Source organism: Gopherus flavomarginatus, chromosome 7 (assembly GCF_025201925.1).
Source record: "Gopherus flavomarginatus isolate rGopFla2 chromosome 7, rGopFla2.mat.asm, whole genome shotgun sequence".
Classification (NCBI taxonomy): Eukaryota; Metazoa; Chordata; order Testudines; family Testudinidae; genus Gopherus; species Gopherus flavomarginatus.
Genome location: NC_066623.1, coordinates 38179486 through 38289361, shown reverse-complemented (window position 1 = coordinate 38289361; position 109876 = coordinate 38179486). Strand labels below are relative to the sequence as shown.

Genomic DNA, 109876 nt, shown 5'->3' with positions numbered 1-109876 from the left:
CCCAGAAAAAAAAGCTACTTTTATTCGGGTGCCTGAATATGCGTTTTCTTGCCTGTGTTTAGGCCCCCATCTGGAAAATTTTGATCCAGACATATACGATACATTCTATATCTGGGGAACAGTGTTGTTCCATGACTTCCACAATGCCGGTGGATAAGCTAAGAAATGGCACTTCCAGTCTTTCCAGCTAATAGCGATCCCTACATTCCAGTCCTAAAGGAAATCAGTCAGGAATTTGCCTCATCTTTTTCTACATGGTAAGATTTTACATGTATGTTGCATTATATGTTAACTCATGGAACTAAGTGACCTCATGAACCTTATCAAGCAGAGTTCAAAGTGGAATAATTTTATCGAGACTTCAGTAGAGCTGACAGAGCTCCATGTTCTTCATCCCACACAATACTACAGTTTTGCAACAAAGGCTAAAATTTTCAAAAGTGACTACGTGATTTAGAACAAAGTCCCACTTTCAAAAATGATTTAGGCATTTATGTCGCTCTCGAAAATTTAACCAAAAATCTAATCTAAAATAATATCTGTACACACAAGGACATCATCATCATCATCAATGGATTTCTATGAGAAGAGGAATATTCATAAGCACAAAGCAAGGGTGTGACGATTGACCAGTAGGGATATATATGGCTAAATTATTACTATGTACACTCAATTTGCTTAAAATTCTGTTAAACTCTTACTAATAAGCATCAAAGCAAATTTGGGAAATTAAATATTAATCAACACAAGCATATATACTATCCTGACTCACTGATTCTATCTAACTACCTGCAAGGGAACTATCAAGAAAATCATTGCCTCTGACTTTGTCTATTTCAGAATTCTGAGCAATAAAACTAGGGATTACACTGCTCTACAGCCAAAATGCTTCTGAAATACATGTAGTCCAACTTTACTAATTCTGGGTCACTGAGAACGAAAATGATGCTTAAAATTGTTGATTGGCTCTAGTTTTCAAGATATGCTATTGGGTCAGTATATATGACCCTTGACTTGGGAATGGTGGAGGATAAGTGAGTTATAAAGAGAAGGGATCTCAATTTAAACCAGAAATGACTAAAATACATCTTTCACTGGATCTATGAATAAATCTATGACTGGGTTTGGACAGTACTTGCTTTTAAGGCAAAACAATGAATGATGCAATCTGAAGCTGGTATTGCATCATACATGATATGAATTGCATCATGTTATTCCTAAAAGTCATGGATGATGCAATCATAACGAAGCTTACCTCACTCTGCTGAACAAATTGCCCTATATCAGCCCTAGAAATCATACAGTGTCGTGCTCTCTTATTTTTCAGTGTTTGATTTTGCAAAGGGACACATTTCTGTTTAGCCAAAGTGAGCAGAGATGCCTCGTACTTGTGTGAACAGCGCAGATAACTTCTGCTGTTTGTGGTGAAGTGACTTTTGCATCACAAAAGCGCAGTATAACCACTATGGTTAAGAAAGCCTATCACCTTTATTTTGGCTGCAAAATTGGAGATCAGGACAAGAGGTGGGCCCCACACATATGCTGCAACACTTGTGCAACAAATCTTCACCAGTGGTTGAACAGGAAAAGGAAATCTATGCCTTTTGCAGTGCCAATGAGTTGGAGAGAGCCAACAGATCATACCAGCAATTGTTACTTCTGCATGGTGCCTCCAGTTGGGAAAGGTGTGTCAAAGAAGAAAAAGTGGACTGTGCATTATCCAAACATTCCATCAGCTGTACGCCCAGTACCCCCACGGAGAAGGACTGCCGGTTCCTGATGCACCAGGATCATTCTCACTTGAGTAAGATGAGGAAGAGGAAGAGGATGAAACTTCTGGTCCTGAACCATCAATGTCACAGGACCCACATTTTCTCCCATCCTCCTCCTCTGAACCACACCTCATAACACAAGGTGAACTGAATGACCTTGTCAGGGATTTGAAACTACCCAAGAGTAAGGCAGAGCTGTTGGGCTCCAGACTACAGCAGTGGAATCTCCTGGCAGGATATCAGGCAAATGGAGCCCATCAATGCTTGCAAACTATTGCTGGACAGTGACAAGAGATGCTCCATTTAATGAATAAAAGAGACAAGCCAATAACTATGTACATAATAGTTTTTTGCCTTTTGTTTCATAATAAATTTTATTTATATAACCCTTTTGCTGCTTTTTAAAGTGTTACATAAACAGGACAGGTGAAATATTATCATGTAAAGCAACCATAAACTCATGAAAAGACCTAGGTTTACAATTTATGATTAAAACTCTACTATCTACACAAGATAGATAGACATAAAATGTAAAAACTTAAATACCTTAGAGACAGTAGCCAATCAGTTGTTTTAATTGTCATATTTGAATTCAGCACATCAAAATACATAATAAATATCACATTTTATCTCTGAAGCAGACGACTTCTCAAAAATTGTAGACCAGTGTTTTTGGTCTGAGAAATTTAAATTCACTGTTACTCGATCCGTTTGTCAAACAGTTTCATAATGGCATGGCTGGGGTAGGATTCCAGGTCCACTGGCACCTACTAAATCACCGGGGAAGTCGCTAGCGCCATAAAAATTTCACAAACTGAGTTATATTTTTCACTAAAATTTTGCCTTTTACATCCCTTAATAATTACAAATACTACTATCGAAAATAAAAAAATGAATGACATCATAGCCAGCACTAACACTTAATATGTAGTCAATGTGCCATCCTTCTCTTCTTCGCTGGGTACCTCAAAAACCTGCAAAAATGAGTCTGAAAATCCATCCACCACAAGAAAATTTAGCGTCGTTGTGGTTGATAGGGGACTTTTCTGCTTGAAGTTGTCTCATTCATTTAATGGCCTAGTGGTCCATATTTCACCATTTTGGAAACCCATAACGAAGAGACTTGGGTCTGTGGCCTTTAGCAGCTGGTAGGAAAGCCAGGAATTCTGACCGGAATCTCCATCCACAGCCACCACCTTCGTCACCAGGTAACCCGCCTCCGCCAATCTGGGAACCAGGTCATTAGCTTGGGAGCTGCTCTTCTGCAGAGGGTATAAAATGAAGGGGGCGTTGTCATTTTCATCAGTTATCACAACCCGGACAATGACTTCAGAGCTTAGTGGAGGGGACCCGCATTCTGCAGCTTTCACTGTGACTTGGAACTCTCTTATCTGTTCATAATCCATGGATCACAGAGCGTACACATTCCCATTTTCCGAGTTTATGGAGATATAAGAGAGAAGCGGAAGGCCACCTACCTCAGCAGGCAACAGAGAGTATGTCACTTTGGCATTCTACTCTAAGTCCGAATCAATAGCACTGACTTTGCCAATCTTTATCCCTGGGCCGTTGTTTTCTCTTATATAAATAGTGTATGACGCTTCCTTAAACATGGGAGAATTGTCATTAATATCTGATATTTTCACGGTGATTGTCACTGCACTAGCGAGACTGGGAGATCCCAAATCCTGAGCAGTGATTGTTATGTTGTACTCCGATGGTCTCTCACAATCCAGTGCGCCTTCAGTCACCAGAGAGTAGGATTTTTTTGATATTTTTCTGACAGTAAAGGGCAGCTCGTCCTCTATGGAGCAGACCGTTTTCCCATTATCCCCGGAGTCCCGGTCCCTGACACTGAACAGGGCCATTACTCTCCCCTGCTGGGAGTTCTCGGGGATAGGGCTGGTAAGGGATGTTATGGTCACCTCCGAAGCATTGTCATTCATATCCAGCAACTTCACCAGGACTTTGCAGTTTGCAGACAGACCCCCGCCGTCCATGTCCTGTATGTCTATCTCATAGTTTTCTCTGTCTTCAAAATCCAATGGCCGCCTGAGTCGAATTTCCCCGGTTACGGTATTTACCTTAAAAGTTTGGCGATTTTCCTCTGAATTTTGAATAATGGAATAGGATATTTCCCCATTAATTCCTTCGACAAAATCGATAGCAGAGACTGTAGCTAGCAAATAATCTTCAAGTGTATTTTCCAAAATCTGGACTTTATAAAGAAACTGAGAAAACACCGGATCATTGTCCTTTATATCCAGAACCATAACTCGAATTCTGGCTGTACCCGACCGCAGTGGGGAACCACCATCCACAGCTATGAGTGTGAAACTGATCTCCAGCTTCTCCTCACGGTCCAGGGGTTTATCCAGCACCAGCTCTGCGTACTTTTTACTGTCACTGCGATCCCGAGTATAAATCTGAAAAAAGTCATTAGAGCTAATGCTGTAATTCTGGAGACTGTTGTTGCTCCCATCTAAATCCTGGGCACTCTCCAGTAAAAACCGGTTTCCAGGTATAGTACTTTCCGAGATCTTTAGGATAAATTCATTATTTAAGAACACCGGAGAATGATCATTTATATCATAAACGCTTACCTCAGCTCGGTAGGACTGTAGAGGACTCCGCAGCAATATCTCAAAATGCACCAGGCAGGGGTGGATCTGCCCGCAGAGCTCCTCTCGGTCTATTTTTTCTTGTATAAACAAATCTCCAGTGCTGCGGTCGAGCTGAAAACACTGTTTTTCCCCTTCAGAGCCGAGCGGAAAGTTTCTCGGCTTTCAGCCCCAAATCCCTTGCAATATTCGTCCGAAAGACCACCTTCCTGTTTCTTCAGTCACAGCATACCGAAGCGTTTCAGTTCTCACCTCCGGCGCACACAGAAAAAGGATCAGAGACATAACCTGCCTTGTCAGGCCTTTCTCACTATTTCTCATCCCCATGTTTCCTTGTAACCGAACTTCTTCTGCAGAGACCCGCTCTCTCTTTACTTATATTTCAGCGTCCCTTAGTCGTGGTTCCAGACAAGAATCTTTGCCGTCTCCATCTGAAGCTCTGTCAGGAACAGTGCAGTTCACATTCTGGACAACGCACTTATTATAGACTGCTTCCCTGCCAGGCTGAGAGACGCTGTCTCTGACTAATGGAGTCACCCGGAGCTGCAGTTCTCTTTCTTCGCCTTTGTGGTGAGCAGCGCCACCAAGGGTCTGTATTAAAAATTACTGAGATATTTTCAATGTAAAAATGGTTTATACATTTCATATCGTCAAACATAACCGCAATAAAATATTTAATGAAATCTGAAATAGAATAATGTACAATTCGAAACAAATAAATACGAGTAGCCTTATTATATTAAAAAGATTAAACAGACGCTTGATATCAGCATGATTTATTGTAAAAAACGATTAATTTTAACGTTTCTCTTTGAAGTACTTTTTCCGCCACACTGATTTCAAGTGGGAGGGATAATGAAGGAAATAAAATATACACATTTTGTTTTCGTTATAAATTTATCCCTTGTAACTCCACTGACCTCAATGAGATTACAACCGGAATAAATTTGGTCCAATACGCCTAAGAAACTTCCCTTATCCATTCCCAGATATTGACCTGTACGATGCCAAATGCGTTTCATAATATATTTGAACGACTCATTCAAAACAAACAAACAAACAAAACATTCTTAGATCTAAACTCCTAATATTAGTTAGGGATTTTATCTGATATCACTACTTCATCCTCTGGACAGTCTTCCTTTATCTAAATATTTTCTATATTTTCTCGGAATCTATATTCAGTTCGGGGTAGATGGTTATACACTTCTTATACCAGGCCCATAGCTCTGCACTTGCTGGGGTTAGAATTTGTGTCTGCTTTGTAATACCTTGACTGATACGGCACAAGCAGCCTATGCACCAGGGAGATCCCTTAAAATGGATCTAGAACAAATAATCACTTCCCGATTCATTGCAAAGTTGAGGTGGGACTCATAGGTAGCTTCAAAGCATAGCGATATTTTTCTCAGGCTACTATCTTCTTCAGAATCTCAGATTTCCTTTAGGAATAAGCAAATCTCCAGCAGTTACAGTTTCAAAGAAAACCAAAAATATATTAACTCAGCGTAACCGATACAGAGATGTCTATGCGAGTCTGCAGAGAAGCTGAAATAATAGATCTGAGAGCGTTGTGAACTGTCCCATTCATCTCAGTGAAGAGTTAGCGAACAGATACCCAATGACAACTCAAATGTCGGCTTTTTAAAATATTTCCTTCGTTGGAGAATAAAGGAGAAGATCATAGATCTACACAATCTACTGTGAGTGGCATCTCAGTTTGGTGCAAGAACCATAGCATAGTGGCAGTCCATGGGCACATTGATGTCCACTGAGGAGGATCCAAATTCCAGAGGCCAAGTGGAGGTGAGAGGCCACGCACAGCACGACCATATTTTGAACAACTGCACAATCTACCTGTCACATTTTGGTGACCCACAATGATTGCAGTTTATTTTAGAGATGAAGTTCAGAAGAATACCATCACCTTTTCTGCCAACTGGACCCCTGTTGGCTATGAATCAAACCTGTACTAGCAGTTTCATGTGCTAACATGCATTTTAATTTTTATTTGTATCTACTTGGCTTCTGAAACTTTTCTCCTTCTAAACACAATTCTATTATTCATAAAGTAGACATAGAACCTGTACCAATGTCTGGACAGTTATTATATAACCGGATGATCACTTACATATCAAGGTCATACCTGCTGTGACTACATGGACATCAGGTCGGAATGAATTTGTCTCCACACATTTTGCTGTACTCATATTTACAGATTAAACTATTTCAATTTTTCGCAAACTGACCATACATTACATATGTTCTAGTCCCTTCTCCCTTTTTAGGGATCCTGCTTTGTGCTTTACTGGCTGATGACACAAACAGTACATAATTAACACTATTAACATATTAAAACATAAAAGTTTATAAATTCTAAGACAACCACATACAGACATTATCATTTACCAATATTCTTCAAAATTACAAAAACTAAACCATGAAGGAATTTTCTTTATAGGCACCTATGTTAATTAACACAGGGAAAAGAAGAAATTTTTATTGTAAATGATCAATAAATAACATAGCTATAGAAAATTAAGAATATCTATGTAAAAGGTTTAAGCATTTTCAAATTTCCTTTATAATTCTTGTACATTAAAGAGGCAAGTAAGTGATGGAAAAATCAATATTTTTGCTTTAAAAATGATTATAATATTCTTACCTGACTAGATGACTTCATTTCCTTTCTCTTGGTAGAATTCATAGGAAAATCCAAATTCGTTTTTCCATTAAATTGTTGTTCTGGAAGACTGGGTGGGGATAATGGATCTGAGGATTTTTAAATCACTGGTTCCTGATCCAGATCCTAAACAAACTTCATAGCCATAACCTCGGGACAAAGTTCTGTTACCTGTTACGTCTACCAAATTATTCTGGAAATTTCCATCTCCATAAAAATGACCAGAAGCAGAGAAATATTTGTCTCTACAGTTTCTTCTCTTGTATATCTTAATAATTATAAAAATGATTACTGAAATTAGAAAAAGAAAATGAAACTAAAGACAATGACATTACTAAATGCATAGTCAACGTGTTTTCCTGCTCATCTGCTCCCTTTGCTGCACGGGCGGCTCCAGGCCCCAGCACACCAAGCGCGTGCTTGAGGCGGCATGCCGCCCGGGGCGCTTTGCCAGTCGCCTGTGGGAGCTCCACCGGAGCCGCCTGCCGCCCTCCTGGCGATCGGCAGAGCTCCCCCCGCGGCATGCCGCTGTGCTTGCATTGGCGAAATGTCTAAAGCCGCCCCTGCTTCCCCACCCCCCTCCCCTCAGAAGCTGTGAGAATCAAATTAAATTCTGGCTGCTCCTCCCGATCTAATGTTTTTTTCTAATACCAGTTCAGCGTATTTACTACTGTCTCCCCTAGCTTGCGCATACAGCCGGAAATGTTCACTGGCGCTAATCGTGTAGTTCTGGATGGCATTTGTTTTCCAGGGGAAAGCGGGTATTCTTCTGGGTCAGTTCTGGGATTTCGAACATAAATTCTTTCTTTCGGAAACTAGGGGAATTGTCATTCACATCCTCTGTCTTCATCTCAAAGCGATAGAGCTGCAATGGATTTTCCAATACTATACAAACACAGGTCAGTCTTGTCATAAACAGATAGCTAAGGGTTAATGTCTCTTTCACCTGGAAAGAAGTAACCTGAAATACCTGACCAGAGGACCAATCAGGAAACAAGACTTTTTCAAATCTGGGTGGAGGGAAGTTTGTGTCGGAGTCCTTTGTCTTGTATCTGTCCCTCTCGGCTATGGGAAGGATTTTTCTATTTCCTGCTTTCTAATCTTCTGTTTCCCAGTTGTAAGTACAAAAAGATAGGTTTGGTTTTTTTTTGTTGTTACATGTGTGTAGTTGCTGGAGTGCTTTGAATTGTATTCTTTTTGAATAAGGCTGTTTATTCATATTTCTTTTAAGCAATTGACCCTGTATTTGTCACCTTAATACAGAGAGACCATTTTTATGTACTTTTTCTTTCTTTTTATATAAAGCTTTCTTTTTAAGACCTGTTGGAGTTTTTCTTTAGTGGGGGACTCCAGGGAATTGAGTCTGTGCTCACCAGGGAATTGGTGGGAGGAAGAAGTCAGGGGGAAATCTGTGTGTGTTAGAGTTACTAGCCTGACTTTGCATACCCTCTGGGTGAAGAGGGAAGTACTTCTGTTTCCAGGACTGGAAATAGAGAGGGTGGAATCCCTCTGTTTAGATTCACGGAGTTTGCTTCTGTGTATCTCTCCAGGAACACCTGGAGGGGGGAAGGGAAAAGGTTTATTTCCCTTTGTTGTGAGACTCAAGGGATTTGGGTCTTGGGGTCCCCAGGGAAGGTTTTTGGGGGGACCAGAGTGCCCCAAAACACTCTAATTTTTTGGGTGGTGGCAGCTTTACCAGGTCCAAGCTGGTAACTAAGCTTGGAGGTTTTCATGCTAACCCCCATATTTTGGACGCTAAGGTCCAAATCTGGGACTAGGTTATGACAAGTCTGTCCGCACAGATGTTCATGGTCTATTTGCTCCTTTATTATCACATCCCCTGAGCCGGTGATGAGCTGAAAATACTTTTTTGCTATTTTGTGAAATCAGCCGGGTCCTGCGAGCAGTTTCCCTACGGGCAGCTACGGACCTGATGTCCTGTTCTTCAGGCACGGAATAGCAGATCACCCCACACAGCGCTCCGGACAAGCAAAGATACAGAAAGAAAGACAGTACATTCCTTTTTCTGATGTGGTTCCCCATTCTGCCAGCCATTCCCGGGTCTGATCTAAAATACAACCCTTTCCATACAGCAGTTCTGATGCCTAAAAATAGTTCCTGTGGTACCGGAGCAATAGTTTGATTTACAGTGTGTGTGCGGGGTAAAACAATTCGGTTTTAGATAGATGCCTAATTATTTTTCTTCAGCGAGGGACTGTTCCTCTTTTAACTCGGGGATGCTCCCTGTCAGGAGATTCTTCCTAACACCGCCTTGATACTATTTATTATTCCTTAGCTTTCTTTCAGCCCCACCTTTAGTAACAGCGCCACCTAGCGTCTCAAACAACACCTTTGCTTTCAGATCCAAGCTGATTTTAAAGATTATCATCATAGAATCGAGGAACTGGAAGGGACCTCCAGAGGTCATCTAGTTCAGTCCCCTGCACTTGAAGCAGGAGTAAGTATTATCTAGACCATCCCTGACCTGTGTTTGTCCAACCTGCTCTTAAAAATCCTCAGTGATGGAGCTTCCACAACCTCCCTAAGCAATTTATTCCAGTGCTCAGTTAGGAAGTTTTTCCTAATATTCAATCTAAACCACCCTTGCCTCAATTTAAGCCCATTGCTTCTTGTCCTATCCTTCGTGGTTAAAAAGAACAAATTTTCTCCCTCCTCCTTGTAACAACCTTTTATGTACTTGAAAACTGTTATCATGTCCCCTCTCAGTCTTCTCTTCTCCAGATTAAACAAACGCAGTCTTTTCAATCTCCCCTCACTGGTCATGTTTTCTACACCTTTAATCATTTTTTTTTGCTCTTCTCTGGACTTTCTCCAATTTGTCCAAATCTTTCCTGAAATGTGGTGCCCAGATCTGGACACAATACTTCAGTTGAGGCCTAATCAGCTCAGAGTGGAAGAATTACTTCTCCTGTCTTGCTTACAACACTCTTGCTAATACATCTCAGAATGATGTTTGCTTTTTTTGCAACAGCGTTACACTGTTGACTCATATTTAGCTTGTGATCCACTATGACACCCAGATCCCTTTCCGCAGTACTCCTTCCTAAGCAGTCATTTCCGATATTATATGTGTGCAACTGATTGTTCCGTCCTAAGTGAAGTAGTTTGCATTTGTCCTTATTGAATTTAATCATATTTACCATTTCTCTGGTTTCTCCAGATCATTTCTCTAGTTTGTCCAGATCATTTTGAATTTTAATCCTATCCTCCAAAGCACTTGCAACCCCTCCCAGCGTGGTATCATCTGCAAACTTTATAAGTGTACTCTCTATGCCATTATCTAAATAATTGATGAAGATATTGAACAGAACTGGACCCAGAACTGATCCCTGAGGGACCCCACTCATTATGCCTCCCAGCATGACTGTGAGCCACTGATAACTATTCTCTGGGAATGATTTTCCAACCAGTTATGCACCCACCTTATAGTAGTTCTATCCAGGCTGTATTTCCCTAGTTTATTTATGGAAAGCTCATGCAAGACAGTATCAAAAGCCTTAATAAAGTCAAGATATACCATGTCTACCGCTTCCCCCTATACAGGGCTGGATCTAGTTTTTTACGGTCTCGAGCAAAAAGTTTGCCACCCCAAGCTCCGAGAGCACAACTGCCCAAGCAAAAAAAAAAAAAGAATGGCTGCCCCTGGAATTGTGCCGCCCCAAGGACATGCTTGCTTTGCTGGTGCCTAGAGTCAGTTCTGCCCCTATCTACAAGGCTTGTTATCCCATCAAAGAAAACTATTGGTTGGTTTGATATGATCTGTTCTTGACAAATCCATGCTGACTGTTATTTATCACTATCCCCCCCCCTCTGATCCTCCTGGGTGCTACTGGCAGCAGACGGTGAAGTAGGACTGCTAACCGTCCTCGTCCACTGCTTCCACTGCAACTCTGCTCTCCTGCTAGGGGGATCCATTCATGAAGCCTGGATAGTAGTAAGGAGCAGTTCAACTCTAGGCTGAACAAGTTCAGAATGGTGGTAGAATGTGCCTTTGGACATTTAAAAGCTCGCTGGTGCTGTTGGTCAGACCTCAGCACAACCAACATTCCCACTGTTACTGCTGCTTGCTGTGTGCTCCATAATATCTGTGAGAGTAAGAGGGAGACGTTTATGGCTGGGTGGGAGGTTGAGGCAAATTGTCTGATGTCTGATTTTGTGCAGCCAGATACCAGGGTAATTAGAAGAGCACAGCAAGGTGTGCTGCCCTTCAGAGAGGCTTTGAAAACCAGTTTCATGACTGGCCAGGCTTCGGTGCGACAGTTGTGTGTGTTTCTCCTTGATGCAAACCTGCCCCCTTTGTTGATTTTAATTCCCTGTAAGCCAACCACCCGCCCCCTTTGAAATAAAGTAACTATTATTTTTGAAACTATTATTCTTTCTTTTTTAATGAAAAAAATGAGATAATGGACAAGGTAGCCCAGGTGGGTGGAGGAGGAGGGAACGACAAGGTCACATTGCTTACTGTAGCCACACTAAAAATCAACTGTTTGAATGACAGCCTTCTGTTGCTTGGGCCATCCTCTGCAGTGGAGCGGCTGGGTGCCTGGAACCTCCCCAACTGCGTTCTTGGGCATCTGGGTGAGGAGGCTATGGAACATGGGGAGGAGGGTAGGCAGTTACATAGTGGATGCAGTGAGGGTCTGTGCTCTTGTTGGCTTTCCTGCAGCTCCAACAGATGCTTCATCACCTCCATTTGCTCCCTGATTAGCCTCAGCATTGCGTCCTGCCTCCGCTCTTCACACTCACTTAACTCTTTCTTGGCCTCTGCCACTGAATGCCTCCAGGAGCGGCGCCAGGGTTTTTGGCGCCCTAGGCGGGGGTCCTTCCGCACTCCCGGTCGTTGGTGGCAATTCTGCGGCGGGAGGGTCCTTCCCTGCTCCCAGTCTTCGGGGCACTTCGGCAGTGGGTCCCAGAGCGAGTGAAGGACCCACCGCAAAATTGCCACCGCCGACCCAGAGCACGGAAGGACCCCCCGCCGCCGAATTGCAGCGGAGGGTGGCAAAATGCCACCCTCCCAAATCCTGGCACCCTAGGTGACCGCCTAGGTCGCCTAAATGGAAGCGCCGGCCCTGACTGCCTCCACACCATTAAGTTGTGCCCTATCAGTGCAGGAGGACTGCATGAGCTTGGAAAACATGTCATTACAAGTGCGGGTTTTTTTTGCCTTCTAATCTGTGATAACCTCAGGGACGGAGATGATAGGGGGAGCATAGAAACATTATACGCTCTACGATTCTGGTGGGACTGCACGGTCACCTGTGCTGCTGAGTGCTGCTGAGTTTGCCACGCTGACCAAACAGGAAATGAAATTCAAAAGTTCCCGGGGCTTTTCCTGCGTACCTGGCTAGGTCAATTTTAGCACTACTCACCTCATCGGGAGGAGTACAGAAATTGATTTTAAGAGCCCTTTAGGTTGACAGAATGGGGTTGGTTGTGTGGATGCAGTTATTGTCAAATTGACCTAACGTGGCCAAATTCGACCTAACCCAGTAATGTAGACCAGAACTCTCTCTCTCTCCACAAAGTTAGTATCAAAATAAAAATATACATTAACATTTTAAACCTAACCATGTCCCTTAAGTGACTTGTCACAAGATGTAAGAACATGTTAGTATTAGTGCTGAGTGGGTTTAATATTTTTTTAATTTTCTTTCTTTTATATAGGAATTAGATACAGCGCTCCTATCTGCCAAAATCGTGGTTAAAGTCCGCTGCTCACCCCACCCAAAATCTGAATGGCGCCCCTGAGTAAGGAGCTTCCGTTACCATTAGGAAAATTAACAGAATTTTGAAATATGTTGGAAACGTAATATTTTGATCGTTTTTTCTGTTCCATCAGCTGTCAATCATTTAACAACAGTCTTAAAAGGAAAGTGCTAATGAATGGAGAAAATCCTCTCTCTCATCTTCCAATATGTGGTGTCTGATGGAGGGAAAAAGCAGCCATGAACTCAGGCAGAGAATGAGTCAATACTGGGATAGTCACAATTGCAGTTGCTCAGCTTTTCAGAATATTTCTGTCATGACAGAGTCTAACAATGACTTCACCATCTTCGGATGGATCATTTCCTGTGTTTCTAGGCTCTATTTAATCAGTGATAGCATGTTGAAAATACACGGTTCCTTACATGTGTGTATCTCATGTTAAACCCTAACCTGATTGCATTTTCCAGCATTCTGAGTAAATACATTCCTGTTCCCACTGAAGTCAGAAATTCCTTTCACTCCAATGGAGGAACATCGGACCCTAATTCTGTAATCATAGCAGGAAGTATGGGGAAATTGCTATGACTATTTTCCAAAGACTGAACGTTCCTGAATAAAGGACAGGAAAGTATAATAAGAATCCAGAAAAATATGGAAGAATGTCAGCTAGAAATGAGATCCCTGAATGAAACAGATAGAACCTATGCTCAGCGAAGATACAAGGTTGGGAAATTTAAGACAACAAACTTCTGCTATGTGCCCAAAAAGGAACTCTGCACTAAAACACTGCCAGAGGCCACCCACAATAGTAAAAATAGTGCCAAATAGGTTAAATGTCCTTGGGCCCTGGGAATCAGGGCTGGCTGCAGACCCCAGCATGCCAAGCGCGTGCTTGGGGCGGCATGCCGCGGGGTGCGCTCTGCCGGTCGCTGGGAGGGCGGCAGGTGGCTATGGTGGACCTCCAGCAAGCATGCCACCCTGCTTGGGGCAGCAAGGTACTGGATTCCCCCTAAAATATGACAGATCTATTGAGTGCAGACGCAAAAACCAAAAAGGGAAAAGGGGAGGGACTCCTGCAGTCCAGTTTTGTACAGGGGTTCAAGATTTTCAGACATGATGGCCTGAAGTTAGGTTTTTAAACCATATTTAGGCACCTACAAAGGATTGGTCTAGTGTTTGAAAGTCTTGAACAGGCTCAATTACACTGGCTTCAATGGAAGGTGCTCAGCACTTTGGAAAATTAGGTCGTTATTTCGGTGTCAGTATGGGGATTTAAGAACCCACCTTTTAACTCTAGTTTTTAAAAACATTGGTCCAGGTATTCATTTGTCTGATATATTTTTCATTCCTTTTATGTTTTAGTTAAATGTCAGAAGAAATTTCCCCGACTTCTCCTATCTAATGAACATTTGTAGACGGAACCAATGTTTGCCTGACTTCAGTGGGAGCTGCATTTCCTTTGCTGCCTGGGAGTGACTCATTAATGTAAAAGAGGACATGTTTACAGGTCTGTACTTTCCCACACTCCCTTCCCCTCCACCTGCCAGCAATGGAATTAAATTTCATAGCCTTCCTTCCTGCATACACGGGCCACAAGCCCTCACATTCTGGAGAGACAGTCCATCCACTAGACCCCAGAACAGGTCATTAGAAATCAGTGCTTTAAGAACATGTCCCCTGATGACTTTGCTTCACAGAACCTGATCTGCCAGCACAGTTACCAATCCTCAGAATCAACAGATAAAAAAGTCAGTCTAAAGCCCTTTTAAAAATTGTTTTTATTAGTGTTATAGGTACCAGAAACTTGATTTTTAAAACCTCATTAACAATGTGGAAAATTACACCATGTTCCTTTTAACTTAAATATTATATTTGGTAATGAAATTAAATGAAGACATAAGGAAAGGGATTTATCTTAACTCATTACACACTACAAAGTGTTTAAAGTTTATTGTATCACTTTGAACCTATTTTACTAACATACTACTAATGCAATATTACTCTTCACTTCTACAGTATCTTTTAAGCAAGGATCTCAAAATGTTTTATAACTATTAGTTTCAGTTTCATATGGTTAGAAAAAAAGACTACCATTTTGAAAAAATACATTTTACAATATACACAAAGCTTAACCTCTCGACCAAATATGCAATGTACATTGCAGCCAAGCAGCTTTAATTTAACCAGCTTCTATTTGTTAATACATAATTACCTTGTAAGTGAAATTTAGTCTTAATTTTCATTGACCATTAAACTTGTACATTGAAAAGAGGTTTCAGAAAATCAACACACTATTATATAATCATCTCCACAAGGGAGAATCATAGGGAAGGTGATTTATGATAAATTACTGTTAAAGCTTAGGTTTGACTTATTATGTTTCCTTTATATCTAGATAAAATAGAAGTCGTTAAGCTCTAATAATAATACACTAAGGGGTAGGTAGAATCTACAAAGAAAGCATGTTATAGGAGCTCCTGCTCTTCTTCAATAGCCATATCACAAACACAAAGGTCTAAGTGAAAAACCAGGAATAAAGAATTATATAATGTAGAAATACATATCCTTGATCTTTTACAGAAAAGGCCTGTACCTTCTTGAAAGTTTCTTGGAGGGCGATAAGCCTCTTGATTCTCATTTCTCCTTTATGGTGTCTGACAGTTGAACAGAACAGAGTTGGTTGTTCTCATCTATTGGTAGGAAAGCCAACCGTTTTGACCACAGTTCTCATTTATCTCTATCATCTTGTTAACAATACAGCCTTCACCTGAAGATCGGGGTATGGAGTCTTCAGAAACAGAAACTCTGCCCTGCAAACAATACAGAATGATGTGGTGTCGTTATCGGCTATTATGAAGAACACAGGCATTAGTATGCACTGGGGGACATGCAATCAGCGCTTCATCTTACAGAATTGTGGCTGGGATACCGTTCTATTTGAAGTCAACAGAAGTTTTGTCATTGATTGCAATGGGAGTAGGATCTGGCCTGTACCTACATCATAAAATATAAATGCTCATGATTAATGAAATCGTAAAAGATGGCACTGTGTATCTACATAACTTGGAGGGAAAATTTACAATGTGAAAATTCAGAAGTAAATGTAATTTGATAAGCCAAATACAGCCATATTCACTTCGTTGTATTTCTATTTGTATTTTTGTCTTTCAAAAACTGTCTGGAACATCTTACATCCCCTGTGAGGTGTTTACAATTACAAATCCAGAAAAGCTTTACTGTAATTTAGGTGGCTGATTCAAAAAGATCATTATCTTGCTGTTTGTTTAAGACAAAATGTTGAAATATGGTCATTGGTTATGTGTGTCCAATTCCAGACATCTTGGGCCTAGTTTTCAGAACTGTTTAGTACCCAGAACTCTCACAGAACTCAATGGGAATGATGGGTACTCAATGACTCTGAAAAATCAGGGTAAATTTGTGGCCAGGATCATTAGCAGTAACAATAACCGACTAGATCTGTCTTAATTTTTTAAAATAGATTTGTAAGAGTTAAGAATAACTTATTCTGATAACAACTAATCAACTGTTGGTTAATACTTTCTGTAGGAGTGCTGCATAGCCCCTATAAAGTGCCAGCATAAACTGTGATTTTTTTCATGATCAAGGCTGTCAAAGTGCCAGATGCTCAGATGTTCCTATGCTGTAGACTGGCTCTCTCCCTCGTCACCATTTACTACAGCAGTGCTATGTCAATTTACACCAGCTGGCATATTGATGTCTTTAATATCAGTTTTGTATTTGCTGTTTACATCTTCTGAAGGGGAAGTGCGAATTTTCTTTTGGAGCATTTTGCCATTCTATCTTAGGTATCCAAATCCAGACTGTTATCCCCAAATAAATTACTATAATCAAAGAATTCATTAATTATGTTGAATTCCAGGTTATTTTTAGGTAATAATTAGAAATGACCATGTTTACTAAAATGTCTCTGGGAGTACATTTCTTTCACAAATAGAGATCTCTGTTTTAATTAATTCAGGATTCTTGGCAGTAGATTAAGCTACCTAAAACCTTCATTTCATTTTTACAGAGAAAAAAGACTCTGTAATCTATAGGGTTTTTTTTAAGCTATACACATATTCATGTATAGTAACAATAATTCACCAATTAGCCATTACTAATAGTCACAACAACCACGAGTTCCTAAATTAAAGGTATTTGTTAGGACTGGTGTCACAAAATTATTCTTGAATGACAAACTCTATCTGAAACACTGCTTGATTATTGTAACTCTCTCTCTCTCTTTGGGGAGAGGGAGGGGAATCTGTAAACTCTTTGCAACCACCGGGCCCCTAAAACCTCATTTTAGTTGTACCCATTATCTAGAAAAGGAAGAGCCTGAATTAAGGCAGCACTTATTCTTGAGCTGCTTTCTCTGTATTTTCTAAAGGCTAGATGCTCCTTCACATTTGTTCTGGTGGAAGGGAGCAGAAAATGATGGAATTTGGTCACTGTGTATAGAATAGGGGGTATTAAGTTTTGCATCACATTCCCCCATTTTTACAGTTAATTCTAATGCCTGCTCGCCTCCCAAATCAGCAGAAATACTTCAAGCAAGACCAGCAGGAGGTGACAATTCCATCACATTTGGCTTCTGGATTTCCTCTGTCCATGGAGAAAACAGAGAAAGGGGAGGAGGGGGCTACTACAGAGAAGAAGATGGGGAACATCCCCTCTGAGGAGTCAGATTTATTTCTCCCATTGACCCACACTCCTTGTATTCTTTGTGCACCTTCCTCTTCTCCCTTAATACATCCCTCCACCTGAGGGTAAGATCAGTAGCAAACTCCATGAAGTGGAATCTCCTGGGCCCTCTCTTCCTGAGGGATTTGCTTCCGGGACAGTACAATATGAGTCAATGTCATAGTTCACTACAGAGAGGACATAAATGTTATCCACGAATAAGTGTAACGTCAGGAGAATGCATTTGGATACAGCCTCCTGTGTGTTATCCTACAATCATTAAACACACTGAATTTCCTAATGCAAAACAGACACAATTATTACTTCCCACGGGCTATAAACTTCCATCCATTCAACACAAAAACAGAGAGCTAAGTGGTATCAAACCCAGCTGCTTTATATTGAATTACACCTCCTCCCATCCTCAGTTGTGCCTATCGGAGTTTTTCCACAGCTGAGGACCTGACCCTGTATTTTCAGCATTGTTGGACAAGTTACTAGCCACCAGTATTTCTACACATACATATCAAGAACAATAGGAAATTACTTGTACCCAGTGAGTTTTCTTAGTTGCTCTAGATTCTTGCCTCTCCTTGGACTCTAGACTCTATTCCGTTCTTCACCCATTTCTCACACTTGCTGCCTATAAAAATCCTGTTACTACCACTAACTGCCACTGCGGTGATCATATAATACTGGCCTATAACATCCACATTGATTGTCATGGGTATAAAAGCTCATGAAGCTTGAACTGATGGTGATTTTATAGGATTTAAGCAATCATTGCCCATTCTTTCAATAAATATCCCCCTCATTGAAAACTCTGCCACTGCTTGCTGCTCACATAGAAAAGGGTTTGCTGGACAACTAAGGTGTAGCTTACATATAGGGAGGAGATACATTTTCCTTAGATACTTCTATTTTACTTTGTTTTTCTGATCTCCGGCATTACATATTGACGCATTAGTCCTAATATCCACATCTCGGCAAAAACACTGCTGAAAAAGCAAGTTCTGCCTCAATTTCCTTGTAAAATTTAGACTTCATCGAGACTCCTTAGGAATGTTGTACAAAGGTCAGATAATTCTGATGTTACTAAGCCCTTGATAAATAACATCCAGATACTTATTCCGACAAGTTTCAACCTTTCTTGGTAGAGAACACAAACAATGCAAGATGATCAGAATCAGTTTGGAAAACTCTTTTTTAGAGCATTACTGTGCAATTACATTAGCCAGGACATAGTGAAATTTGAACAATATGTTGGACAATAAACAGAAAAGCTCCCTAGACCATGAAATATTTCTCAACATTTCTAAATGTTCCATCCAACTAATTTTCATAGCAGTAGAAACAAACATATTCAGGAAAGGTATTGATAGAAATGGAGTGAAATAAGCACTCACTTTGCTCACCGATTCTTTCTCCTCCTTTAGCTGAGAGTTAATCTGAGAGTCAAAAATGGACCCACCTGCAGCGATGGGGTGAGCGGGTAGAGATGGTACCAGCGGCCTGAGAAATTTAAATTTGCTTGTATCAGACCCAGTTGTCAAGTAAACCTCATAACAATAAGATTGAGGCAGAGTCCCAGTGCCGCTCATCTCCGCAAGATATGTGGGGAAGTTGCAGTCACAATAAAATTCCTGGACAATGAAACATACTGATCTCGGCACTGCCTTGTTTTGTACAGCTGGACCGAGATAATCGTTATCACAGAAACCAGAAAAAGGAATGAAATGAAAGACAAAGAAATGACTAGATACAGGGTTAACGTGTCCTGCTGCTCCTCCTCTTGTGGTACATCCAGTAACTGCATGTAGGTGTCTGAAAACCCATCCACCAGAAGCACATTAAGCGTCGAGGTGGAGGATCTGGCTGGCTCTCCGTTGTCTCTAACCAGGACGATAAGTCTCTGTTTAACAGAGTCCGGGCTCGTTATAGGCCTGCTGGTTTTTACTTCCCTGGTTTGGAGCCCCACAGTGAAGAGACTTGGGTCTGTGGCCTTGAGCAGCTGGTAGGAAAGCCAAGAATTCTGACCGGAATCTCCATCCACAGCCACCACCTTCGTCACCAGGTAACCTGCCTCCGCCGATCTGGGAACCAGGTCATTAGCGGGGGAGCTGCTGTTCTGCAGAGGGTATAAAATGAAGGGGGCGTTGTCATTTTCGTCAATTATCACAACTAGGACAATGACTTCAGAGCTTAGTGGCGGAGACCTGTCATCTGCAGCTCTCATTGTGACCTGGAAATCCCTCCTTTGCTCATAATCCAGAGACTGCAGCGCATACACGTTCCCGTTCTCGGAGTTTATGGAGATGGAGGAGGAGAGTAGCAACAAAGAATGTGGCCCCCTCCGAACATATGTCCGGGGCCCCTTACAATGCAGAAACTGGAATGCGGTATTTATTTTATACAATATACAGGGTTCATATTATGTATACATAGGCCTACAGTGTACATGCATTCCGAATTTACGCAAAGTGTTTCTTTTGAGCCTTGTTCTCCGCAAACTGGTTAATCAATGCGTCATAGTCCAGAGATCAGGCAATCTTGTTTTTGACTGAGATAACTGCAAGCGGAGAAACCTGTCATCTGTCATGGTTGACTGCAGGATATTCTTGATCAGTTACATTCTGCTGAAGCTCCTTTCAGCACCAGCAACAGTAACTGGTGTGGTCAGAAGAATTCTGATGCAAATGCAAAGATTCGGATATATCTCCTGAAGACTGTTCTTGTATATGTACGTTAAAAAATTGTTTGCCGTGACAAGGCCTCTCTCTTTCTCGATGACATAAATAAAACGATTCCATTATGAGTTCATTGGCATCAATGTCTCCCATTTTTCTTTCAAAATTTTTGTTGTGATTCTCCAGTTCATTTTCTCTGTGACACTGCTTCAGGCTGTTAGCGTTGTACAGAAATCCAAACATCTTATACCACTCCACGAGTTGGTCAAATCGTGACGAAACAGAAGATATGGCCTGATCAGTGAGAACAAGAAAGAACTGCGATTTGAATTTTTCTTCGGCAGAAAGACGACTCGAATCATCAGCACATTCGTAATCAAACATTCTCTTCTTATGTTGCACCCTGGTTTCTGGAAACACCTGCTCAATACCCATATGTTCTGCTATTTCACATGCATTTGTGACCACAGAGTTATATCCTGTATTTTGATAGTCTTCCAAAAACTTCATTGTAGCACCAACTTCTGCCTGCAGTACGTCAATTGACACATCTGGTGACTGAATTAATTTGCTGGTTTTATTGACATGAAATAGCATATTGTACCACGTGTACACAGTCAGAACAAAAGGCCATGTAGTAACATGGTCTAAAAGCGCACCGGCTTCTGTTGCTGTATTGCCATCTTTCTTTTCGAGTGCATATTCTCGCAAAGATGACAAAGCATTGCACAATTCTTCAAGGTGATAATGCAATAGCTTCACAGCATCAATTCTCGACTCCCAACGAGTGTCCGATAACCCTTTAACAGATATTGGAATATGTTCTTGAAGTATATCCCAAAGTGAAGGTGAAGAAGAAAAGATAACGTATATTCTGTTAATCAGACCGAAAAAGTCAACGGCATATTTCGATGACTTTTCCGCGTCTGAGATCACAAGATTCCAAGTGTGAGCTCCACATGGTACATACAAGGCACGGTCATTTATTTCTAGCATGCGGGCTTGAACTCCTTTATTCTTTCCTCTCATATTTGCGCCGTTATCATAAGCTTGGCCTCTCATGTCAGCAATGTCTATTCCTAAATTGTTTGCCTTTTCAAGAAACGCTTCCAATAAGCCCTCGCCAGTTGTATCATGAACATTAAGAAAACCAACAAATGCTTCACGAATATTGACACCATCTTCACTGTTGCATTCAACAAAGCATAACACCACAGACATCTGTTCTTCATGTGACACGTCGGGAGCACAGTCCAAAATAACTGAATAATATTTTGCTTTTTTAAGTTGCGCTATGTTGGCCTCTTGAATGTTACTGGCAACAAGTTGAATCAGCTCATTTTGGATCTGTGGACTGAGGTACTGAACATGTGTCTCTGCCTTCTTAATCCTCTGTAAAAGTTCGCTGAGGACAGTATCATACTTTGCAAGCAATTCAAACAGTCCCAAAAAGTTGCCATTCGAAGGATCGCCGAGCTTTTCATTACTTTCTCAAAATGCCAAGTTTCTTTCGGACAAGGAAATAACGACATCAACCATGCGTTTGACAACATTTCTCCAGAAATCTCTTTCTTTCAGAAAAGCCTGCAATTCGAGTTGGTCAATAGATGTACGGTTTACTATGCCTGACCGAAGGTCAAACCATTTCACCATACAGTCTTGATGACCTTTGCCTGTTTCATGCTGCTGAAGTCTTTTTGACAGTGCTTTCCAAGCAGATGTTCCACGACGTAGCGGTATGTCGCCAGTGTCAAATAATTTACAACAAAAACAAAAAATGGCATCTTTCTGAACTGAGTACATTAACCATGAACGTCCTATTTTCTCGCCATTTGCCATGGTTCGATAGAAATGAGTACTTGTGAACCTCCGTCTTTCCTCGTTAAATGGAAATTCATAACTTTCATTCTGCTGTGCTGGGCCACAAGCAACAATGTCACACACTTGCCTGTCCGATATTATAGATGGCCAATCTCCTGGACCATCAGTCAGTGGTTCAGATTCAGATACTTCTTTCCCGGCAGCAGCTGGAATACCTGTCACAGTTTGTTTGGTAGAACAACTGGCTTCAGCTTCGACCTCACTTGAAGCACTTCTGGATACTTCTGGATACGATTCGTCGTTGCTAGTGCTGTTCGTTTCATGTGCCTGTACCTGTACGTTGGATTGCAGCGCAAAATACGTTGACAACTTTGGAATTTTCTCAAGTTCCTTCTTGGCATTTTTTGCTGCCTTTTGTTTACTAGCTCCGCTCTTATACATTCTCTTAGACATCACAAAGCACGCTTCTGCGTTGGAAACGATAAAAAACTAAACAACTAAATTAAGATTTATCTGCCGACTGCCATTATAAACGCAAATACACATTCTTTGAATGGGTCCAACTAAAATTCAAAACTGACTGATAGACAACTGATGTAGCCAATAGCATTATGATGTATCATAATGACTTCACGGTTTTGTCAGTAAAACCGACATGGATTGTGCAATAGCATCAATAAATGTCACTTACCTAGTTATACCTTACATTTCTTTCGCCACTTTTAGGGGCCCCCTTCCTTGCGGGACCCCCTCCGGTTGGAGGGTACGGAGGGCACTCGCTACACTTCTGGGAGAAGGGGAGGTCACCGATGTTGCCAGGCAATGCCGAATACGTCACTTTGGCATTCTGCTCTGTGTCTAGGTCAGCAGCACGGACAGTTCCAATCAACAGGCCCGGAGGGTTGTTCTCTTTCAGGTGCATGACGTATGAACTTTCATTAAATACAGGGGGGTTGTCATTAATATCTGATAGCTGAACTCGGATGACCCTAACGGAGGTGAGCCTCGGAGTGCCCCGGTCTGTGGCTGTGATGGTTATGTTATACTCAGGCACTTTCTCTCGGTCCAGGGGCTTTTCTGTAACAAGCTCGTAATAATTCTTCAGAGTCAATTTTAAAGCAAATGGGACATTGTCCTGAATGGAGCAGAGCGTTCTGCCATTGTCCCCGGAGTCTCGGTCGCTCACACTGAACAGGGCCACCACTGTCTCAGGGGACGAGTCCTCGGGTATGGTGCTAATGAGGGATGTCAGCGTCACTTCCGGGGCGTTGTCATTCATGTCCTCGATTTCCACTAGGACTTTGCAGTGTGAAGTAAGTCCCCTGCCATCCATGGCCTGAATTTCTATTTCATACATTGCTGCGTCTTCAAAATCAATTATATCCAAAACAGTGATTTCGCCAGTGAACGGATTTAGCTGAAATAACTTGAGGACTCTGTCAGGGACCTGCCCGAATGAATAGGTGATTTCTGCATTTAAACCTTGATCCAAATCACTGGCTTCAACCTTAGTGACCAAAGAGTCCTTAGGACTATTTTCCATTAACTGCACGTTGTAGACCGACTTACGAAACTGCGGGAAGTTATCGTTGTTGCCCAGCACATTAACGCGTATTTGGGCTGTGCCGGTTCTCTGTGGCAGGCCCCCATCGACGGCTGTGAGAGTCAGCGCCTGCTCCTCCCGATCTAATTGTTTCTCTAATACCAGCTTTACGTATTTACTGCCGTCTCTCCGGGAATGCACATCCAGACTGCAGTGCTCATTAGAACTGACTGCGTAACTCTGGATGCCGTTTGTTCTTGTGTCTGAATCTTGGGCCCTTTCCAGGGGGAAGCGGGTGTTTATGGGGATCTGTTCAGGTATTTTAAAAATGAATTCATTTTTAGAGAATTTAGGGTTATTGTCATTCACATCATCTATCTGCACCTCCATTCTGTACAGCTGCAGTGGATTTTCCAACACAATTTCGACTTGCAGAAAACAAGGATCTCTCTGTCCGCACAGATCCTCACGGTCTATTTTCTCCTTTATTATCACATCCCCGAAGCGTGTGTTCAGCTCAAAATATTGCTTGCTGCTTTTAGAAATCAGCCGGGCACTGCGACCAGACAATTTCCCTACATCCAGTTTCAAATCCTTTGCAATATTAGCAACTAGGGACCCGCTTTTCTTCTCCTCGGGCATAAAATAGCGGGTCGTCTCACACGCCTCCAGAGACACACGCAAACATAGAAAGAAAGACAGAACTGGCCTTTTCCTAAAGCGATTCTCCATTCCGCCAGCCATTCCTGGGTCAGATCTGAAACACAGGCCTCTCTGCAAAGCTGCTGCAGCCATTCATATGTTGTGCTAGAGGGAAAACGATTTGTCCGCCAACATTGACTTTATTTGTAATTATTTCAACTGCCCTTTCCCTGTAATCCTTTGTCACCCGTTCCCGGCGCAGACCCGTTGCCCTCTGGATTCCGATGTCTGAGTGCAGCTTCCACTGTGTGTCCACGGAGTCCAAAAAGCTACATTTTCAGTACCGTCTTTGCTAATATCGCCACCTTGTGGTTCAGCTAAAATAAGACATCCCATGTTTACATTTTAAACTTACTCTGTGCAGTTATTAACTGCATAGCAAAGATTTCTCTGTTAAATACAAATTGTGTTTATAACATTTCACAGTGAAAACTGTGAAATATGAAGGTAAATTATTACTGATTAGAGGAGATAGAGAGTTGCAAAATAATATAATAGTCAATTGAATTGTGATCCTTCCTCACCACCGTTTCTTTTCTCACATGCCAATCAATACTTTTATTCTTCACAGCTAACTAAATAAACAAGTTACTGCAGGTCTGTCACACGTCCCATCGCTTCTCTTTCGTCTACAAAGTTACAATATTTTTGCAATCCCTAAATCTAGTATTCCCTTTTCTGTTTCGGTGTTCTTGAGTAAATCTAGGATTGACCCAGTGATTAAGCTCGCGTCATCTAGGTAATTGTGGGGAAGGGATCTCGTCTTGGCAGCTAAACAATTATTCGACAAAATGAGTCTCCCATAGCAATTGGAAGAAGCAAACGTATCTTTCTCCTGATTTTGTATCATATATATTTTATGGCAATACGGGCCATACCAGAAACAATAAAAATTAAATTGAAGTCATAGAGAAGTAACGTATATATTTAATATCCCATCACATTCTTCTTCCGTAGTTATGTCACTGGATTGCATATCTGCATCTCAAAATCCTCCACTACCAGTATAATTAGCATTGCAGCAGCGGATTGGGGAGGTGTTCATTGTCTTTATTTATATTTAGCTTTTGCGTAAAGGACTCACGCTCTGTAAATGGGATCGTGGTTTCTCTTCCGCATTTTGGAGTCCGACAGTGAATAAATCTGCATCAGCGGCCTTCAGCAGTTGGTAGGAAAGACAAGAATTCTGACCAGAATCTCAATCTAGAGCCACCAATTTACCTTCCTCGCTCTGGAGGTGCTGTTCTGAAGAAGGCATAAAATGAAAGGGGCACTGTCATTTTAATCAAATTACTGGGAAATTTACTTGCTGCCTGTAAAAATCCTATTGATGCCATCAGTTGCCACTATATCACTAGATCAGAGGAGTGATAGTAAGACTGAGACTTTTCAGCTTGGAAAAGAGACTAATAAAGGGGCGGATATCACTGAGGTCTATAATATCATGAATGGTGTGAAAAAAACAAATAAGGAGGTGTTATTTACTACTTCTCATATCACAAGAAATGCAGGCATCAAATGAAATTAATAGGCAGCAGGTTTAAAAGCAGCAAAAGGAAGTATTTCTTCAAATTCTTCACAGAAGGCACAGTCAACCTGTGCAACTCTTTGCCATAGGATGTTGTGAAGGTTAATACCAGAACAGCATAAAAAAAAAAAACGAGATAAGTTCATGGAGGATAGATCCATCAATGGTATGCATGGTGTCCCCAACCTCTGTTTGCCAGAAGCTGTGAATGAGTGAGGGGGACGGATCACTGGATGATTACCTATTCTGTTCATTCCCTCTGGAACACCGGCATTGGCCACTGTCGGAAGACAGGACACTGGGCTACATGGACCTTTGGTCTGACGCAGTATGGCCATTCTTATGTATGCATATAATAGGGATCTTTCATATCTGTATTGATTGCTATGGATTCATAGACTCCAGAAGCTGTAAATGATGTTTATTTTATAGAATAGCAGTAAACATTGCCTCTTCCTTCTATAAGTACCCCCCTCATCAAAACCGCGGCCACTGCTGCCTGCTCATATTGCAAAGGGTTTGATGGACAAATAAGTTGAAGTTTACATTTTCCTTAGATCAGTGTTTTCCCCAGTAACTGAAAGGTCCGAGGGAGAAAATCAAATTTACAGGTTAAGTTCTACAAGGAGGGTAAAGGTAGCTGCATGGACCCACAATAAAAACTGAAAAATGTTTCACAACCATTTTATTAGATTTTACTCATGGTTTAAAATCATACAAATTAAAGTTGGCTCCTCAAGCCTATTGTGAAGCCTTACATATCAACATCCTTCCTGGTTTCTCGTAATTTTGCACAGCTCTGTTGATGTTCTGTTTTTGAATGTGGTGAGAGTTCTTCACTTTTTCAATGACTGAGTCTTTCATTGTTACACCACATGCTTCTAGTTAGTCAGTTGAGTTCCTTGTGAAAGATAGTGAGCATTTGCTGGTTTTGTTTGGATCCAGTGTCCACTTCAGGATTAACAAGTGACAATGCACTTAACATTGGCCTCCACTTTATAGCATGTGGTATCTCTTGCTTAAATAGAAAGCAAGATGCGACAGCTCTGTTTGTTCATATAAACTGTGTTGTGTCTCCAGCATACTTAACAGCCTCATTTTCTAAATGGCTTTCATAGTGACTGGCTTATAAGACTTTCTGCACATCGATACAGTCCAGAGGCTTGGTGTTTTGCAGCCTTTTCACAAAGTTTTGTCAGCATTGGCTTTGCTGAGTGGTCTTGCAAACCAAGCTGCTACACTTTCATTACATAAGTCCATGGTACATCCACATCTTGAATGCTGCATGCAGTTTTGGCTGCCCCCATCTCAAAAAAGATATATTGGAATTGGAAAAGGTACAGGGAAGGGCAACCAAAATGATTAGGGATAAGGAACTGATTCTATATGAGGATAGATTTAAAAGACTGGGATTTTTAAGGTTGGAGAAGAGATGCCTAAGAGGGGCTATGATAGAGGTCTATAAAAGCGTGACTGGTGTGGCGAAAGTGAATAAGGAAATGTTATTTACTGTTTCACATAATACAAGAACTAGGAGTAATGCAATGAAATTAATAGGCAGCATATTTAAAAAAAAAGAAAGTACTTCACACAATGCAGTGTCAACCTGTAGAACTTTTTGCCAGGGGATGTTGTGAAGGCCAAAATTAGAACAGGGTTAAAAAAAACTCGATAGGTTCATGGAGGATAGGTCCACCTTAGCCATTAGCCAGGATGGGCAGTGATGCAATACCATGTTCTTAGTGTTCCTAGACTCTGTTTGCCAGAAGCTGGGAGTGGGTGACAGAATACTGGAGCAAAGTTACTAAAACAAAGAAATGTTCTTTTAACGTGCCCCTCCTTTCTCCATCTATTGAACCCCACTCAAAGTTCTTGTCCTTGGTCATTGGAGACCCAGAGTTCAGAGGTGCTTTTGCATGAGTTCACCTCCTACTCTGAGTGGTAGGGGAGAGAAGGCACCTTGCTTATTCTTCCTTCAGCCACCCATCACTCATTCAGGTCACTCACTACGGCCACTGTTGTGCTTCATGCCACCATTCAATCCACTGCTCTGTTGCTGATAGCCCTGTGCTGTCACCTTCTGCTGCCACCTGGCACTGTGACCTCTGCAAATCAGTCTCCTGAGATCCACCCAACTCTCAGTGATTTCATCTCTCAGTAAGGGAACCTCACTGCTAGTACAGACTGAGATATCTCTTCCATGGAAATACTCTGCCACAGCAGGTTTGAGCACTTAGACCTGATTATCAGTGATTTCAGCTCTAGTGGTCACTTAAAACACACACACACACACACACACACACACACACACACACACACACACACACACACACACACACAAAAGACTCTCCATGTAGCCTAAAAAGCTTTATCTCTAAACAGGGGAAGGAGCAGGTAAAATAGTGCTGTGACTCTTAGGCAGAGCCCACACTACCAACAAGCAAAATGCCTGCCCCTATCTCTTTCTCTCTCCACTGCATCCACACTCTCTGCTTAGGGAGTGCAGTTCAATTGAGGGTGTGACCAGTGCTTAATTTTGCTCAAGTAAGTTTTTTACTTTCATAACTGATGTGGCAAGTCCATAGGTCCCAGAGCTGTGAACTTCCAAGACTACATGTGCACAGCCCTGGCACAAATTAAACATTTAGATCACCCTTCTCAGGACAGGTTAAATACACTTGTGCTGCCCATTACTCATACAATAAAGATAAAATTTCATTAGCCCCACATTCATTAATAGTGATTGCTAATCCAATCCCAGCCAAATCTAACCACTTTGGCAACACAGCTTGTTTGCTGGACACCGAGGCAGAAGAGGCGTGTTCATATAAATACAGTCTGGCCCTGATGTCTTCCCCTCTCCACAGCCCGGCTCATCACTAGCTGTCAGAGGAGAACTCATTCAGACCTTACTTACAAATTATAATTTCAAATTATTAGGTTGGCTAACATCACTTAAACAAAGGTACCAAATCTGTCATAAAAAACAACAGCTGTGTGAGGAAACTGGTCTTTCTCCATACTTTTCACACCTTTTATGCTTTTTCATGTACAAGTATTTTGGCATCTGCTTTATCTGCTTTTAAAGTGTGTATTGGTTCTATTCAAATTTCCAACCAAGGACTACATTGGCAACACCACATGTAAATAAAGACCACTGTGGAGGGGGATGATGGGGAAATTCAGGGGAGGAGCTGGGAAATCCCTCCCTTAGGTACTTCTATTTTGCTTTAACTTTTCCCTAATCTCTGTCATTTCACCTTCACGTAATAACCCTACAACTCGCAACTCATATAGATTACCTCGGAAAATACTACTGAAGAGGCAAGGTCAAGATCAGATTCTCTGTAAAATTTCAAATTCCATAGAGCCCCACGCAGAAAATAATTCTAGGTTACATAATTCTGCTATTCTTGAGTTCTTGATAAATACATAAACAATTACATTTTTAATGTTCAATTGACAACTTTCAATCTTTTTTCTGTAGAGCTCAGAGAGTCTGCACAGAGACCAATATCACATTTTGATGAATGGACTTTTAGAGAGGAAAAGAACATAACATATAAAAAGGAATTAAGAACAAATATCTTAGCCTGAATATCATACAAGGGGTACAAAATGAATCAACTACAGAAGAGGCTCCTAGGAAGAAACATCTCTACACATTTATGGAAATAATATAAGTAATTTTCATAGGAGTAGAAACAAACATATTCAAGCAAGGTATTGATGCAAATAGAGTGAAATAAGCACTCACCTCTCTCACCGATTCTTTCTCCTCCTTTAGCTGAGAGTTAATCTGAGAGTCAAAAATGGACCCTCCTGCAGCGACGGGGTCAGCACGTAGAGATGGCACCAGCGGCCGGAGAAATTTAAATTCGCTGGTACCAGACCCAGTTGTCAAGCAAACCTCATAACAATAAGATTGAGGCAGAGTCCCAGTGCCGCTCGTCTCCGCAGGATTTGTGGGGAAATTGCGGTCACTATAAAAGTTCCTGGACGATGGAACATACTGATCTCGGCACTGCCTTGTCTTGTACAGCCGGATGGTGACAATTGTTACCACAGACACCAGAAAAAGGAATGAAATGAAAGATAAAGAAATGACTAGATACAGGGTTAACGTGTCCTGCTGCTCCTCCTCTTGTGGTACATCCAGTAACTGCATGTAGGCGTCTGAAAACCCATCCACCAGAAGCACATTAAGCGTCGAGGTGGTGGATCTGGCCGGCTCCCCATTGTCTTTAACCAGGACGATAAGTTTCTGTTTCACAGAGTCCGGGCTCGTTATAGGCCGGCTGGTTTTTACTTCCCCGGTTTGGAGCCCCACAGCGAAGAGACTTGGGTCTGTGGCCTTGAGCAGCTTGTAGGAAAGCCAAGAATTCTGACCGGAATCTCCATCCACAGCCACCACCTTCGTCACCAGGTAACCCGCCTCCGCCGATCTGGGAACCAGGTCACTAGCTGGGGCGCTGCTGTTCTGCAGAGGGTATAAAATGAAGGGGGCGTTGTCATTTTCGTCAATTATCACAACTCGGACAATGACTTCAGAGCTCAGTGACGGGGACCCGCCATCTGCAGCTCTCACTGTGACTTGGAAATCCCTCCTTTGCTCATAATCCAGAGACTGCAGCGCGTACACCTTCCCGTTCTCGGAGTTTATGGAGATGGAGGAGGAGAAGGGGAGGTCACCGATGTTGCCAGGCAATGCTGAATACGTCACTTTGGCATTCTGCTCTGTGTCTAGGTCAGCAGCACGGACAGTTCCAATCAACAGGCCCGGGGGGTTGTTCTCCTTCAGGTACATGACGTATGAACTTTCATTAAATACAGGGGGGTTGTCATTAATATCCGATAGCTGAACTCGGATGACACTCACGGAGGTGAGCCTCGGAGTGCCCCGGTCTGTGGCTGTGATGGTTATGTTATACTCAGGCACTTTCTCTCGGTCCAGGGGCTTTTGTGTAACAAGCTCGTAATAATTCTTCAGAGTCGATTTTAAAGCAAATGGGACATTGTCCTGAATGGAGCAGAGCGTTCTGCCATTGTCCCCGGAGTCTCGGTCGCTCACACTGAACAGGGCCACCACTGTCTCAGGGGACGAGTCCTCGGGTATGGTGCTAGTGAGGGATGTTAGTGTCACTTCCGGAGCGTTGTCATTCATGTCCTTGATTTCCACCAGGACTTTGCAGTGCGAAGTAAATCCCCCGCCATCCATGACCTGAATTTCTATTTCATACATTGCTGCGTCTTCAAAATCAATTATATCCAAAACAGTGATTTCGCCAGTGAACGGATTTAGCTGAAATAACTTGAGGACTTTGTCTGGCACCTGCCCGAATGAATAGGTGATTTCTGCATTTGAACCTTGATCCAAATCACTGGCTTCAACCTTAGTGACCAAAGTACCTTTAGGACTATTTTCCATTAACTGCACTTTGTACACCGACTGACTAAACTGCGGGAAGTTATCGTTGCTGTCCAACACATTAACGCGCACTCGGGCTGTGCCGGTTCTCTGTGGCAGGCCCCCATCGGCAGCTGTGAGAATCAGCATCAACTGCGCCTGTTCCTCTCGATCTAATTGTTTCTCTAATACCAGCTCCGCGTACTTACTGCCGTCCTCCTGAGAAAGCACGTCCAGGCTGAAGTGCTCATTGGAGCTGATTGCGTAACTCTGGATGCCGTTTGTTCCTATATCTGGATCTTGGGCCCTTTCCAAGGGGAAGCGGCTATTTACGGGGAGCAGTTCAGGTATTTTAAAAACGAATTCATTTTTAGAGAATTTAGGGTTATTGTCATTCACATCATCTATCTGCACCTCCATTCTGTACAGCTGCAGTGGATTTTCCAACACAATTTCGAATTGCAGAAAACACGGGTCCCTCTGTCCGCAGAGATCCTCACGGTCTATTTTCTCCTTTATTATCACATCCCCGGAGCTTGCGTTCAGCTTAAAATATTGCTTGCTGCTTTTAGAAATCAGCCGGGCACTGCGACCAGACAATTTCCCCACATCCAGTTTCAAATCCTTTGCAATATTAGCAACTAGGGACCCGCTTTTCTTCTCCTCTGGCATAGAATAGCGGATCGTCTCACACGCGCCCAGGGACACACACAAACACAGAAAGAAAGACAGAACTTGCCTTTTCCTGGAGCGATTCTCCATTCCGCCAGCCATTCCCGGGTCAGATCTGAAACACAGGCCTCTCTGCAAAGCTGCTGCAGCCATTCATATGTTGTGCTAGAGGGAAAACGATTTGTCCGCCAATGTTAACTTTATTTGTAATTATTCCAGCCGCCCTTTCCCTGTAATCCTTTGTCACCCGTTCCCGGCGCAGACCCGTTGCTCTCTGGATTCCGACGTCTGACTGCAGCATCCACTGTGTGTCGACTGAGTCCAATAAGCTACATTTTCAGCACCGTCTTTGCTAATATCGCCACCTTGTGGTTCAGCTAAAATAAGACATCCCATGTTTACATTTTAAACTTACCCTTAAAATAAGACATCCCATGTTTACATTTTAAACTTACCCTATGTGCAGTTATTAACTGCATAGCAAAGATTTCTCTATTAAGTACAAATTGTGGTTATAACATTTCACAGTGAAAACTGTGAAATATTAAGGCAGATTATTACCGATTAGAGGAGATAGAGAATTGCAAAATAATATAATAGCAAATTGAATTGTGATCCTTCCTCACCACCGTTTCTTTTCTCACATGCCAATCAATACTTTTATTCTTCACAGCTAACTAAGTAAACAAGTTACTGCAAGTCTATCAAACGTCCCATCGCTTCTCCTTCGTCTACGAAGTTACAATAATTTGGCAATCCCTAAATCTATTATTCCCTTTTCTGTTTCGACGTTCTAGAGTAAATCTAGGATTGACCCAGTGGTTAAACACACATCATCTAGGTAATTGCGGGGAAGGGATCTCCTCCTTGCAGCTACACAATTATTCGACAAAATGAGTCTCCCATAGCAATTGGAAGAAGCAAACGTATCTTTCTCCTGATTTTTGTATCATATATATTTTATGGCAATACGGGCCATAACAGAAACAAGAAAAAAATTAAATTGAAGTCATAGAGAAGTAACGTATATATTTAATATTCCATCACATTCCTCTTCCGTAGTTATGTCACTGGATTGCATATCTGCATCTCAAAATCCTCCACTACCAGTATCATTAGCATCGCAGCAGCGGATTGGGGAGGTGTCCATTGTCTTTAATAATATTTAGCTTTTGTGTAAAGGACTCACGCTCTGTAAATGGGATCGTGGTTTCTCTTCCGCATTTTGGAGTCCGACAGTGAATAAATCTGCATCAGCGGCCTTCAGCAGTTGGTCGGAAAGACAAGAATTCTGACCAGAATCTCAGTCTAGAGCCACTAATTTACCTTCCTCACTCTGCGAGCCATGTCATTAAACGGGGGAGGTGCTGTTCTGAAGAAGGCACAAAATGAAGGGGCACTGTCATTTTAATCAAATTACTTGAACAATTACTTGCTGCCCAGTAAATATCCTACTGATGCCCTCAGCTGCCAATCACTAGATCAGAGGGAAGATAGCAAGACTGGGACTTTTCACCTTGGGAAAAAGACTAATAAAGGGGAGGGGATATGACTGAGGTCTATAATATCATGAATGGTGTGAAAAAAACAAATAAGGAGGTGTTATTTAGTACTTCTCATAACACAAGAAATGCAGGCACCAAATGAAATTAATAGGCAGCAGGTTTAAAACAAGCAAAAGGAAGAATTACTTGAAATTCTTCACACAACACACAGTCAACCTGTGGAACTCTTTGCTAGAGGATGTTGCGAAGGCCAATAGCAGAACAGCTTAAAAAAAAAGAACTAGATAAGTTCACGGAGGATAGGTTCATGGCTATTAGCTAGGATGAGCATGGATGTTGTCCTCAACCTCTGTTTGCCAGAAGCTGTGAATGAGTGAGGGGGACGGATCACTGGATGATTACCTGTTCTGTTCATTCCCTCTGGAGCACCGGCATTGACCACTGATGGAAGACAGGATACTAAGCTCGATGGATCTTTGGTCTGACACAGTATGGCCACTCTTATGTATGCATATAATAGGAGTCTTTCATATCTGTATTGATTGCTACGGATTCATAGACTCCAGAAGCTATAAATGATGTTTATTTTATAGAATAGCAGTAAACATTGCCTCTTCCTTCTATAAGTACCCCCCTCATCAAAACCGCAGCCACTGCTGGCTATTCATAAAATTGGCTTTGACGCTGACTGGCTTATAAGACTTTCTGCACGTTGATGTAGTCCACAGGCTTGGTGTTTTGCATCCTTTTCACGTAGTTTTGTCAGCACTGGCTTTGCTGATTGGTCTCGCAAACCAAGCTGCTACACTTTCACTACATAAATCGGTGGTACATCCACATCTTGAATACTGCCCCCATCTCAAAAAAGATATATTGGAATGGGAAAAGGTACAGAGAAGGGCAACAAAAATAATTAGGGGTAAGGAACAGATTCTATATGAAGAAACATTTAAAAGACTGGGATTTTTAAGGTTGGAAAGAGATGCCTAAGAGGGGTATAATAGAGGTTTATAAATTCTTGACTCGTGTAGAAAAAGCGAATAAGGAAATGTTATTTTGTCTTTCACATAATACAAGAACTAGGGGTCATGCAATGAAATGAAGAGGCAGCAGGTTTAAAACACAAGGAAGTACTTCACACAAAGCAGTGTCAACCTGTAAAACATTTTGCCAGGGGATGCTGTGAAGGCCAAAATTAGAACAGGGTTGAAAAAAAAAACCTAGATAAGTTTATGGAGGATAGGTCCACCAATAGCTATTAGCCAGGATGGGAAGGGATGCAATACTATGTTGTGCATGTCCCTACCCTCTGTTTGCCAGAAGCTGGGAGTGGGAGACAGGAGATGAATCACTCAATGATTTCCTGTTCTGTTCATTCCCTCTGAAGCACCTGGCATTGACCACAGTTGGAAGACAGGATACTGGGCTAGATGGAGTATTGGTCCAACACAGTATGACTGTTTTTATGTTCTTATGTAAAAAAATAATGTATAATAATAAAAATGTTTAGTACAGAAACTCCCTAAGATAAGGACCTCTCGAGATAGCAACGATGTGAGATAACAACATTGGAAAATAATACATTTTAAAAACCTTGGCCTAGCATGAAATGTGTAAGTTTCCCAGTCACAAACCTAGCATTGTGGCACAAAGTTACTAAAACAAACAAGGATCACAGGGGTAACCGTGTTAGTCTGGATCTGTAAAAAGCAACAAAGAGTCCTGTGGCACCTTATAGACTAACATATAGGAGGATAAGCTGCCGTGAGTGAATACCCGTGTGTCTGACTGACTTGGCTACACTCAAAACTCCAAAGCGCTGCCACGGGAGCGCTCCCACGGCAGCACTTTGAAGTGCGAGTGTGGTCGCAGCGTCAGCACTGGGAGAGAGCTCTCCCAGCTCTGCACGTACTCTACCTCCCCGTGGGGATTAGCTTGCAGCACTGGGAGCCGCGCTCCCAGCGCTGGGGCACTGTTTACACTGGCACTTTGCAGCGCTGTAAATTGCTGAGTTATGGGGTATGTTTTTTTCACACCCCTGAGCGAGAAACTTGCAGCACTGTAAAGTGCCAGTATAGCCAAGGCCGAAGTGGGTATTTACCCAGTAAAGCTTATGCTCCTATATGTCTGTTAGTCTATAAGGTGCCACAGGACTCTTTGTTGCTTAAAACAAACAAATGTTCTTTTAACAGTACTCCTCCTTTCTCCCTCCATTGACCCCACTCATAGTTGTACTTGGTCATAGAAGACCCAGAGTTCAGAGGTGCTTTTGCATGAGTTCACCTCCACTCTGGGTGGTAGGGGAGAGAAGGCACCTTGCTCATTCCTAAGGTTACCAGAAAGCAGGTGTGAAAAATTAGGATGGGGATAGGGGATAATAGGCACCTATATAAGACAAAGCCCCAAATATCAGGACTGACCCTATAAAATCAAGACATCTGGTCACCCTAGTCGTTCCTTCAGCCACTCACCACTCAGGTCACTCACTATGGCAACTGTTGTGCATCGTGCCACCATTCAGTTCACTGATCTGTCGCTGATGGCCCTGTGCTGTCACCTTCTGCTGCCACCTGGCACTGTGACCTCTGCAAATCGGTCTCCTGAGATTCCACTCAGCTCTCAGTGATTTCATCTCTCAGTAAGGGAACCTCACTGCTAGTACAGGCTGAGATGTCTCTTCCAGGGAAACACTCTCCCACAGCAGGTTTGAGCACTTGCACCTGATTATCAGTGATTTCAGCTCTAGTGGTCACTTAAAAACACACACACACACACACACAAAAAAGACTCTCCATGTAGCCTAAAAACCTCTATCTTTAAACAGGGGAAGGGGTAGGTCAAATAATGCTGTGACTCTTAGGCACAGCCCACACAACCAAGTAAAACTCCTGTCCCCTCCCTTTCTCCACGGAGGCCTGGTCTACACTACGCATTTAAACCAATTTTAGCAGCGTTAAACCGATTTAACGCTGTACTCGTCCACACTATGACGCCCTTCATATCGATATAAAGGGCTCTTTAAATCGGTTTCTATACTCCTCCCCGATGAGAGGAGTAGCGCTAAAATCGGTATTACCATATCGGATTAGGGTTAGTGTGGCCGCAAATCAATGGTATTGGCCTCCGGGCGGTATCCCACCGTGCACCATTGTGACCGCTCTGGACAGCAGTCTGAACTCGGATGCACTGGCCAGGTATACAGGAAAAGCCCCGTAAACTTTTGAATTTCATTTCCTGTTTGGTCAGCGTGGAGCTGTGATCAGCACAGGTGACCACGCAGAGCTCATCAGCACAGGTAGCAATGCAGTCTCCTGAGAATCGAAAAAGAGCTCCAGCATGGACCGCACGGGAGGTACTGGATCTGATGGCTATATGGGGAGAGGATTCAGTGCTAACAGAACTCCGTTCCAAAAGACAAAATGAAAAAATATTTGAAAAAATTTCCAAGGCTATCAAAGGCCACACCAGGGACTCAGTGCAGTGCAGAGTGAAAGTTAAGGAGCTCAGACAAGCCTACAAGAAAACCAAAGCAGCAAACGGAAGGTCCGGGTCAGGGCCGAAAACATGCCGCTTCTACGCTGAGCTGCATGCAATTTTAGGGGGCTGCGCCACCACTACCCCACACCTGTCCGTGGATTCTGAGGTGGTAGTTGTAATCTCAACCATGGCTGAGGATTCTGCAGAGGGGGAAGATGAGGAGGAGGTGGAGGAAGAGGAGGACGACCTTGCAGCGAGCACACAGCACTTCGTTAGCCCCAACAGCCAGGAGCTTTTTGTGACTCAGACAGAATTACCCTCCCAGCCCTCCCAAGCCACTAGCCCAGATAGTGAAGCCATGGAAGCGACCTCTGGTGAGTGTACCTTTGTAAATATAAAACATGGTTTAAAAGCAAGCGCTTTTTAATGATTGATTTGCCATGAGGGCTTGGGATGCATTCGCGGCCAGTAAAGTTACTGGAAAAGTTTGTTAACATGTCTGGGGATGGAGAGGAAATCCTCCAGGGACATCTCCATGAAGTGCTCCTGGAGGTACTCCAAAAGCCTTTGCAGAAGGTTTCTGGGCAAGGCAGCCTTGTTCCGTTCACCATGGTAGGACACTTTACCATGCCATGCATGTAGAAAATAATCGGGTATCATTGAATGACAAAGCATAGCTGTGTTTGGTCCCGGTGATTGCTGGCATTCAAGAAACATCTGATCTTCATCTCGCTCTGTTATCCTCAGCAGAGTGATATAGTTCATGGTAACCTGGTTGAAATTCAGGAATTTAATTAAGGGGACAGAGATGGCCATTTTCCTACTGGGCTGTTGCTTAAAAGAAATCCTTCCTTGCACGTAGCCAAGCGGGGGGAGGGGACGAAGGATAGCGCTAAGCTTTTTTGCGTTTGGCTACCAGGAATCGTCCCAGCTACCAGCCACACAGTGGGAGGTGGAAAGGGGGGTGATTAGCAGTGATCTTCCTTGATACCAGCCAAGCGGTGGGAGGAGGGGTAAAGCAATCATCCTAGAGAATTGGATGGGAGGGTTGGCTTCTGCTGCTGCATGTTAACAGGAAGAAGCATCAGAGGGCACTGTGTATATGAAGGCTGGAGAAGTCGAAAGACAATGGCTTACTATGGCCGCATGCAAGCTGAATTCTGATGCCCGGACCTGCATCTGTGAGATCTGTAACACCAGAGCTGCAGGCACTCAATATTAAGATGCAAAATGCGACCTTGTAGTGAAATCACATGTGCTATGTAAGGTGAATAGTGTTGTTCACTGTGAAAGAATTTAACCCTTGTTCTGTAAAATGTATCTTTTTAAATACTTCTCTCCCTTTTTTCCCTCCCTCATGCAGCTGCACATTTTCCAAGCCTCCCTACTCCATCCCAAAGGCTCTCTCAGATAAGGCGGAGAAAAAAGAAGATGCGAGACAAAATGTTCTTGGAAATCATGGAAGTAACCCGCAATGAAAGAGCTTATCTGAATGACTGGAAGGATGTGGTAGCAAAGTACAGGAAAGATGCCAGTGAACATGAGGACAGGAGGGACCAACGTGAGGATAGGAGGGACGAACGTGAGGATAGGAGAGACGCTCGAGATGAGAGGTGGCAGCAGGAAGATCAGAGGTGTAGGCAGGAAGACCAGCGGTGGCAGGATGCAACGCTGGAGCGGCTGCATGATCAAACTGATATCCTCCGACGTCTGGTGGATCTTCAGGAAGAGCAGCGGGGTCACAGAGTGCCGCTGCAGCCCCTGTGTAATCACCCTCACCACTCACCAGGTTCCATATCTTCCTCACCCAGATGTGTAAGAACGCGTGGGGGAAGGCTTCGTGCACCCACCCACTCCACCCAAGTGGACAGTCCAACCAAAAGGCTGTCATTACACTGAAATGTATTTAATGGTCTTTTCCTTCTCTCCTATGCTCCTCCCAAACCACACCCGGGATACCTTGTCAGTTCTCTGCCTCTTTTTATAATTACTTTTTAATAATGAATACATGATTTTTAAATGATAGAGACTTTATTTCCTTAAGCAAGCTGTAATCGAAGGGGGAGGGTGGGTTGCTTACAGGGAATGACTTTTAATAAAGAATACATGATTTTTAAACAAAAGTGACTTTATTTAATTAAGCAAGCTGTAATCGAAGGGAGAGGGTGGGTTGCTTTCAGGGAAGGAGTCAATAAAGGGGGGGCGTTCATGAAGGGGAAACAAACACAGCAGTCACACCGTACCCTGGCCCGTGATGAAACTCGTTTTCAAAGCTTCTCTGATGCGCACCGCTTCCTGGTGTGCTCTTCTAATCGTCCTGGTGTCTGGCTGCACGTAATCAGCGGCCAGGTGATTTGCCTCAGCCTCCCACCCTGCCATGAAGGTCTCCCCCTTACTCTCACAGAGATTGTGGAGCACACAGCAAGCAGCAATAACAAAGGGGACATTGGTTTGGCTGAGGTCTGAGCGAGTCAGTAATGTGCGCCAGCGCGCCTTTAAACGGCCAAATGCACATTCTACCACCATCCTGCACTTGCTCAGCCTGTAATTGAACAGCTCCTGACCACTGTCCAGGCTGCCTGTGTATGGCTTCATGAGCCATGGCATCAAGGGGTAGGGTGGGCCCCCAGGATAACTACAGGCATTTCAACATCCCCAACTGTTATTTTCTGGTCTGGGAAGTAATTCCCTTGCTGCAGCAGTTTAAACAGAGCAGTGCTTCTGAAGACGTGAGCGTCATGAACCCTTCCTGGCCATCCCACGTGGATGTTGGTGAAACGTCCCTTGTGATCCACCAGTGCTTGCAGCACCATGGAAAAGTACCCCTTGTGGTTTATGTAGTGGGTGCTCTGGGGCTCCGGTGCCAAGATAGGGATATGGGTTCCATCTATTGCCCCCCCCCCCACATGTTTCCCAGAGTCACAACCTTTCGTAGCAGCAGCTTAATGATTGCTTTGGCTACTTGCATCACAGCAGCCCCCACAGTAGATTTTCCCACTCCAAATTGATTCCCGACTGACCGGTAGCTGTCTGGCATTGCAAGCTTCCAGAGGGCTACTGCCACTTGCTTCTCCACTGTGAGGGCTGCTCTCATCTTGGTATTATGGCACTTCAGGGCAGGTGAAAGCAGTCACAAAGTTCCATGAAAGTGCCCTTACACATGCAGAAGTTTCGCAGCCACTGGGAATCGTCCCACACCTGCAAAACTATGCGGTCCCACCAGTCTGTGTTTGTTTCCAGGGCCCAAAATCGGCGTTCAATGGCTAGAACCTGCCCCATTACCAGCAGGATCTCCAAAGTGCAGGGGCCCGCGGTTTGAGATAATTCTGTGTCCATGTCCTCATCACTCTCGTCGCCGCGCTGCTGTAGCCACCGCCTCCTCCTCGCCTGGCTTTGCAGGTCCCGGTTCAGCATAGACTGCACGAGAATGCACGAGGTGTTTACAACGTCCACTATTGCAGTATTGATCTGAGCAGGGTCCATGCTTGCTGTGTTATGGCGTTTGCACAGTTCACCCAGGAAAAAAGGCGCGAAATGGTTGTCTGCTGCTTTCACGAAGGGCGGGGTGAGACTGTACCCAGAACCACCCGCGACAATGATTTTTGCCCCATCAGGCACTGGGCTCTCAACCCAGAATTCCAAGGGGTGGGGGAGACCGTGGGAACTAGGGGATAGCTACGGGATAGCTACCCACAGTGCAACGCTCCAGAAATCGGCGCTAGCCTCGGACCATGGACGCACACCATCAAATTAATGTGCTTAGTGTGGCCGCGTGCACTCGACTTTATACAATCTGTTTTATAAAACAGGTTTATGTAAAATCGGAATAATCCCGTAGTGTAGACGTACCCATCTGGCATCCACACTCTCTGCTCAGTGAATGCAGTTCAGTTGAGGGTGTGACCAGTGCTTAATTTGTAATGAAAGATGCATCAGTGTTCAAGCAAGTTTTTTACTTTCATAACTGATGTGGCAAGTCCATAGGTCCCAGAGCTATGAACTGCCAAGACTACATGTGCTGGGACTCAGCCCTGGCACAAATTAAGCACTTAGGTCACACTCCTCAGGACAGGTCAAGAACAGTTGTACTGCCCTTTACTCATACAATAAAGATAACATTTCATTAGCCCCACATTCATTAAAAGTGATTGCTAACCCAACACCAGCCAAATCTGATCACTTTGGCACACAGCTTGTCTGGTGGATACCGAAGCAGAAGAGGTGTGTTCATATAAATACAGTCTTGCCTTGATGCCTTCCACCCTCCACAGCCTGGCTAACAGGGTGAGCAGATGAGATGAAGAAAATATTGGGACACATGGATGAGCCGGGGAGGATCCGCAGGTGGAAAAGAGAAAAAAGGCAAGCGCTGTTGGCGGAGGAGCAAAACTGTGCTGCCGGTGTGCCGGCGGAGTGAAATATCGGGACAAATTGTGTCCCGACCAAAGATCAGTCAGGACGCGGGACAACCATCCAGGATTTTATTGGGTTCCCTGGTCACCCTACCGGCTCATCACTAGCTGTCAGAGGAGAACTCATTCAGACCTTACTTACAAATTATAATTTCAAATCATTAGGTTTGTCAACATCACTGAAACAAAGGCACCAAAACTGTCATAAAAAAACAATAGCTGTGTGAGGAAGCTGGTCCTTCTTCATACTTTTCAAACCTTTTATGCTTTTTCAGGTACAAGTACTTTATCATATATTTTATATACTTTTAAAGTGTGTATTAATGTTTAAATTCAAATTTCCAACCAAGGACTAAATTGGCAACACCACATGTAAATAATGAGCACTGTGGAGGGGGATGATGTGGAAATTCAGGGGAGGGGTTGGGAAATTCCTCCCTTAGATACTTCTGTTTTACTTTAACATTTCCCTGATCTCTGTCATTTCACCTTCATGCAGTAACCTAACAACTCGCACGTCATATAGATTACCTTGGAAAATACTACTGAAGAAGCAAGGTCAAGCTCAGATTCTCTGTAAAATTTCAAATTCCATAGAGCCTCATGCAGAAAATAATTCTAGGTTACATAGTTCTGCTATTATTGAGTTCTTGATAAATACATAAACAACTACTTTTTTAATTTTCCTTTGTCAACCTTCAATCTTTCTTTGTAGAGCTCAGAGAGTCTGCACAGAGACCAATATCACATTCTGATGAATAGACTTTTAGAGAGGAAAAGAACATAACTGGTATCTAAAAGGGTGTCATCAGGAGGAGGGAGAAAACTTGTTCACCTTAGCCTCCAATGATAGAACAAGAAGCAATGGACTTAAACTGCAGCAAGGGAGATTTAGGTTGGACATTAGGAAAAAGTTCCTAACTGTCAGGGTAGTTAAACACTGGAATAGATTGCCTAGGGAAGTTGTGGTATCTCCATCTCTGGAGATATTTAAGAGTAGGTTAGATAAATATCTATTAGGGATGGTCTAGACAGTAGTTGGTCCTGCCATGAGGGCAGGGGACTGGACTCGATGAACTCTCGAGGTCCCTTCCAGTCCTAGAGTCTATGAGTCTATAAAAAGAAATTAAGTATAAATATCTTAGCCTGAACATCATACAAGTGGAAAAAAATGAATCAACTACAGAAAAGGCTCCCTAAGAAAAACATCTCTAGACATTTCTGGAAATATATAAGTAATTTTCATAGCAGTAGAAACAAAAATATTCAAGTAAGGTATTGATGGAAATGGAATGAAATAAGCACTCATTTCGCTCACCGATTCTTTCTCCTCCTTTAGCTGAGAGTTAATCTGAGAATCAAGAATGGACCCTTCTGCAACGCTGGGGTCAACGGGTAGACAAGGTACCAGAGGCCTGAGAAATTTAAACTCGCTGGTACCTGATCCATTTGTCAAGTAAACCTCATAACAATAAGATTGAGGCAGAGTCCCAGTGCTGCTCGTCTCCGCAGGATTTGTAGGGAAGTTGCGGTCACTATAAAAGTTCCTAGACGATGGAACATATTTATCTCGGCACTGCCTCGTTTTGTACAGCCGGATCGAGATAATCGTTACCACAGAAACCAGAAAAAGGAATGAAATGAAAGACAAAGAAATGACTAGATACAGCGTTAACGTGTCCTGCTGCTCCTCCTCTTGTGGTACATCCAGTAACTGCATGTAGGCGTCTGAAAACCCATCCACCAGAAGAACATTAAGCGTCGAGGTGGTGGATCTGGCCGGCTCTCCGTTATCTCTAACCAGGACGACAAGTTTCTGTTTCACAGAGTCCGGGCTCGCTATAGGCCGGCTGGTTTTTACTTCCCCGGTTTGGAGCCCCACAGCGAAGAGACTTGGGTCTGTGGCCTTGAGCAGCTGGTAGGAAAGCCAAGAATTCTGACCGGAATCTCCATCCACAGCCACCACCTTCGTCACCAGGTAACCCGCCTCCGCCGATCTGGGAACCAGGTCACTAGCTGGGGCGCTGCTGTTCTGCAGAGGGTATAAAATGAAGGGGGCGTTGTCATTTTCGTCAATTATCACAACTCGGACAATGACTTCAGAGCTCAGTGACGGGGACCCGCCATCTGCAGCTCTCACTGTAACCTGGAAATCCCTCCTTTGCTCATAATCCAGAGACTGCAGCGCGTACACCTGCCCGTTCTCGGAGTTTATGGAGATGGAGGAGGAGAAGGGTAGGTCACCGATGTTGCCAGGCAATGCCGAATACGTCACTTTGGCATTCTGCTCTGTGTCTAGGTCAGCAGCACGGACAGTTCCAATCAACAGGCCCGGGGGGTTGTTCTCCTTCAGGTACATGACGTATGAACTTTCATTAAATACAGGGGGGTTGTCATTAATATCCGATAGCTGAACTCGGATGACCCTAACGGAGGTGAGCCTCGGAGTGCCCCGGTCTGTGGCTGTGATGGTTATGTTATACTCAGGCACTTTCTCTCGGTCCAGGGGCTTTTGTGTAACAAGCTCGTAATAATTCTTCAGAGTCGATTTTAAAGCAAATGGGACATTGTTCTGAATGGAGCAGAGCGTTCTGCCATTGTCCCCGGAATCTCGGTCGCTCACACTGAACAGGGCCACCACTGTCTCAGGGGACGAGTCCTCGGGTATGGTGCTGGTGAGGGATGTCAGCGTCACCTCCGGGGCGTTGTCATTCATATCCTCGATTTCCACCACGACTTTGCAGTGCGCATATAAACCCCCGCCATCTGTGGCCTGAATTTCTATTTCATACAATGCTGCGTCCTCAAAATCAATTATCCCCAAAACAGTGATTTCGCCAGTGAACGGATTTAGCTGAAATAACTTGAGGACTCTGTCAGGGACCTGCCCGAATGAATAGGTGATTTCTGCATTTGAACCTTGATCCAAATCACTGGCTTCAACCTTAGTGACCAAAGTACCTTTAGGACTATTTTCCATTAACTGCACCTTGTACACCGACTGACTAAACTGCGGGAAGTTATCGTTGCTGTCCAACACATTAACGCGTACTCGGGCTGTGCCGGTTCTCTGTGGCAGGCCCCCATCGGCGGCTGTGAGAATCAGCATCAACTGCGCCTGCTCCTCCCGATCTAATTGTTTCTCTAATACCAGCTCCGCGAATTTACTGCCGTCCCCCCGGGAAAGCACATCCAGGCTGAAGTGCTCATTGGAGCTGATTGCGTAACTCTGGATACCGTTTGTTCCTATGTCTGAATCTTGGGCCCTTTCCAAGGGGAAGCGGCTATTTACGGGGAACGGTTCAGGTATTTTTAAAACGAATTCATTTTTAGAGAATTTGGGGGAATTGTCGTTCACATCATCTATCTGCACCTCTATTCGGTACAGCTGCAATGGATTTTCCAACACAATTTCGAATTGCAGAAAACACGGGTCCCTCTGTCCGCACAGATCCTCACGATCTATTTTCTCCTTTATTATCACATCCCCGGAGCTTGTGTTCAGCTCAAAATATTGCTTGCTGCTTTTAGAAATCAGCCGGGCACTGCGACCAGACAATTTCCCTACATCCAGTTTCAAATCCTTTGCAATATTAGCAACTAGGGACCCGCTTTTCTTCTCTTCGGGCACAGAATAGCGGATCGTCTCACACGCGCCCAGGGCCACACACAGACACAGAAAGAAAGACAGAACTTGCCTTTTCCTGGAGCGATTCTCCATTCCGCCAGCCATTCCCGGGTCAGATCTGAAAACACAGGCCTCTCTGCAAAGCTGCTGCGGCCATTCATATGTTGTGCTAGGGGAAAATGATTTGTCGGCAAATATTGACTTTATTTGTAATTATTCAGCCTCCCTTTCCCTGCAATCCTTTGCCACCCGTTCCCGGCGCAGACCCGTTGCCGTCTGGATTCCGATGTCCGAGTGCAGCTTCCACTGTGTGCCGATGGAGTCCAATAAACTACATTTTCAGCACCGTCTTTGCTAATATTGCCACCTTGTGGTTCAGCGAAAATAAGACATCCCATGTTTACATTTTAAACTTGCCCTATGTGCAGTTACTAACTGCATAGCAAAGATTTCTCTATTAAATACAAATTGTGGTTATAACATTTCACAGTAAACACTGTGGAATATTAAGGTAGATTATTACCGATTGGAGGAGAATGAGAGATGCAAAATTATATAATAGTCAATTGAATTGTGATCCATCCACACCACAGTTTCTTCTCTCACACCCCAATACTTTTATTGTTCAGAGCTAACTCAGTAAAGAAGTTACTACAAGTCGATCCCCTGTCCTATAGCTTCTCTTTCGTCCACGAGATTAGCGATATCCTGGAAATCTCTAGGTCCTATGGTTCCCTTGCTACTGATGGACCTACTTGTTAAGCAAACATCATATAGGTAACCGCAGGGAAGGGATCCAGTCCTGGCTTCTAAACAATCATTCGAAAAAAATGTGTCTCCCGTGGCAATTGGAAGAAGCAGGTCAATGTATTTCTCCTCATCCTCTTATCTTACATATTTTATGGCAGTACAGGCCACAGCAGAAACAAGTAAAACAACGGAATTGAAGCCAAAGAGATAACTAAGTACACCTGTACCTCGATATAACGGGACCAGGTATAACACAAATTTGTGTATTACGCAGTAAAGCAGTGCTGGCGGGGGGCAGGACTGTGCACTCCCGTGAATCAAAGCAAGTTCGATATAATGCGGTTTCACCTATAACGCAGTACGATTTTTGGCTCCCTTATATCGAGGTAGAGGTGTATATACTCTAGATCCCATCACATTTTTCTTCCGTAGTTATCTCACTAAATTGCATATGTGCATCTGAAAACCCATCCAACAGCAGTACATTTTGCATCACAGAAGTGGATTGGGGCAAGTATCTATTTTCTTTAAGAATGACATCTAGGTTTTGCTTAAAATGAGTCTCGCTCCGTAACTGGTATTGTGATTTCTCTTCACCATTTTCAGTCCGACAGTGAAGGTAGGAAAGACAAGAATTCTGAGCAGTCTTCATTTACAGTCACCACCTTGGTCACAAGGTAGCCAGCTTTCGTTGCAATGCGAACCAGGTAATTAAATGGAGAAGTGCTGTTCTGAAGACGGTATAAAATAAAGTGGCCGTTTACATTTTAATCAAATACTAACAACCTGGACAATGATTTCCTGCCAGCAAAAATCCTGTTGATGCCATCAGCTGTCACTATGTCACCGGTATGCATGTAATAGGGGTTTTTCACATCAGTGTTGATTGCTATGGGTTCATAAACTCCAGAAGCTGTAAATGATGGTGATTTCATAGGATTTAAGTAAATATTGCTTCCTCTTTCTACAAGTACCTCCAACTGTGAAACCGCAGCCACTGCTGGCTACTCTCATTGCAAAGGGTTTGAGGGGAAAATAAAGCAAAGTTTACATTTCCTTAAGTAGGTCTATTTTACTTTAACGTTTCCCTGATCTCTGTCATGTCACATTCGCGCAGAAGCCCGGCAACTCGCACCTCAGAGTCTCACCGTCTGAAAACACAACTGAAGAAGCAAGGGCAGACATACATTACTTGTAACATTTCAGATTCCACAGAGTGTTCTGCAGACAGCTCTATCCAGGTCACATAGTTCCGCTGCTATTGAGTTCTTGACAAATACATAAACAATTACTTTTTAAATATCCCTTGAGACGCTTCCGCCTTCCTTTGCAGAGATCACAGATGCTGCACAGAGACCAGTATCACAGTTTGATAAATGATTTTAGAGAGGAAAATAGCATAGGAGTACATAAAGAAAAGTACTTAAGTATAGATATATTGGTTTGAACATCATACAAGTGGAAAAGATGAATAAACTACAGAAAAAAGATCCCTTCAAAACTAGACATTTATCAAGGAACTCTTAGGCCTTGTCTACAGGACAGTTTTGTGCAAAAAGTTATGCCACTTTAATTAAACGGTTGTTGCATGTCCACACTATGCTTCTTGTGTCAGCAGAGCACATTCACAGTAGCAGCTCTTGCATGGACACAGGGAGCAGTGCACTGTGGGTAGCAACTATCCGACTGTGCAACTGGCGTCAGGGTGCTTTGTGAAGGGTTTGCATTGCCCCACGGAGTACGTACAATTTACATGATGCATGTTTTAACCTCATTCTTCCATGGGCACCCTTTACTAGATTACCAACCGCTTTTCAACTGAAGTTTGGAGGAGGGGAGGAAGCAGGAGGAAAGTGTGTGACAGGGAGTGTGTGTGTGTGTTGGGAAAGAATATGTTGGCATACTGTCTCTTAAAGTTCAGGCAGGAGCCTGAGCAAACCCCTTGAGGAAGGAGAAGAGAGAATGAACCCCCCACCCACATCATCCACCTGCTCTGCACAGCATAGCAGTCTCTCACCCTCTTACTCCTGCAGCAAGAGCCGGCTCTCCCCTGAGTGCTGCTCTCTTCCTACTACTAGAGAGAGCAGGATTCCACATTTATGGTTCTGTGATTCCCTTCTAAGTAATTTTCAGAGATGTAGAAACAGATATATTCAAAAAATGTATCACTGGAAATGGAGTGAAATAAGCACTCACCTCTCTCACCGATCCTTTCTCTCCTTTTAGTTGAGAGTTAATCTGAGAGTCAAGTATGGACTCTCCTGCAGCGATGGGATCAACTGGTAGAGATGGTACCAGCGGCCTGAGAAATTTAAATTCGCTGGTACCAGACCCAGTTGTCAAGCAAACCTCATAACAATAAGATTCAGGCAGAGTCCCAGTGCCGCTCGTCTCTGCTGGATTTGTGGGGAAGTTGCGGTCACTGTAAAAGTTCCTGGACGATGAAACGTACCGATCTCGGCACTGCCTTGTCTTGTACAGCCGGATGGCGACAATTGTTACCACAAAAAACAGAAAAAGGAATGAAATGAAAGACAAAGAAATGACAAGATACAGGGTTAATGTGTCCTGCTGCTCCTCCTCTTGTGGTACATCCAGTAACTGCATGTAGGCGTCTGAAAACCCATCCACCAGAAGCACATTCAGCGTCGAGGTGGTGGATCTGGCCGGCTCTCCGTTGTCTCTAACCAGGACGACAAGTTTCTGTTTCACAGAGTCCGGGCTCGTTACAGGCCTGCTGGTTTTAACTTCCCCGGTTTGGAGCCCCACAGCGAAGAGACTTGGGTCTGTGGCCTTGAGCAGCTGGTAGGAAAGCCAAGAATTCTGACCGGAATCTCCGTCCACAGCCACCACCTTCGTCACCAGGTAACCCGCCTCCGCCGATCTGGGAACCAGGTCATTAGCGGGGGAGCTGCTGTTCTGCAGAGGGTATAAAATGAAGGGGGCGTTGTCATTTTCGTCAATTATCACAACTCGGACAATGACTTCAGAGCTCAGTGGCGGGGACCCGCCATCTGCAGCTCTCACTGTAACCTGGAAATCCCTCCTTTGCTCATAATCCAGAGACTGCAGCGCGTACACGTTCCCGTTCTCGGAGTTTATGGAGATGGAGGAGGAGAAGGGCAGGTCACCGATGTTGCCAGGCAATGCCGAATACGTCACTTTGGCATTCTGCTCTGTGTCTAGGTCAGCAGCACGGACAGTTCCAATCAACAGGCCCGGGGGGTTGTTCTCCTTCAGGTACATGACGTATGAACTTTCATTAAATACAGGGGGGTTGTCATTAATATCCGATAGCTGAACTCGGATGATCCTCACGGAGGTGAGCCTCGGAGTGCCCCGGTCTGTGGCTGTGATGGTTATGTTATACTCAGGCACTTTCTCTCGGTCCAGGGGCTTTTGTGTAACAAGCTCGTAATAATCCTTCAGAGTCGATTTTAAAGCAAATGGGACATTTTCCTGAATGGAGCAGAGCGTTCTGCCATTGTCCCCGGAATCTCGGTCGCTCACACTGAACAGGGCCACCACTGTCTCAGGGGACGAGTCCTCGGGTATGGTGCTGGTGAGGGATGTCAGCGTCACCTCCGGGGCGTTGTCATTCATATCCTCGATTTCCACCAGGACTTTGCAATGCGCAGATAAACCGCCGCCATCCGTGGCCTGAATTTCTACTTCATACATTGCTGCGTCCTCAAAATCAATTATCCCCAAAACAGTGATTTCGCCAGTGAACGGATTTAGCTGAAATAACTTGAGGACTCTGTCAGGGACCTGCCCGAATGAATAGGTGATTTCTGCATTTGAACCTTGATCCAAATCACTGGCTTCAACCTTAGTGACCAAAGTGTCCCTCGGACTATTTTCCATTAACTGCACCTTGTACACCGACTGACTAAACTGCGGGAAGTTATCGTTGTTGTCAAGCACATTAACGCGTATTCTGGCTGTGCCGGTTCTCTGTGGCAGGCCCCCATCGGCGGCTGTGAGAATCAGCATCAACTGCGCCTGCTCCTCCCGATCTAATTGTTTCTCTAATACCAGCTCCGCGTATTTACTGCCGTCCCCCCGGGAAAGCACATCCAGGCTGAAGTGCTCATTGGAGCTGATTGCGTAACTCTGGATGCCGTTTGTTCCTACGTCTGAATCTTGGGCCCTTTCCAAGGGGAAGCGGGTGTTTATGGGGATCTGTTCAGGCATTTTTAAAAGAAATTCATTTGTAGAGAATTTAGGGTTATTGTCATTCACATCATCTATCTGCACCTCCGCTTTGTACAGCTGCAGTGGATTTTCCAACACAATTTCGAATTGCAGAAAACACGGATCTCTCTGTCCGCACAGATCCTCACGGTCTATTTTCTCCTTTATTATCACATCCCCGGAGCTTGTGTTCAGCTCAAAATATCGCTTGCTGCTTTTAGAAATCAGCCGGGCACTGCGACTAGACAATTTTCCTGTATCCAGTTTCAAATCCTTTACAATATTAGCAACTAGGGACCCGCTTTTCTTCTCTTCGGGCACAGAATAGCGGATCGCCTCACACGGCCCCAGGGACACACACAGATACAGAAAGAAAGACAGAACTTGCCTTTTCCTGGAGCGATTCTCTATTCTGCCGGCCATTCCTGGGTCAGATCTGAAACACAGGTCTCCCTGCAAAGCTGCTGCAGCCATTCATATGTTGTGCTAGAGGGAAAACTATTTGTCCGCCAATATTGACTTTATTTGTAATTATTCATCCGCCCTTTCCCTGTAATCCTTTGTCACCCGTTCCCGGTGCAGACCCGTTGCCGTCTGGATCCAAACGTCTGAGTGCAGTTTCCAATGAGCGCCGACGGAGTCCAAAAAGATGCATTTTCAGCACCTTCTTTGCTAATATCGCCATCTTGTGGTTCAGCTAAAATAAGATATCCCATGTTTACATTTTAAACTTACTATGAGCAGTTATTAACAGCACAACAAAGTTTTTTCTATTAAGTACAAATTGTGGTTATAACATTTCACACTGTGGTATATTAAGGTAGATTATTACTGATTGGAGGAGATAGAGAGTTGCAAAATTATATAATAGTCAATTGAATTTTGATCCTTCCACACTACAGTTTCTTCTCTCACACTCCAATACTTTCATTTTTCACACCTAACAAATGGTATGTCTACACCACAAGATTATTCTGATTTTACAGAAACCGGTATTTGGAAACAGATTGTATAACGTCGAGTGCACGCGTCCACACTAAGCACATTAATTCGGCAGTGTGCGTCCATGTACCGAGGCTAGCGTCGATTTCCGGAGCATTGCACTGTGGGTAGCTATTCCATAGTTCCCACAGTCTATCTTGCCCATTGGAATCCTGGGTTGAGATCCCAGTGCATGATGGGGTAAAAGACATTGTCGCGGATGGTTCTGCGTATAGCCTCACTCCTCCCTCCATGAAAGCAATGGCAGACAACAGGTTTGCACCTTTTTTCCTGGGTGAATTGTGCAGATGCCATACCACAGCAAGCATGGAGCCTGCTTAGCTCACGACAGCAGTCATGGACGTTGTAAACACCTCATGCATTCTCGTGCAGTCTATGCTGAACCAGGACCTGTAAAACCAGGCGAGGAGGTGGCGGCTACGGCAGCATGGTGACGAGAGTGATAAGGACATGGACACAGAATTCTCTCAAACTGCGGGCCCGTGTGCTTTGGAGATCATGCTGGTAATGGGACAGTTTCATGGAACTTTGTGACTTGCTTTCCCCTGCCCTGAAACGCCAGAATACCAAGATGAGAGCAGCCCTCACAGTTGAGAAGCGAGTGGCGATAACCCTCTGGAAGCTTGCAATGCCAGACAGCTACCAGTCAGTCAGGAATCAATTTGGAGTGGGCAAATCTACTGTGGGGGCTGCTGTGATGCAAGTAGCCAAAGCAATCACTAAGCTGCTGCTACGGAAGGTAGTGACTCTGGGAAATGTGCAGGTCATAGTGGATGGCTTTCCTGCAATGGGATTCCCTAACTGTGGTGGGGCAATAGATGGAACCCATATCCCTATCTTGGCACCGGAGCACCAGGGCACCCAGTACATAAACTGCAAGGGGTATTTTTCCATGGTGCTGCAAGCACTGGTGGATCACAAGGGACATTTCACCACCATCAACGTGGGATGGCTGGGAAGGGTTCATGACGCTCGCATCTTCAGGAACACTACTCTATTTAAACGTCTGCAGCAAGGGAATTACTTCCCAGACCAGAAAATAACAGTTGGGGATGTTGAAATGCCTGTAATTACCCTGGGTGACCCAGCCTACCACTTGATGCCATGGCGTATGAAGCCATACACAGGCAGCCTGGACAATAGTCAGGAGCTGTTCAACTACATGCTGAGCAAGTGCAGAATGGTGGCAGAATGTGCATTTGGATGTTTAAAGGGACGCTGGCGCACATTACTGACTCGCTCAGACCTCAGCCAAACCAATATCCTCATTATTATTGTTGCTTGCTGTGTGCTCCACAGTCTCTGTGAGAGTAAGGAGGAAACCTTTATGGTGGGGTGGGAGGCTGAGGCAAATCACCTGGCCGCTGATTACGCACAGCCAGACACCAGGACGATTAGAAGAGCACACCAGGAAGTGGTACGTATCAGAGACGCTTTGAAAACCAGTTTCATCGTGGGCCAGGGTACGGTGTGACCGTTGTGTTTGTTTCTCCTTGATGAAAACCTTCCCCCTTGATTGACTCGTTCCCTGTAAGCAACCCACTCTCCCCCTTCAATTACAGCTTGCTTTTTAAGGAAATAAAGTCACTATCATTTACAAATCATGTATTCTTTATTAATTCATTATAAAAAGAGGGAGAGAACTGACAAGTTAGCACTGGTGGGATTTGGGAGGGGGATAGGAGGGAAGGAAAAGGCCACTAACATTTTTTCAAAATAATGACAGCCTTTTGGTTGGGCTGTCCACTGGGGTGGAGTGGGCGGGTGCACGGAGCGTTCCCTCACGCGTTCTTACACGTCTGGGTGAGGAGGATATGGAACATGGTGAGGGGGGAGGGTGGTTATACAGGGGCTGCAGCGGCTGTCTGTCATCCTGCTGCTGTTCTTGAAGCTCCACCAGACGCTGGAGCATGTCAGTATGATCACGCAGCAGCCCCAGTGTTGCATCCCGCTACCGCTGATCTTCCTGCCGCCACCTCTCATCTCGAGCGTCCCTCCTATCCTCACATTCACTGGCATCTTTCCTGTAATTTGATACTACGTTCTTCCACTCATTCAGATGAACTCTTTCATGCGGGTCACTTCCATGATTTCCGAGAACATTTCGTCTAGTGTCCTTTTTTTCCGCCGCCTTATCTGAGATAGCTTTCAAGACGGAGGAGGGAGGCTTGAAAAATTTGCAGCTGCAGGGAGGGAGGGAAAAAAGGGAGAGAAGTATTTAAAAAGATACATTTTACAGAACAATGGTTATACTCTTTCACAGTGAACAACACTATTCCTCTTACATAGCACGTGTGATTTCAGTACAAGGTCGCATCTTGCATCTTAATATTGAGTAACTGTGGCTTTGGTGTTAGAGATCACAGATGCAGGTCCGGGCAACAGAATTCGGCTTGCATGCAGCCATGGTAAGCCACTGTCTTTTGGCTTCTGCAGCCTTCATATACTCAGTGCCCTCCTTTCCCAAATAGCAAGCAGTCCATTGAGTGCTGCGTCTTTCCTGTTAACGTGCAGCAGCAGAAACCAACCCACTCCCCCCATCCAATTCTCTAAGATGATCGCATTACTCCTCCCCCCACCGCGTGGCTGGTATCAGGGAAGATCCCTGCTAGCCAAACGCGAAAAAGCTCAGAGTCAATCGCCCACCCCTCCTCCCACCATTTGGCTAAGGGAAGGATCTTTTTTCAGCCACAGACAAACAGTCCAGTAGGAATGGCCACCTCTGTCCCCTTAATTAAATTCCCGTATTTCAGCCAGGTTACCATGAATGATATCACTCTCCCGAGGATAACACAGCGAGATAAAGAACAGATGTTGCTTGAATGCCAGCAAACACCAGGACCATACACTGCCAGGCTTTGTCATGCAATGATACCAGATTACTTGCTACATGCATAGCGTGCTCAAGTGTCCTACCATGGAGGACGGAATAAGGCTGCGCTGCCCAGAAACCTTCTGCAAAGGCTTTTGGAGTACCTCCAGGAGAGCTTCATGGAGATGTCCCTGGAGGATTTCTGCTCCATCCCCAGACACGTTAACAAACTTTTCCAATAGCTGTACTGGCCACGAATGCATCCCAAGTCCTCAGGGCAAATTAATCATTAAAAAAAGCTTGCTTTTAAACCATGTTTTATATTTACAAAGGTACACTCACCAGAGGTCCCTTCCATGGCTTCATTGTCTGGGATACTGCCTTGGGAAGGCTGGGAGGGTAATTCCGTTAGGCTCAGAAAAAGGTCCTGGCTGTTGAAGAGAACGGACTGCTGTGTGCTCTCTGCAAGCTCATCCTCCTCTTCCTCCTCCTCTTCATCTTCCCCGTCCGCAGAATCCTCAGGCATGGCTAAGATTATCCCCACCTCAGCATCCACAGTCATGGGTGGGGTAGTGGTGGCGGACCCCTCTAGAATTGCATGCAGCTCAGCGTAGAAGCAGCATATCTGCGGCCCTGCCCTGGACCTTCCGTTTGCTTCTTTGGTTTTCTGGTAGGCTTGTCTGAGCTTCTTAACTTTCACACAGCACTGTACTAAGTCCCTGGCAGGGGCGGCTCCAGGCACCCGCATGCCAAGTGCATGTCTAGGGCGGAAAGCCACGGGGGGCGCTCTGCCGGTCGCCGCGAGGGCGTCAGGCTGGTTGCCTTCGGCGGCATGCCTGCAGAGGGTCCGAAGGTGCCCTGGCTTTTGTGGACCTCCCGCACGCGAGCTGCCAAATTCGTGGGACCGGGGACCTCCTGCAGGCAAGCTGCTGAAGGCAGCCTGCCCGGCATGCTTGGGGAGGCAAAATACCTAGAGCCGCCCCTAGTCCCTAGTATGGCCTCTCTCCATCATGGCCTTGGAGATTTTTTCAAATGTTTTTTTCATTTCGTCTTTTGGAACGGAGTTCTGTTAGCACGCAATCATCTCCCCATATAGCGATCAGGTCCAGTATCTCCCGTACGGTCCATGCAGGAGCTCTTTTTTTGATTCTCAGACTGCATGTTTACCTGCGCTGATGAGCACTGTGTGGTCACCTGTGCTGATCAGCTCCCCACGCTGGGCAAAGAGGAAATGAAATTCAAAAGTTTGTGGGGCTTTTCCTGTCTCCCTGGCCAGTGCATCTGAGTTCAGATTGTTCTCCAGAGCGGTCACAATGGTGCACTGTGGGATAGCGCCCAGAGGCCAATACTGTCGATTTGCGGCCACACTAACCCTAATCCGACATGGCAATACCGATTTCAGCGCTATTCCCCTTGTCGGGAAGGATTACAGGGTATGTCTACACTATGGGATTATTCCGATTTTACATAAACCAGTTTTGTAAAACAGATTGTATAAAGTCGAGTGCATGCGGCCACACTAAACACATTAATTCAGTGGTGTGTGTCCATGGTCCAAGGCTTGCGTCGATTTCTGGAGCGTTGCACTGTGGGTAGTTATCCTGTAGCTATCCCCTAGTTCCTGCAGTCTCCCCCTCCCATTGGAATTCTAGGTTGAGATCCCAATGCATGATGGTGCAAAAAAAGTGTCGCGGATGATTCTGGGTAAATGTCATCACTCATTCCATCCTCCGTGAAAGCAACGGCAGACAATCATTTTGCGCCCTTTTTCCCTGGATTGCCCTGGCAGATGCCATAGCCTGGCAACAATGGAGACCGTTTTGCCTTTTCTCACTGTCACCGTATGTGTACTGGATGCCGCTGACAGAGGCGGTACTGCAGCGCTACACAGGAGCATTCATTTGTCTTTGCAAGATAGCAGAGATGGTTACCAGTCATTCTGTACCATCTGCTGTGCTATTGTAAATTGCCGATGAGATGATGGTTATCAGTTGCTCTGTACCGTCTGCTGCTGCCATGGGTGCTTCTGGCTGAGGTAACCTGGGGGTGCATAAACAAGAATGGGAATGACCCCCTGGGATCATTTCCTCCTTTATGTTTTATCTAAAAATAGAGTCAGTCCTGTCTAGAATATGGGAAAGTGTGCTAGAGAAGCAGTGTACTAGAGAGCACAGGTGTTCCGTGTCAGATCCTGCAGAAATGATGAGCTACATGCCATTCTATGGGGTGCCCCTGCAACAACCCCACCCGTTGCTTCCCTCCTCCCCCAACCCTCCTGGGCTATCGTTGCAGTGTTCCCCCCATTTGTATGATGAAGTAATAAAGAATGCAGGTATAAGAAACACTTGAGTTTTTAGTGAGATAAAATGAGGGGGAGGCAGCCTCCAGCTGCTATGATAGTCGAGGTAGGACATTAAACAGTGCAGGGGAGAGAAGCCCAGCATCCCGCTGCTATGATAGTCCAGGCAGTACAGAATCTTTTCTTTAGACATGAAAAGGGGGGGGGGGGCTGATGGAGCTCAGCCCCCAGTTGCTATGATGAAGACAGTTACTAGCCATTCTGTACCATCTACCGGGAATGACTGAGAGTCATTCCTATTTTTACCCAGGTGCCCCCGGCCGACCTCACCTGAGGCCAGCCAGGAGCATTCATAGGATGATGACAAGGACGGCTATCAATCCTTTTGTACAGTACCATCTGCCACCGGGGAGGGGAGAGGATGCTGCCGTTCACTGCCACTGCACCGTGTCTACCAGCAGCATGCAGCAGACATAGGGTGACATATAAAAAAGTCAAGAAACGATTTTTTCCCCTTTTCTTTCACGGGGGAGGGGAGTAAATTGACGAGATATACCCAGAACCACCCCAGACAATGTGTTTTACCCAATGTGTTTGACAGGCATTGGGAGCTCAGCCAAGAATGCAAATGATTTTCAGAGACTGCGGGGACTGTGGGATAGCTGGAGTCCTCGGTACCCCCTCCCTCCCTCCTTGAGCCGTCCATTTGATTCTTTGGCTTTTCGTTACGCTTGTCACACAGCACTGTGCTGTGGACTCTGGATCATAGCCTGGAGATTTTTTTCAAATGCTTTGGCATTTTGTCTTCTGTAACGGAGCTCTGATAGAACAGATTTGTCTCCCCATACAGCGATCAGATCCAGTATCTCCCCTACGGTCCATGCTGGAACTCTTTTTGGATTTGGGACTGCATCGCTATCTGTGCTGAACAGAGCTCCACGCTGGGCAAACAGGAAATGAAATTCAAAAGTTCGCGGGGCTTTTCCTGTCTACCTGGCCACTGCATCCGAGTTCAGATTGCTGTCCAGAGCAGTCACAATGGTGCACTGTGGGATACCGCCCGGAGGCCAATACCATCGATTTGTGGCCACACTAACCCTAATCCGATATGGTAATACCGATTTCAGCACTACTCCTCTTGTCGGGGAGGAGTACAGAAATCGGTTTAAAGAGCCCTTTATATCGATATAAAGGGCCTCGTTGTGTGGACGGGTGCAGCATTAAATTGGTTTAACGCTGCCAAAATCGGTTTAAACACGTAGTGTAGACCAGGTCACAGATACCGGTATTCAGAGCCCTTTATATCGATATAAAGGGCTTCGTTGTGTGGACGGGTGCAGGATTAATTTGGTTTAACACTGCTAAATTCGGTATAAATGCGTAGTGTAGACCGGGCCTAAGTAAAGAAGTTACTACAAGTCAATCTCCTGTCCCATCGTTTCTCTTTCGTCCACGAAGTTAGCGATATCCTGGAAATCTCTAAGTCCTATGATTTCCTTCCTTATTAGGGTGACCAAGAGGAAAACTAGGAAACTGTGGCCTAATAAACTAGAAATAACTAGTGATGGACCTACTTGTTAAACAAACATAATAGAATATCTGGGTTGGAAGGGACCTCAAGAGGTCATCTTGTTCAACCTGCTGCTCAAAGCATGACCAATCCCCAGGCAGATTTTTGCCACAGATCCCTAAATGGCCCCCTTCAGGAATGAACTCACAACCCTGGGTTTAGCAAGCCAGTGCTCAAACCACTGAGCTATCCCTCCCCCATATAGGTATATGTGGGGAAGGGATCCAGTACTGGCTTCTACACAATCATTCGAAAAAAATGTGTCTCCTGTGACAATTGGAAGAAGCAGGTCAGTGTATTTCTCCTCATTCTCTTATCTTACATATTTTATGGCATTACAGGCCACAACAGAAACAAGTAGAACAACGAAATTTAAGCCAAAGAGATAACTAAGTACACCTCTACCTCAAAATAAATCAACCCGATATAACACGAATTCGGATATAACGCGGTAAAGCTGTGCTCCGGGAGTGGCGGGGCTGTGCACTCCAGTGGATCAAAGCAAGTTCGATATAATGGTGTTTCACCTAAAATGCAGTAAGATTTTTTGGCTCCTGAGGACAGCATTATATGGAGGTAGAGGTGTATATACTCAATATCCCATCACATTCCTCTTCTGTAGTTATCTCACTAAACTACATATGCGCATCTGAAAACTCATCCAACAGCAGTCAATTTAGCATCACAGAAGTGGATTGGGGCAAGTATCCATTGTCTTTAAGAATGACATCTAGTTTTTGCTTTAAAAGAGTCTTGCTCCATAATTGGTATTGTGATTTTTCTTCACCATTTTCAGTCTGACAGTGAAGAGACCTATATCAGTGGCCTTTTGCAATTGGTAGCAAAGACAAGAATTCTGACCAGTCTCCATTTACAGTCACCACCTTGGTCACAAGGTAACCAGCTTTCCTTGCACTGCAAACCAGGTGATTAAATGGAGAAGTGCTGTTCTGAAGACAGTGTAAAATAAAGAGGCTGTTGACATTTTAATGAAATACTAACAACCTGGACAATGTTGCCAGCAAAAATCCTATTGATACCATCAGCTGCCTCTATATCACTGGTATGCACCTGTCGTGGAGTGCGGGGGAGTCAGGGCCCTGCACCCCAACTTCCTGTGATTCACTGGGCTCTCAGCCAGCCAGTAGCCCAGAAGGTTTATTAGAGATGACAGGAACACAGTCCAAACCAGAGCTTGTAGGCATAAACAGGACCCCACAGCCAGGTCCTTCTGGGGGCTCCAAACTTGGGGGCTCCCTCCCCCAGCCCACTCCAAACTGAAAGTCTTACCCAGCCCCCACCCCCCGGCTCCTCCTCCAGCCTTTGTCTGTTTCCTGGGCAAAGGTGTCACCTGGCCCAACCCCCCTCCTGGCTCAGGATACAGGCTCAGGTATCCTTCCTCAAATAAAGTCATCCCCTGCTCTCCCATCCTCCACGCAGACAGTCCCAGCAAAACTAGAGAACATTCCCAGGTCAGTCCACCCCGCTCCCTACTGTGTCACAGCATGTAATAGGGGTTTTTCACATCAGTGTTGATTGCTATGGGTTCATAAACTCCAGAAGCTGTAAATGATGGTGATTTCATAGGATTTAAGTAAACATTGCTTCTTCCTTCTACAAGTACCTCCCACTGTGAAACTGCAGCCACTGATGGCTACTCTCATTGCAAAGGGTTTGATGGAAAAATAAAAGCACAGTTTACATTTCCTTAAATAGTTCTATTTTACTTTAATATTTCCCTGATCTCCGTCATTTCACATTCGTGCAGGAACCTGGCAACTGGCACGTCAGAGATTCACCATCTGAAAACACTACTGAAGAAGCAAGGGCACACGCACATTCTTTGTAACATTTCAGATTCCACAGAGTGTTCTACAGGGGGCTCTGTCTAGGTCACATAGTTCCGCTGCTATTGAGTTCTTGACAAATACATAAACAATTACTTTTTAAATTTCTATTGAGAAGCTCCAGCCTTGCTTTGCAGAGATCACAGACGCTGCACAGAGACCAGTATCACCGTTTGATAAATGATTTTAGAGAGGAAAATAGCATAGGAGTACATAAAGAAAAGTACTTAAGTATAGATATATTGGCTTGAACATCATACAAGTGGAAAAGATGAATAAACTACAGAAAAAAGATCCCTACAAAACTAGACATTTATGAAAGTAATCTTAGGCCTTGTCTACAGGACAGAGTTTTGTGCAAAAAGTTATGCCACTTTAATTAAACGGTTGTTGCATGTCCACACTATGATCCTTGTGTCAGCAGAGCACATCCACAGTAGCAGCTCTTGCATGGACACAGGGAGCAGTGCACTGTGGGTAGCAACTATCCCACTGTGCAACTGGCCTCAGGGTGCTTTGGGAAGGGTTTGCATTGCCCCATGGAGCACATACAGTGTTTCAGCATGCAGGTTTTAACCCCAGCCTTCCATGGGTACCCTTTACTAGATTATCAGCTGCTTTTCAACTGAAGTGTGCATGGGGGGGGGGGACAGGAGAAGAGTGTGTGACAGGGAGTGTGTGTGGGGAGAGAGAAAGAGTGTGCGCTGGGCACGAATATGTTGGCATACTGTCTCTTTAAGTTCAGGCAGCAGCCTGAGCAAACCCCCTGACGAAGGAGGAGAGAGCGAGAACCCCCCACCCACATCATCCACCTGCTCTGCACAGCATAGCAGTCTCTCATCCTCTTACCCCCGCAGCAACAGCCGGCTCTCTCCCGAGTGCCGCTCTATTCCTACCACCAGAGAGAGCAGGATTCCACATTCATGGTTCTGTGATTCCGTTCAGAGAAATTTTCAGAAATGTAGAAACACACATATTGAAAAAAGGTATCACTGCAAATGAAGTAAAATAAGCACTCACCTCTCCCACCGATTCTTTCTCCCCTTTTAGTTGAGAGTTAATCTTAGAGTCAAGTATGGACCCTCCTGCAGAGATGGTGTCAGCTGGTAGAGACGGTACCAGCGGCCTGAGAAATTTAAATTCGCTGGTACCAGACCCAGTTGTCAAGCAAACCTCATAACAATAAGACTGAGGCAGAGTTCCAGTGCCGCTCGTCTCCGCAGGATTTGTGGGGAAGTTGCAGTCACTGTAAAAGTTCCTGGACGAAGGAACATACTGATCTCGGCACTGCCTTGTCTTGCACAGCCGGATGGCGACAATTGTTACCACAAAAAACAGAAAAAGGAATGAAATGAAAGACAAAGAAATGACTAGATACAGGGTTAACGTGTCCTGCTGCTCCTCCTCTTGTGGTACATCCAGTAACTGCATGTAGGCGTCTGAAAACCCATCCACCAGAAGCACATTCAGCGTCGAGGTGGTGGATCTGGCCGGCTCTCCGTTGTCTCTAACCAGGACGACAAGTTTCTGTTTCACAGAGTCCGGGCTCGTTACAGGCCTGCTGGTTTTAACTTCCCCGGTTTGGAGCCCCACAGCGAAGAGACTTGGGTCTGTGGCCTTGAGCAGCTGGTAGGAAAGCCAAGAATTCTGACCGGAATCTCCATCCACAGCCACCACCTTCGTCACCAGGTAACCCGCCTCCGCCGATCTGGGAACCAGGTCATTAGCGGGGGAGCTGCTGTTCTGCAAAGGGTATAAAATGAAGGGGGCGTTGTCATTTTCGTCAATTATCACAACTCGGACAATGACTTCAGAGCTCAGTGGCGGGGACCCGCCATCTGCAGCTCTCACTGTGACCTGGAAATCCCTCCTTTGCTCATAATCCAGAGACTGCAGCGCGTACACGTTCCCGTTCTCGGAGTTTATGGAGATGGAGGAGGAGAAGAGGAGGTCACCGATGTTGCCAGGCAATGCTGAATACGTCACTTTGGCATTCTGCTCTGTGTCTAGGTCAACAGCACTGACAGTTCCAATCAACAGGCCCGGGGGGTTGTTCTCCTTCAGGTACATGACGTATGAACTTTCATTAAATACAGGGGGGTTGTCATTAATATCCGATAGCTGAACTCGGATGACACTCACGGAGGTGAGCCTCGGAGTGCCCCGGTCTGTGGCTGTGATGGTTATGTTATACTCAGGCATTTTCTCTCGGTCCAGGGGCTTTTGTGTAACAAGCTCGTAATAATTCTTCAAAGTCGATTTTAAAGCAAATGGGACATTGTCCTGAATGGAGCAGAGCGTTCTGCCATTGTCCCCGGAGTCTCGGTCGCTCACACTGAACAGGGCCACCACTGTCTCAGGGGACGAGTCCTCGGGTATGGTGCTAGTAAGGGATGTCAGCGTCACTTCCGGGACGTTGTCATTCATGTCCTTGATTTCCACCAGGACTTTGCAATGCGCATATAAACCCCCGCCATCTGTGGCCTGAATTTCTATTTCATGCATTGCTGCGTCTTCAAAATCAATTATCCCCAAAACAGTGATTTCGCCAGTGAACGGATTTAGCTGAAATAACGTGAGGACTCTGTCAGGCACCTGCCCGAATGAATAGGTGATTTCTGCATTTGAACCTTGATCCAAATCATTGGCTTCAACCTTAGTGACCAAAGTGTCCCTCGGACTATTTTCCATTAACTGCACCTTGTAGACCGACTGACTAAACTGCGGGAAGTTATCGTTGTTGTCCAGCACATTAACGCGTATTCGGGCTGTGCCGGTTCTCTGTGGCAGGCCCCCATCGGCGGCTGTGAGAACCAGTATCAACTGTGCGTGCTCCTCCCGATCTAATTGTTTCTCTAATACCAGCTCCGCGTATTTACTGCCGTTCCCCCGGGAATGCACATCCAGGCTAAAGTGCTCATTGGAGCTGATTGCGTAACTCTGGATACCGTTTGTTCCTATATCTGGATCTTGGGCCCTTTCCAAGGGGAAGCGGCTATTTACGGGGAGCTGTTCAGGTATTTTTAAAACGAATTCATTTTTAAAGAATTTAGGGGAATTGTCATTCACATCATCTATCTGCACCTCCATTCTGTACAGCTGCAGTGGATTTTCCAACACAATTTCGAATTGCAGAAAACACGGGTTGCTCTGTCCGCACAGATCCTCACGGTCTATTTTCTCCTTTATTATCACATCCCCGGAGCTTGTGTTCAGCTCAAAATACTGCTTGTTGCTTTTAGAAATCAGCCGGGCACTGCGACCAGACAATTTCCCTACATCCAGTTTCAAATCCTTTGCAATATTAGCAACTAGGGACCCGCTTTTCTTCTCTTCGGGTACAGAATAGCGGATCGTATCACACGCCCCCAGGGACACACACAGACACAGAAAGAAAGACAGAACTTGCCTTTTCCTGGAGCGATTCTCCATTCCGCCAGCCATTCCCGGGTCAGATCTGAAAACACAGGCCTCTCTACAAAGCTGCTGCAGCCATTCATATATTGTGCTAGAGGGAAAACGATTTGTCCACCAATATTGACTTTATTTGTAATTATCGCAGCCGCCCTTTCCCTGTAATCCTTTGTCACCCGTTCTCGGCGCAGACCCGTTGCCGTCTGGATTCCGACGTCTGAGTGCAGCTTCCACTGTGTGCCGATGGAGTCCAATAAGCTACATTTTCAGCACCGTCTTTGCTAATATCGCCACCTTGTGGTTCAGCTAAATAAGACATCCTGTGTTTACATTTTAAATTTACCATGTGCAGTTATCAAAAGCACAACAAAGTTTTCTCTGTTAAGTACAAATTGTGGTTATAACATTTCATAGTAAACACTGTGGAATATTAAAGTAGATTATTATCGATTGGATAAGATAGAGAGTTGCAAAATTATATAATAGTCAATTGAATTGTGATCCTTCCTCACCACAGTTTCTTCTCTCACACTCCAATACTTTTATTGTTCACAACTAACTCAGTAAAGAAATTACTACAAGTCGATCCCCTGTCCTATCGCATCTTCTTCGTCCACGGGACTAGCAATATCCTGGAAATCTCTAAGTCCTATGGTTCCCTTGCTAGTGATGGACCTACCTGTTAAGCAAACATCATATAGGTAAGTGCGAGGAAGGGATCCAGTCCTGGCTTCTAAACAATCATTCGAAGAAAATGTGTCTCTCGTGGCAATAGGAAGAAGCAGGTCAGTGTATTTCTTTTGATTCTCTTGTCATATATTTTATGGCAGTACAGGCCACAACAGAAACAAGTAAAACAATGGAATTGAAGCCAAAGAGATAACTAAGTACACCTCTACCTCGATATAATGGGACCAGCTATAACACAAATTCGTATATAATGCAGTAAAGCGGTGCTGTGGGGGGCATGGCTATGCACTCCCGTGGATCAAAGCAAGTTTGATATAATGCGGTTTCACCTATGGGTATGTCTGCACTACAGGATTATTCCGATTTTACATAAACCGGTTTTGTAAAACAGATTATATAAAGTCGAGTGCACGCGGCCACACAAAGCACAATAATTCGGTGGTGTGCGTCCATGTACCGAGGCTAGTGTCGATTTCTGGAGTATTGCACTGTGGGTAGATATCCCGTAACTATCCCATAGTTCCCACAGTCTCCCCCGCCCATTGGAATTCTGGGTTGAGATCTCAATGCATGATGGTGCAAAAATAGTGTCGCGGGTGATTCTGGGTAAATGTCATCACTCATTCTTTCCTCCATGAAAGCAACAGCAGATAATCATTTCGCTCCCTTTTTCCCTGGATTGCCCTGGCAGACGCCATAGCATGGCAAGCATGGAGGCCAGTTTGCCTTTTGTCACTGTCACTGTATGTGTTCTGGATGCCGCTGACAGAGGCGGTACTGCAGCGCTATACAGCAGCATTCATTTGCCTTTGCAAGGTAGCAGAGATGATTACCAGTTGTTATGTACCATCTACTGTGCTATTGTAAATTGGCAATGAGATGACAGTTATTAGTTGTTCTGTATTGTCTGCTGCTGCTGTGCCCCAGGTCAGCTGAGGGCACAAAGACAAAAATGGGAATGCAGCAAAGAATCCTGTGGCATCTTATAGACTAACAGACGTTTTGGAGCATGAGCTTTTGTGGGTGAATACCCACTTTGTCAGATGCATGTATTCACCCACGAAAGCTCATGCTCCAAAACGTCTGTTAGTCTATAAGGTGCCACAGGATTCTTTGCTGCTTTTACAGATCCACACTAACACGGCTATCTCTCTGATACTTGACAAAAATGGGAATTACTCCCTGGGTCATTTTGTCCTTTATGTTGTATTTAAAAATAGAGTCAGTCCTGCCTAGAATATGGGGCAAGTGTACTAAAGAACCACTGTACCAGACAGCACAGCTGCTCCATGTCAGATCCCACAGAAATGATGAGCTGTATGCTATTCTCGGGGGTGCCCCTGCAACAACCCCACCCATTGCTTCCCTGCTCCCCCAACCCTCCTGGGCTACCGTTGCAGGGTCCACCCATTTGTGTGATGAAGTAATAAGAAATGCAGGAATAAGAAACACTGACTTCTTGGTGAGATAAAATGAGGGGGAGGCAGCCTCCAGCTGCTATGATAGTCGAGGAGGGACATTAAACGGTGTGGGGGAAAGGAGCCCAGCATCCCGCTGCTATGATAGTCCAGGCAGTACAGCATCTTTTCTTTAGACATGAAAGGGGGGGGGGATATGATGGAGCTCGGCCCCCAGTTGCTATGATGAGGATGGTTACCAACCCTTCTGTATCATCTGCCGGGAATAACCAGGAGTCATTCCTATTTTTACCCAGGCACCCCCGGCCAACCTGGAGTACTCAAAGGTGATGACAAGGACAGCTATCAGTCCTTCTGCACTGTACCATCTGCCACCAGGGAAGGGAGAGAAGAGGATGCTAGTGTTTAGTGCCGCGGCACCACATCTACGAGCAGCATGCAGTAGACATACGGTGACATTGAAAAAAGTCAAGAAATGATTTTTTTCCCCTTTTCTTTCATGGGGGGGGGGGAAGGAATTGACGTGATATACTTTGAACCACTCCGGACAACGTGTTTGACCCTACAGGCATTGGGAGCTCAGCCAAGAAAGCAAATACTTTTCGGAGACTGCGGGGACTGTGGGATAGCTGGAGTCCTCAGTCCCCCCTCCCTTTCTCCATGAGCGTCCATTTGATTCTTTGGCTTTCCGTTACGCTTGTCACACAGCACTGTGCTGTGGACTCTGTATCATAGCCTGGAGATTTTTTTCAAATGCTTTGGCATTTCATCTTCTGTAACTCTGATAGAACAAGTATCAGAGGAGTAGCCATGTTAGTCTGGATCTGTAAAAGCAGCAAAGAGTCCTGTGGCACCTTATAGACTAACAGACGTTTCGGAGCATGAGCTTTCGTGGGTGAATACCCACTTCGTCAGATGTACGTAGTGGAAATTTCCAGGGGCAGGTATATATATGCAGGCAAGCTAGAGATAGTGAGGTAGTTCAATCAGGGAGGATGAGGCCCTGTTCTAGCAGTTGAGGTGTGAAAACCAAGGGAGGAGAAACTGGTTCTGTAATTGGCAAGCCATTCACAGTCTTTGTTTAATCCTGAGCTGATGGTGTCAAATTTGCAGATGAACTGAAGCTCAGCAGTTTCTCTTTGAAGTCTGGTCCTGAAGTTTTTTGCTGCAGGATGGCCACCTTAAGGTCTGCTATATTGTTGCCAGGGAGGTTGAAGTGTTCTCCTACAGGTTTTTGTATATTGCCATTCCTAATATCTGATTTGTGTCCGTTTATCCTTTTCCGTAGCGACTGTCCAGTTTGACCGATGTACATAGCAGAGGGGCATTGCTGGCAAATGATGGCGTATATTACATTGGTGGATGTGCAGGTGAATGAACGAGTGATGGTGTGGCTGATCTGGTTAAGTCCTGTCATGGTGTCGCTGGTGTAGATATGTGGGCAGAGTTGGCATCGAGGTTTGTTGCATGGATTGATTCCTGAGCTAGAGTTACTATGGCGCGGTGTGCAGTTACTGGTGAGAATATGTTTCAGGTTGGCAAGTTGCCTGTGGGCGAGGACTGGCCTGCCACCCAAGGCCTGTGAAAGTGTGGGATCATTGTCCAGGATGGGTTGTAGGTCCCTGATGATGCATTGGAGAGGTTTTAGCTGGCGACTGTATATGATGGCCAGTGGAGTCCTGTTGGTTTCTTTCTTGGGTTTGTCTTGCAGTAGGAGGCTTCTGGGTACACATCTGGCTCTGTTGATCTGTTTCCTTATTTCCTCATGCGGGTATTGTAGTTTTGAGAATGCTTGGTGGAGATTTTGTAGGTGTTGGTCTCTGTCTGAGGGGTTAGAGCAGATGCAGTTGTACCTCAGTGCTTGGCTGTAGACAATGGATCGTGTGATGTGCCCAGGATGGAAGCTGGAGGCATGAAGGTAGGCATAGCGGTCGGTAGGTTTTCGGTATAGGGTGGTGGTAATGTGACCATCACTTATTTGCGACGTGGTGTCTAGAAAGTGGACCTCCCGTGTAGATTGGTCCAGGCTGAGGTTGATGGTGGGTTGGAAGCTGTTGAAATCGTGGTGGAATTTTTCCAGAGACTCCTTCCCATGGGTCCAGATGATGAAGATGTCATCAATGTAGCGTAGGTAGAGAAGGGGCGTGAGTGGATGAGAGCTGAGGAAGTGTTGTTCCAGGTCGGCCATAAAAATATTGGCATATTGTGGGGCCATACAGGTGCCCATAGCTGTGCCACTGATCTGGAGATATATATTGTCATTAAATTTGAAATAGTTGTGTGTGAGGATAAAGGCACAGAGCTCAGCAGCCAGTTGTGCTGTAGCATCATCCGGGATACTGTTCCTGACAGCCTGTATTCCATCTGTGTGTGGGATGTTCGTGTAGAGAGCCTCTACATCCATGGTGGCTATGATGGTGTTTTCTGGAAGGTCACCAATGCATTGCAGTTTCCTCAGGAAATCAGTTGTGTCACGGAGATAGCTGGGAGTGCTGGTGGCATAGGGTCTGAGTAGGGAGTCCACATATCCAGACAGTCCTTCAGTGAGAGTGCCAATGCCCGAGATGATGGGGCGTCCAGGATTTCTGGGTTTGTGGATCTTGGGTAGTAGATAGAATAACCCTGGTCGGGGCTCTAAGGGTATGTTGATTTGTTCCGGTGTTAGTGTAGGGAGTGTCCCGAGTAGACGGTGCAGTTTCTTAGTGTATTCCTCAGTGGGATCTGAGGGAAGTGGCCTGTAGAATTTGGTGTTGGAGAGTTGTCTGGCAGCCTCCTTTTGGTAGTCAGACTTGTTCATGATGACAACAGCACCTCCTTTATCAGCCTCTTTGATGATAATGTCTGAGTGGTTTCTGAGGCTGTGGATGGCATTGCGTTCTGCACGATTTAGGTTATGAGGCAAGCGATGTTGTTTTTCTACAACTTCTGCCTGTGCACGTCGGCGGAAGCATTCAATGTAGAGGTCCAGACTGTCATTTTGACCCTCAGGAGAAGTCCATATGGAGTTCTTCTTCTTGTGCTGTTGGTGGGAGGGTACTTTTGTATCAGTGCACTGTTCAGTGTTGTCCTGAAAGTATTCTTTGAGTCGGAGACGGTGGAAGTAGGCTTCCAGATGGCCGCAGAACTGTATCATGTTGGTGGGGGTGGCAGGGCAGAAAGAGAGTCCCCGAGATAGGACTGACTTTTCTTCTGGGCTGAGTGTGTAGTTGGATAGATTGACGATATTGCTGGGTTGGTTGGGGGTACCACGGTTGTGGCCCCATGAGGCAGGTAGGAGTTTAGACAGCTTACAGTCCTTTTTCCTTTGTAGAGAGGAGAAGTGAGTAATGTAGATCTCCTGTCTTATTTTAGTGAAGTCCATTTGTATGGAAGTTTGGTTATTAATGAGAGTCTCCAGGTTGGAGAGCTCTTTTTTGATGTTTTCCTGTTTGCTGTATAGGATGCTGATCAGGTGGTTCCTCAGTTTCTTTGATAGAGTATGGCATAATCTCTCACTGTGGTCTGTGTAGTATGTAGATAGCAGTGGATTTTTTACCTTTAGTCCATTTGGTATGATGTCCATCCATTTGCATTTGGAAAGGAAGATGATATCTGTCTGTATTTGTGCAAGTTTCTTCAAGAGGTTGATGGATTTCCACTCCATACGGCTAAATGCAGTGCCTTGCATGGTGTCAAGTATCAGACGGGTAGCCGTGTTAGTCTGGATCTGTAAAAGCAGCAAAGAGTCCTGTGGCACCTTATAGACTAACAGACGTTTTGGAGCATGAGCTTTCGTGGGTGAATACCCACTTCGTCAGATGCATGTAGTGGAAATTTCCAGGGGCAGGTATATATATGCAGGCAAGCTAGAGATAATGAGGTAGTTCAATCAGGGAGGATGAGGCCCTGTTCTAGCAGTTGAAATTTCCACTACATGCATCTGACGAAGTGGGTATCACCCACGAAAGCTCATGCTCCAAAACGTCTGTTAGTCTAAAAGGTGCCACAGGACTCTTTGCTGCTCTGATAGAACAGATTTGTCTCCCCATACAGCGATCAGATCCAGTATCTCCCCTAAGGTCCATGCTGGAGCTCTTTTTGGATTTGGGACTGCATCACCACCCATGCTGATCAGAGCTCCACACTGGGCAAACAGGAAATGAAATTTAAAAGTTTGCGGGGCTTTTCCTGTCTACCTGGCCACTGCATCCAAGTTCAGATTGCTTTCCAGAGCGGTCACAGTGGTGCACTGTGGTATACCGCCCGGAGGCCAATACTGTCGATTTGTGGCCACACTAACCCTAATCCAATATGGTAATACCTATTTCAGCGCTACTCCTCTCGTTGGGGAGGAGTACAGAAACCGGTTTTAAGACCCCTTTATATCAATATAAAGGGCCTCACTGTGTGGATGGCTGCAAGGTTAAATCAGTTTAACGCTACTAAAATCGGTTTAAACACGTAGTGTAGACCAGGTCTATAACGCAGTAAGATATTTGGCTCCATTATATCGAGGTAGAGGTGTATGTACTCAAGATCCCATCACATTCCTCTTCCGTAGTTATCTCACTAAATTGCATATATGCATCTGAAAACCCATCCAACAGCAGTACATTTTGCATCACAGAAGTGGATTGGGGCAAGTATTTATTGTCTTTTAGAATGACATCTAGGTTTTGCTTAAAATGAGTCTCGCTCCATAATTGGTATTGTGATTTCTCTACACCATTTTCAATCCGACAGTGAAGAGACCTATATCAGTGGCCTTTCGCAACTGGTAGGAAAGACAAGAATTCTGACCAGTCTTCATTTACAGTCACCACCTTGGTGACAAGGTAGCCAGCTTTCGTTGCAATGCGAACCAGGTGATTAAATGGAAAAGTGCTGTTCTGAAGACAGTATAAAATAAAGGGACCGTTTACATTTTAATCAAATACTAACAACCTGGACAATGACTTGCTGCCAGCAAAAATCCTGTTCATGCCATCAGCTGCCACTATGTCACCGGTATGCATGTAATAGGGGTCTTCCACATCAGTGTTGATTGCTATGGGTTCATAAACGCCACATCATCCACCCAGTCTGCACAGCACAGCAGTGTCTCACCCTCTTACCCTCGCAGCAGCAGCCGGCTCTCTCCCGAGTGCCACTCCATTCCTTCTACCAAAGAGAGCAGGATTCCACATTCATGGTTCTGTGATTCCCTTCTAAGTAATTTTCAGAGATGTAGAAACACATATATTCAAAAAATGTATCACTGGAAATGGAGTGAAATAAGCACTCACCTCTCTCACTGATTCTCTCCCCTTTTAGCTGAGAGTTAATCTTAGAGTCAAGTATGGACCCTCCTGCAGCGATGGAGTCAACGGGTAGAGATGGTACCAGAGGCCCGAGAAATTTAAATTCGCTGGTATCAGACCCAGTTGTCAAGCAAACCTCATAACAATAAGATTGAGGCACAGTCCCCGTGCCGCTCGTCTCCACAGGATTTGTGGGGAAGTTGCGGTCACTGTAAAAGTTCCTGGACGATGAAACGTACCGATCTCGGCACTGCCTTGTCTTGTACAGCCGGATGGCGACAATTGTTACCAAAAAAACAGAAAAAGGAATGAAACGAAAGACAAAGAAATGACTAGATACAGGGTTAACGTGTCCTGCTGCTCCTCCTCTTGTGGTACATCCAGTAACTGCATGTAGGCGTCTGAAAACCCATCCACCAGAAGCACATTCAGCGTCGAGGTGGTGGATCTCGCCGGCTCTCCGTTGTCTTTAACCAGGACGATAAGTTTCTGTTTCAATGAGTCCAGGCTCGTTATAGGCCTGCTAGTTTTTACTTCCCCGGTTTGGAGCTCCACAGCGAAGAGACTTGGGTCTGTGGCCTTGGCTGGTAGGAAAGCCAAGAATTCTGACCGGAATCTCCGTCCACAGCCACCACCTTCGTCACCAGGTAACTCGCCTCCGCCGATCTGGGAACCAGGTCATTAGCGGGGGAGCTGCTGTTCTGCAGAGGGTATAAAATGAAGGGGGCGTTGTCGTTTTCGTCAATTATCACAACTCGGACAATGACTTCAGAGCTCAGTGGCGGGGACCCGCCATCTGCAGCTCTCACTGTGACCTGGAAATCCCTCCTTTGCTCATAATCCAGAGACTGCAGCGCGTACACCTGCCCGTTCTCGGAGTTTGTGGAGATGGAGGAGAAGAAGGGGAGATCACCGATGTTGCCAAGCAATGCCGAATACGTCACTTTGGCATTCTGCTCTGTGTCTAGGTCAGCAGCACGGACAGTTCCAATCAACAGGCCCGGGGGGTTGTTCTCCTTCAGGTACATGACGTATGAACTTTCATTAAATACAGGGGGGTTGTCATTAATATCCGATAGCTGAACTCAGATGATCCTCACGGAGGTGAGCCTCGGAGTGCCCCGGTCTGTGGCTGTGATGGTTATGTTATACTCAGGCACTTTCTCTCGGTCCAAGGGCTTTTGTGCAATAAGCTCGTAATAATCCTTCATAGTAGATTTTAAAGCAAATGGGACGTTGTCCTGAATGGAGCGGAGCGTTCTGCCATTGTCCCCGGAGTCTCGGTTGCTCACACTGAACAGGGCCACCACTGTGTCAGGGGAGCAGTACTCGGGTATGGTGCTACTGAGGGATGTCAGCGTCACTTCCGGGGTGTTGTCATTCATGTCCTTGATCTGTACCAGGATTTTGCAGTGCGCATATAAATCCCCGCCATCTGTGGCCTGAATTTCTATTTCATACATTGCTGCGTCTTCAAAACCAATTATCCCCAAAACAGTGATTTCGCCAGTGAACGGATTTAGCTGAAATAACGTGAGGAAATAACGTGAATGAATAGGTGATTTCTGCATTTGAACCTTGATCCAAATCACTGGCTTCAACCTTAGTGACCAAAGTGTCCCTCGGACTATTTTCCATTAACTGCACCTTGTACACCGACTGACTAAACTGCGGGAAGTTATCGTTGTTGTCCAGCACATTAACGCGTATTTGGGCTGTGCCGGTTCTCTGTGGCAGGCCCCCATCGGCGGCTGTGAGAATCAGCATCAACTGCGCCTGCTCCTCCCGATCTAATTGTTTCTCTAATACCAGCTCCGCGTATTTACTGCCGTCCCTCTGGGAAAGCACATCCAGGCTGAAGTGCTCACTGGAGCTGATTGCGTAACTCTGGATACCGTTTGTTCTTATCTCTGAATCTTGGGCCCTTTCCAAGGGGAAGTGGCTATTTACGGGGAGCTGTTCAGGAAGCTCCAAAGGGAAATCATTTTTAGAGAATTTAGGGGAATTGTCATTCATATCATCTATCTGCACCGCCATTCTGTACAGCTGCAGTGGATTTTCCAACACAATTTCGAATTGCAGAAAACGCGGGTCCCTCTGTCCGCACAGATCCTCGCGGTCTATTTTCTCCTTTATTATCATATCCCCGGAGCTTGTGTTCAGTTCAAAATATTGCTTGCTGCTTTTAGAAACCAGCCGGGCACTGCGACCCTGCATCCAGTTTCAAATCCTTTGCAATATTAGCAACTAGGAACCCGGTTTTCTTCTCTTCGGGTACAGAATAGCGGATCGTCTCACACGCCCCCAGGGACACACACAGACACAGAAAGAAAGCCAGAACTTGCATTTTCCTTGAGTGAGTCTCCATTCTGCCATCCATTACCGGGTTAGATCTGAAACAGAGGCCTCTCTGCAAAGCTGCTGCAGCCATTCATACGTTGTGCTAGAGGGAAAATGATTTGTCCGCCAATGTTGACTTTATTTGTAATTATTCAGCCGCCCTTTCCCTGTAATCCTTTGTCACCGTCCCCGGCGCAGACCCGTTGCCGTTTGGATTTAGATGTTTGAGTGCAGCTTCCACTGTGTGTCGACTGAGTCCAATAAGCTACATTTTCAGCACCGTCTTTGCTAATATCGCCACCTTGTGGTTCAGCTAAATAAGACATCCTATGTTTACATTTTAAATTTACTGTGTGCAGCTATTAACAGCACAACAAAGTTTTCTCTATTAAATACAAATTGTGAGTTATAACATTTCACAGTGAAAACCTCTTTTCCTTAGAGTTTTTTTTCAAGGTCAGGCTTGACAAAGCCCTTACTGGGATGATTTAGTTGGGAATTGGTCCTGCTTTGAGCAGCGGGTTGGACTAGATGACCTCCTGAGGTCCCTTCCAACCCTGATATTCTATGATTCTATGAAATGTTAAAGCAGATTATTACCAATTAGAGGAGAAAGAGAGTTGCAATATAATATAATAGCTAACTGAATTGTGATCCTATAACACCAGTTTCTTTTCTCACATGCCAATACTTTTATTCTTCACAGTTAAATAAGTAAACAAGTTACTACAAGTCTGTCACATGTCCCATCGCTTCTCTTTCGTCTACAAAGGTACAATATTTTCGGAATCCCTAAATCTATTATTACAGTGTCCTAGAGTAAATCTAGGATTGACCCAGTGATTAAGCATGCTTCATATAGGTAATTGTGGAGAAAGGATCTCCTCCTGGCAGCTACACAATTATTCGACAAAATGGGTTTTCATTAGCAATTGGAGAAGAAAACGTATCTTTCTCCTGATTTTTGTGTCTTATATATTTTATGGCAATACAAGCCATAACAGAAACAAGAAAAATTAAATTGAAGCCACAGAGAAGTAACGTATATATTTAATATCCCATCACATTCCTCTTCCGTAGTTATGTCACTGGATTGCATATGGGCAATCCTCCACTAGCAGTATAATTAGCATTGCAGTAGCGGACTGGGGAGGTGCCCATTGTCTTTAATAATATTTAGGTTTTGCGTAAAGGACTCACTCTCCATAAATGGGATCGTGGTTTCTCTTCCGCATTTTCGAGTCCGACAGTGAATAAATCTGCATCAGCGGCCTTCAGCAGTTGGTAGGAAAGCCAAGAATTCTGACCAGAATCTCAATCTAGAGCCACCAATTTACCTTCCTCGCTCTGTGAACCACGTCATTAAATGGGGGAGGTGCTGTTCTGAAGAAGGTATAAAATTACTTGAACAATTACTTGCTGCCTGTAAAAATCCTATTGATGCCATCAGCTGCCACTACATCACTAGATCAGAGGGGAGACAGTAAGACTTGGACTTTTCAGCTTGGAAAAGAGACTAATGGGGGGGGATATGACTGAGGTCTATAATATCATGACAGTTGTGTGGAGAAGCCGAATAAGGAGGTGTTATTTAGTGCTTCTCATACCACAAGAAATGCAGGCACCAAATGAAATTAATAGGCAGCAGGTTTAAAAGAAGCAAAAGGAAGTATTTCTTCAAATTCTTCACACAACACATAGTCAACCGGTGGAACTCTTTGCCAGAGGATGTTGTGAGGCCAAGACGAGAACACTGTAAAAAAAAAACCTAAATAAATTCATGGAGGACAGGTCCACCAATGGCTATTAGCTAGGATGAGCATGGATGGTGTCCCCAAGCTCTGTTTGCCAGAAGCTGGGAATGAGTGAGGGGGACGGATCATTGAATGATTACCTGCTCTGTTCATTCCCTCTGGAGCACCGGCACTGCCCACTGATGGAAGACAGGATACTGAGCTTGATGGACCTTTGGTCTGATGCAGTATGGCCTTTCTTATGTATGCATATAATAGGGTTTTTTCATTTCTGTATTGACTGCTATGGATTCATAGACTCCAGAAGCTGTAAATGATGTTCATTTTCTAGAATAGCAGTAAACATTGCCTCTTCCTTCTATAAGTACCCCCCTCATCAAAACCGCGGCCACTGCTGCCTGCTCATATTGCAAAGGGTTTGACTGTAGGGATTTTTAAAGGTTTATATTAAACATGGTTTATGTGAGAAATGATTTATTGATTTATTGTTAATTAATACGTTAGAACTTAAGGTTTATGTTAGAAGTAAAATTGGAATGATTTATTGATTTATTGTTAAGTGATACTTTATAACTTAAGGTTTATGTTAGAAGTAAATTTGTAATGATTTATTGTTAGGAATAGCTGTGTCTGTGTGAAGCCAAAGAGATACTTTGTATAAAACTTGTTAAATGTCAATAGTCTCTAAGTGCCTGTTCCCTAAGTGAAACTTTGTAGCTAAATTGGTCAATTGACTCTGTAAACTGCTAGATTGGTCAATTGACTCAGAGCGCAAGCCGTCAATTGACTCTGTAAACTGCTAGATTGGGTAATTGACTCAGCCCACAAGCCGTCAATTGACCCTATGCCTCAGGCAAAACTGTATAATTACTACAAATAGAGACCTCCACCTCTGTAAATTCATTTTTATCTAAAGCTAAAAAGTGTATTTGAATGAGTGCCTAGTTTAACACCCCAAAAGATAAAGAGTGTATGTGAATGAGTGCCTAGTTTAAATGATGAATGAATGGTTAGGGAGTTACCAGCCTGAAAAATTCAGTGTCGGCCGAAGGTGTCAAGTGGAATCAACCAGATGACCCCCGGAGGGCGAACTGGAATCCACTCCAAGCACCTACAGAATGGAGCCAGCCACCTGCTGATTGATCGAGCAACAGCAGAATGAACAGAATGGAGCCAGCCACCTGCTGATTGATCAAGCAACAGCAGAATGAAACAACTCCCATAAACTAACATAGGGAAAAATCCCTATAAAACTGGACTCTAAAGACTGAGGACTTTGAGTCTATGGTTCTGCTGCCAGCCTCCAGGAGCATCTGGTGCACCTGACCCGGACTCGGCTCCACTCTTGTGTACAGGGTACCTGGCCAGTATTCTGTCACAAGCAACTTTAGGCGGGTAACTATAATATCTATATAGAACCTGTATGAATGATTGTGTGAATGGATATGTATATATATATATATAAGTAATCATAGGAATAAGTAGCCAAACAACATTGTTTGCTGTTATCTTTTATTTTATTATGGTATTGACAATAAATGTGGCATCTTTGCCTTGTCCCCTTTAATAAGATCCTGCTCGTTTTTACTAGTCTAATATAATTGGTACAACATGACGGACAAATAAGGTGAAGTTTACAATTTCCTTAGATCAGTGTTTACCCCAGGAACTGAAGGGCAGGAGGGGGAAATCACATTTACAGGGGGAATAAGGCCTTCCAGGAGGGCAAATGTATGCTGTATAGACTCACAATAAAAACTGGAAAATGTTTCACAACCATTTTATTAGATTTTACTCATGGTTTAAAATCATACAAATTAAAGTTGGCTCCTCAAGCTTACTGTGAAGCCTTACATATCTACATCCTTCCTGGTTTCTTGTAATTTTGCACAGCTCTGTTAATTTTCTGTTTTTGAATGTGGTGAGAGTTCTTCACTTTTTCAATGACTGAGTCTTTCACTACTGCACCACATGCTTCTAGTCAGTCAGTTGAGTTCCTTGTGAAAGATAGTGAGCATCTGCCGGTCTTGTTTGGATCCAGTGTCCACTTCAGGATTAACAAGTGACAATGCACTTAACATTGGCCTCCACTTTGTAGCATGTGGTATCTCTTGCTTAAATAGAAAGCATGATGCGACAGCTCTGTTTGTTCATATAAACTGTGTTGTACTCTCCAGCATACTTAACAGCCTCATTAAGTACTTCTAAAATTGGTTTTGACAGTGACTGGCTTATAAAACTTTCTGCATGTCCATGCAGTCCAGAGGCTTGGTGTTTTGTAGCATTTTCACATAGTTTGGTGAGCATTGGCTTTGCTGACTGGTCTCACACACCATGCTGCTACACTTTCACTACATAAATCCATGGTACATCCACATCTTGAATACTGGATGCAGCTCTGGCTGCCCCCATCTCAAAAAAGATATATTGGAATTGGAAAAGGTACAAAGAAGGGCAACCAAAATGACTAGGGTAAGGAACAGATTCTATATGAGGATAGATTTAAAAGACTGGGATTTTTAAGGTTAGAGAAGAGATGCCTAAGAGGGGCTATAATAGAGGTCTGTAAAATCATGACTGGTGTGGAGAAAGTGAATAAGGAAATGTTATTTAGTCTTTCATATAATACAAGTACGAGGGATCATGCAATGAAATTAATAGGCAGCAGGTTTAAAACACAAGGAAGTACTTCACACAACACAGTGTCAACCTGTGGAACTTTTTGCCAGGGGATGTTGTGAAGGCCAAAATTAGAACAGGGTTAAAAAACAAAAGATAAAACCTAGATAAGTTCAAGGAGGATAGGTCCACCAATAGCTGTTAGCCAGGATGGGAAGGGATGCAATACCATGTTCTGCGTGTCCTTACCCTCTGTTTGCCAGAAGCTGGGAGTGGGAGACAGGAGATGAATCACTCAATGATTTCCAGTTCTGTTCATTTGCTCTGAAGCACCTGGCATTGACCACAGTTGGAAGACAGGATACTGGGCAAGATGGACCATTGGTCCAACACAGTATGGCTGTTTTTATGTTCTTATGTAAAAAATAATGTATAATAATAAAAATATTTAGTACAGAAACTCCCCAAGATAAGGATCTCTCGAGATAGCAACAATGTGAGATAACAATATTGTAAAATAATACATTTTAAAAATCTTGGCCTAGGTGAAATGTGTAAGTTTCCCAGTCAGAAACCTAGCATTCTGGAGCAAAGTTACTAAAACAAACAAATGTTCTTTTAAGGTGCATCTCCTTTCTCCCTCCACTGAATCCCACTCATAGTTGTTGTCCTTGGTCACTGGAGACCCAGAGTTCAGAGGTGCTTTTGCATGAATTCACCTCCCATTCTGGGTGGTATGGGAGAGAAGGCACCTTGCTCATTCCTAGGGTTGCCAGATAGTAAGTGTGAAAAACTGGGACAGGGGGTGGGGAGTAATAGGCGCCTATATAAGACAAAGCCCCAAATATCAGGACTGACCCTATAAAATCGGGACATCTGGTCACTCTACTCATTCCTTCAGCCACTCACCACTCATTCAGGTCACTCACTATGGTAACTGTTGTGCATTGTGCCACCATTCAGTTCACTGATCTGTTGCTGATGGCCCTGCGCTGTTACCTTCTACTGCCACCTTGCACTGTGACCTCTGCAAATCGGTCTCCTGAGATTCCACTCAGCTCTCAGTGATTTCATCTCTCAGTAAGGGAACCTCACTGCTAGTACAGGCTGAGATGTCTGTTCCAGGGAAACACTCTCCCACAGCAGGTTTGAGCACTTAGACCTGATTATCAGTGATTTCAGCTCTAGTGGTCACTTAAAAACACACACACACACACACACACACACACGACTCTCCATGTAGCCTAAAAACCTCTATCTTTAAACAGGGGAAGGGGCAGGTCAAATAATGCCGTGACTCTTAGGCACAGCCCACACCATCAAACAAAACCCCTGTCCCCTCCCTTTCTCTCTCCACTGAGATCTGGCATCCACACTCTCTGCTTAGCGAATGCAGTTCAGTTGAGGGTGTGACCAGTGCTTAATTTGTAATGAAAGATGCATCAGGGCTCAAGCAAGTTTTTTAGTTGCATAACTGATGTGGCAAATCCATAGGTCCCAGAATTATGAACTGCCAAGACTACATGTGCTGGGGCTCAGCCCTGGCACAAATTAAGCACTCAGGTCACCCTCCTCAGGACAGGTTAAATACACTTGTGCTGTCCATTACTCATACAATAAAGATAACATTTCATTAGCCCCACATTCATTAAAAGTGATTTCTAACCCAACACCAGTCAAATCTGTTCACTTTGGCAACACAGCCTGTCTGCAGGATACCGAGACAGAAGAGGTGTGTTCATATAAATACAGTATGGCCCTGATGTTTTCCCCTCTCCACAGCCTGGCTCATCACTAGCTGTCAGAGAACTCATTCAGACCTTACTTACAAATTATAACTTCAAATTATTAGGTTTGTCAACATCACTGAAACAAAGGTACAAAATCTGTCATAAAAAACAATAGGTGTGTGAGGAAGTTGGTCTTTCTTCATACTTTTCAAACCTTTTATGCTTTTTCATGTACAAGTATTTTAGCATCTGCGTTATCTGCTTTTAAAGTGTGTATTGGTTCTATTCAAATTTCCAGCCAAGGACTACATTGGCAACACCACATGTAAATAATGACCACTGCGGAGGGGGATGATGGGGAAATTCGGCGGAGGAGTTGGGAAATCCCTCCCTTAGAGACTTCTGTTTAACTTTAAAATTTCCCTAATCTCTGTCATTTCACCTTCATGCAGTAACCCTACAACTCGCACCTTATATAGATTACCTCCGAAAATACTACTGAAGAAGCAAGGGCAAGTTCAGATTCTCTGTAAAATTTCAGATTCCATAGAGCCCCCTGCAGAACACACTACCTAGGTCACATAATTCTGCTACTATTGAGTTCTTGATAAATAGATGTACAATTTCTTTTTAAATTTTCCTTTGTCAACCTTCAATCTTTCTTTGCAGAGCTCAGCGAGTGTGCACAGAGACCAATAGCACATTTTGATGATTGGCCTTTTAGCGACAAAAAGAATATAACATATAAAAAGGAATTAAGTACAAATATCTTAGCCTGAACATCATACAATTGGAAAAAAATGAATCAACTACAGAAAAGGCTCCCTAAGAAAAAAACATCTCTAGACATTTATGGAAATAATAAAAGTAATTTTCAGAGCAGTAGAAACAAATATACTCAAGCAAGGTATTGAAGCAAATGGAGTGAAATAAGCACTCACCTCCCTCACCCATTCTTTCTCCTTTTGCTGAGAGTTAATCTGAGAGTCAAAAATGGACCCTCCTGCAACGCTGGGGTCAGCGGGTAGAGATGGTACCAGCGGCCGGAGAAATTTAAATTCGCTGGTACCAGACCCAGTTGTCAAGCAAACCTCATAACAATAAGATTGAGGCAGAGTCCCAGTGCCGCTCGTCTCCGCAGGATTTGTGGGGAACTGGCGGTCCCTATAAAAGTTCCTGGACGATGGAACATACTGCTCTCGGCATTGCCTTGTCTTGTATAGCCGGATGGCGATAACTGTTACCACAGAAATTAGGAAAAGGAATGAAATGAAAGATAAAGAAATGACTAGATACAGGGTTAATGTGTCCTGCTGCTCCTCCTCTTGTGGTACATCCAGTAACTGCATGTAGGCGTCTGAAAACCCATCCACCAGAAGCACATTAAGCGTCGAGGTGGTGGATCTGGCCGGCTCCCCATTGTCTTTAACCAGGACGATAAGTTTCTGTTTCACAGAGTCCGGGCTCGTTATAGGCCTGCTGGTTTTTACTTCCCCGGTTTGGAGCCCCACAGCGAAGAGACTTGGGTCTGTGGCCTTGAGCAGCTGGTAGGAAAGCCAAGAATTCTGACCGGAATCTCCATCCACAGCCACCACCTTCGTCACCAGGTAACCCGCCTCCGCCGATCTGGGAACCAGGTCATTAGCGGGGGAGCTGCTGTTCTGCAGAGGGTATAAAATGAAGGGGGCGTTGTCATTTTCGTCAATTATCACAACTCGGACAATGACTTCAGAGCTCAGTGGCGGGAACCCGCCATCTGCAGCTCTCACTGTAACCTGGAAATCCCTCCTTTGCTCATAATCCAGAGACTGCAGCGCGTACACGTTCCCGTTCTCGGAGTTTATGGAGATGGAGGAGGAGAAGGGGAGGTCACTGATGTTGCCAGGCAATGCCGAATACGTCACTTTGGCATTCTGCTCTGTGTCTAGGTCAGCAGCACGGACAGTTCCAATCAACAGGCCAGGGGGGTTGTTCTCCTTCAGGTACATGACGTATGAACTTTCATTAAATACAGGGGGGTTGTCATTAATATCCGATAGCTGAACTCGGATGACCCTAACGGAGGTGAGCCTCGGAGTGCCCCGGTCTGTGGCTGTGATGGTTATGTTATACTCAGGCACTTTCTCTCGGTCCAGGGGCTTTTGTGTAACAAGCTCGTAATAATCCTTCAGAGTCGATTTTAAAGCAAATGGGACATTGTCCTGAATGGAGCAGAGCGTTCTGCCATTGTCCCCGGAGTCTCGGTCGCTCACACTGAACAGGGCCACCACTGTCTCAGGGGACGAGTCCTCGGGTATGGTGCTGGTGAGGGATGTCAGCGTCACTTCTGGGTCGTTGTCATTCATGTCCTTGATTTGCATCAGGACTTTGCAGTGCGCAGATAAACCCCCGCCATCCGTGGCTTGGATGTTCATCTCATAATTGCTTCTTTCTTCATAGTCAATTATACCCAAAACAGTAATTTCTCCAGATAACTGATTTAATTTGAATAGCTTGAGCACTTTGTCAGGCACTTGCCCGAATGAATAGGTGATTTCTGCATTTGAACCTTGATCCAAATCACTGGCTTCAACCTTAGTGACCAAAGTACCTTTAGGACTATTTTCCATTAACTGCACCTTGTACACCGACTGACTAAACTGTGGGAAGTTATCGTTGCTGTCCAACACATTAACGCGTATTCGGGCTGTGCCTGTTCTCTGTGGCAGGCCCCCATCGGCAGCTGTGAGAATCAGCATCAACTGCGCCTGCTCCTCCCGATCTAATTGTTTCTCTAGCACCAACTCCGCGTATTTAGTGCCGTCAGTGTCCAGGGTTTGTACATCCAGACGGAAATGCTCATTGGGGTTTATTACGTAGCTCTGGATGCCATTTGTTCCTATATCTGAATCTTGGGCTCCTTCCAAAGGGAAGCGGGTGTTTATGGGGATCTGTTCAGGTATTTTAAAAACGAATTCATTTTTAGAGAAATTAGGGGAATTGTCATTTACATCTTCGATCTGTACCTCTATTCGGTACAGCTGCAGTGGATTTTCCAACACAATTTCGAATTGCAGCACACAGGGATCTCTCTGTCCGCACAGATCCTCGCGGTCTATTTTCTTCTTTATTATCACATCCCCGGAGCTTGTGTTCAGCTCACAATATTGCTTGCTGCTTTTAGAAACCAGCCGGGCACTGCGACCAGACAATTTCCCTACATCCAGTTTCAAATCCTTTGCAATATTAGCAACTGGGGACCCGCTTTTCTTCTCTTCGGGTACAGAATAACGTATTGTCTCACACGCCCCCAAGGACACACACAGACATAGAAAGAAAGACAGAACTTGCCTTTTCCTGGAGCGTTTCTCCATTCCGCCAGCCATTCCCGGGTCAGATCTGAAACACAGGCCTCTCTGCAAAGCTGCTGCAGCCATTCATATGTTGTGCTAGATAGAAAATGATTTGTCCTTCAATGTTGACTAGATTTGTAATTGTTCCAGCCGCCCTTTCCCTGTAATCCTTTGTCACTCGTTCCCGGTGCAGAGCCGTTGTTGTCTGGATTCAGATGCAGCTTCCACTGAGGGCTGCTGGATCTGAAAAGCAACATTTTCAGCACCGTCTTTGGTAATATCGCCACTTCGTGGCTCAACTAAAATAAGACATCCATCGTTTTGCAGTGTAAATTTATTGCGTGTAGTTACTCTCTGCATGCCAGAGATTTCTCTTTTAAGTACAATTTGTTATTATAATATTTCAGTTAGAAAAATCTTAACCCAGGTTATTTCCCATTATACGAGAGAGAATTATAAATTAATAGAGAAATAAAATTGATTCTGTTACTTCCACATCCTTTCTTCTCTAACTTCCCAGAACGTTTATTCTCCACAGGTAAATACCATAAAACACCTCGATGCAATTATCTTATGTGTCCCGTTGCTTCTGTTTCTTCCGCGAAGTTAGCGATTTCTTGGGTACCCACCGAAGTCCCTTCTTTATTTGGGTCCTTAACAGGAAAACTAGGAAACTGAGGCCTGATAAACCTGAACTCACTGTTGATCAACCATCAGATAGGTAGTTCTGGTGAAGCCAATTTCAATCTAAGTATATATTTATATTTAATATGCCAAGCGGCTCCTCTTACGTACCTACACATGTATATGCGCATCTGAAAACCCATCCACTAGCAGTATATTTAGTGTAGCAGCACTGGATTAGGACAGGTGTCCATTGTTTAGACAACAAATACTTTTTGTTTAACGTGATCTCTGTCCGTAATTGGTCTGTCGGTCTTTACTTCTCCGACGGTGATCCGGGTCTGTGATCTTCATCAGGCCACTGGAAAGCCAAAAATTCTGACCAGAATCAATGTCGCCACCTTAGCCACAATGTAATTCGCCTCCGTTGCTCTCAGAACCAGAGTGGAGGTGCTGTTCTGCAGACGGTATAAAATGCACAGGGCTTTGTCATTTTTATCAATTGTAACAACTCAGATGACGACTCCAGCTCCTCATGGACTTCAGAGCTGTCACCTGCCACTCTCCCTGCAACCTGGCAATCTCTTACCTTTTTACCTCTTCTCCAGGGTTCTGAGAACATACATATTACTGTTTTCAAAATTTATGGAGATATAAGGCAGACTCTGCACTAAGGAATATTTCATTTTGGCCTTCCGCTTTGAATCTAAATCAACAGCATTTACATTGCCAATCAGTACAGCTGGGACTACGTTTTCCTTCAAGTATATAGTGTAGGATGTGTGGTTAAATTCTACAGAATTGACATTAAATGCCCAATATCTGCGCGGAGACAATGTGCTCCGATACGTGAGTGGTTAGGCTGGGCGTCCCTGAGTCCATAACAGACATGGTTGTATTTATAGTCAGATGTTCTCTCCCGATCCAAAGCCGTTGCGGTCAGCAGCTCATCGTAATTATTGAAAGCAGGACCTAGAGCAAAATTCCCCTTGTCCATGGAATCAGTGTCTCTGACACTGACAGGGCCACCACTGTCCTTGGGGGCAGGGCCGCCTTTAGGAAGTGCGGGGCCCAATTCAAAGAGTTTCAATGGGGCCCCAACAGGGATGACCAAAAAAAAAATAGCACTTAAAAAAACCCACCTTTCATTTCTTCCATGTATTATTTACTTTCCATGACTATATACACATAACAAAATTATATATTACATACATTACATCATATATTATAAATATCAAGTTAATTAAGAGGAACTTTATTGTACACCTCACCTATATGTTTTTAAAACTTTATCTTCCTCGCTTTTTGTTTGACAAAATCTTTCAGTATATTGTCTAACTCTACAGGGCTGGTGCAAGGATATTTTGCGCCCTAGGCGAAAATTCCATCTTGCGGCCCCCCCCCCATCACATACATTATACACAATACACGGTCACAGAGTAACATGTTATAATTTAGAATTTATGTTTCTGTGCTTTAAGTTTTGCAAATTTAGAAACAAGTTCCTCCAAGTCAATGCTGTGAGCAATGTCATGTTCTATTGACAAGGTAGATAGCCCAACAAGTCTTTGTTGCAACATTGATGTTCGCATATATGTTTTTATCATCTTGAGCTTCGAGAAGCTTTGCTCACCACTGGCCACAGAAACTGGGAGAGTCAAGAGGATGCGAAGAGCAATAACTGTGTTAGGGACACTATCTGTCAGCTTATTTTCCCATATGAAGTTCAGTACATCTTGCAGTGATGAACTCCTTTGGACTTGTCTTGCAATAGCTTGCAATTCACTGCACAAGTCAAAGGCATCAATATCCTTGGATTCACCATGTTGCAAAGCTTTCTCCAGATTCAAGCAATGTTCCATAATTTGCTTTGGTGTTTTATTTTGCAAACTGTAAACATCATATATGAAGCCAAATACTGAACTAATTTGCTGCATCAATGTGAATCTTTCTTCAACCAAATGTATTGCTGTGTCAATGACTGCAAAGTAAAAGTTCACTTTGAATTTTTCTTTCGGATCATAAATAGGTTTGTCATCTGCTTCATATGTGAACTGCTTCCTCTTCTTTCTTATACGGATTGGATCTGGTTCAAAAAGTGGCGGTACATCCAACTCCTCCGCAAGTTCACCTGCATCTACCAATGTTTTCTCAAAGGCTGCGTCACTTCTGTGGCCCACAAGAAACTTCTTGGTTTCTCCAAGTTGATTAATGGCATCACATATATCAAATTCTTTTGCCTGAAGTTGTTTGCTAGTTATGTTGATCTCAAACAATATGGCATACCACAAAACAAGAGAAACAAGAAACTTGAAACTAGAAATGGCTTTTGTAAGAGCCTTTGCATCAACTCGTGATGTATTGCCAGATGATCCTGTCAGAGTATTGTCTTCATAGATGTCTACCAGAGCATCACAGATGTCACCAATGAAAGCAGGATGGAGAAGCTCCCCCCGCAGAAGACCTAAGACATGATGGCTGGATACATAAACAGACACCTGTCCCTCACAGGCACTACCTCATAACATGCCAATTTTGCTCAGGACAGAATATCATAGAGGAATACTATGCATTCAGTAGCCAAGCAACAGCATGACAACTAACCTAACCAGTCCATCCAACTTTTTTGACTGCTTCTTGGGCACTGGTGAGGGGTAGCGGTGCCACTCTGAGCCCGGTGATGGGTGCACTACAAATCTACAAACTGAGGCAAGGTGCTGGGCCTAGAGTCCTGCTGAGACTGCTGTCCTGCACCAAGTGGAGCACAGCCTCCATGAGGAGAGAACTCAAACAAATATCACGCTCCTTCTGCATGATTCCCCCAAGCACTTCTTCAGGCAGCTGCTATGGGGGTCACTCACAGACTTAGGCCTGCCTGTTGCAGGCAAAACACAGCAGCAGGGCTTAAAACTCAGACAGGGCTGCCCAGAAGACTCAGGGGGCCCTGGGCAAAGCAAAATCGGGGGCCCCTTCCATAAAACATTTGCAATACTATAGTAACATGTATTAGGAAATGTAAAAAATAACTAGTGAAATACATTCAAAAATTAATTTGTAATAATTTGAAAATAAACTAAATACATTATTTAAAAACATTAAAAGCTGTAATGGTATGTATATATTTGCAATTACATAATGGGCAGTTGCTGGGTGATTGTGATAGTTGGTACCAACGGGCTGTCGTTGCCTGGGGGTGGTGCTGTTGTTGCCCACAGCTGGGTGGGGAGCTGGGCTCTGGGTTCAGGGGTGCCCAGCTCACAGGGGCTGGGCTCAGGGATGTGGGGAGATAGGGTTAGGGGGGTGTCCAGCTCAGAGGGACTGGGCTCAGAGCTGGGGGTCAGGGCTGTTGGGGGGATGGGGTCAGGGGGTTTCCAGCTCAGAGGGACTGGGCTCGGAGCTGGGGGTCAGGGCTGTGGGGGGGATGGGGTCGAGGGGGTTTCCAGCTCAGAGGGACTGGGCTCGGAGCTGGGGGTCAGGGCTGTGGGGGGGATGGGGTCGAGGGGGTTTCCAGCTCAGAGGGACTGGGCTAGGAGCTAGGAGTAAGGGCTGTGGGGGGATGAGGTCGAGGGGGTTTCCAGCTCAGAAGGACTAGGCTCGGAGCTGGGGGGTCAGGGCTGTGGGGGGGATGGGGTCGGGGGGGTGCCTGGGGGCACTGGGGCAGCTCAGCTCTGCAGGCTGCTGTTCTCTCCAGCCGTCCAGGCAAAAGGGGAGCAGGAGCAGGGACCAGCTAAGGACCAAGGGGGCAGGAGCACAGGCACCTGAGGCTGACCTGTGGGGAGGCACTTGCTTACCTTGCCCAATGCATGAGCGCTAGGGTCCTCTTTCTTCCTCCGCTCCACCAGACCACTGCTGAGGCTCTTTTCTTCTCCATGCCTCGCTGGGGCTGACGTGGAGGCTGAGCCAGGGGTCAGCCGCGGCTTTCCTCCAGAAGCGAAGCCCTGGTGTTGCGCCGCTGTTGCAGGGCCCCTGCCACGTGCCCTAAGCAGAGCTGCGCAGCTCTGCCCAGCCGCCGGCGCCCCCGCCGGGTAACGAGAAAAATTGCAGAGGCTGGAGCCCCTGCTCTGGGAGGGAGAGGGATTCTGAGCCTCTGCCTGCAGCTCAGGGATTCCCCTGGGTCAGCGCAGCCGCAGTCAGCCCAAACCTCTGGGCTGCCGCGGTGGCACGCTGACCCCGGGGGTGCCCTGGGCTGCTGACTGCCGCACTGGCGCCCTGACCCTGGGGGCGCCCTGGGCTGCCGGGCTGCCGCAGCGGCTCCCTGACCCCGGGGGTGCCCTGGGCTGCTGGGCCAGCGCCCTGACCCCGGGGGGGGGGGCCTGGGCTGCCGGGCTGCCACCCTGACCCTGGGGGCGCCCTGGGCTGCTGGGCTGCCGCAGCAGCGCGCTGACCAGGGGGTGCCCCGGTCTGCTGGGCTGTCGCGCGGAGGCGCACTGACCCAGGGGGTGCCCCGGGCTGCCGCGGCTGCGCCCTGACCCCGGGGGTGCCCCGGACTGCCGGGCTGCCGTGGCTGCGCGCTGACCCCGGGGGTGCCCCGGTCTGCTGGGCTGTTGCGCGGTGGCGCGCTGACCCATGGGGTGCCCCGGGCTGACACGGCTGCATGCTGACCCGGGGGGCACCCCGGGCTGCCGGGCTGCCGCGCCGGCGCGCTGATCCCGGGGGTGCCCCGGGCCGCTGGGCTGCCACGGTGCCTCCCTGACCCATGGGGCGCCCTGGGCTGCCGGCAGCTGCTGCCGCGGGCAGCTCAGACTGCCTCTCCAGCAGCAGCGGTTGCAACCATTTACAAAAATTTTTGGGGGCGCCGCTTTTTGGCGCCCTCAAATCTTGGCGCCCTAGGCAACCGGCTAGTTCACCTAAATGGTTGCACCGGCCCTGTAACTCTAAGCTCTTCATTACTTTGCATTCAATTGACATGATTGCCAAATTGTTTAATTGGTCTTCCTGCATTCCAGCTGTGGGCCAAAGAGGAAGGTTGGGTGGGGGGAGAAACGGCACACATAGGCAAAAGAAATATTCCATTCTATGCATCCAAAGAAGTGGGCTGTAGCCCATGAAAGCTTATGTTAAAATAAATTTGTTAGTCTCTAAGGTGCCACAAGTACTCCTGTTCTTTTTGCAGATACAGACTAACACGGCTGCTACTCTGAAACCTGGCACAAATAGGGTGACCAGATCACAGCAGTTAAATAGGACCCACCTCCTCCCCGCTCGGCCCCACCATCACACCCTCTTCACCCCCTAGTCCCCCACTGACTTGCTGCGTCCCTCCTAGTCAGTCCCCCACCCACCTCTCGCTTCCTTTCACTTTCTCCCTCCCCTGCCAGAAACCCCTATGCCTGCCCCTAGAACCCCTGCTGGCTCACTGCTCGCCTCTTTGTCCACCTGCCGCTTGCCCACCCGCTCGCCCCCGACTTGCCGCTGCACCCCCCCCCCGAGTATATAGCCTCATTCAAAGACCCAGGGGTCACTATATTACTGCACACAGCAATCAATCAATGCAGTTGTAGATAAATCTCTGCATTATGCATTTTTGTATAACTTTTACATGACTTTGTATTGAACCTTGGTAATATGTTATAGCGGGCCCCAAGGTAGTATAATTAAGGTAAAAGAAAAATGTCTTTTTGCTAGAAGTAGAATGAGATCTTTCCTCCACTTTGTAATCAATTGCCCTATTGAATGAATGAGGTGTGAATGAGGAAGGTGTGGAAGGCAGGCACCTCCAGACAGCTGCAACCCTTGGAGAGGGGCTGGGAGCCAGACCAAGGAGCTTTGCCAGGGCTGAGTGGGACAGAGTTTGGGTGCTGGGTGCAGTCTCTGGGCTGGGGCACGGGGTGGGGTGCAGGAAGGGTGGAGGGGTGCAGGCTCTGGGAGGGAGTGTGGAGGGATGGGTGCCGTGCAGGCTTTGGGACAGAGTTTGGGGGCTGGAGGGGGATGCTGGGGGGGAAGGAACTGCCATGTGGCTTCCTTCCTCCCCTGATGCCCCTTACCATAGCCTCAGTGGAGGATGGAGCTGCCCCTTCCCCAGTGTTTGCAGGAGTGGTGGCTGGGGGGAAACCCAGTCAAACTCTGGTTTTACTCTGTCACTGATGGGCCACTTAAACCCCTTACAAACTCCTTCCCGCCTCTCTCACTCCCCTTTTCTACTGGGCTTTTTCAGTGGAGCCAGATGAAAACCACAAACCCCAGTGAGAACAGCAGGCTGGAAGACTAGATTGAACCCACCACCCAGCCTAGTCCATCCCAGATCCCAGGACTGAGGGCAATGTCCCCCCACCCCCAGGCCACCTGTTTCCGCTCCTGGCCTCTCCCAGCCTCTCCCAGTGATTCTGTGTGGCTGCATCAGGTGGGATTTCAAGCAGACCCCTCAACCCCCCGCTAAATTCACCCCTGTTTTGCGACCACTCTGCACCAAGAGCACCTTCCTTCCCTGCCTTAGAACTGATGGATGGCTAGAAAGCTGAGCTGGGCATTTGTTTGATCTAGAATATTATCATGCCCCCCTCCAAAAAAAACTTAATATCCACACAGCTCTGGGGGGGCTATTCGCCCCCCCCCAGCCGGTCTATTTTATTGTTGCAGGGCAAATGAAGGAGCCATAGTTTAATGGAAATATTCAGCCCCTACAGTGGTCCTGCAGCAGGAAAAACAGAGTTGATGGGAAGGGAACTGGTTTGGATAGGAGCCCCAGTCCCCTTCCTTTGCAAAATAATTTGGAAAGGGAATCAGATCAAGCTGTGCCTCAGTTTCCCCTTCTGCAGGGAGATGGTGGGGAGATAAAAGTCTCAGCCTGCCGTACCATGTTGAAGACCTTTCGCATTCTCCCCTCTTGATGTATTTGATTTCCTCCTCCAAACCTCCCTCTCTCTCTCACCTGGAGTTCACAGCACTAAGTACCGGCTGGGGGCTTTTTTCCTGGGTTATATGACATGATCCCAACTTTAGTTCTGAAACAGACACAGGCAGGCACAAACACACCCTCAAACAACAACACCCAAAAACCACAAAACCAACCCAATATTACAAACCTATGGGGTATGACAGGGTCAGACACTCACGGTTGGAAGCCCCAGCAGCTGTTAAGGTGAGTGAGGTCCACTGCAGAGATTCCTGTGTCTCCCACCGGACCAGAAGCTCCCTCCGCATCTCCTCCAGGCTCCAGGTGACGGGAGGGGACAGGAGGAAGGCTGCAAGCACGTGTGCCTTCTCCCCCCTCCCCCCTCCTGACCTGCAACACCCAGTGGCTGTCTCTGCCTCAGCCTTCTGCCGGCCAGCGTCTCTTGTTACCTAGCAGCAACAGCTGCTGCTTCCGGGAGACGCAGAACTTTGCTTCCAGGAGACAGCCGGCCAGCGCGGGGCCCCCTTCAGGGGCAGGGCCCGATTCGGGGGAATCAGGCAAATCGGCCTAAAGCCGGCCCTGCTTGGGGGGACTCCTCGGGGATAGGGCTGGTGAAGGATGTGAATGCTATCTCCGGTGGGTTGTCATTCACATTCAGAACCCAAGGCCGGCTCCAGGCCCTAGCGTGCCAAGCGCGTGCTTGGGGTGGCATGCCGCGGGGGGCGCTCTGCCGGTTGCCAGGAAGGCAGCAGGCAGCTCTGGTGCACCTCCCGCAGGCGCCTGCGGGAGGTCCACCGGAGACGCGGAACAGGCGAGCTGCAGAGCGCCCCCCGCAGCGTGCCGCCCTGCTTGGGGCAGCGAAATAGCTAGAGCGGGCCCTGTCAGAACCTCCACGAGGACTTTGCCGTAAGCAAGCAGACCCCCTGGCCTGTGGCGCTACGCTCCATCTGGTAATTTATAGCTTTCTCAGAATCCACCCTTCCGCAGATCTGGGTGGAGAATCCCCATTGGTTGCAGTTAATCTAATCTCCTGCTTCTTGTCCTGGTCTAACTGCTTCTTTAGCACCAGCTCTGAGCATGTAAAGCCACCTTCGTTAACCTTGGAAGCAAGGACATGAAAAGTTAACCCACTCCCCATATTGTATTCTCACAGGTAAAGAAGCGCTACCCAAAGACCCTAGCAGTCCTGCCACTCCTTGGAATCAGGAGACTGGATCTATGTAAAGGTCCACCAATGAAAGGCTGCTTTGGCTCCATGCTGGAAAGATCCTTATTAAGTCCTGCTGACTACCAACACCGCTGTGAAGTGCCAAAGACTGGACTGCTTGGACCCATTATTCTCACTGCAAAAAGACCCCTCCACCTCGGGAGGATTCTCCTACTGATGATTAGCCTATTTCTCCTTCTAGCTCCGCTGTACCTTCTGGACAGCAAGGAAAAAGGACAAGGTGAAGTGCTCGTAATCTCTCCCTTGTCCACTGACAAACCCACTGTGCCTTTGAATTTTTCTAGAAGAAGCAAAACCATTACAGGGTGATGTGCTGGTAACCTCTCCCCTGTAGGATGCTGAACCACGACTGTTTCGGGGAAGAAGGAATACTCACTCCACTGAAATTGCCAAAGTCCAGGAATTCCTGACTAGAAAGGATATTAAGAACTGATCCTGGTGAAGAAACAAAGAATTATACACTGGCAGGAAGAAATTTGTGGGACCCATGGTTGGGAATGTGGTATTGATTGGATTTTGGGGTTTGTTCTACAGGCTGTGCCCTGTGTTCTGGATAAATCCTTCAGCATGTATTGCTCTCCCTAATTGGATTTTAAATGACAGGTACCAAAGGCACCTTGTTGCCCCTGCCATCTCCCCCATTACCCTGTAATACACCCCCTCCTAGGTTATTAATGTTAATGTCTTTTGAAAATATCGAGGCCAGTTAAATTACTGATGTAATATAGTACTACACCAAGGAAAGATGGTATTGAATATCACTGAGGCTGGGAAGGCATTGCAGTGGGATCTTGTAGGTTTGGAAATTCAGAATTTCCTGAATGACCAGCTGATGGCCATTCGGAGTGATCTTAAGCACCAGACTTGGCCCACTGCCCTTACAGACACATCAGGAGTATCATTTGATCTGTGGTCATGGAGACATACTTGGACACTTTCTGGGTGGAAGTGTGGACATTCACAGTGCTCCTTCCAAGCATTTGGACCGGTTAGGGGGGTGTGGGCTCCCACGTACCGAATCCTGATGGGTCCATGGGGAGGATGCATGTGGGACTCGATTATTCACCGAGACATCTGGGAAATTAGACCACCTGGTATACCTAACTGATTTATAGTCAGTGCCCCAATCCCTTAGTTGTCAGACAAACAGGATTCCACTCTTTTGTCCATGCACTCATTCCTGGGTTGGGGGTGGCTAAGCTCAAGAAAGCAGTTGTAAATATTTCTGCAGAGCTTGAAAAAACAGCTAATGCATCAATAGACGCTTTCCAAAAGTTGCAACGAGAGATTGACGAAGTAGCAGAAGTGACTTTGCAAAATAGACGTGTACTAGATGCCATGAATTCTGAATTAGGGGAGGCTTGTGCTTGCATGGGGAAAAAAAGTTGCTTTTATGTTAATCACTCCAGCTTAGTTGAACAGAATTTATAGGCTATTAAGAATGCTGCTGTTGTTTTCCATGCTGTATCTCTTGATCAGACCTTTAATTTTGAGGACCTCCTGCCAGACCTTGGGTCATGGTTTACTGGCCTTTTCCGGACAATTGTTAAGTGGATTATTTTCCTCCTTTTCTTCCTATATATTGTTTGAGTACTGATGCAATGTGCAAAGTGTGTGTATAATGCTGTGACCGAAGGCTCTGCTGTTCGTAAAAAAACCCAGTCCCTGTCTCTTCAGCTTGATTGTAAATTACGTAACAGGCCTGACAATCTGGGCCAGATTGTCAGACCCGAAGGGGGGACTGTGAAAGCTAAGGCTGGCCCCCCTTAATAGCTTACAACCAGCCAGTGGGGGCGGGGGGGCAGAAGCCTCACGGACACAGTAGCCTGAACTTTAGAACTATCTCTTTTCTTCTGCCTCAAAGCAGAGAAAACTTGCTTCAAATCAGTTTTTACTGAACAGATAACAGAGTGTGAGATTTGACAACTACCAATCAAGTGTTAACACGCAAGGGTCTTTGTCTGAATGTGTATAAAAGGTTTGTGAAATTTGTGTAAGACAGAGTCTTTTGTACCAAAGTACAGGGCTCTCCTTTCTTCTGCAGAATAAAGCATTTTTCCTTACCCCTGTCAGGCTGTTATTGGCTCTCAGCTAGGCAGACCCGATATTTCGGTAACACGCTTGATACCTAACATGCCATTTTACTCCAACAAAACACAAGAGTCTTTTTAAAGCAATCACGGTGCTTTCCGGCCATTTTCTTGGCATCCAATATTGTACCTTAATTGCGAGTAATTCATCTATTAATTGCTCTCCTGAATGCATTTAAAACATCCTTACACCATATTCAGCTATTCCTCCAGAATAGCTAAGATGGTTTTTCCTTCGGCTTAGCAGGAGTATTGCTTCCTAATTCATATGGCTAAAGGATGTGCTGGTCTATGGTCAACAGCTTCCCCACTAAAATAATTGATTCTATTAAATTGTTTTCATTGGATAATGTTATTACTTTGATTTTTCCACTTAACTATATCTGCATTTATTTCAGTTCTTCTTGCAATAAAATGATTGAGGGAGCCACAGGGATGCTATGAAAATATCTTCCTTTCTGAGTATGTGGCACAGATACTTGAAAATATGATTCTACTCTTAGATACAGCTTCTAGTAACTTTCTCAATTATGAGCATGAAGTGTCAGCTTCGGTACTGAATACGGGGGAATGGTGTCAGGGGAAAGGAGGGAGCAATAGTCCCCTAGTTTTGCAGCAATTCTTTGATTAGCCTTTGAAAGGTAGCCCCCACATCCATATAGACCAGATTCCACTATGAAAGCTGACTTTTCCTGGACATCAGCATCTAAAAGGGAATTTGCCTATACCAGGGGTGCGTAAACTTTTTGGCCCAAGGGCCATATCTGGGTATGGAAATTGTATGGTGGGCCATGAATGCTCACAAAATTGGTGGTTGAAGTGCGGGATGGGGTGAGGGCTGCGGCTTGGAGTGCAGGCTCTGGGGTGGGGCCAGAAATGAAGAGTTCAGGGTGCAGTAGGGGGCTCTGGACTGAGACAGGGAGTTGGGATGCAGTGGGGGGGTGTGGGCTGGGGGGTGGGGCTGGGAATGAGGGCTTGGGAGTGCAGGAGGGTGCTCCAGGCAAGGACTGAGGGGTTTGACTGGTGCGAGGGGGATCAGGGCTGGGGCAGGGGGTTGGAGCACAGGACCGGGTCAGGGGTGTGCAGGCTCTGGGTGGCGCTTACCTCAAGCAGCTCCCAGAAGCAGTGGCATGTCCCTCCTCCGGCTCCGATGTGGCCAGGCAGCTATGTGCACTGCCCTGTCTACAGGCACCATTCCATTGGGTGCGTTCCTGGCCAATGAGAGCTGTGGGGGCAGCACTAGGGGCAGTGTGCAGAGCCCCCTAGCTGCCCCTATGCGTAGGAGCTGGAGGGGGGCATGCTGCTGCTTCTGGAAGCTGAGCAGAGTGGGGCAAGCCCAGGACCCTGCTCCCCATTGGGACCTCAAGGACTGCATTAAAATGTCTGTAGGGCTGGATGAGGCCCCTGGGCTGTAGTTTGCCCACCTCTGGCCTATATCCTTAAATTAAATTCAGATTACTGATGTACTTTTTACTCCCCAATAGATCCAGTTGGTCTTCTGTCCTGGGTGTGGGGTAAGAAGCAAGGTTAGGTGATGGCATTTACCCTTCTAAAATCAACGAAGTGCTGCAAAACTAGGGGAATTTGGCCAAAGCTAATACATTTAAGTGTTTACCAGGAATTCTGTCTCCCTCACCTCACCAAACTTTCCCTGATCAAAGTGACTTAGGCTGCTGTGTCCCTCCAGCCCTAACAATCCATGCCATTTACCTTTGCATTTTTAATAAATTCTTCACTACCCTCCCAAGATCCAGTCCTAATATAGTTCACTAGGATTTCCTCTAGCTCCACAACTCCCTCTGAAGCAACGGTGATAGTATTCACCGGGGTGCTGGGCACAGATCATGGGGTCCCCTTGAGCCTCAGGCATTTTGGTTTTATCTGGCTGGAGCCCCACAGTGATGACAGAATACTTGTCTTCACTTTTGGTAGGAGATTTTAAACCCTTGACTCTAGAGGTTTTTTTTAAATCAAAGTTGGGGGTCTTCACCAGGATGTCATGGGGATTTTAATTCCCCTGGGATTTGTGCCTCTGATGGGCTCTCAATTCAACATATTCTTCAGCAATTTCTGCAGTCTCAAAAATGGTGGAGGGTTTTGTTTTCTGTCAGCCCGCACTTCCACTCTCCATTTTCTCATAAAATTACATCTTTTAGGTACATATTCAACATAAGAACATAAGAAACGCCATACTGGATCAGACCAAAGGTCCATTCAGACTAAAATCCTGTCTACCGACAGTGACCAATGCCAGGTGCCCCAGAGGGAGTGAATCTAACAGGTAATGATCAAGTGATCTCTCTCCTGCCATCCATCTCCACCCTCTGACAAACAGAGGCTAGGAACACCATTTCTTACCTATCCTGGCTAATAGGCATTATTGGACTTAACCTCCATGAATTTATCTAGTTCTCTTTTAAAACCTGTTATAGTCCTAGCCTTCACAACTTCCTCAGGCAAGGAGTTCCACAAGTTGACTGTGCACTGTGAGAAGAACTTCCTTTTATTGGTTTTAAAACTGCTTCCCATTAATTTCATTTGGTGCCCCCTAGTTCTTATATTATGGGAACAAGTAAATAACTTTTCCTTATTCACTTTCTCCACACCACTCATGTCTTTATATACCTCTATCATATCCCCCTTAGTCTCCTCTTTTCCAAAATGAAAAGTCCTAGCCTCTTTAATCTCTCCTCATATGGGACCCATTCCATCCCCTAATGATTTTAATTGTACTTCTCTGAACCTCTTCTAATGCCAGTATATCTTTCAGACCATATCTGCATGCAGTATTCAAGATATGAGTGTACCATGGATTTATATAAAGGCAATAAGATATTCTCCATCTTATTCTCTATCCCTTTTTGAATGATTCCTAACATCCTGTTTGCTTTTTTGACTGCCGCTGCACACTGCGTGGATGTGTTCAGAGAACTATCCATGATGTCTCCAAGATCTCTTTCCTGATTCGTTGCTGCTAAATAAGCCCCCATCATATTGTATGTATAGTTGGGGTTATTTTTTCCAATGTGCATTACTTTACATTTATACACATTACATTTCATTTGCCATTTTGTTGCCTAATCACTTAGATTTGTGAGATCTTTTTGAAGTTCTTCACAGTCTGCTTTGGTCTTAACTATCTTGAGCAGTTTAGTATCATCTGCAGACTTTGCCACCTCACTGTTTACCTCCTCTTTCTCCAGATCATTTATGAATGAGTTGAATAGGATTGGTCCTAAGACTGACCCTTGGGGAACACCACTAGTTACCCCTCTCCATTCTGAAAATTTACCATTTATTCCTACCCTTTGTTCCCTGTCTTTTAACCAGTTCTCAATCCATGAAAGGATCTTCCCTCTTATCCATGACAGTTTACGTAGGAGCCTTTGGTTAGGGACCTTGTCAAAGGCTTTCTGGAAATTTAAGTGTGCTATGTCCACTGGAATCTCCATGTACACACGTTTGTTGACCCCTTCAAAGAACTCTAATAGATTAGTAAGACATGATTTTCCTTTACAGAAACCATGTTGACTTTTGCCCAACAAGTTATATTCTTCTATGTGTCTGACAATTTTATTCTTTACTGTTGTTTCAACTAATTTGCCTGGTACGGACGTTAGACTTACCAGTCTGTAATGGCCAGGATCACCTCTAGAGCCCTCTTTAAATACTGCATTACATTAGCTATAATCCAGTCATTGGGTACAGAAGCTGATTTAAAGGACAGATTACAAACCATAGTTAATAGTTCCACAATTTCACATTTGAGTTCTTTCAGAACTCTTGGGTGAACGCCATCTGGTCCTGGTGACTTGTTACTGTTAAGTTTATCAATTAATTTCAGAACCTCCTCTAGTGACACTTCAATCTGTGACAATTCCTCAGATTTGTCACCTACAAAGGATGGTTCAGGTTTGGGAATCTCACTAAAATCCTCAGCTGTGAAGACTGACGGAAAGAATTCATTTAGGTTTGGGCTACACTAATGGGGGGTTTGAACTAAGATACGCAAGTATCTTAGTTCGACTTACCTGGCCGTCCTCATGGCGGTGAGTCAACTGTTGCGGCTCCCCTGTCAACTCCGCTTACTCCTCCTGCTGAGGTGGAGTATGGGCGTCGATTAGCAGATTGATTTATCACGTCCAGATGAGATGCGATAAATCGATCCCTGATACATCGAACACTACCCGCCGATCCGGCGAGTAGTATAGATGTATCCTCAGTTTCTCTGTAATGACTTTATCATCTTTAAGTGCTCCTTTTGTATCTCGATCGTCCAGGAGCCCCACTGTTTGTTTAGCAGGCTTCCTGCTTCTGATGTACTTAAAAAACATTTTGTTATTACCTTCTGAGTTTTTAGCAAGGTGTTCTTCAAACTCCTTTTTGGCTTTTCTTATGACATTTTTACACTTAATTTGGCAGTGTTTGTGCTCCTTTCCATTTACCTCACTAGGATTTGACTTCCACTTTTCAAAAGATGCCTTTTTATCTCTTACTGCCTCCTTTACATGGTTGTTAAGGTACAGTGGCTCTTCTTTAGTTCTTTTACTTTTTTTTTTATTTGGGGGTATACATTTAAGTTGGGCCTCTATTTGGTGTCTTTGAAAAGTATCCATGCAGCTTGCAGGGATTTCACTCTAGTCACTGTGCCTTTTAATTTCTGTTTAACTAACCTGCTCATTTTTGCATAGTTCCCCTTTCTGAAATTAAATGTCACAGTGTTGGGCTGTTGAGGTGTTCTTCCCACCACAGGAATATTAAATGTTATATTATGATCACTATTTCCAAGAGGTCCTTTTATAGTTACCTCTTGGACCAGATCCTGCGCTCTACTCAGGAGTAAATCGGGAATTGTCTCTCCCCTTGTGGGTTCCTGTACCAGCTGCTCCAAGAAGCAGTCATTTAAAGTAATCGAGAAATTTTGTCTCTGCATTTTGTCCTGAGGTGACGTACCCAGTCAGTATGGGGATAACTGAAATCCCCCACTATTATTGAGTTCTTTATTTTGATAGCCTCTCTAATCTCCCTTAACATTTCATCATCACTATCCCTGTCCTGGTCAGGTGGTCGATAATAGATTCCCTACTGTTATATTCTTATAAGAGCATGGAATTACTATCCATAGAGATTCTATGGACCATGTGTATTCATTTTAGATTTTTACTTCATTTGATTCTACATTTTCTTTCACATTTAGTGCCACTCTCCTCCCCCCCCCCCGCATGACCTGTTCTGTCCTTCCAATATATTTTGTACCCTGGAATGATTGTGTCCCATTGATTGTCCTCACTCCACCAGGTTTCTGTGATGCCTATTATATCAATATCCTCCTTTAACATGAGGCACTCTAGTTCAGCCATCTTATTATTTAAACTCCTAGCATTTGTGTACAAGCACTTTAATAACTTGTCACTGTTTATTTATCTGCCCTTTTCTGATGTGTCAGATTCTTTTTTATGTTACTGTTTCTCATCTGCTCTGGCCCTTACTTTATCCTCTTCCATCATCTCCTCCTTCCACCCTCTCCTGGAGAATCTCGATCAATAGACTCTCCTCTAAGAGAAGTCTCCGTCCGATCCACGTGCTCCTCTGCAGTAATTGGCTTTTCTCCATCTCTTAGTTTAAAAACTGCTCTGCAATGTTTTTAATGTTAAGTGCCAGCAGTCTGGATCCACTTTGGTCTAAGTGGAGCCTATCTTTCCTGTACAGGCTCCCCCATCTCAAAAGTTTCCCCAGTTCCTAATAAATCTAAACCCTTCCTCTCTACACCATTGTCTCATCCACACATTGAGACTCTGAAGCTCTGCCTGCTTACCTGGACCTGTGCGCAGAACTGGAAGCATTTCTGAGAATGCCACCATAGAGGTCCTGGCTTTCAGTCTCTTTCCTAGCAGCCTAAATTTGGCCTCCAGGACCTCTCTCCTACCCTTTCCTATGTCATTGGTACCTACATGTACCACAGGCACTGGCTCCTCCCCAGCACTACACATAAGTCTATCTACATGCCTCGAGAGATCTGCAACCTTCGCACCAGGCAGGCAAGTCACCATACGGTTCTCCCAGTCATCACAAACACGGCCATCTATGTTTCTAATGATCAAAATCTCCCATTACTAACACCTGCCTTTTCCTAATGACTGGAGTTCTCTCCCCTGGAGAGGTAACCACAGTGTGAGAGGATACCCCCAGTGTGAGAGGATACCCCAACATCATCTGGAAGGAGGGTCCCAACTACGGGAAGGTTTCCCTCTGCTCCCATTGACCTCTCTAGTTCCCTGTGCCTTTCATCCTCCTCAACAACACAGGGGCTGTCTGACCGGAGGTGGGACAAATCTGGAGTGTCCCGGAAAGCCTCATCAACATACCTCTCTGCCTCCCTTAGCTCCTTCAGTTCTGCCATCCTGGCCTCCAAAGCCTGGTCTCTGAGGGTCTCTGAGGGCCAGGAGCTCCTTGCACCAAATGCACACATACAACACTTTCCCACAGGACAGGTAAGCATACGCGCTACACTGAGTGAAATAAACAGGATAGCCCTCACTCTGCTGTTGGGCTTTTGCCTGCATTCTCTCCTACAGCTACCTAGATTAATGATAGGGTTTTTGTTTAAATCAAGAAGTTTTGATTATAGTTTAGTTTAAAGGTTCTTAAGAATGGCAAGTGTACCTTGCCCCTTCCCACTCCTCTTCCAAACTCCCTCTTGAAACTCCCTGTTAGCAGCCCCTGGTTGCAAAGCTCCCTGATCACTTGCTCCCTGCTTTATAAAGCCCTGGCCTTCCTGATAGCCCCGCCCGCTGACTAAGGCTTAGCCCATGAACAGAGGCGTCTAGATTTCAAACCCTGTTTAGAAGCTCACAGCTTCCAACTGCCAGCCACAGCACAGGGTCCTTCAAACAAAACAAAACAAAACAAATGAACAGACAGACAGATAAACACAAGCTCGGTACACAGCAAGTAACCCCCAAACACACACTACAGACACTCACTTACCACAAGGGTCCCATATTTGCTCCTCCTTCACTTGGAGAACTCCCTCTCAAAACTTCCTGTTAGCGGCCCCTGTTCTTGCAAAAACATGTGAGATATTTAGTCATTCTGAAGTTTCTTCAATCGATAGGTGTCAGGGGTAATTTTCCTTAAATTTCTTGTACACCTTAGCATCACTCTCCTCTATATCATTAAAGTCTTGACTCACCTTCTCAGGTATTCTGGTTAAGATAATAGAAATTGGTTTATTCTCTGAAATACTGTTCATCTCATATAGTCTTTCCAAAGCAGACAGGTATTTTCTGATAAAGAGAGTCACCCTCTTTACAAATTATGCAGACTTTCTCCCATTCCCTTGTGTTGGGTGATGGGGAGGAAGGGGGCATACTCAAAGGATGGGAAAGCCCCTTTTGCTGCTTCAGTATTCTGAGCTGCATTGCTTAAGCTTCCATCAGCCTCCTGTGTTCCCTTTCCTCAGCCTCCTGTGTGCCCTTTCCTCATCTTCTTGGCCTTTCATCTTTGGTGTTTTTTTTCCTTGGCTTCTTCTTTGGCCTTGACTGCTGCTATTCATTCTATGTGCCTCTAGTGGGCTTTCTCCTCAGCATCCTGGGATCCTTGAGTCTCCCTGATCCCTAATTCTGCCATCCATCTCTGGTGATCATGTTCTTCCTTGACTCTCAGGGGCTGCAATCAGACCAGTTCCACTGCCATGGTCATCTCTGTGTAGTGTGTGACAGGAAGATTCTCACTCTCTGTCATACTCCATTGCATTTTCTTCCCTTTGCACCTGATCAAACCTTGTGAACATAGCTCTCAGCTCCTGAGCTGGGGTTTTCCTTTGAAAATATATTCTCTTCTGCATACACACATTTTCAAGCTATTTTCTTACAAGACCATCGTGTTTCACTCACTATGTCTATTCTTTAGCCTTTAAAAACTCTTAATATCAAGTTTGAATTTTAACAGCTCCAACTAAAGAACTTTTGAGGTAAGCGCATCCCTTTTTGGCCATCAAGTTTGAATTTTAACAGCTCCAACTAAAGAACTTTTGAGGTAAGCGCATCCCTTTTTGGCCAGATCATTCCCCTTTTTTAAAAGCTATTAGGTCATTGTTGGTGAGGTGTGTAGAAAGATCAGATCTCTATTCGGAGCACAGAAGGATCAGGAAAAAAAATTCTCTCATAGAAGTCAAAATAAACCTAATTTCTTACACTAATCTCGGATGTACAAAGAAGATCAGCAGAGATCACTCTAAAGCAGAAAGATGGCTCACCTTTTATTTAATCATTAATGGTAAGAATGGATCTCTATAGTAATTTACAAATATTAAAAAAAATACTTTATAGATACAGATACAAATTCAGAGGAGTGGATTCCTTTCAATTTTCTGGGCCACAGGAGCAACCTCCAGTCAGCTTCAATCTTCTGAGAATTATTTGCCTTTACTGTCCTACATTTTGGTACCATCCATGACTAAGGGCTGGTCTACACTATGGGGGGAAATCGATCTTAGATATGCAACTTCAGCTACGTGAATAACATAGCTGAAGTCAAATATCTAAGATCGGATTACTCACCCGTCCTCACAGCGCGGGATCGATGTCCGCGGCTCCGCATGTTGATTCCGCAACTCCGTTGGGGTTGGTGGAGTTCCGGAATCGATATAAGCGCGCTCGGGGATCGATATATCATGTCTACATGAGACGCGATATATTGATTCCCGAGCAATCGATTTTAACCTGCCGATACGGCAGGTAGTCTAGACGTAGCCTTAGAGTTTTCTTTCTCCTTATTCATCTCAGAGCTGGGCACTGGCAACTTACTATCATCATTCTCCCCTCACCCATCCTCCTCAAACATCACGCTGCTTCATTCAATTTTCTTGAAAAATCTCTATTAATGCCTTCATCTCTCTTACCCTGACTACTACAACTCTTCTCTAGAGCCTTACCAAGACTCAACTTTCTGAACTATGCGATGCACAGAATTTTAATGCCCACTTTCTGAAATACAGAAAGAAGCATGATGATGACATTCCAATCCTTAGAGGACTCCACTGGATCCACGTTCATTTCAGGACTCAGTTTTTAATAAAATCCCTTTTTTTAAATAACAGCAACAACAAACCCACTATTTATGGGCTAACACTGTCTAGCTCATATATGACTAGGGAGGCATATAAAAATATTGCTAGAGCATGGAGGGGTGTAATCAGGAAGGCAAAGGCATGATTGGAGTTGTAGCTAGCAAAGGATGTGAAGGATAACACGAAGGGTTTCTACAGGTATGTTAGCAACAAGAAGGTCAGGGAAAGTGTGGAACCCTTACTGAACAGGGGAGGCAACATAGTGACAGATGATGTGGAAAAAGCTGAAGTACTCAATACTTTTTTTTGCCTCGGTCTTCACAGACAAGGTCCACTCCCAGACTGCTGCACTGGGCAACACAGTATGGGGAGGAGGTGAGCAGCCCACAGTAATGAAAGAACAGGTTAAGAACTATTTAGAAAAGCTGGATGCGCACAAGTCCATGGGTCCAGATCTAATGCATCCAAGGGTGCTGAGGGAGTTGGCTGATGTGATTGTAGAGCCATTGGCCATTATCTTTGAAAATTCGTGGCGATCAGGTGAGGTCCTGGATGATTGGAAAGAGGCAAATATAGTGCCCATATTTTAAAAAGGGAAGAAAGAGAACCTGGGGAACTACAGATCTGTCAGCCTCACTTCAAAAGTCCCTAACAATATCATGTAGCAGGTACTCAAGGAATCCTTTTTGAAGCACTTGGAGGAGAGGAAGGTGATCAGCAACAGTCAACAAGGATTCACCAAGGGCAAGTCATGCCTGACCAACCTAATTGCCTTCTATGATGAGATAACTGGCTCTGTGGATATGGGGAAAGTGGTGGATGTCTTGACTTTAGCAAAGTTTTTGATATAGTCTCCCACAGTATTCTTGCCAGTAAGTTAAAGAAATATGGATTGGATGAATGGATTATAAGGTGGATGGAAAGCTGGCTATATTCTCTGGCTCAAAGGATAGTGATCAATGGCTCGATGTCTAGCTGGCAGCCAGTATCAAGCGGAGTACCCCAGGGGAAAGTCCTGGGGCTGGTTTTGTTCTACATCTTTATTAATGATCTGGATGACAGGGGGAGGCATAGCTCAGTGGTTTGAGCATTGGCCTGCTAAACCCAGGGAAGTGCGTTCAGTCCTTGAGGGCTCTGTTTAGAGAACTGGAGTAAAAATCTGTCTGGGGATTAGTCCCTCTTTAAGCAGGGTGTTGGACTAGATGACCTTCTGAGGTCCCTTCCAGCCCTAATCTTCTATGATGGGATAAATTGCACCCTCAGCAAGTTCACAGATGACATTAAGCTGGGGGAGAGGTAGACAGGTATGGCATGTTTGTAGAAATTTTAGTGGTGCCCAGAACCTGCCCTTGCCCAAATTCCAAACTCCACCTCCCCCCCCCACATGCCCAAGGCTCTGGGAGGGAGTTTGGATGAGGGAGGAGGTCTGGGGTGCAGGCCCTAGGCTGGGGCAGGGGATTGGGGTGCAGGATCTGGGAGGGAATTTGGGGATAGGAGGGGTGCTGAGGGATGGGGTGCAGGATTGAGGTCTGTGGGGTGAGGGCTGTGGGTGTAGTAAGAAGAGGCCCTGAGATATAAACCTTGGTATCAAAGGCCTGGTACGAGGCCTGAAGCCTGAGCTAAAGTAATGGTCAAGACTTTGCTAACATAAAGCAAAGTTAAGCTGTGAGCTAGAGGCAGGCCCTGCTCACAGAAGCTGGCAAGAAAAGGGCTGATGTTGCATAAACGTATATCCATATAGTGTATTGAAGTATAAACACAGTACCAGGACACTCTAATACTGGAACATTCCACAGATAACAAGGAACAGGCTAACCCATCCCAATGACAGGGGCAAAAGGGTAATATGATGGATAGAATTGTTTTGTTTGAACCAGCACGGACAAGGTGAGAGGCAGCACCTTACTACGTAGAGGGGTTGTACCTTGCTACGTAGAGGGGTTTCACCTCATACGTCAGGAGTGATGTGTAACTTGTTTGTACCTGTGTATAAGAATGCATCCCTGGGGTGGTGTCTTTGTCCAGCCTAGGGGGCAGTGGAAAGTCCCGCCACTGACTGAGCTGAGTCCATTGCCAGGGCGCACCTTAGCAGCACCTTGGACTTCATTTGCCAGGGAGCTGGAGACTGTGTTTCTCTTTGACAATAAACCTGGCTGATGTGCCTTCGTACCTTACTAGAGTCTGTGGTCATTGGGGGTTCTCTCGGGGTCTGCTGTGTCAGCTATCTGTGCAGAGCTGGGGCAGCACACAGAGGGAACACACACACACAGCCGATTGATATCAACATTGCACAGAGCAGAGCACCACACCGGTAGCATCTGACAACAGTGGGGTGTGACTGAAGAGGAGGGATCTGCAGTGTGGGAGAGGCTCAGGGGAGAGTAGGGGTGTAGGGGTGAGGGCTATGTCTGGGGCTGGCAATGCAGGGGTTGGGGTGTGGGAAGGGCTCAGGGTGAGAGTAGAGGTGAGGGTTCTGTCCGGGGCTGGGAATGGGAGGTTTGGGGTGTGGGAGGGGCTCAGGGTGAGAGTAAGAGTATGGGGGGGGTGAGGGCTCTGTCTGGGACTGGGGATGAGGTGTTTGGGGTGCTAGAAGGGCTCAGGGCTCGGGCAGAGGTCAGGGTGTGGGGGGATAAGGGCTCTGGCTGGGACTGGGAATAAGGTATTTGGAGTGCTGGAGGGGCTCAGGGCCCCAGGTAGAGAGATGAGGGTGCAGTGGGGGGGGTGAAAGCTCTGGCTGGGAGTGTGGGATATGGGGTGGGGCAGGGCTGGGGATGAGTCTGGGGTGCAGGCAGGCTGCTCCAGGACAGGGGATAGAGAGGACTCCCCCAGCTCTTTCCCTGCCGGCAGCAGCAAGCTCTGGGGGAGGAGCCCTCCTTTTCTGCTCCTCCCCCAGGAGCACACTCACCCGCACCACAGTCACTGCATGTGCTCCTAGGGCCCCTCTTAGGTCCAGGAATCTCCCTCGCCTCCCCTGTGGTGGGTGCCGGGGGGTGCTGTGTGCACCTCCTCCCCTGCTGTTGTCTCTGACTGTAGCCTCACTGGGGGGTGAGGGATGGGGCTGCCTCCTTGGCCAGCATGGGGCAGGAGCAGTGACTGTGGGTGAAGGGGTGGGGGGTGGGGCTGTGCTGCTGGAGGGTCCTTCTGGAAAAGGGAAGGCTTTGAGGGGGAAGGGCAGTCTCAGAGTCAGTCTGCCCTGGCAGTGGAAGGGCAGGCACTAGGACCCTGCAGCAACAGTTGCTGAAGGGAAGCAGCATGGAGGAGACAAAGACAAGAGATGCTCCGCTCTGGGACCAGGGAAAGGTGAGGAGGGGGCAGGGGCAGCAAGTCGGGGCCACAGGACACTCGGGGGGGGACACAGGTGGGGCTGGGGGGGGCCCTGGCCCTAAATTTTGATGGAGCTGGGCCCTGGCTCTGAATATTGCTGGTGCCCAAGCACCACGTGGGTATGGAACTCGCAGCCTATAGAGGTAGATATGCTGGAGGGTAGGAATAGGGTCCAGAGTGACTATATAAATTGGAGGATTGGGCCAAAAGAAGTCTGATGAGGTTCAACAAGGACAAGTGCAGAGTCCTGCACTTAGGAAGGAAGAATCCCATGCACCGCTACAGGCTGGGGACCAACTGGCTAAGCAGCAGTTCTGCAGAAAAGGACCTGGGGATTACAATGGATGAGAAGATGGTTATGAGTCAGCAGTGTGCCCTTGTTGCCAAGAAGGCCAAAGGCATATTTGGGTGTATTAGTAGGAACATTGCCAGCAGATTGAGGAAATGATTATTCCCCTCTATTCAGCACTGGTGAGGCCACACCTGGTGTATTGTGTCCAGTTTTGATCCCCCCACTACAGAAAGCATGTGGACAAATTGGAGAGAGTCCAGCAGAGGGCACCAAAAATTATTAGGGGGCTGGGGCACATAATTTATGAGGAGAAGCTGAAGGAACTGGGGTTATTTAATCTGGAGAAGAGAAGAGTGAGGGGAGATTTGATAGCAACCTTCAGGGGGGGTTCCAAGGAGGATGGAGCTCGGCTGTTCTCAGTGGTGGCAGATGACAGAACAAGGAGCAATGGTCTCAAGTTGCAGTGGGGGAAGTCTAGGTTGGATATTAGGAAACACTATTTCACTAGAAGGGTGGTGAAGCACTGGAATGGGTTACCTAGGGAGGTACTGGAATCTTCATCCTTAGAAGTTTTTAAGGCCCAGCTTGATAAAGCCCTGGCTGGGATGATTTAGCTGGTGTTGGTCCCGCTTTGATCAGGGCCTCCTGAGGTCTCTTCCAACCCTAATATTCTATGATTCTCTTTTCCCCCCATTCCTTCATCTTCTGGTACTCCAGAACTAGTTTTCTCTGCCAGTACAAAGAGTCTCTAGATTATTGGTACAACAGCCTTCTCCTCTTCGTTGCCTAGTTTCCAATCCTTTTTTAAATTACTAGGTTAATTTGTTAAAAATTCTTTAATAAACAAAAACAACTCACTCTATACAAACAAATAAATAAAAATGCAATCATTATCTCAGCAATACAAAGCCTATAGATTTCCAAATTTGTTACAATTAACAGTTATAGCAACACAAGTAGTGACCCCTTGTCTGATATATGCGACTTATATCTTATAATTGATGGACAGTTAACAGACCCTAAACAGGATGTAACTTTCTTGCTTGGTTATGGCCTTTAGGGTATTCAGTACTCTCATATCACAGCCTTGGAGTTTGGAAATCAAGGAGGTGACTGTTAAGAAGAATAAACCCAAGGCTGGGATTTTCAAAAGCCGGAGTTGTGCACCCATATCAATGCAGTGCTGGGCGCTTTATCTTTTAGGATCTTTTGAAAATAGCAGCCTATATTATTTCAAGGGAGAAACACCAGTGATTCATACAAAAGCATATGTGTATATAGTCCAAAATGTGTTTCAATCACAGGTAAATAAATATAGATTATGGAAAATGAAGGAGAAAGGATGTATATAGGGGTTTCCTCCCTTTATTATTAACACTGAACTTTTAGTAGAGGCATAAGATAAATAAAATTATCCAAACATAATATTCCTGTCTCCACAGTGCAAGCGCTAAGTGGAAGGGCTCACTCACCGCTCTCATGGGATCCTTTCCATCCAGCAGGTTGGAATTACTCCGAGTCTCCAAACTGGTCCCAGGATTCACTTCCATGTTGTCATTTTCCACAGGCAAAGATGATCCCAGCGGTTGAAAGAACTTAAAGTCACTATTGCCTGGCCCATTTGTCTGACAGACCTCATAATGATAGGATTGAGAGAGAGTCCCAGTGCCATGTCTACCAAGTTGTTGGGAAAGTTGGAATTGCTGTAAAAAATTCCCTACACATTCCTGCTGTATTTCTCCTCATGGCGACAATTATAATCACAAGAGACAAGAAAAATAAAGGAAATTAAAGCCAAAGAAATTACTAAATACAAAAGCAACGTTCCATCTTCTGCTTCCTTTGAAGTATCCTCTATCTGCATGTAGGCTTCTGAGAACCCGTCTACCAAGAGCACATGTACCATCGTTGTAGTGGAGCGAGGTGACTTTCCATTATCCCTAATCAGGATGACAAGCTTTTGTTCAAAGTTGTCTCATTCCCTCACTGGCCTCCTGATTTTTACTTCCCTGGTTTGGAGCCCCACAGCAAAGAGACTTGGGTCTGTGGCCTTGAGCAACTGGTAGGAAAGCCAAGAATTCTGATCGGAATCTTCACATTGGCATCCACAGCCACCACCTTCGTCACCAGGTAACCCGCCTCCGCTGATCTGGGAACCAGGTCATTAGCGGGGGAGCTGCTGTTCTGCAAAGGGTATAAAACGAAGAGGGTATTGTCATTTTCATCAATTATCACAACTCGGACAATGACTTCAGAGCTCAGTGGCGGGGACCCGCCATCTGCAGCTCTCACTGTAACCTGGAAATCCCTCGTTTGCTCATGATCCAGAGACCGCAGAACGTACACGTTCTCATCCACGGAGTTTGTGGAGATGTAAGAAGACAACTGGAAGTCACCGACCTTCCCAGGCAATATCAAGTACTACACTCCGGCATTCTGCTCCGTATCCATGTCATCAGTGCGCAGGGCTTCAACCAGATGGTTGGGATTGTTGTTTTCCTTCAGGTACATGAGGTATGATGACTGATTAAACACCGGCAGGTTATCATTAATGTCCCATATTTGCACACTGATGACCTGCTCAGCTGTTAGCCTGGCGTGCCCTATGTCTGTGGCTGTGGTGGTTATGTTATATTCTGGCACTTCCTCCCTGTCCAGGGGACTTTGTGTCACTAAATCATAATAATTCTGGAAAGTTGGTTTTAGAACAAACGGAAGATTATCCTGAATGGAGCAAATTCTTTTCCCTTTGTCCCCGGAGTCCAGGTCTCTGACACTGAACAGGGCCACCACAGTCTCGTTGGGGGAGTCCTCAGACACTGGGATGGTTACAGAGGTGATTGTCACCTCTGGAGGATTGTCATTTACATCGACAACCTGCACAAGGACCTCAGAGTGTGCAGAGAGGCCCCCAGAATCGTTGGCCTCAGTGTTCAGTTCTTACATCGCTGCTTCTTCAAAATCAATCAATCTCCAAATGGTGATTTCGCCTGTTGATTGGTTTAACTTGAATAACCGGAGGATTTTGTTAGGTATCTGCTTGAATGAATAGGTGATTTCTGCATTTGAACCATGATCCAAATCACTGGCTTCAACCTTGGAGACCAGAGTACCCCGAAGGCTGTTTTCCACCAACTGCATCATGTACACTGACTGACTGAACTGAGGAGAATTGTCATTTACACCTAGAACAACGACGCCTAGCTGAGCTGTGCCAGTCCTCTGCGGAGTGCTCCCATCGGCAGCTGTGAGGATCAAATTAAATTCTGTCTTCTCCTCAGATCTAGCAGTTTCTCTAGCACCAGCTGCCGTTCCGGTGGGTTTGCACATCCAGACGGAAGTGTTCATGAGAACGGATCGTTAGCTTTGGATACCGTTTGTTCCCACTTCTGAATCTTGGGCTCTTCCCAGGAGGAAGCGAGTGTGGGTTTGAGACACTTCCATTAATGTTCAATGTTCAGCTCTTCGTGGGGAATGTAGGTGAATTGTCATTGATAGCCTCTATCTGCAACTCGCCCCGATATAACTGCAATGGATCTTCCAGCACTAATTCGAAATATAAAGTGAAAGGGTCGAGGGGTCCGCACAGCCACTCTCGGTCTATTTGCTCTTCTATTAATAAATCCCCGCTGTTTACACTGAGCTGTTAGCTGCTCTTGCTGCCGTGAGAGGAAACGACCCTGGCCTTACGAACAGAGAGCTTTCTTACATCCAGCCCCAGATCCTTTGCGATATTGCCTAGTGCCTACAAAAGATCCGCTTTCCCTCTCCTCTAGGATCGAGTATCGCAAGGTGTCCGATGCCGCCCCGCAGACAGAAACAAGCAGAAAGACAGACAGGACTTGCCTTCTCCAGCCGAGCTTCCCTTCTCTGCGAGCCATTCCAAAACACAGCTGATCTCAGGGACCCGGAGTGGTTCCCATTGCTAGAGGCGGTCTTAACCAGTGCATTGAGACCCGGCTACTTATTAGTCCTTGAATGTCTTCCCAAGCATTTATCCATTTTCCTCTTCGCAGAATGACGCCTTTATAACAATGGAGCGGACAGGATTTGCGACGCCATTGCTGCAGCACCTTGCCCAACAGCGCCACCAAGTGCTCAACCGACAATTACAGAATCTAGGTACAGTTAAGATCAAATGCCATAAGTTATCCCCAGGGCAAATATACACATAAGCTATGCATACATTTGCTCTGAAGGCTGTTTGTTATATGTTAATAGACGGTAATATGAAATGAATATAGAGAGGAAACGAAACTAAAAAACGATCTTAACTGCCCTAGTTCAATAATTTAATATCTATTTTATGTAAAACGGAACAACACTGTTTTATTGGTATAGGATGATATACATAGATATAATTATAATCCATTGTTCTTAGAACACAGTTGTCACCATTTTCAGAGTTTATATAAATATAAAATGTTTCACTTACCCTACTAGTGAACATCTCACATTGGCATTCTGATCCGAA

The 109876-nt window shown here is 45.2% G+C and overlaps 2 protein-coding genes and 4 pseudogenes across 5 annotated transcripts; all 6 read right to left on the bottom strand.

Annotated features, from left to right (window-relative positions):
- Window positions 1-2421: 2421 nt before the first annotated feature.
- On the bottom strand, window positions 2422-4805 carry LOC127055789 (protocadherin beta-1-like; annotated as a pseudogene).
- Window positions 4806-14569: 9764 nt separating this feature from the next.
- LOC127055768 (protocadherin beta-16-like) lies at window positions 14570-63029 on the bottom strand. 4 transcript variants are annotated; one of them, XM_050963102.1, is made up of 3 exons: window positions 62067-63029; window positions 47836-49515; window positions 14570-15613 (listed from the first exon to the last, which is right to left on the bottom strand). In XM_050963102.1, the coding sequence occupies exons 1-3, from the start codon at window positions 62808-62810 to the stop codon at window positions 15494-15496; spliced, it is 2544 nt and encodes an 847-aa protein (XP_050819059.1). In that variant the 5' UTR covers window positions 62811-63029; the 3' UTR covers window positions 14570-15493. The 4 variants fall into 4 exon arrangements, with proteins under 4 accessions (XP_050819059.1, XP_050819056.1, XP_050819057.1 ...); XM_050963099.1 differs by lacking the exon at window positions 62067-63029 and having other exon boundaries at window positions 47836-50447; XM_050963100.1 differs by lacking the exons at window positions 47836-49515; window positions 62067-63029 and adding an exon at window positions 29546-32020.
- LOC127055909 (protocadherin beta-16-like) lies at window positions 32068-45046 on the bottom strand (annotated as a pseudogene).
- Window positions 62910-72598, bottom strand: LOC127055773 (protocadherin beta-16-like; annotated as a pseudogene).
- Window positions 72599-72772: 174 nt separating this feature from the next.
- On the bottom strand, window positions 72773-82098 carry LOC127055778 (protocadherin beta-16-like). Its single transcript, XM_050963130.1, has 2 exons — window positions 79552-82098; window positions 72773-72820 (listed from the first exon to the last, which is right to left on the bottom strand). Exons 1-2 carry the CDS (start codon window positions 82024-82026, stop codon window positions 72773-72775), a joined length of 2523 nt encoding a protein of 840 aa, XP_050819087.1. The 5' UTR covers window positions 82027-82098.
- Window positions 82062-109283, bottom strand: LOC127055375 (protocadherin beta-16-like; annotated as a pseudogene).
- Between the last annotated feature and the right edge of the window lie 593 nt (window positions 109284-109876).

Coding starts and splice junctions, on each gene's coding strand:
- LOC127055768 (XM_050963099.1), bottom strand. CDS start 50,310: ATGGCTGCAGCAGCTTTGCAGGGAGACCTGTGTTTCAGATCTGACCCA. Junction 15,614..47,835: donor AGAAAGGATCGGTGAGAGAG/GTGAGTGCTTAT, acceptor TATTGTTTGCAG/GGCAGAGTTTCTGTTTCTGA.
- LOC127055778 (XM_050963130.1), bottom strand. CDS start 82,026: ATGGCTGCAGCAGCTTTGCAGAGAGGCCTGTGTTTCAGATCTGACCCG. Junction 72,821..79,551: donor AGAAAGAATGGGTGAGGGAG/GTGAGTGCTTAT, acceptor TGTCTTATTTAG/CTGAACCACAAGGTGGCGAT.